The sequence below is a fragment of the Zingiber officinale genome, chromosome 8A, assembly GCF_018446385.1.
Source record: "Zingiber officinale cultivar Zhangliang chromosome 8A, Zo_v1.1, whole genome shotgun sequence".
Taxonomy (NCBI): Eukaryota; Viridiplantae; Streptophyta; class Magnoliopsida; order Zingiberales; family Zingiberaceae; genus Zingiber; species Zingiber officinale.
Window position 1 is genome coordinate 125828484 of NC_056000.1, and position 144179 is coordinate 125972662.

At 38.5% G+C, this 144179-nt stretch overlaps 3 protein-coding genes across 8 annotated transcripts; 1 reads left to right on the top strand and 2 right to left on the bottom strand.

Annotated features, from left to right (window-relative positions):
• Positions 1-22539: 22539 nt before the first annotated feature.
• Positions 22540-76972, bottom strand: LOC122010151 (vacuolar protein-sorting-associated protein 33 homolog). The gene is made up of 22 exons (XM_042566579.1): positions 76820-76972; positions 76705-76744; positions 76508-76588; positions 76215-76409; positions 73929-74039; positions 73785-73850; positions 67810-67917; positions 67685-67729; positions 66366-66422; positions 54093-54187; positions 52884-52935; positions 52719-52775; positions 49966-50028; positions 49789-49895; positions 49012-49134; positions 40356-40437; positions 40134-40204; positions 38006-38086; positions 31026-31083; positions 30867-30928; positions 23640-23733; positions 22540-22940 (listed from the first exon to the last, which is right to left on the bottom strand). The coding sequence occupies exons 1-22, from the start codon at positions 76870-76872 to the stop codon at positions 22851-22853; spliced, it is 1791 nt and encodes a 596-aa protein (XP_042422513.1). The 5' UTR covers positions 76873-76972; the 3' UTR covers positions 22540-22850.
• A 1832-nt stretch (positions 76973-78804) lies between these two features.
• Positions 78805-82471, top strand: LOC122010153. 6 transcript variants are annotated; one of them, XM_042566583.1, is made up of 5 exons: positions 78819-78934; positions 79118-79543; positions 81761-81919; positions 81992-82100; positions 82207-82471. In XM_042566583.1, the coding sequence occupies exons 2-5, from the start codon at positions 79208-79210 to the stop codon at positions 82380-82382; spliced, it is 780 nt and encodes a 259-aa protein (XP_042422517.1). In that variant the 5' UTR covers positions 78819-78934; positions 79118-79207; the 3' UTR covers positions 82383-82471. The 6 variants fall into 6 exon arrangements, with proteins under 6 accessions (XP_042422515.1, XP_042422517.1, XP_042422518.1 ...); XM_042566584.1 differs by having other exon boundaries at positions 78825-78890; positions 79113-79543; XM_042566586.1 differs by having other exon boundaries at positions 78827-78890.
• Positions 82472-107436: 24965 nt separating this feature from the next.
• LOC122011223 (probable transcription factor MYB58) lies at positions 107437-108678 on the bottom strand. The gene is made up of 3 exons (XM_042567623.1): positions 108392-108678; positions 107975-108296; positions 107437-107892 (listed from the first exon to the last, which is right to left on the bottom strand). The coding sequence occupies exons 1-3, from the start codon at positions 108676-108678 to the stop codon at positions 107437-107439; spliced, it is 1065 nt and encodes a 354-aa protein (XP_042423557.1).
• Between the last annotated feature and the right edge of the window lie 35501 nt (positions 108679-144179).

The following is a 144179-nucleotide window of genomic DNA, read 5'->3' on the forward strand; positions in this document are numbered from 1 at the left end:
TTCCGCCCAAAAAACTTAATACTAAATTTTGGTCTAACTAGCCCATGTTTGACTGGGGTAGCTTCGGTCAGATCCACTAAATCTAGTGCACCAGGTAGAATTCCATATTCAGCCTAGACATGCCTTCGACAAAGCTTCCTTGACGTACTATTATCCAATCCATTCTGATGTTATGGTATAGGGTTTGGTAAACCTTTTTAACTAACCGTTCTAAATTAATAGAAGATGCATGATATGGTATATAACAGATAAGTATACGTGATCATGGCAACTCAAACAATTCAACCAAGTCATGCATGATACAAATTGTTTATTAATATTCTTGTTTTATTATTGTTGTTTTATTATTATTGTTATTGTTGTTTTATTTAAATTGTTATTATTTAATATTACTATCGTTATTTATTATTATTATTATTATTATTATTATTATTATTATTTAGTGTTGTTGTTTTATTATTCTTATTATTATTTATTAATTATTATTGCTATTATTTATTAGTATTATTTTATTGTTGTTGTTGTTATTATTATTATTATCAATATTGATTAATTTCATAATTAAAAGGTACATGATTATAATTAAGTTTACGAAAGTTTTTTTTTAGATTTGGTTTTGATTTATAATTTAAATCTAGATTCTGTGAGTTGATAAAATTATTAATAATATTTTCTAATTTATTGATTTTATTTTTCAAAACATTATTTTGTTTTTCTAATTTTCTAAATTTTGATTTATAGTTTAATTTCTTATTTTTACTTTCTAAATTTTTAGTTAAATTCTGTTTACTGTTAGTTAATCTTAGATTATTATTATTTTGATTCAAATTATCTTGAATACATTGATTAAATAAATCTAAATCTTGATTAAGGTTTGGGTTAATTTGGTCAATTTTAGTTATATTTGAATTAATTAAGTTTTTATTATTTTTGTTAAGTAATGTAGGATTTTCATGCTTTTTCAAATTTAAACTATAATTTAGAGAAGGATCTAAAGCATATAATTTTTCATGTAACAAAAATTTATTTACCATATTTGCTCCCCCTGAATCCTTGGGTCTTCTCTCCGTACATTGAGATTTGTAGTGTCCTATCTTATTGCACTTGAAACATTTGATGTGGTCCTTCCTTTTCCGAACTCTAGGCATCGGTTCCTCCTTTGCCTCCGATTGTGCGAATCGGTTCATAGGGTATTTATTTTTGTAGTGTCCCTTTTCACTGCAACTAAAACATGTTATATGAACTTTAAATTTAGAATTGACAATTTTACCTTCTGAACCCTTATTAGGATTCTCCCCCTTGACCATTGTCATTTCATGTTTAGGCTCGAGCATTTGATCGTACTCAGGTTCAAGTTTGGACATTTGTTCTGACTCAAGTTCGGATCCATCAGCCTCCTCCTCAGCCACTAGTGCAATGAAAACTGATTTGATCTTGTTCTTCTCGATCTGGCTCTGAGGATAGCTCTCCGGATTCAGACTCGGATTCAAACTCACTTTCATCTTGATCTTCTAGCCTCAACGAAGTCTCGTGAAGCTTGATCAATTTGGTCCACATCTCGAATGTGTTCATGTAACCTTCTAATTGACACAAGACTTCATTAGGCAAAATATTTATTAACATATTCATTACCTTTGTGTTAGATTCTGAGTTTCAAGAAGGTTGTCTTAGTGCAATCCAGTTGTCGAAATTGTTGCTTCCAACGAAGCATTCCATCATTTGCCTCCAGGAGTTGAAGTAAGTTTTGTCGTATGGCGGAGGTTCATAGGTACTTCGCCCTTCTTGATATGTCATTGACATTCTTTCACGAAAGAAAATTACAAATCAATTTCCAAGACTTTCGTCTTGGGATTAGTAGTGCTTGAATAATAATAAGAAAAGAATATTCTAAAAGAGAATAAATAAAGAAAAGAAAAAGTTTTAAAAAATGCTTTGAAAAATAGTTAAGTTATTTCAGAGCTAACGAGGCTCTGATACCAATTGATAGATCGAGTAGTGATAGAGGGGGGGTGAATATCGCGTCTTTTAAAACTATTCTTTTCGTATTTTAAAACTCAAAGTTAAGCAGCGGAAATTAGAAAGAGACACAATTCGTTTACTTCGTTCAGAGCCTAGCTCGACTCCTACTCGAAGGTCCGCGGTCCTTGACCGCACCGATGGGCAAAGTACTATAATCTTTCTTTCCGAGATCCTCGGAAAGTAGTGAATCATACAATGGAGCAAGATAGTAACACCCTACTATCTTGCTTAAATAAAATTACAATGCAAGCCTAAATTAAATTGTACTGATAAGTAAATTGTGAACGGAGCTTAGGTCGGCACTCCGGATGATGTTGTTTGCTAAGCTGACGAAGATGAGTAGCGTGAGCAGCTTGCAGAGGAGCACAATGATTGATCAGAAAGTTCTTATTTGCCTCTGACTTCGAGCCTCAATTTATAGGTATGATAGATGTTCGGTCGACCGATCCCACTGTTCGGTCGACCGAACCCGCTCCCTTTCTTCCTGGCTGAAGTCCAAAGCTGGCTCAATCTTTTCCATTTACTGGTCTTTAATGGTTTGGTCGACCGATCCCCTTGTTCGGTCGACCGAACAGGCTCCTTCCTTGTTCGTCGAGATTTGTTGTGTTCTACATTTACTGCGTCATTAATATTGATCGTTCGGTCAACCGATCCATGGGTTCGGTCGACCAATCAGCTTAACTTCCTTTTGCTTCTTATTGTTGCTGACAGAATTGATCTGTGCTGAGTCAACTTGGTTCGGTCGACCGATCCCTCTGTTCGGTCAACCGATTCGACTATACCTGCAACACAGAGTTAAGCAAAGTATCCTTGCAACACAAAGGTTAGAACAGTAATATATAATGCATGAGTAATATAAAGATAGTAGGACTGTCTTAATCTCAACTTGGAAACCTTTCTGGTTTCTTAAGTTGGATCAGCGACCTTAGGTTGTTCCCTTTGGGAACCCCACCTCACTGTCGCTCCTCCAGTTGTTTACCTCAACTTACCTGCCAAACATGCTCCTCCAGACATGTTTGGACTTTTGCCTGCTCAGGGTTTGATCGCCTGATCTACTAAGACTTTTCCTGCAATATTATATTAGCCAACAGCAATAGTAATACAGAATACAATGATAAACTTAAACCTAGATTTACTGAGATCCGCTGGTCCGGTCGACCGTGCGCGGTCAACCGAAAACCATCCGATCAACTTTGCTTGGAGTTCACTCCTCCAAGACTTCTCGTTACCTAAGGTTACCACCCCTAGGATTTTCTCCACTTGGCTTCACTCACCAAGACTCAGTATTCGGCTACCCAGGGATCAAGTCCTCCAGACCTATCCACCTAGCTTCCACGATATACCGAGATTTCTCTCCTTGCCTAGCCTCCAACAAGGACTTCCCTTGCCTAGCCTACAACTAGGACTTCCCTAGATCAAGCTCCATACATAAACATACTTAAACATATTTGTCTGACATTAAAACCTTGGAGGTCGATTGCACCAACAATCCTAAGGACAATGAAACAAATCCGAATGTAAACCCTGATTGAAAATAGTAATTCAACCCTTCAATAATGAAACCAGATTAACTACAATTAACATAACGTCACATAAATTTCTAGGTACTCAACAAGTAAAGACAAAAACAAATTCTGCTGGTAGTTATAACATAATGAAAGGGTTAACATTCAAAATTGTTCTGCATCATGAAAACATGTTGTCAATCAAATCAAAAACTAGAGAAGCTTAGGGAACAAGTTAGGGGGTATGGTGTCAACTAGTTGCCGACGATCGAAGAAGTTAGTCGGAGCCCTTTGTTTTTTAGTTGCTTTATACCCCCCCCCCCCCCCTCAGCCCCATGAGTGAAAGCTCTGGCAATCGAGGTAGCAATGGGAGCATTGAATTCAGGAGATTCTAACAGTATTCTTTTTCTCTTCTCAAATCTGTCATCTTCACCCGCCTGATAATCTGCTAAAGCATCTTGAGAGGCTTTTAATTCAGACTCTGTGGAGGAAATGTTTGCTTGAACTGTGGTTAAAGAGGAACGTAAAAGGTCTAGCTCAAAATCTTTAGATTGCAAATCAGAGTCTTTAGCAGCCAATTCTAGAACATGAGCATCCTTTAGTGTTTGTAACTAAGATGATAATTGGGCATTTTTAGCGATATATTTATCCAGTTTGGATGTTAGTTCAGCACGAAGGTTGGCCTCTGATTTAAGTTGAGACTCAAAATTCTTTGCAGAGGCTTTCCATTGATTTAGATTCTTAGATTCAGCTTCCAGAAGTTTGCAAGTCTCTTGTAGCTGGTTAGATAACTCTGCTAATTCTCTAGAGGCGTGAGAAGAGGATGCTCCAGGGGTTTATTGTTTGAGTGTGTCATTTTCTCAAGCCAAATCGTATAATTGGTGAGCCACACTCATATTTATTACCCACTGCTATATAAAGAAAAGTTATTGTTAGAATGCATCAATGAAAAAACAAAGGGACGAAGGGCATGTTACCTTAGTTTCCTCGAAAGAAAACCTATCAAACAAATTAGCAGAAGTGAGCTTTTCAAGTTTTTTACATTCCTTTGGCCAAATCGTAGTCAAAGACCCCCCCCCCCCCCCCCCCCAAATAATATTGGGAGGGTAGAAGAAAATGTGGAAGAGGATAATAAAGAACTATGAAGCGAAGGAGGAGAGAAGAGAAGAATAGGAGGACCCTGAGTTCCTTGGTTAGGTAAAGAAATTGGTTATGGAAAGGTCATCATAAACTCAGGATCCAAACTAGCACCTTGAGTGGAGGATCTTCTGGTGGTTGAATAGATGGGGATGCAAGCATAGGGTATAAGGAAGAGAGGGTAGGTTCTAAAGAAGAAGATTGAATATCTCCTACAGGTATGTCCTCAGGAGCATAAATAGCCCGTTTCTTGGGGAGAGGTGCTAAGGTTAACCTCCGCCCAAGACATTTTCTTCTAGGAGTAGTTTCAGGGGCCTTCTCTTGTAGGTCCAAAGGGACGTCCTCCATCAGGGGAAGTAAACTTGTGGAGGTCTCCTTAGAAGTGGTGTGAGAACTAGAAGCGAGCGTAGATAACTCAGGTAAAGGAGAATTAGAAGCTTAAGCTGATGCAATCTTAAGCTCCGCCTTGAGTTCCTGTTCCTTAGCTAATAATGCCTCCACTTCTAGGCGTATTTCCTTGTCAACCAAATCTCTGAATACGGCATCCACTACACAAATAGAAGAATATTTTACTTAGAAAAGTAGTAATATTTAAAATATCAAAACTTACCAAAGGAACATTGTAGGCTCTTTTAAACAGGGCTTAGGCCAAAAAGGTATAGAAGATCACCGCGTATCCATTTGTGAATGTAAAAGTGATAACCCAGTAATTTGTTGGAATATTCAAAGAAAATTGGTTGTTGATAATGCTCTCTTATGTCAGGAAGAGGGGGAAAAGAAGATTGTCACTTAGTAGACCATGTGATAGGCCTAAGAAACTTGATAAAGAAAAAATGTGATTTTCAACCCTTGATGGATGAAGGTATTTTTTTTCAAAGAACACCATCTTCGGGCGAGATTGAAAAAGAAATACTCCTAGCTCCGATTTTTTAGGATAAGAGAACATAAAAAAATTTTGAGGAGTAGGAGGAATACTGAAAAGGCAAAATATCATGTACAGCCCGCATAGATATCTAAAAGCATTTGGGGCAAATTATTGTAAGGGAATACCAAAATATTGACTTATATCTTTCAAGAATAAAGGAATAGGAAAGTGTAAACCTGCAACTAGCGAATCTTTGAAAAAAGTAATGCAGTTATCAGGAGGGAGATAGGGATGAGCGTCAGGTTGCGGGACCTTAATGTGATATTCTTTAGGGATTTCATATTGAGAGCGGATGGAAGTTCGATCGACAGTAGTAAAGGAAGAATGTATTTGAGCATACCAAGGGGTTAAAGATTCTTCATCCATGATGAAAAACAAAAATGCTTAAGGAATAAACGACTTACTGGATCCTTAAGGAAAGAAAGTAATAGAAGAAAACCAGGGAAGATGAAGAAGCACAGAATGTTGAAGAAGGTCAAAAAAGAGAAGCGTCAGAAAATGAGTTAAGGAAAACGAAGAGTAAAGAAATAAAAAAGAGTTGATTTGTGAAAAGCGTATAAGGATCTCTGTCAAAATGAAACGGCTCGCGATGGGAAAAGCATTGATTTGTGAAGGGACATTAATAAAAAAGCATATTAAAGGTTGCTTTAATAAATAGGAAAAAAGGTTACGTGGCACGCACCTATAAAGAGGTATTTATGATGGACAGAACAGACCAAATCATATGCTGAGATACCTTATCTTCGAACATTCTCTTTCCGTCGAAGGTTCAATTACTGATGAAACAATTTTGAAAAACTGCACAATTTGCAAGAAATAATTAAAAGAAAAGGTAAAAGAAAGTATAGAATAATGAGTTATACAAGTAGAGTAAACAAATAAAACTATAACTTATGTCTAGTCAGTCGAACATATCTCTTTAGACTAGACTTGAAGGGGAGGCTAGTGATATGGGATATGATATGCTAGCATGTCAAATGAAGAAGGAGTCAGGATCGAGAAAGATAGGAGAGGTATATAGCCAATGTGTCTTCGTGCGCTCGGTCAGGCAAAGCCTGATCGAGCATAAAAGTATTTAGCTTTATACAGCATTTAGCATATTCCCGGTTGAGTTAAGACCGAGCGAGTACCAATGTGCTTGTATATGCTCAGTCGGACAAAGGTTGACCGAGCATAAAGGTACTTAGTCTTATACAGCTTTTAATATATTACCGGCCGAGTGAAGGCCAAGCGAGCACCAATGTGCTTGTATAAGCTCGGCCGAACAAAGTCTTGTTGGTGCAATTTCCAGTAGGTCAAGGTTGACCTAGTTAACCAAGCGTAAACCTTGGTCATGGTTTCGATGTTTGACAATACAGAAAGACATGTAGACATGCACAATGCAGGTGCAGTTGTCCATGCGGAGAGATACTGATCAAGGTCTGATCAGGTTGAATGAAGAAGAGTCAAGTAGGTCAAGGTTGACCGGATACTTGACTGGGAAGTCCTAACTGGGATGTTAGGCAGAGTGAAAATCCTAGTGAGTGAAGCTAGGTGAAAGGAAAAGTCCTGGTGAGTGAAGCCAGGCAGTTCGGAAAGTCCTGGTGAGTGAAGCCAGGCAGTCGGGAAAATCCTGGTGAGTGAAGCCAGGTGAAAATCCTAGTGAGTGAAGCTAGGTGAAAGTGAAAGTCCTGGTGAGTGAAGCCAGGCAGTTGGTGAAAGTCCTGGTGAGTGAAGCCAGGCAGTGGGAAAGTCCTGGTGAGTGAAGTCAGGCAGTTGGAAAGTCCTGGTGAGTGAAGCCAGACAGTCGGGAAAATCCTGGTGAGTGAAGCCAGGTGAAAATCCTAGTGAGTGAAGCTAGGTGAAAGTGAAAGTCCTGGTGAGTGAAGCCAGGCAGTGGGAAAGTCCTGGTGAGTGAAGCCAGGCAGTTGGAAAGTCCTGGTGAGTGAAGCCGGACAGATTAGAAATCCTGGTGAGTGAAGCCAGGTGAAAACCCTAGTGAGTGAAGCTAGGTGAAAGTCCTGGTGAGTGAAGCCGGGCAAGGGAAAATCCAGATGGATCAAGGGTGATCAGACATCTGGTGTTGTGAAGGTCAAGTAGGTCAAGGGAGTGACCGGATACTTGGCACGAAGAGAAAAGTCCAAGTGGGTAAAAGGGATTGACCGGACATTTGACGGGGAGTCTTAGCAGGTCAAGGGAGTGACCGGATGCTAAGCATGATGTACCAACAGGTCAAGGTTGACCGGATGTTGGTTTGGAAGGCTTGGGACTTGGTTTGGGCAAAAACCAAGTTCTGGATCGATCTGGGGACCGATCCAGTGATACGGCTGATCGGTCTGGTGACCGATCAGTAACCAAACAGAATGCTTATGTGGATTATCTGATCGGTCTGAAGACCGATCAGGAAGCAAACAAAAGAGAAGAAGGAGAAAGGCTGATCGGTCCTAGGGACCGATCAGACTCCTCCTGGACCGATCAGAGGAAGCTCTGATCGGTCCCCAGGACCGATCAGAGGTTCCTGGACCGATCAGGCTTCAGCCTGATCGGTCCAGAACTATCCGTTGTGAGCCAACGGTCTTCTGTCTTCTGGCTTCTTCTTCGCAGGTGGATGCAGGTATAAGAGGGCTGAGGGCTTCTACAGTGCGGCAACCCTCTCACTCTTCCTCTAGTCCGAAGCTTCTGCTTCTTCACTGCTGTGCTCTTGAGCTTTGCTGAGCTCCGAAGCTTCGGGTGAGCTTCTTCGACTGAGTTGCTTGTTGGCATTCGTCCGTGAAGTTGGTGCTTCATCTGGGACTTCAGTCGACGAGAAGGCAAGCGAGTATTTGTACATTCATTGTGTATTTTGTTCTTGCTCTTCTTTGTATTTCCATATTGCTGTTGCAAGTTATTGTGGCGAGGTTTCTCCACCCACAAGGAGTACTTATTAGCCGGTTCTCCGGGGACTCATCCACCGACGGATTGATAGGGCTCGTCCACCTTACGGACACGCCGAGGAGTAGGAGTATATCTCCGAACCTCGTTACATCCATCGAGTTTGAGGTTTGTCTTCTTTCTTTTCATTTCTACGGTTTCATTTCCGCTGCGCTAACCCTAATCGTAGGAAGAAACGCGAAGAATTTGGGGCGGCTATTCACACCCCCCTCTCTAGCCGCGACCATCGATCCTAACAAGTCTGACCGAGCGTAAAGGTACTTGACATTATATGTAGTTTTTAATATATTACAGGTCGAGTGAAGGTCAAGCGAATACAAATGTGCTTGTATACGCTCGGCCGGACAAAGCCCGAGTGAGCATGAAGACGTTTAAGCCTTATACAGATTTTAATACATTACCAGCTGAATGAAGGCCGAGCGAGCACCAATGTACTTGTATACGCTCGACCAGACAAAGCCCGACTGAGCATAAAGGCACTTGACCTTATACATATTTTTTAATATATTACCGGCCGAGTAAAGGCCGAGCGAACACCCGTATGCGTAGATGCGCTCAACCGGGCAAAGCCCAACCGAGCTTGAAGGAGCTTAGCCTTATACAGCTTTTCATATATTACTAGCCGAGTGAAGGCCGAGCGAGTACCAATGTGCTTATATACGCTCGGCCATACAAAGCTCGACCGAGCGTAAGGGCACTTGACCTTATATACATCTTTTAATATATTACCTGTCGAGTGATGGTCGAGCGAGCACCAATGTGCTTGTATATGCTCGGCCGGACAAAGCCCGACCGAGCGTAAAGGTACTTGACCATATATACAGCTTTTAATATATTATCGGCCGAGTGAAGGCGGAGTGAGCACCAATGTGCTTGTATACGCTCGGCTAGACAAAATCTGACTGAGCATAAAGGTACTTAGCCTTATACAACTTTTAGCACATTCCCAGTCGAGTTAAGGCCGAGTGAGCACCAATGTGCTTGTATACGGTCGGCCAGACAAAGCCCAACCACGCGAGCGTAAAGGTACTTGACCTTATATGTAGTCTTTAATATATTACTGACCGAGTGAAGGCCGAACGAGCACCAATATTCTTGTATACGCTCAGTCGGATAAAGCCCGATCGAGTGTAAAGGTACTTAACCATATATATAGTTTTTAGTATATTATTGGCCAAGTGAGGGTCCGAGTGAATACCTGTATGCTTATATTTGTTCAAATGGGTACATCCTGATCTAACATAAAGGCATTAAGCCTTATACAGTTTATGATATAGTCTCAGCGGAAACAGATTCACAAGAAGGTATTCTCAATATATATATGCGACCGGCTTGAACGACCAACCGAGATATGCTTAACAGAAGATATTCTCATTATATATGCAACCGGCTTGAATGACCGGTCGAGATATGCTTAACAGAGTGTATTCTCACTATATATGCGATCGGCTTGAACGACTGGCCGAGATATGCTTAACAGAGGGTATTCTCACTATATATTCGACTGGCTTGAATGACCAGCCGAGATATGCTTAACAGAAGGTATTCTCATTATATATGCGACCGGCTTGAACGACCGGTCGAGATATGCTTAACAGAAGGTATTCTCACTATATATGTGATCTACTTGAATGACCAGCCGAGACATGCTATACAGAAATACATAAGTATGACATCCTGGTAAATTTGGCGGAAAATATCTTCTAGAAGCTTCTTCAACTATAATGATATGTTCCTATGTATACTTCATTAGGAATATGAGTCACCAACGACAAAAGAGAGGTACATCTAGGGTACAAAAAAGATTTCTTAAAGTATTATTGCATGAAACATCGAAGATGACTTCATCTCCTAACAAACCCTAACAAACCGGGAACTACCTCATGACTACGGAGGTCTTATGAGGTAGTATAAAAAGGGGGATCCTCTCCGTTGACAAGGTAAGCAAGTTCTAGCATCTAAACTCTATTTCGAAGTACTTCAGTTACTGTTCTTCTTCTTCTTCTTCTTCTTTTTCTTCCACTTTCAAGAGAGGAACTGACTTAAGCGTTGGAGGGTCTAGCCAGGGATACCCACCCCGGTCTTAGGTAACTAACGCTTTATTGGCTCGTCTGTGCGCAGGATCTTGGAGGGGCTTTTCTGGATCTTCAAGAGGTCATCTTCATTAGGTATCATCGTTCGCTGGAGCCAGTGTACCACTTCGCAGATTTCAGAAAGGATCACCTATGATGTCTAATCCATAGATCTATCGATGCATGGTTGGAGCCTTACAATATGTCATTATCACGTACCCTGATATTATCTTTGCAGTAAATCGTGCTTGTCAATTCATGTATTCTCCCACTAAACAAAATTGGGAAGGTACGAAAAGAATACTTTGTTATCTCAAAAAAATTGGTAGATCTGTTACCTTAGCGCACCCCCCTCCAGTGTCGGCCTCACGGATATAGAGGGAGGTAAATGTAGGTACACAGGTCATAGGCGCATGGTGGGACAAATCCCATGTCATCAATTCTTGAGAATCAACCCCTAGCGAGATATTATACTCCCACTGTCTGCGCTACATCCTGGACCTGCTTCGAGGTCTTCTTTTATATCGAATCAACTACGTCCGTCAACAAATTAAATCTAGATTAGGTTGTAGTAATTATTAGAATAAATCTATTAACTAATTTCCTTTATTACTTTGTCAATCCATCAAGTATGTAATGCCTCTTTATATATATTGTATATTTCATGGACAAATTAATTTAGAAGTTTATTTTATCATCTCTTCCATACTTAATTTAACAGACACCATCGAACTGGCGGAGATGGTCATCCGTAGACGATTCCTAATTATCAAGAGAAAGATAGTTTGAATTAATCTCAAAATTCTACTCTGATACGTGTAAAGTTAATTGATTAACCTAGATTAGAATGTGTGATGCATATTGTGTTAGTAAAAATAATATGTTGTCGAAGATTTTCGGGAACTTAGTTGAATTTAAATTACATGAAATAAATTTAACTTATCTGTTGTGATGACTTGAGTGGATTATCTTAGGCTGCCAGCAAGGGCTGGTTTCTGCCAAGGCCGAACGTAGTCTTCACAGTGTCCGTCCGAGCAAAAGTTGCAAGGCCAACCGAGCGAAGACACCTAACGTGGCTTAGTGCCGACAGAGCGAGGCTTCAGGCCGACCGAGCGAGACTTAAGGTTGACCGAGTGAAGCTTAAGGCTGACCAAGCAAGGCTTCAGACTGACCGAGCAAGGCCACCGAGCGAGGCTTAAGGCAAACTGAGCGAAGCTTAAGGCCGACCGAGCGCCGAGCGAGAAGAAGCTTAAGGCCAACCAAGTGACAACCAAGCTTTAGGCCGACCGAGTGAATTGAAGGCTTCTGCCAAACGAGTGAATCAAAGGCTTCTGTCGACCGAGTTGTAGGCTTCTGCTGACCGAATTGCAGACTTTTGCCGAGAGAGTTATTTCCGACCAGTAGAGCGAAGCCTAGAAAGTGGTTGGATGAACCTGCTTCCGAGCGAACTGAGGCTTGCGATAAATGCAGTTTCCATGAAACAGATTCGCCCCACCTCCAGTTATGCCAAGGCTTTCTTGGGTCGTCTATTTCCCAGGATACAATGGTGAACCGTGATTCCCACCAAGCACTGGTGGTCATGGTGAACTGAGAGGCACCCGACTGCTATCACGGACACTTCATCGAGCAAGAAATGCATGATAGAGGAGGGAACGCAGGTGGAGAGCTTTTGTTGCTTTTCTATGTGCGTAACCTTTTGCCTGTGGTAACGCCAACGTTTCGCTCGACTGCAATCATTATTTGCTAGCTAACGTTTTACTGATTAGCAAAATATTTATTATTCCACTTGGGCAAATTATTCCCTGCCCTAGATTTGCAGGGATGTATAGAGAATATCATGGATAAGTTCTTAATGACTAGAGAATATCATGGATAAAATGTAGGGATTGAATTATAATGGTAAGTATAAATAAAAAAAATAAGTTCTTAATGACTATTCAATGATTAAGGTCAACTTTATATATATTTTAATATAAAGAAAGATGTTAAATAGTTAATAAATCAAAACTAGAATTCAAAACAATTCATTTCGACTTAAAACTAATTATATATTCATGATAAGTCAACTTATCCAAATTACACTTCTTCACCCAAATCAATAGATCTTCATCCTTCTAATAATAAGAAAAAATACAAGCGAGGAGTGCATTCTGAGTATTAGATTATATAATTTATTAAAATTATTTATTTATTCCCTCGAGGGTAATTTAGTTTTTTATCTTTTCAGTTTAAGGTTTAGATCTAGTCTTTTATCTTTTTAATTTAGGATTTAAATTTTTTCTTATAATTAACTATATAAAGGCCTTGTACTCTTTATTTCTTAATCAATTTTAGATTTAATAATATGGTTAGTTTTTCCTTCTCTTAATTTCTACATGGTATCAGAGTCAGGTTCTCCTTCTCTGACCTAATTTTTTTTCTACCGCCCTCTGTTATTGCTTCCTGTTACTGTTGCCGTCTCCTACTGTTGCTATTGATTTCGGCATCGTTATCTATTTTCTGTCCTACTTCTATTGATTTTGGTGCCGACACCTTGTTCTACCGATTTCGGCACCGACGTCCTATGCCGCCAATTTCGATACCGACATTCTTTTCTGTCAATTTGGGTGTCGATGCTCTATGTTGCCAATTTCGGCACTAACATCCTTTTCTACTAATTTCGACACTGACGTCAATTTTTACGAATCATAAAAATATGTATCCTTACAGTTTGATTATTCTAAAAATTATTCATTCTGTCATCATAACTGATCGTGCAGATGCTTCATGAAAATCTGATTCATATATGTTTGAGCAGTTTCAACAGTTCCTTGCTTCACAGCCCTCTGCCATGTCATCTTCCTCTCATATATGTTTGTCATCGTCTGGTATTTTAGATATATCTTCGTCTTTATGGATTTTGGACTCTAGTATCTCCCATCATATGTCCTCCAATTTGTCATCTTTTATTTCTTTTTCTCCTAGTTTATCTATATCTATTGTGACTGCTGATGGTACTCCTATATCATTAGCAGGTGTTGATTCAATTGTTACATCTTCTTTATCTCTAACTAATGTTTATTATATTCCAAATCTTACTCTAAATCTTGTTTCTATTAATCAATTATGTGAGTCTGGATACCTAGTCTCTTTTTTTTCATCCAAGTGTTATGTTCAGGACTCGCGATCTCAGAGGCTGATTGGGACCGGGCATAAGCAAGGAGGACTCTATGTTTTAGATCAACTCAAAGTACCAGAAGTTATAGCTTCAAGTGTGGATTTATCATCTTTTCATTTGAGTCATTCATCTTTTGATTTTATTTGTGGCACTCCCGTTTAGGTCATGTTTCAGCGTCTCGTTTGCAGTTTTTAGCTTCTACAGGAGTATTAGGACCTTTAAAAAGTTTTGATATTTCTGATTGTTGTGGTTATAAACTGGTCAAATTTTCTGCCTTACCATTTTCTAAAAGTCTTTTTTTTTCTTCTGCTCCATTTGATCTTATTCATTCTGATGTGTGGGGACCCTCTCCTATTCCTACAAAAGGAGGTTCAAGGTATTATGTTTCCTTTATTGATGATTGCACTCGTTACTCTTGGGTCTATCTTATGAAACACAGGTCTGATTATCTTATAATTTTCAATAACTTTAGAGCTCTTGTGAAAATTCAACATTCTGGTGTCATAAAGTATTTTCATTGTGATTTGGTGGAGTGAATACACTTCGAATCAATTTTCACATTTACTTGCTTCTGATGGTACTATTCATCAAACCTCGTGTGCAGATACTTCTAAACAAAATGGCGTGGCTGAACAGAAACATAGACATCTTATTGAAACATCTCATTCATTTTTATTGTCTACCAGTGTTCCTAGTGTTGGAACCCCAAGGTTATTTTGGTGTGATCAACAAGTTAAGTTAGGTCCTGTTTGTTTCTAACCTTGTGTCTAAGTGTGCAGGAGCTTAGGAACATAGGTAGTCGAGTGGAAAATGTAGCTAGCGAGAAGGACGGCAGTCCGAGGGACGAGGTGCTGCGAAAGAGTACCCCGGTGGACGAGAAGGAAGCGCGCGGTGGTTCCGAGGGACGAAAGCTAGAGCGGAAGATTGCTCGGGGAGAAAGAGACGCAGCTAGCGAGAAGGTCGGCACGCGGTGCGACCGAGGGACGAAGACTGCGGATGAGTACGCTGGTGGACGAGAAGGAAACATGCAACGATTCCGAGGGACGAGAAGCCGGAGTGGAAGGCTGCTCGAGAAGACCGGAAGTTGGGTTCAGGTGAGCCCTTTTCCGGATGGCAGAGATCACCCAAGCGAGCGGATCCGGAGGAAAAGAACCGAACCGAGGCGGGACTGAACCAGAGAAGAAGTCCCAGACAAAAAAGTCAACAACTGTTGACTTTGGGCTCCGGGGCGCCCGGAGTCCTTCGGGGCGCCCTGAGCAGTAAAATTGACCAGATCGAGTTTTGACTCGATCTGAACGTTGGGGGATAAGTTTTATCCCCTCAGGGTGCCCGGAACCCTTCCAGGCGCCCCGACCAAGGCTATAAATATAGTCTTGGTCCAGAAGCTTTGAATCAACTCAGTAATTAGCATTCCAAACACTTGTGCGCTCACTGTTCTAGTTTAGCTTCTATTTTTGTGCTTTCACCGGTGTAAGAGGCTTCTCCGCCCGAAGGAGTTTTTAGTGAGCTTAATTTTCCTTGGATTAACAACCACATCGGTTGTAACTAAGTAAACCTTTTGTGCCTCGCTTTTTCTTTATGCTTTTAATTTATCAGCTTACTTTATATATGCAAGTGTTAGCTTAAGAGTTCGAGGAGGGTTTGTTGTTTTGATTTTGCAGGATATCCAACCCCCTCCTAGCCGGCCGCAACGGTCCTACAAGTGGTATCAGAGCCGAGTACGCCTCAGAAGGACTAACCGCCGTTTGAAGCAACAAAACAATGGCTGGAGCTAGCGACTACCCACCAGCATTCGAGGGGGAGCTTGCTTCTTGGAAGCAACAAATGACAGTATTTCTTAACTCTGATATTGATATTTCTCTAATAATGAAAACAAGTTATGAAGCACCAAAGACAACGAATGGAGAAGAACTCGATCTACGCCTATGGAACAAGAAGCAATGTGACGAGTCAATGGCAAACGGTCGGGCAGAGTTTCACATTTTAACCGCAATACCAAACGAAGACTTTGATAGAGTTGGCGAATACAACAGCGCAAAAGAACTTTGGGAAAAGTTCTTAAAACTCTACGAAGAACCGATTGAAGTCGTCCCCTCAATAGACATCGAGCCGTCATCAGAAGAATCCGAGATGGAAGAAATTACCGAGACAGCCCCAACAACCGAAGTACATCCCGAGATCGATGAAGGGGGAGAATCTTCGGAAGAAATTAATTCAACAGGGGGAGAACCAACGGCCAACGAGGTAAGTAAGGTATGGTCTCTACCCTCTGAACAACCGGTTAATTCAATAGAAAAATTGCCTGAAGATTTTTGTGATTTAAAAATTAAATTACCGAAAAAGTTTTTTGAATTAGAAAATCAATTGTCAAATTTGTCTTGCAAATTAGAAATATTATCAAAAGAAATTTGCAAATTAAAAAATATTTTGACAAAAGAATTATACAAATTAGAAGAATTTTTCGAATTACAAATTACTCTCTCGAAAGAATTTTGTGATTTAGAAATTGAGTCATCGAAAAGGTGTTTCGGATTAAGAAATCTATTGTTAATAGATTCCTGTAAATTAGAATTTTTGTTGTTAAAAAATTCTTACAAATTACAAAATATTCTTTCGAACGAATTTTGCACATTGCCGAAAGAATTTTTTATATTGTCGAAAAATTTTATAAAGTTAGAATCTATGCTATTTGAATACTTTTGTGAAGTTGAAATTCAAAAAATAATAGAAATTAACATGATACAAATTATTGCATGTTTAATATCTGTGGCTTTAAATTTGAAAAAGTGTAATTTGAGAAGTTATGAAAAATTGAAATTATCATTATAAAATAAATAAATAAATAAATACATAGAAAATTTTTTTAATGCTATCAATTTTCTTAAATTTTCTTGCATAAATTTTTGGACTTAGAAAGATTTATTTTTGGTGAAAACTTAGAAATTTTTCAAAAGTCATTCTTTGACTTAGAAATTTTTTTCCTAAGTCAGATTTTTTTTAAAACTTTACTTAGAAATTTTTTTTAAGTTAGAAATATTTCTCAAAATAATTCTTGCAAAAACTTAAAATTATTTTTATGAATTTCTTTTAAATAGTTTTTCAAATTTACTAAATCTTTAACCCTTAGATTGTTTTTCTTGGAACCCCATTTTTTTGTGATCAAAGGGGGAGAAGGGAAAGTATAAGTCTAGGGGGAGGTAGATAGATTTAATTTTTTTTATCTTTTCTATCTGTTTGCACTTAAATTACAAATTAAGTTAATTTACTTAATATTTAAATATCTATTTTAACCCTAACTTAACTTGGGTTGATCACATCAAAAAGGGAGAGATTGTTGGAACCCCAAGGTTGTTTTGGTGTGATCAACAAGTTAAGTTAGGTCATGTTTGTTTCTAACCTTGTGTCTAAGTGTGCAGGAGCTTAGGAACACAGGTAGTCGAGCGGAAGACGAAGCTAGCGAGAAGGACGGCAGTCCGAGGGACGAGGTGCTGCGGAAGAGTACCCCGGTGGACGAGAAGGAAGCGTGCGGTGGTTCCGAGGGACGAAAGCTAAAGCGGAAGATTGCTCGGGGAGCAAGAAACGCAGCTAGCGAGAAGGTCGGCACGCGGTGCGACCGAGGGACGAAGACTGCGGATGAGTACGCTGGTGGACGAGAAGGAAACACGCAGCGATTCCGAGGGACGAGAAGCCGGAGCGGAAGACTGCTCGAGAAGACCGGAAGTTGGGTTCGGGTGAGCCCTTTTCCGTATGGCAGAGATCACCCAAGCGAGCGGATCCGGAGGAGAAGAACCGGACCGAGGCGGGACTGAACCAGAGAAGAAGTCCCAGACGAAAAAGTCAACAACTGTTGACTTTGGGCTCCGGGGCGCCCGGAGCAGTCCAGGGCGCCCGGAACCCTTCGGGGCGCCCTGAGCAGTAAAATTGACCAGATCGAGTTTTGACTCGATCTAAACGTTGGGGGATAAGTTTTATCCCCCAAGGGTGCCCGATACCCTTCCAGGCGCCCCGACCAAGGCTATAAATATAGTCTTGGTCCAGAAGCTTTGAATCAACTCAGTAATTAGCATTCCAAACACTTGTGCGCTCACTGTTCTAGTTTAGCTTCTGTTTTTGTGCTTTCACCGGTGTAAGAAGCTTCTCCGCCCGAAGGAGTTTTTAGTGAGCTTAATCTTCCTTGGATTAACAACCACATCGGTTGTAACCAAGTAAACCTTTTGTGCCTCTCTTTTTCTTTATGCTTTTAATTTATCAGCTTACTTTATATATGCAAGTGTTAGCTTAAGAGTTCGATGAGGGTTTGTTGTTTTGATTTTGCAGGATATCCAACCCCCTCCTAGCCGGCCGCAACGGTCTTACACCTAGTGCTTTTTGGGGGGAAGCAATCCTTACTGCTGCTCATGTCATTAATAGAATTCCAACCTCATTGCGTGTGACAAACCTCTTGACATCCATCTGAGATATTCTCCATCGACAAACAGAAGCAACAACGATCAGAGTACGAACAGTCGTCATTTTTGCAATAAGAGCAAATGTTTCCTCATAATCCATGTCATACTCCTGAGAATAACCTTTAGCAACAAGATGAGCTTTGTATCGTTCGATAGATCCATCAGATTTAGTTTTGATCTTATATACCCAATGATAACCAATGGTATATTTTCCTGGTGGCAATGGGACCAAATCTCATGTATGATTCTGATGCAAAGCAGTTAGTTCCTCATCCATAGCACTCTGCCAAAGTAGGTTACAAACAGCTTCTCTATAGGATACGGGCTTAGAAAGACAATGAATAGATGCAACAAATGAAGCAAAAGAATGAGAATAACAAGAGTGAGCAAAATCTGGTAGTTTAGTAAACTTACGAACACGAGTGGATTGACGACGGTGGAGAGAAGGATCATCTGCAATCTTAGGAGATGATTGGGCGGTGGCAGAAGGAGGAGTATGTGGAGCGGATATCTCGGGGACCAAAGTACCAGATTTAGTTGAGCTACTAGTAAGAGTTGTGGGTGAAGCTTTCTGAGTGTCAGTATTGAAAGGATCAATACAAAGTAGATCTGACTTTGTCATATTATGCGAACTAACAAGAATATAAAAGGATAAAATATGTTCAAGAAACACAACATGATGAGAGACATATAATTTTTGACTAACAGGATCAAAGCAACGATATCCTTTTTGAATAATACCACCATAACCCAAAAAGACACAAAGAGAAGACCGAGAGGCTAACTTATTACACTCTGCATATGGACGAAGGACAAAGCAAGTACAACCAAAAACACGCAAAGAGAAATAGACAAGAGCAGCAAGTACAACTCATGTCATTACGAGTACAGATTGTATTCTTATATCATTATATGTTGATGACATGATTATTACTGGTGATGATTCAGATGGAATTGCTTCCTTGAAGTCTAAGTTGGCTTATTGTTTTACTATGAAAGACTTGGGTATACTACGCTACTTTTTGGGCATTGAGGTTGCTTATTCCCCGAAAGGTTATCTTTTATCTCAGTCAAAGTATATATCTGATCTGTTTGAGCGTGCTCGTCTTACTGATAATAGGATTGTTGATACTCCTATTGAGACTAATGCTCAATATCCTCCATCTAATGGCTCACCTTTGCCGGATCCTAATTTGTACAGAACTATTGTTGGAAGCTTAGTTTATCTCACCGTGACTCGTCCAGATATTGCGTATGTTGTTCATGTGGTTAGTCAATTTGTCGTTGCACCAACTATAGTTCATTAGGCTGTTGTTCTTTGTATTCTCAGGTATCTTCGGGGAACTCAATTTTAAAGCTTTTTATTTCCTTCTACTTCATCTCTTGAGCTGCGTGCATACTCTGATGCGGATTGGGCTGGTGATCCTACGGATCACAAATCTACCACTAGCTTCTGCATTTTTCATGGTGATTCCCTCATTTCTTGGAAGAGTAAAAAGCAAGATGTTATTTCTAGATCTTCCATAGAAGATGAGTATCGTGTCATGGCCTCAACTACTTATGAAATAGTTTGGTTGCATTGGTTGCTTGCGGATATGGGTATCTCTCTTTATCAACCTACTCTATTATATTGTGATAATCATAGTGCTGTTCAAATTATGCGCAATTCAATTTTTCATGAACGGACGAAACATATTGAAATTGATTGTCACATTACTCATCACCATCTTCAGATTGGCACCATTATATTTCCTTTTGTTCCTTCAAAATTACATATTGCTGATATGTTTACCAAGGCTCATTCCGCTTCGCGCTTCCGATTTTTATCTGACAAACTCTCAATGCTTCTGGCTGTAGCATCGTGAGTTTGAGGGGGGATGTTAGATTATATAATTTATATTATATAATCTATTAGAATTATTTGTTTATAGCCGTGAGGGTAATTTAATCTTTTACCTTTTCAGTTTAGGGTTAGATTTAGTCTTTTACCTTTTCAGTTTAAAATTTAGATTTTTTTTCTTATAATTAACTATATAAAGGTCTTGTACTCTTTATTTCTTAATCAATTTTGGATTCAATAATATGATTAATTTTCCCTTCTCTTAATTTCCACATTGAGAATTTTGAAAATAATGAGAATGATTTTACTAAAAAAGGGGGAAAGCAAATTGGCAAGTATTATGTGACAATTTTGCCATAGCATTCCACCAATAAAACGGAGCTTAAATTGAAAGAATACTAAACGAAGTTTTCAACTGTGATGTGACTTAAAACTGCAACAAAACTACGAGATATAGGAAAAAAAACAGAGGCAAAATCCAGCAAACTCGTTTCCACCATCACAATTAATGATCTAATCATCTTCGTTTTCACATAGCTGCCTCGGTTGCAAACTGTAATGCGAACAAGACAATAACATTCTATTTATTCTAGTTTGGATTTTTGGCATACTTGCTGAATCACATAAAAGTGAATCACAAAACTAACTGTTTAATATACACATGTCGAATCTATTATTATTGACACTCGCAATGATAAAGTATTTATTAATCGCATGTGTTCATTATTTTTATTTTAAGTTTTACTGGAAACTTTTTGATAAGGTAGAGATGCATCTATGAAATGTGAGATATTTTGCCCTTTCCAGTTTTTTTGCGTTACATTTCTCGTCAAATAAGTTCTTTAGCATTTGTTCGGCTTGTGTCAAGTTTGATCCCAAGAAAGTTTATCGTCCAATTCTGTGATGCATGTAAACGAAAAAAGAATGCCAAAACAATTAAATTCGAATATCCTTTTTGTTTCGTGCATTAACAGATTTAATTTATTTTGTTTGTTTGTTAGCATTGGCCCAATGATCAACGTCAACTGTAGAAGTTCTAAATCACGCATACTTTTGAAATGCCACAATCAAATCCTGGATACAACTTTTTTAATCTTGTCATCCCAATACCTCAGTCTCCACCTTGCATACATTTCTTTATCAAATGTTCCGTCCACCAAATAAATCAAAAAGTATACGTTGCATACATTTCTTTATCAAATGTTCCGTCCACCAAATAAATCAAAAAGTATACGTGATTGTCTCTCTGGAGCGGCTAGTTTCAATACGCTATAGATAGAATTTGAACTGTCAATATCTGAATAACCAATAAAGTGTTTAACCGTTATACCAAAATCTTAGGGGCTCCATCTTACATACATTGGTACACATTTATGGAGCAATGACTTTCTTGTTAAATTAATTGGTATGCTAAATAACGGAATGCTAGGAAGTAATATGGATGATAATTTCCTCTTAATCCGATGAAGAATTTGATATCTGATTTGAATAGAGGACGATATGAAAAGATTTTTAAAATCCAATTAAATAATCAAATATGAAGATTTTCGAATTTGAATATAGAGATAGATTTAATAGAATTCTACTTATACCCAATCCGAATATATATATATATATATATATATATATATATATATATATTAAAGAAAAAAATAAATATATCTTTTTTCCTTCTCCTGTCCCCTAGATTCGTTTATTGAATAATGATAGTTGAATAGAATAAAAAAAATTATTAGCATAAAAGATATTTGATTCACTAATGAGAATGAATATCCTTTAATAAATATGAGAATGAGGATGAAAATTGAATACTTGATATAAATGAGATAGGGACCGGGAACATGAAATCCAATTCAAACCTAATCCATTGCACATCCCTCAAAAACAGTGAAATATACATTAAATTATACTTTAGAATATATTTATAGTAAACATGCACACATATTGCAAGTGTAATATAATATATAAATACATGTAAATTAATGCCCCATGCTATAGAAATGCAACGCAAGGATGATACTCGAGAACTCCAGCAGCAAGTTACTATAACGAACCCTCCCTTATAAAAAAATTAATTTAATTTTTCATATCAAATAGTAAAATAATAAAAATAGATACCGATCTTAACCAAAAGAATGAGAAAGATATATTTTCTAAGGCCACCCGTCCAAGATATTTAAAAAATCTTCTCCAATCACAGCATTATCAATCCTAATATATGAAATTAAAGAGAATTATAACCATGCATATGTTTTTATAAAAAAGATATTAACATAATTTTATTTTAAACTTTACCAAAATTAATTAGTAAATAGTCCAAATTTTTAATAAAATTATAGATATATATATATATATATATATATATATATATATATATATATATATATATATATATATATATATATATATATATAATTTTATTAAGCATTTGGACTATTTTACCCTCAAAGATTTCTTTAAAAAATATTAAGTAGCAGATTATTACTGAAAATAATTGCACTGATCCATGATGACAAATATAATTCATAATCAGGCAAAGAGAAATCAGTCATAACCTTATCTAATTTTTAGCATGTATATGATACAAGTTCAAAAAACCAGCAATATTTTATTGCATACAATCCAAAATCCTACACCAGCAATATTACAATCAAACACTTTTGGAGGAAAAAAAAACTCTAGTCTAGCACTGTACAAATTGATCAATAAATCAGGTTATTCAAACAGCACTCCAGCAGCATCCTAGCTTAAATTAAATTGCAAACTTACAGCCAAAAAATACAAGTGCACTCTTGATCGAATGCCCGAATGAGCTATAATCTTAAATTTCCAGAACCCTAATCTTTGTAGCCCATGAGAGTTTCAAGTAAAGTCGTCCCGTTGATTATTTTTGTAGTCCCAATAAGGAAGTCATACCCCATTCCTTCCTGCAGTGTGAGCAAGAAAAAAATCATTATAGAAGAACCAAGGCAGAACTGATAGTATTTGGATCTACATATATAAAGAAGATATTCATAGGATAATTCAAGACAATGCGAGATCAAGGAGACATATGACTCCATCCTCAGTTAGTAATGCAAAACTAAATAAATAATTCAAGACAATTCATTAAGGTTCTTGTCATGTCAATAAACAAGACTCACAAACATTTAATAACTCACAAATATTTGATAACACTGCAATATTGGAGTAACCCGTGGACAGTAAGGTAGAAATGGTACGTTCTTTCTGCAACTAAGCACAAACAGCATAGTATATTCTAACTTTCCAGCATGGTGTTATAAGCCATGTAAAAGGCCCTACTTTAATCAAAATATGACCTAAATAACATGAAAACTCCAGAGGTTAAGCTTTTGATAAGTGAACAACTGATACTTTTGATACTTTCAATTAAAGTTACAAGTTGCCACCAATTTCAGAGACCTCTTTAAGATCCAAGGTAACGGTTTTTCCCTACTTTAAACATAATATGACCTAAATAACATGAAAACTATAGAGGTTAAGCTTTTGATAAGCGAACCACTGATAACATGACTAGTAAAGCTTTGCGTCTCATATATGAATTAGATCATGTATAAGTTATCTTTTGAAATTAAATAAAATGCAACACAAAGTCAAAAATGTACCTGTGAACTAAGAAAACGAAGAGCAGCAATCTCGGCAAAAGATATTCCACCAATGAAGATTACCAAAGCTAACGACCGACGTCCATCAGTGACCCTGGTACTTTCACAGTTTAGTTTCTAAAATTATATTATAAGCAAGTGTAACAAACAAAAAGGTTAATAAGTCCAAGAGAAGATGAATGTTAGGTCATTCTAAGACAGAAAGCAGTCAACATTAAAACAACGGCAACAAGAAGCTTTATTTCCTAGCTAAATTTCATACAGCTACACTAGTTCCTACATTCCATAACCTCTAATGGCAGTCCTCTATGATTTTCTAAAAACAATCTACACAGCTAATAATAAAACAAGAGATGGGAGTTATTAGTTCCGTGATTGGAGTGTTTGCAGTGGATAAAATAGTTAATACTCACAACTTTTGTTGTTGTTCTACAAGATATATCATACCACAAGGACCACCCTATTTAGTGCTAGTTTGCTCTCATATTTGTTATGATTTTAATTCTTCTTTTTCAGTGGCTCTATTTATTCATTGATCACTTTCTTAGTTCCAAATGTTACCTTTTGACGACCACCAATATTACCTTAAACTTAACAGTATTAAGATCATCTTTGTTATGAAGACATCCATAATTTTAAGTCTGACCAATTGACTTGACTGAACTATAGAAACAAGAACTATAAGGTTGTTTCCTTACTTTATTTCGCTAAACAATGAGCAAGGCACATAAAACATGATCAAATACTTTTAAATGGATCCGAAACAATATGCATATAAAATATGTCGTAAAATTTACAAAAAACACATGGCATATAGAAAAAACACCTACTTCAGTCGAATACTTCTAAATTATGTTTGCTATGGCAAATAGAATGACTTTGACAATAAAAAAAAAAAGTAATTGTTGATATAAATCTAGAATATAATACGCCCAAAGTAATGAAAGAGAGATAGCATATGATTAAATCCAAAGTTTCCTTCCATGGTTTCATTCTAGTGAAGAAGAGAAGACAGTCCAACATAGTGATAAAACATATAAAACAAAAATAAGAATAAGAACAAAAAAAAAGTGTATAATAAAAGATAAAGAAACAAGTCAGTGTAAATCAATGATAAATAAGTGAGAATCACAGACAATAAGTGATAAATTAGTGAAAATCATAAGTTCAAAAAAAATTGAGAATAACTCAGAAATAGAGTGAAAATTGCATAGGAAACTAGGAAAACACGCCTACAGAGAAAAGAAGGTGAAATAATCCCATCATATGCTTCTGTGGTTGAACCCTCTTAACTTTCTCTACAAATTCACAATCATCTTCATTAGCTAAGTATTTTTAATAATCCTAAGATTGTTCCAAATCTGTCTCATATTAGGATCTTGAGTGTGAGTCCTAGCAATAGGGATAGCATATTGGTCTATGTTTCCAAAAAGTTTTCTGAGTTTGTCTCATATTAAGCCTTTCTAGTATCAGAAGATCATTCAAGTCTTTTAATGTTCAGAAGATTGTTCAAATTTATCTAACTATTTAAGTTCGTTGAGTGTGAGTCCTAGCAATAAGAAAAACATATTGATCTATGTTTCCCAAAAGCATGCTTCAACACCATTCTCTTTAGTCCATTGTATAAACAACATAAGGAATGTATGTTAATACAATAATAGTTTCCAGAAACCCAAACGCTGTCAAAGGGGGGCTTATCCCCACGTGTAAGCCTTACCTAGTTAATATAGATGTTATCTGTCACAGAAGAACGGAGTTAAGCAATGACACAAGGTACATGGGCGTTAAAAGTTGCTCACCGGAGACCAATAAAAGGAAAGTCCTCTCATCATTGAAAACACAGATTTTCAAAAGATTCATAGCCTCTGCAGAACCCCATGAGAGCTTTTTCACAATCTTACCACAAAGGAGTCTCACATCCCTATTCTCAATTTTAACCAAGTTAAGCCAAGTGACACAATACTACTTATACAAGACTGCATCCAGCCTAAGTGAAATAGAATCCATTATTTCACCACTTCTATCTCGACAAAAACTCCGCCCATAATGAACCAGTCATGGTCGGTCCCAAGTCCTAATAAAGGAGAGTTACGTTAGGTTGCCGGACAACGTTAAAACTATGACAAATGTTCAATGAATTGATCCATTAAACTATTGTACTAATGCTATGTTGTTCCTTAGAAGGAACGCGTTGCAAGGTCCGACTGTAACATCTTGACAAGGACTACTACATCTCCAGAACTCGGGTGTAGTGCTAAATATGCAAGAGTTCACATTGCAGGGTCCGACTATAACGTATCGGCAAGGACCGCTACATCTCCATGAAAACTTGGGTGTAGTGTTAAATAGGCAAGAGTTCTTATCCCATAGATTAGATAAGAACAAATATAATAGGAAAACTAATAGTCTAAGATTTGGAACATGAAATGTAGGAACTATCACTGGTAAAACAATGGAGATAGTAGATACGATGATTAAGAGAAGAATTAGTATTTTGTATGTACAAAAGACAAAATGGGTAGACGAGAAGGCAAAGATGATAGAGAACTCGGGTTTTAAATTATGGTATACAGGAAAGAGTAAAGCAAGAAATTGAGTGGGTATTATTGTAGATAGTTCGTTGTAGGCATAGTTAGAAAAGGGAATAGAATTAGTGACGAAAGAACTATGAACATAATTAGCGTATATGCACAACAAGTAAGATTAGATAAAGCTACCAAATAAGGTTTTGGGACGACTTAGATGAAGTATTATAAAACATTCCACCAAATAAAATAATTTTAATAGAAGGTGATCTAAATGAGCATATGTGAAAAATGAGGGATATAAGATAGTCCATGGAGGTTATGGGTTTGGAATGAAAAATGAAGAAGGGAAGACCATATTAGATTTTGCGATGACATATGACTTTATATTAGCTATTATATTTTTTAAAAAAAATAGAGGAACACCTAGGCACGTTCAAAAGTGAGAATAATAAATCACAAATTAACTTTCTTATGGCTAGGAAGAAGGATAAAAAAATTTATAAAGATTGCAAAGTCATTCTTGGATAAAGTTTAACTACCTAATATAGGTTAGTAGTGTTGGATATATGCCTCGAGCATAATATCAATAGAAAAAAAATATATACAACTCCTACAATTGTGGTGGAAGTTAAAGGATGGGAAGCAAAATATATTTAAGGAAAAGATAGGAGTGCAAGTATTAGATGAAATATTTGGTGATTCTAATACGACATGGGATAAGATGATATCAAAGTTGAAAATAATAGCTAAGAGTGTAATCGATAAGTCGAAGGGACATGCACCACTAAATAAGGAATCTTGGTGGTTGAATTGAAAAGTGCAAGACAAAGTGAAGGAAAAACGAACAATTTATAAGGAATTATATATTTGTAAAAACGAGGAAAACTTAAAAAAATATATAATAGCAAAGAGGCTAAAAAAGTAGTGAATGAAGCAAAGAATGAAACTTTTGAACGATTATATCAAAAGTTGGATACAAAAGAAGGGGAAAGAGACATTTATAGAATAGCTAAAGTGAGAGAAAGGAAGACGAGAGATCTTATCTAAATAAAATATATTAAAGATGAATATAATAGGGTACTAGTAAACGATGGAGAAATAAAAGAGCGATGGAAGAGGCATTTTCATCAACTTTTTAATGAAAGTTTAGATGACCAACTTAACTTAGATAATTTAAGTTGGTTAAATGGGTATAGAAATTTAAATTTTTATCATAAAATTCAAACTTTAGAAGTAGAACAAGCTTTAAATAGCATGCACAATGGAAAAGCCGTTGGACCAGATGATATTCCGATAGAGGTATAGAAGTGCCTAGGAAAATAGGGTATTGAATGACTTACAAAATTATTTAACATGATATTGAAAATGAAAAAAAAATGTCTGATCAATAGAGGGTAAGTACTCTAATTCTCTTTTATAAAAATAAGGGAGACGTAAAAAATTGTGCAAACTATAGAGGTATTAAACTAATAAGTCATACCATGAAACTTTGGTAAAAAGTAATAGGAAAAAAATTAAGGAGACCACGGTGACCGAAAATTAATTTGAGTTCCTGCCTAGAAGGTCGACAATAGAAGTTATACATCTTCTTAAACAACTAATTGAAAAATATCGGGAGCAAAATAAGATCTATGCATGATATTCATTGACTTAGAAAAAGTTTATAATAGAGTTACAAGAGAAATTATATGGAGAATTCTAGAAAAGAGAGGTGTTAACGTAACATATATTGAACTAATTAAGGATATGTACAAGGATGTAATGACCAGAGTAAAGACTCCAGGCGGAGTAACTGAAGCATTTCCAATAAAGATAGGATTGCATCAAGGATTAGCTCTAGATCCCTATCTTTTTATATTATATATGGACGAACTCACTACACACATTCAAGACTTAGTACTGTAGTGCATATTATTTGCAGATGATATTGTTTTGGTAGATGAAACACGTGAAGGAGTAAATGCTAAACTAGAATCTCGGCGGGAAACGCTAAAAAGGAAAAGTTTTAGGCTTAGTAAAATAAAGACAATATATAGAATTTAGGTTTAGCAATATTAAACATAATGAGACAATTGTTAAGATAGGAGATGATGAGTTGTCCGGAACTGAGAGCTTTAAATATTTAAGATCATTTTTGCAAAACGATGGAGGGATTGAGAAAGATGTCTTACATAGAATACAAACAAAATGATTGAAATGGAGGAGAACGTCGGGTGTTTTATGTGACCGTAAAGTACCTTTAAAACTTAAATAAAAGTTTTATAAAACCATAGTTAGACCTGCTATGTTATATGGAGTTGAATGTTGGGTTATGACTTGAGCACATGAGCAGAAGATGAGTGTTGCAGAGATGAGGATGTTAAGGTGGATGTGTGGGCATACGATGATGACCAAAATAAGAAATGAGTGCATTAGAGAGAAAGTTGAAGTTACATCTATTAAGAAAAAACTCCGAAAGACACGTTTAAGATGGTATGAGCATGTACTTAGACAACCAATAAATGCTCTAGTTAGGCGATGTGAAACTATGACAAGCACACAAATGAGAAAGAGAAAGACCAAAAAAGACTTGGTTAGTAATAATAAAATAAGATAAAATTTATTTAAGTATAGCTGATAATATAGTAGAAAATAGAGCTCAATGGCGTAAAAGGATTCATATAGCCGACCCCACCTAGTGGGATAAGGCTTGTTGTTGTTGTTATTCTATCTCAACAAAGTTGCTCCTAACTCGGGCAAATTAAACCATAACCATAACAAATTTTGACTGAATTACAACTAACCTAGGTGAAGTAAACTGTACTCTGGAATATCTTCAAACAAAACTATATTCAATTGGAGCTAGCTCAATTGGCTCGTAAACAATCTCAACCAAACTCAACCTTCTTGAACTCATTTGGCTACAATCCTAAAATGAGGTCAAAGCTAAATCAACACAATTGGAAAACTTCTATAATTTCGTTTTATAAAAATTGAGTATTAGATTTTGCACCTTCTATAGGAAATTGAGTCTAGCGTGCAATCAATAAAGGAGTTTCAATAGTATCTAACTCACAAGCCGCAACCGTTGAGGCAATAGGGGATTCAATAGTGATTAGTAAGGAGATCTAGGAAATAATGAATGCCACAAATGAAGTTTATGATCTCACACAAAAGGCTAGAGATCAAGGACCTCTTTGGGGTTAATGGGCTCATGAAGAGTAGTGCTCTAGTGAACGAGTTTATGTTAAATGAGAAATAGCAAGAGAACGGTGGATGGAAATACATATAGAATAGAAAATGAAAATTCGACTCTAATACCAACACACACTCAAGGTGAAGAAAAACTCACAAAGCACTTAAAAGAAAAAAAAATATTAATAATAAATAGTTAATAATTTTGTTGGTGTTGATAGGAACAAGCGAGCATATTGTTCCGCCCACGGACTGGCATATGGAATTTACTAAGACAAAAAAAACTACTACATCATGACAACTTACCTCCTCTTCCTAATTCCCACGAGATGAAAGTGTTAGGATGACGTGAGACAATGAGGCTCCTCTAATGCTTTTGTAGGCATGCGACAATGGCTTACTTCCTCTTCTTCCTAGTTCCCGCAAATGAAAGTGCCACAATGACGCAAAGCACAATGAAGGCATTGGATATATGATGACGACTAGCTTCTTCCCCCTAATTTCAATGAGGCAAAAGTGTTACTGCAATGCGAGGCACAACGAGGCTTCTAATCATTCCACAACACTAATAAGAGGTATACAACCCTCCTCTATTGCCTATTTCTCCTCCACCTAGGGCTCGTTCTCGATATTGCCACTAGCACAAGCACTCATGTTACTCGGCACATATGGTTTATGTTGGGAACCGAGCTTTAGACTCGAACTCCGAATGCGTTTTCAATCCTTGGTTGAAGGATGATTAATGCATATTGAAATAACACAACTTTTATAAAATTAACCCTAACCAAATTGGGAAATGAATATCCTAATTTGAAAAATGCAATTACCTAATTAAACTTCTAAATTAATAAATAGACTAAACTTCTCAACACCTTAAATAGAAGAATTACTAAAATCAATTACAATTTGAGAGTCACATTGATTCCTCCTTTCACATCGATTCCTCCTTTTTAACTTCACGAGCAGTGTCAAACAAGGTGGTACTCTTATATCAACTTTACAAGGAAGATGAATAATATTATTATTCAATTTTTACAATTAAAATATAATCCAAAAAAAGTATTCAAAGGCAATTTTTCTAGTTAATTAAGTATATTTTGTTTAAGTGGTTAAACTTTAACCAAAAGGCATTTCTTCAGTCAAAATTCAAAATGCATGGTTTTTAAGTTGAAAGCATGCAATCCCATCATCATATTGGTAGTAGAATGTTTACACTTTTGCCAGAGACATGGTTCAGTTTACATCTCTGAATATTAACTGTAATTTAGCACCTTATGGTTTATTTTTATCTTAAATTTTAAAATATCAAGAAAAAAAATTGCAACCTTAACGTAAAAGAGGCATTCCCTTTTCACTTTGATATAGCCATGATTCGATAATAAAAGTAACACTTTAGCAAGTTTATAACAAAAATGAAAGGAGAATAAAGCTTACTTCAAAAGTGAAAGTAAAAAAACTTGACAATAGAAAAAAAAAATAACTGCAAGTAATTACATCAACTTAGATGTGTGTGTGTTACTGGTACCTATCAAAATTAGATTGGAAAGCTGGATTTGCATCTAGCAAAGAGTTGCTATTAGGAACACCCTGTTGCAGACAAACATATGATCACGATCAACTGTACAGGATATATGTACCATTACATGCCTATAACCTATATAAACTGGAAAATATAAGGACAGACCCTCTTTAGATCCACATGAGGTCCTGGTAACAGCTTCAGTATTTCTTCCATAGACCGCCTGAAAGGTCAATTGATCAAGAACAAAGAACCAAGTACAATCAAACAAAGACATTTTCATAAGCACAAATTAAAGAATATTTAAAATTCTTTGATGCAAAACTAGTCAATCAGAAGATTCAGTAAATACATTCTCAGAAATATCTCTTTTTTCAGGAAATAAATTGAAAATAGAAGATTCCAAAATTCTAAGTGCGTGTTAAAGGTATTGGGTTTTAAGTATTAGATGAGATTAGTTCAGTCCCACATTAGTTTGATTCAAACTTTATTATCAATCTGTATACACCAATGTAATGGTTACTATATGATGAATGACATACAATATTTTATTTTCTCAAATTCTGTATTCTATCAGAACCACTGTATTAGGTTTTAGAATTTTCTAAAGTGAAATATTCCCAAGGTGTGCATCCACTTGTTCTCTTCAATCTCTAATGTGCCACCTAAAAGTCAAAGAAGACATTCATAGAGAAAATATCCCATTTTTGTTTTGCTATATCTAGCAAAGGTTGGATTTTGTTATCCATATATCTAGTGTATACTTGCAATGGTACCCCATCACAGTAAATCCTGAAGAATAATAGAGTGAAGGAGACTGCACTGCTAAAAACAAATAGGAGACCAAGTTCAACATCGTGAGTCTTCAACACATAGGAATCACGGGCAAATAGAGGGAGAAGAAACTAATTAAAGAAGAGAAGAGCATGAAAGAGAGATTAGCAAAGGAAAGGGGGAAGACATATTTTGCTCTCAGAATTGAATTGAAGAAACTATTAGATCTACAGATGAATCTGCAGATAGAGGTCCCCAATCAATTCTAGATGGGAGGAAATATGGAAATAGAAGAGAAGACACAAGACTTCTGCTACATCTGAAGAGGAAGGATTGTTACTGCTCTGTTTAGAGAAGAAAGAAGAGGAAAATCTTGACTTAGCATGCTATCCAGATCAAAAGAAGGGGTGGAGTTTGTTGGAGAAGAAGAGAAAGAACCAAGGTTTAGAATACCGTTTCGTGCCAGGCGACACGGACGGTTTTTACCGTTTTGTCGCCTAGCCGAAACCGGCACTCGACACGTAGAAATTTTGACGCGTGATACGCGCAGACGTGGCGCTGTGCTTTCGGTGCGTGATACGCTCATTGATGTGCGCCAGCACGCGCGACACTCGTGATCGAAAAAATCGCGCGACAGAAGGAATCGAATCGATTCCTTCTGTCGATGGCAAAAATCCTATAAAAACATACCAGCGAGCGATCGATTAGCAGCAGCGAGCAGTGGCGAGGCGAGGCGAGCAGAGGCGAGGCGAGGCGAGCAGCAGCGAGGTGAGTAGCGGCGAGGTGAGTAGCGGCGAGACGAGCAGCGACAGAGGTACGATTTCCCCATCTCATATGCATCGCAGGCGGCTCCGAAGGAGTCGCCGAACGCCTCCGGCGCCGTCGGACCCCTGCGATCCGCCGCTGTCGAGCGGCGTGATCGTTCGTTGCTGCTGGCACCCGTGCCCGCGTGTGCCCTAGGGGTGAAGGAAATTAAATATAATTTAAATTTATAACAATTCTTAAAGTTGGTATGGTATTCCAAATAGGCTTATGGTATTTCAAACAGGCTTTTCTAAATCCTAATTAAATTTTCTCAATAAAAATTAAAATATATAAAAATATATATTTAAAAATTAAAATTTTAATTAATATTCTGAAAAATTAATTTTCAATGTTTTAAATTGTATTTATAAATTTTAAAAAAATTATAAAAAATCTGTTTAAAATTTAAAAATATATATATAAGAAATCTGATATATATTATAATATTTTTTATTATTTAAAATTTAATTAATTTTTTTTAAAAAAATAATAATAATTCAGATTTATATTCTAATATTCTAAAAAAATAAAAATTCTAAAAAAATCTAAAAAAAACTAATAAATTAAATTTATATTTTGATATTTTTATTATTTTATATTTTTACAAATAATAATTAATTAATTAATTAATTTGTATAATTATTATATATAAAGTAACATCTTTATGCTAATTTATATATTTATTATAGATAATATTTTTTATCTTAGAATTAATTTAAAATTTGGATGAATATTAATTTTTGTAATTTTGTAATATGTTTAGAAATATTACAAATCTTTTATTTTAAAAATTTGGATAAAGGTATGCTATCATGTTTATGATTCCTAATAAAACACTTATAATCTTGTGCAATTCTGATCATTCTAAATTGAGAAAGGCGAATTAATATTTTTAGGAGATTGTTTTAAATTTTAGAAAGTTGCTCTTTATAATTTATATATTTAATTTATAAATTTACAATGATAAGTATATTCTTAACGTTATAAAATGATGATCATTACCTAGAAATGTGTATTATTCTTAATTTTTTTATAATGCATAGGCAATGGCACCCAAACAACAATCTCATGATCCAGCTTGGAGACACGCACGTCGATTAGAAAATCGATTCCATTGGCAATGTTTGTATTGCGATATGATTGGACGCGGCGGTAGAGTCACACGCCTAAAACAACATCTTGCTAGTGGATATCCGGATGTTTCTAATTGTCCAAAAGTTTCTCAAGAAGTTCGTCGTGCAATGAAAGACGAACTTGATGGCAAAAAAACATTAAAGTATAAACAACAACAACAACGTGAACTTGTTGATAGCCGAAGCTCTAAAGAACCAATCTATGATGAATTTGAAGGTCATGGTGAAGTTCCAAATGATGAAGACTTTTTAGCAGCTCTCAGCGCCTCTCGAACTCAATATGACTATGAGCAAAATATACGATATAGAAGTGGCTCTGGTACCAGTGGAAGTGGCTCAACTACTGCAATAGAAAGGTGATATTTCATAAATCTATTGATGCAACTACAGACTATCATAATGCACTCTATATATATCGTTTGATGGATAGTGTAGTTCAAGAGATAGGTGCAGAACATATAGTGCAGGTGATTACAGATAATGGTGCCAACTTTAAGAGGGCTGGAGAGTTATTAGAGCAACAGTATCAAACATTATTTTGAACACCATGTGCAACACACTGTATCGATTTGATGATGGCAGATATCGGTAAGCTTGATATAGTGAAGAAGGTAGTAAAAAAAGGTTAATATTTAACAAAATTCCTCTATAACCATCATTGGGTTCATGGATTAATGAGAAAATTTATTGATGGGGAGATTCTGCAACCAGGAGCGACTAGGTTTGCTACTCACTTTCTCCTGTTAAAGTCGTTGAATCAGAAAAAAGTTAGATTAAAGGCTATGATCTCTTCTGAAGATTGGGAGGCCTCTCGATATTCTAACACGACCGAAGGTAAGGAGGTGCAAAAAATTATTATATCTGTCAGATTTTAGGACTATATCGCAGAGATTCTTATAGTAGTAGAACCATTGTACGTTGTTCTACTTAAAGTTGATATGGACAAGAAGCCACAAATGGGCAACGTTTACCGCCTAATTCATGAAGCAAAAGAGGAAATTAAGAGGCGTCTACAATCACCAACCAAGTATCAACATTACATTGATATAATCACTACAAGATGGGACAATCAAATTGGAAAATATATTCATTTGGCCGATACGTATTTTTTAATGATAAAGAATCTTTAATATTATTATTAATAATTATATATGTTTAATTATCGTAGGTTATTATCTCAATCCGGCATATCAATACCGTTATAATCTTGGCACAAATGATGATTTATTAGTGGCTCTCAGACATGTAATATCAAGACTGCATACAAATGGAGAATCAATTGCTGAGACTATTAATGAAAGTCGATTATTTCGAGAGGCATATGGTTCTTTTAGCGATCCTATTGCAGTGTCATGCAGATATAAAATGGATGCAGGTAAGTATAGTAAAAATTATTACTAATTATTGTCAACAAATATAAATAATATTTTAATTTTGTTCTTATTTATCTTACAGCTGAATGGTGGTTACAATATGGAGGATCAGCTCCAAATTTGGAAAAAATTGCAGTACGAATTCTCTCACAAACAACGTCTTCAAGTGGTTGTGAAAGAAATTGGTCAACTTTCTCCCTCATTCATTCAAAAGTACGAAATCGTCTTTCTTATCGTCGCTTGGAGAAGATGGTCTACGTTCATTATAATATGCGTCTTCAACTAAGAGCACTAACAGAAGAGAATGAAGAACAAGAGTCTGGTGATGACATGTAGAGCCATTTGATATTGGATTTGTCCAAACTGAAAATGATCCAATGATGGATTGGCGGAGCGCTGTTGAGGCCGAGAATCCATTACTTGATGAAGCAGGAGACCCACCACGACCATCTCAATTTCTTACTCAAGAAATTGAAAAAATACAAGCTAGAGGAGATATCTGTGAGGAAGAAGATAATGATGAAGCATTTGATCAAGAATTTCGATTTTCTGGATCTCGGTCTAGACATTCTCAAACATCTCAACCCCAAATCCAATCAAAGTCCATAGATAAAGGCAAAAGGAAAGGCAAAATTCCTGCAATTTTTACTAAAAAGAAAGAAAAAGGTAAACCTCCTGCTTATACAGGAAAGGGTCAATTGAGCATTAGAGAAAATCCACTCGATGCAATTGATGAGCAAGAACATGATGACAGTGATGAAACTTCATCACCTTCTAACACTGTGGCCCGACAAGAAGTTCGAAATGAGGATAGTGATGTTGATAGCAGTGCAAGTACTCATGGAAGTGACGACAGTAGTGATGCATCTAGTGGTAAAAATTATGTTCCCCCTACTCTAGCACCGGAGCTATGGACATGTGAGATAGATTATACAAATGCAACTCAAGATTATGATCATGGAGCTAGAAGTAACACTCTTCAATATCAGCGTCGATATAAGGGTGGCAAACAAAAGAAAACTCATAATTATCAAGATATGCGGGAGAGTTTAGCTAAGATTGATTTTGGTTGAAGTTCATCATACTCGCAACCTTCTTATTATAACTCTGATGCATCATATGGTGATCCATCATACCAGAGCTCAAGGACGTATGCTTATCCTTATCCTTATCCTGTGCCTGTTCCTATACCCGTTCCGATTTCAGTGGTGCCAGTTCAAATCCAACATCCAGTGATGAATCGAGACACGCTGATGGACATGTGGAGAAATCAATATCAATATTGCATATCATGGGATGATTATTTAATTTGGGCGTTGGAGAATTATGGAGTTGACCTAAGTAGAATGTTACAAGAACCAATGCTTCCATCTGATTCACGCCACTCCTTTTGGTATTAGTAAGGTAACATATTATAATGTATCAATTTAATTCAAGTTATTGATAGATCAATTTTTTTAAATAAAATTATATTTAATTATTTTTTCTAACAATATTAAGTTGTTCAATAATTGAGAATTTATATAAAATCAACATATAACTTATTTTTAAATTATACATAATAAACATATTTATCTAATAATTACTATATATAAATAAAAAAATACCGAAACAGTATTGGCACGGTACGATACGATACCAAAACTGTATCGTTCCGGTCTGGACCGAAACCGTATCGTTCCGGTCTGGACCGAAACCGTATCGTTCCGGTCTGGGATCGAAACCTCGGCACGGTTCGAGATTTTAAAGTTTGGAAAGAACTCTATCAAACGAAGGAGAAGCACATAGGCCCGTGCTCAAGGTGTATAGGAAATTTGCTAGTGTTTGAAAGGTGATCATCCAGCTACATATCTGGTTGTAGTGATGGGATGGCATGCACCACAACAAAGGAGATTGAGAGTTAGCAATAAGGTGGGGTCGCTCAGTGAAAGGAAGTAGTGGCAAGTCTCACTAGTGAGAATTGCTCGTGCTCAAAGAACAACATTCCTCCACTCGATAAAGTGAGCTCAAGGGACAAGTAGCCAAAAATATGAATCATGACAGCAAATACAACAAACCTTAGGAAAAGGGTCAATGTCGCCTCATCTCCCTCCTGGTGTCCATGATCCTTATTTGCATGCCTTGTGCAACCACATGGGGATCTCTTCTAGTAAAGGCATGGGTGGAGATGTAGTAGTCCGGGTACACATGGCGGTGGAAGATGATGACACATGAGTGGCATGCGGCAGTCCAAAGCAAAGAAGTAAAGACGAAGCCAAATGCCGCCATGTCCATGGGGGGGGTCCTAACAGTGTGCGACCACACCGAGGAGGTGGTTCATTTCATGATGAACTGGAAGATCCCAATCCAATCAATAAGAGAAAGAAGACAAAGATGAGCAAAGGCCACCACCATCATATTAAGCCAACAACCTCCCCCTAGGGGAAGGTTCCTTAAATCTTAACCATCCTAACCCTAGAAAGGGACTCTACTATCATGTAAAAATTGGATAGAAATATTGTATTGCTTATTATATTTGAGATATTTATTACATTGATATACATAGACATGATAAAACTCAAAATGTAGAACTACTATGAACTAAACTGATTAGACTAATAGTCTTATTAATCTAATACCTTCTAAGGCATTTGCTTAACAACAACTTGCCTCTATGCATGCGGTGATGTATTAATGTTTACAATAAAACCAAACAGAAGAATATGTATTGTGTATATGAATTTAAAAGGCATCCATCTTTTCAAAAGAAAATACATAAAAAATGAATGAAGATGTTTTCAAGAATGACAAAGGATTGAATTTTCAAGTCTTACAGTATTATCGTTCTTATGAAATAAAAAGTAATATATATTGGTTACACAATGATCAAGAGTTAAATGAGAGGATATATCCTAACTAGACCCTCCTTGATGTTAAGAAAATACTAAATAACCTCTGTAGGGTACCTTATGCCAAGTATTTAATGTGAGCAAAAAAATAATAATAAAACATGATTAATAAGAGTTTTGAACTAATGCTGATGGAATAAGACTGGAAATGAACATTACCAGTAGAGCCTTACCATCCAGAACGAATTGCATGTTGTACAAGACGAATGCTAAGTGGTGCATATCCAGAAAATATGTAGGAAATATCTTTAGGGCTGAAATTCAATCAAGAAGTTTGAACAATCAAAAACAAATGGTTTGCAACTATCAAAAGGACTAATAAGATCAAACACTAGAACCACATAATTATTATAATACAATATTGGCTTAAATCATACCCAAAAAAAAGAGCACAACATGTAAGTAAACCAGAATCTTTCCTTTTTAAGTAGAGGCTAATCATCTAAGTCTAATGATTTCCCTTGATGTTACAATCAGCTAGATTTATGTGAGCGCTCACTAATATGAAATTAACTCAAAGTAGTATAAGCTAATTAGAGAAAAGTAACATGTGATGCAAGCAATGGCTTAACATTGAAAAAAGATAGACGTAAAATATGCAAAGTTTTAGATGTGATATACATATGATGTATAACATGTTCTAAACAGGAAATATAAAAGAAAAACTATCCAAATACAACAACAACAACCAAATTTTATTCCACCTAATGGTTCGTTGTTTTATCATCATTTATATTTAAATAAATTTTATCTTGTTTTATTATTGTTAACCAAATTTTTTTTATCTTCCTCTTCCTCCTTTGATATGTATATTTATCATAGTTTCACATCGTCTAACTGAAACATTTATTAGTTGTCTAAATATGTTTGTACCATCTTAGACGTGCCTCCCAAAGTTTGCTCTCAATAGATGCAATCTCAACTTTCTCTTTAATATTTTCATTTATTATCTGTCCATCCTTATATGTCCATACATTCACCTTAAGATCCTTATCTCTGCAACTCTCATCTTTTACTCATATGCTCAAGTCATAACCCAACATTCAACTCCATAAAAGGATGGAGAGATTGAGAAAGATGTCTTACATAGAATACAAACAGGATAGTTGAAATAGAGAAGAGCATAAAGTGTTCTTTGTGATCGTAAAGTACCTCTAAAAAAATTTTACAAAACAGGACATTAAAATGAAAAACAAAAACAAATGACAATAAAACACAACATAGAGGACGGAGAAGCAACACAATTGGACTTGTGCCCTAACAGGCATCCATTTAAGAGAACCAACATATATGGCATGATGTTGTAAATGTGATTCTAATGTCAAAAACAAATGATACTTCTCATATTCTAGTTTAATATCATAAGAAATTAAAACAGGGAATAGATTGTATTGAAGGGTTATTCTAATAACTTCATTTGAGCAACAAGAGAATTTTAACATAATTTATACTGCATCAATTATTTTCTCTATTGCATCCCGAGAAGTTTGCATATTCCAACAAATCAAAACTCAAAGGCAACTTTTACTATCATAGATCCATCGGTTCATGAAAAAAGTGTGAAAAAGTACATTTACACTATATGAACTCCAAACAAATTATAGTGGTTGCAAAGGAAAGAAAAGAAAATATGATATTGCTTTACAGAGTTCAAGGGAGGGTAAGATTCATGTAACTAAGTTAAATAATTAGAATAAACACTGCTTGATAATGATCACGACACAACATATGTTTGTTTAATTTTCTAGACATACTTGCAAAGCATTTGAAATAATGAAAAATAAATAAATGCCACAAATTAAGCTTACAGGGATAGAAAAGTAGAAAGTGTTCGAGGGTAGATGAACACGGTTTTAGAATTCAATATCTTACTAAAGCCAAGGAGTGACGAGTATTTCAAAAATCATGTAATGACAACGTTGGACAACCATAAATTAGACAAGAAAAATAAAAACAACTAAATAGGTTGCTAAGTTTAACCTCGAAATCGGCACCACCTCTAGCAAAATCAAGAAAAGCAACAATTCATGGTGCCACATGCCAACCAATTATACTTGATAAAATGTACTAAACACCTAAAATACATTCACTTTAAATGTCACATACATTATTTGAAATGTTTCAACCAGAAAAAGTAAGTTCATAATTCAACTATGTCCATGCAAAAGTTACAAAGATACTAGAAACTTAGGCCAAACAGTATAGTCACCTTGATAATAAATAGCATCATAGAAAACTTGCATTAGTTTGATCAAGGAAAAGAAATCACAAAAATATTAAAAATATATGCAATGTATATACTTGGCCGTGTCAGTTTCCTCAACAATAAGTTGGAAAGCTCGTGCAATAGCCAGCCAGTTGCTTTTGGATTCCTGCAAAGAAGGTCAAACGAGAAAACAGAGCTTAGATATAGGAGAAATATAAGAAAACACCAAAATAAAAGAAGTTTCATATAGTCAAGAATAGAGATGAGTAAATCAAATATAACCAACTTTTCCAATTATTACTTGTCAGAGTACCTACCTGTTTCTTAAAGAGGCCTGCTTTTTCCAGATTATATAATGTAGGCATGTGCTCAAATCCATAGCTATGCAGAATCTCTCTCCTAAGCAAGAAAGAGGAAACATCTTATTCTTCAATTATCGGAATTAGCTTTCACTATATAGAAGAAATTATATAGACGCAATGATATGGAATATGACCATAGCTTGTTTGAATCATGTGATTCACGATTTATATAATACAATATGATTCACATATAAAATGATAAAGTTCTTATGAATCAAAAGTGAAAAGAGCCATCCGGTTCGATTCATTTGATTAAATATGAAGCTTATTTTGTATAATTCTAAAATAAGAAAGACAATTTATTAAAGGTAAATGATAATGAATTACATTAATTAAACAACAACAACAACAACAACAACAATCAAGCCTTATCCCACTAGGTGGGGTCGGCTATATGGATCCTTTTACCCCATTGAACTCTATCTCCTACTATACCATCTATACTTAAATAAATTTTATCTTGTTTTATTGTTACTAATTAAGTTTTTTTTTGTCTTCCTCTTCCTTTGATATGTGTATTTGTCATAGTTTCATATCACCTAACTGGAACATTTATTGATTGCCTAAGTACATACCCGTACCATCTTAAATGTATCTCTCAGAGTTTTCCTTAATAAATACAACTCCAACTTTCTCTCTAATGCTCTCATTTCTTATTCTATCCATCCTCATATGTCCACACATCCACCTTAACATCCTCATCTCTACAACTCTCATCTTCTGTTCATGTGCTCGAGTCATAGCCCAACATTCAGCTCCATATAACATAGCAGGTCTAAATGTGATTTTGTAAAATTTTCTTTTAAATTTTAGAGGTACTTTATGGTCACATAAAACACTCGATGCTCTCCTCCATTTCAATCATCTTGATTGTATTCTATGTAAGACATCTCTCTCAATCCCTCCATCATTTTGCAAAAATAATCCTAATATTTAAAACTCTCGATTTTGGGCAACTCGTCATCTCCTATCTTAACAATTATCTCAGGACGTTTAGTATTACTAAGCTTAAATTTCATATATCCCGTCTTTATTCTACTAAACCTAAAACTTTTCCCTTTTAGTGTTTTCTGTCAAGATTCTAATTTAACATTTACTCCTTCACAAGTTATATCGTCTGCAAACAACATGTACCACGGTACTGTATTTTGAATGTGTGTAGTGAGTTTATCCATAATTAGTGTAAAAAAGAGAGAGACTTAGAGGTTTAGAGTTGATCCTTGATGTAACCCTATCTTTATTGGAAATGCTTCAGTTACTCCGCTTGAAGTCTTTACTCTGATTGTTACATCTTCGTACGTTTCCTTAATTAGTTCAATATATGTTACGCTAACACCTCTCTTTTCTAGAATTCTCCATATAATGACTCTATCATAAGCTTTTTTTTAAGTTAATACCATGTATATATCTTGTTTTTGCTCCTGATATTTTGCAATTAGCTGTTTAGGAAGATGTATAGCTTCTATTGTCGACATTCCAGCATGAACCCAAATTGATTTTCAATCACCATGGTCTCCTTTCTTAATCTTTTTTCTATTATTTTTTTTCCAAAATTTCATGGTATGACTCATTAGTTTAATTCCCCTATAGTTTGCATAATTTTGTACATCTCCCTTATTCTTATATAAGAGAACTAGAGTACTTATCCTCCATTGATCAGACATTTTTTTCGTTTTCAATATCATGTTAAATAATTTTGTAAGTCATTCAATACCTTGTTTCCCTAGGCACTTCCATACCTCTGTCGGAATATCATCTAGTCCAACGACTTTTCCATTGTACATCTCATTTAAAGAGTGTTCTACTTCTAAAGTTTGAATTCTACGATAAAAATTTAAATTTCTATACTCATTTAACTTACTTACATTACCTAAGTTAAGTTGGTCACCTAAACTTTCATTAAAAAGTTGATGAAAATACCTCTTCCACTGCTCTTTTATTTCTCCATCGTTTACTAGTACCTTATTATATTTATATTTAATACATTTTATTTAGATAAGATCTCTTGTCTTCCTTTCTCTCACTTTAGCTATTCTATAAATGTCTCTTTCCCCTTCTTTTGTATCCAAATTTTGATATAATCGTTCAAAAATTTCATTCTTTGCTTCATTCACTACTTTCTTAGCCTCTTTCTTAGCTATTGTATATTTTTTTTAAGTTTTTCTCGTTTTTACAAATATATAATTCTTTATAAACTGTTCATTTTTCCTTCACTTTCTCTTGTACTTTTCAATTCTGTTAGTACCCCAAAGTAGTTTTGATGTGGTCAACCGAGTTAAGTTAGGTCCTGTGTGTATTTGATGTCTTGTGTTTAAGTGTGTAGGAACTTAGGAGCACAGGAAGTCAAGCGAAAGACACAGCTAGCAAAAAGGACGGCACGGGAGAGAGTCGGCAGGCTCGATGCGTCCAAGGGGCGAGGTACTGCGGAAGAATACGCTGGCGGACAAGAAGGGAGCACACAATGTTTTCGAGGGACGATAAGTCGGAGCGAAAGCTTGCTCGAGGAGAAAAACGAAAGATGGGTCCGGGTGAGCCCAATTCCTGAGGGAAGAAATCACCCAAGCAATCGGCGCAGTGGAAGAGCCAACAGGGAGCCGCGGAACTACTAGAAGCGCCCTCAATGTGGTTGGAGGTGCCTCTGCGCCTTTTTATGGGAAGGCACCTTCAACAGGGTTGAAGGCGCCTTCAACCACCTATGGAAGACACCTTCAACCACCCATGGAAGGCACCTTCAACCCTTTGAAGGTGCCTTAGACTGGGCAAAATGTAACCATTAGCGAAGATAAAACCTTATTTTCGCTTGTCTTATTGGAGGCGTCTTCCAACCTCGGATAAGATTTTCCAGGGACTATTAAAAGACCCCTAGACCTAGAAAATATTCAACAACTCAAGTATTCATTTCCTAGTAATTTTCTGAGTGTTCAACGAGTGTAAGAGCCTTCTCCACTTTCATCGAAGGAGATTTTTAGTGCTTACTTTTGCCTTGGATTAACAACCACCTAGGTTGTAACCAAGCAACTTCCTTTGCCTCTTTATTTTATTAGTTGTTAAATTGCTTTAGTTTAATTGTGCTACTAATCTTGTTTGAAAGATCGAGAAAGGTCCATTTTTAATTTACAAGCAATTCACCCCCCTCTTGCCGGCCGCACGGGTCCTAACAAGTGATATCAGAGCCAGACTCGCTTCAAAAGGACTAACCGCCATCCGAAGCAAAAGACATGGCCGAATCCAGCATCTACCCGCTAAAATTTGAGGGAGACTTCGCTACATGGAAAAAGCGCATGGAGGTATTCTTCAAAATTGATTTTGAAATTTTACTAATTATAAAATATAGTTTTGAAGCACCTAAGGATCAACACGGAGCCGAGAAAGAAGCGTACATATGAACGAAGAAGAAACAAACCGACTTTGTGGCTAATGGAAAAGCAGAGATCCATCTGGTTAGTGTTCTTCCACCCCAGAAGGTCAACCAGATTGGAAGCTACGACTCCGCCAAATATCTCTGGGAAAAATTTTTGGAGCTTCACGAAGGTGCTTCGGAAGCCAAACTAGCAAAGCAGGACATCCTCTGATGTCAGTTGACGAACCTCCGGATGAACAAGGGAGAAAAGGTAGCCCAACTCCATGCAAGGATCAAAGACCTGATCACTCAACTCAACAACCTCGGAGAAAAGGTAACAAATCGTGACTCTTTAAGGTACACACTTAACGCCTTTCCGAGAACTCAAGAGTGGTCAGCCTTAGTAGAGGCTTACTACATCTATAAGGACCTTGAGATAAGTACTCTTGAAACCTTATTTTCAACTTTCGAACTTCATGAATCTCGTTGTGTAGATAATCAAGAATTAGAAAAATCTAACAACATTGCTCTAAAAGCCAAGGAGGAATCAGACGCCGACACTCCCCTGGACGATGATGAAACACTTATATGGTAAGAAAATTTAAGAAATTTTTTAGAACTAATAACTTTAATCAAGTGCAAGCAAAGAAAAGAAAAGCAAGGAAGATAAGATGTTATAACTACAATGAAGAAGGAAAACAAGAAGAGACTAAGTACAATAAAGCACAAAACTCTGAAGGTGACTTGGGACTAGTTGTCATCAGAATCTGATTTGGAGTACGTTGGACTTGCACTGATGGCAAGTCACTTAGAGGAGGAGAGCATAGATGAAGGGGGAGGCTCCTCAGGAGAAAGCTGTAACGAGGAGGAAGAAACAGACTTTAGGGCCAATTTGATAAGTGAGGTATGTTTACTACCCCTGACCAGTTATATTCAGGCATTAAATCTATGACTAGATAATTATGTAAGCTAAAATCAAAAAATAATAGCTTGAAAAAAGAAAATTTTGAATTAAAAACAATCTTAACAAAAACTTGCCCTTTAAAAATGTATGATAAGTTAAAGAAAAAAATAAAAAATTAAAGGATCAAATTAAAAAATCTAGAAATTCTGCATGTCTTAATCAAACTATCTAGAAAAATTACAGAAGCCTATCTTAAATATCATAAGGGACAAATTAGAAAAATATCACAAAAATATGTTCCAAAGAAATTTCTTATTAACCCTGTAGGTAAAAATTTATTTTGGGTCCCAAAATCTCTTGTAGTCTAAATAAATATTTATGCATATTTGGAATATTAATTTCATTTGCAAAATATTTGAGGATTTATTTTAATGAAAATGAATTTTAAAAATTTAAACTAGCAAAACCTATATTTTTGTGCAAAATAATTTGTTTGTGCTAAAACATTTGTAAATTTTTCATGAAAATTTTTTCCTTAACCCTTAGAAAAGTTTCAAATTCTTTATCCAACTTTGTCTTTCCCAACTTTATTTTTGATGTGATCAAAGGGAGAGAATGAGAGTTGAGAGCTTAAGTCTAGGGGAAGGTTATATTAACTATGATTTTAACTATGACTTTATTAACTCTATGTTTTTTCCTTAACTTTAACTCGGGTTGATACACATCAAAAAGGAAAAGATTATTAGTACCTGAGGTAGTTTTCATGTGGGTCCTATGTGTATTTTATGTCTTGTGTCTAAGTGTGCAGGAACTTAGGAGCATAAGAAGTCGAGCGAAAGGCGCAGCAAGCGAGAAAGACGGCGCGGGAGAGAGTCGACGGGCTTGGTGCGTCCGAGAGACGAGGTGCTGTGGAAGAGTACGCTGGCAAAAAAGGAGCGCGCGGTGTTTCCGAGGGACTAGAAGTCGAAGCGGAAGTTTGCTGGAGGAGAAGGCCGGAAGATGGGTCCGGGTGATCCCAATTCCGGATGGACGAAATCACCCAGACGATCAACGCAGTGAAAAAGGGAGCTGCGAAGCTGCTGGAGGCGCCCTCAATGTAGTTGGAGGCACCTCCACGCCTTTATGTGAGAAGGCGCCTTCAACTCTTTAAAGACGTCTTAGACTGGGCAAAATGTAACTGTTAGCAAAGATAAAACCTTATCTTCGCTTCCCTTAGAGGCGCCTTCCACCTTGTTGGAGGCGCCTTCCAGTCTCGGATAAGATTTTCCAAGGGCTATAAAAAGACCCTTGGACCTAAGAAATATTCAACGACTCAAGTATTCATTTCCTAATAACTTTCTGAGCATTCAACGAGTGCAAGAGGCTTGTTTGAAAGATCGAGAAAGGTCCATTTTTAATTTACAGGCAATTCACCCCCCTCTTGCCGGCCCAACGGGTCCTAACAAATTCCACCACCAAGATTCATTATTTAGTGGTGCATGTCCCTTTGACTCGCCGAGTATACTCTTAGCTACTATTTTCAACTTTGATACTATCTTATCTCATGTCGTATTAGAGTCACCATATATTTCACCTAATACTTGTACTCCTACCTTCTCCTTAAATATATTTTGTTTCTCATCCTTTAACTTCCACCACTTAATTCTAGGAGTTATATATATTTTCTTTCTATTGATATTATGTTCGAGGCGTTTATCCAACACTACTAACTTATGTTAGGTAGTTAAACTTTATCCAAGAATGACTTTGCAATCTTTATAAATCTTTCTATCCTTCTTCCTAACCATAAGAAAGTTAATTTGTGATTTATTATTATCACTTTTGAACGTGACTAAGTGTTCCTCTTTTTTTTAAAAAAAAATGTATTAGCTAATATAAGGTCATATGCTATCGCAAAATCTAGTATAATTTTCCCTTCTTCATTTTTCATTCCAAACCCATAACCCCCATGTACCATCTCATGTTCCTCATTTTTCATTCCGACATGGCATTTAGATCACCTTCTATTAAAATTATTTCATTTGACGAATATTTTGTAATACTTCATCTAAGTCATCACAAAATCTTGATTTGGTAGCTTTATCTAATCCTACTTATAGTGCATATACACTAATTATATCTATAGTTTCTTTCGCCACTATTATCTTAAGGGGTATAATTCTATCTCCTTTTCTAACTACTCCTACAACTTCATCTTTTAACGAACTATCTACAACAATACCCATCCATTTCTTGTTTTATTCTTTCCTGTGTACCATAACTTAAAATCCGAGTTCTCTATCATTTTTGCCTTCTCACCTACCCATTTTATCTCTTGTACACCCAAAATATTAATTCTTCTCCTAATTATCGTATCTACTACCTCCATTGATTTACCAGTGAGAATTCCTATGTTTCATATTCTAAATTTTAGACTATTAATTTTCCTATTATATTTGTTCTTATCAAACATATGATGTGAGAACTCTTGCCTATTTAACACTACACCCAAGTTCTCAGGAAGATGTAGCAATCCTTGTTGATACGTTATAGTTGAACCTTACAATGCGAACTCTTGCATATTTAGCACTACACCCGAGTTTTGGAGATATAGCGGTTCTTGCCGAAACGTTATAGTCGAACCTTACAACGCGTTCCTTCCGGAGAATAACCTACCATTAATACAATAGTTTAATGGATCCATTTATTGAACATTTGTTATAGTTTTAACGTTGGCTGACAACCTAACATAACCGTGCTCCTTTATCCGGGCTTGGGACCGACCATGACTGATTCGTCATGAGCAAAGTTTAATTAAACCAAAAATATTAGAAATTAAATTGAATTTATTAAAAAAGAAGAAAAGATAGTAAATTTTATATTATTTGATAAAAATATAATGGTCGACCAAAGTGAAATCTCAGAGTTAATGATACGAGGAAAATATATTTTTAGAGGAGACATAGTTAAAGATAACCAATGTGAATTCAACACCTAACAATCATGGAAAAGAATATAATTCTTGTTACATTAATACATGTAATGACACTAAGGACATTTGATAGTGACTTAGAAACATAATGATAATAATGGGAAATTTTAACACTGACTTAGAATTCATGTCATGTTCAAATTGTTTTCCATTTGGCAACAATGACTTTTCTATATCAAAAACATTTGACGAAAAAAATTCAGCTTATTTCATTTTAATTATTAATGGATTGAAATGAATAACTTGTACATTTCCATAAATGAAGGATATAAACTTATATACTTTTGTTATGAATCAACATTAAGTTATTGTATCTATTCTATTATGTTATTAAATATAATTTATGATATTTAACATACTTTTAGATGTCAAAGCTATCATAAACTAGAATCAATTTTTAAAATAATGATTTAACTATTATTCGATACAATTCATTATTCAAATAGTTCATCAAAACGAATCACAATCTACCATGATTTCTTCACAAAAATGGGAATATTAATACAGTAGTGAAAATAGTGTTGTACAAACAAATTCAACAAGAATTAGTGAAGATAATAGTATTGTAGAGTGAAAATTTTATAAACCACAAAAAAAATTCATACCACTCAAGAATATGATGTACTTATTAAAAATAGAAACAGAAATACTTAATACTTCACTAAAGTCTAGAAAAACAACAATTTAATAAAACATAGGAAAAATACTAAGTGTAGAACAAAGAAAGGATATCGGAAATTTAGTCTCAAAGTGTAGAGCCATTCAAGAAACAAATATGCTTTTCCCACCTAAAAAATAAATAAATAAAATGAAAATAATCTCATTTAATTGGAGTAGTTTAACAGGTGAAGCAGAAACATAAACCAATGTCAGCTACAAAAAGTTTGTCCTAGGTGTACGTCTGTTTCTTCTTGTAATGTTGGTAAAGGTAATTAAAGCATGTGCCAATGGCCTCAAAAAATGAAGATAGATGATGATATAGTATGATACTCTGACTGAAGCTACATTCTAGTAATTATAATCAATTTAAGCATCTTTTTCTATTCTTTGATCATCAATTCATCACTGTCATCAGATAATATTTAAATAGGAATGATTTTTCAGGTAAAAAATAAAAGAAAAACCCCCAGCTTTGTTGCCTCCATCAAGAAGACAGGATCACTAGTAGAAAATAGAAATAAGAAGCATCAGAAATAAATTAGTTGATCATAGCAAAATAAAAACAAAAAGGAAAAGTTATCCTATGGCCAAAATATCAAGAAAAACATGTGAATAGATAGTCAGAATAGCATTTCACTATTTTCTTGAAGCTCATGCCTGAAAAACTAGATCTATCAATAAATAAGATCAGTGCATAAAACAAACAAATATAAATTGGTTGATTGATTGCTATTACCTCAAGTAATCAAAGTTCTTCTTTGGAAGGCCAGAATTAGTAATCGAAAATAACACCAGCAACCGCAGTACGTTGGCAAGTGATTCCTGCTTATGAATCATCTCCTCAATGTACTCAAAGCATCTGCTCATTCAAAAATACATATGTAGAAGCAGGTAAAAAATGAAAAAGGACAAGAGAGACTGAGAATCATTAAAGTTCCATATCAATTTCTAAAACGTCTAACTAGGCTCCTACTTACAATTACGAAAAGAAATCCCTAAGAGAAAGGATGTCAATTACATTTTATTAATTTTTCTTCTTTCTATTTATTTCATTTATTCTTTTTGAAAGTCTCCAAAGCTCTGTGATATCAATTTATGTTTCTTAGTTGAGTTCCTTCTAGATTTGGCAGAGTCAAGTTGGTGTTTCTTTGAGATTATAAAATGGTTTCTCGTCACAATTGTATTACCTAAGTAAATCTGATGAAGATTCAGTTACTAATATCCATAAATAAATCTAGAAATTAGAAGATAGAAACATTCCATTGACTCACACTAGCTTTGGCTGTAAAAGTTCCATAAGAAAATTCAGCAAATTTTTTAAATCATATACAACAAACTTCTAAAGTAACTATCACTGTGTAGTGTATAATTTGTAAAAATAGGTTACATGATTGTCCTCAGAACTGACTATTGTAGATAAAGCATCTCAATAGAAAAAGAACAAAGAAAACTGTCATAATGACAATTCCTAGTTCGGCTAATAAATAATTCAAAGAAAAATGCATTAGCTTACATGTCATAATTCTGGAGCTCAAGAAGTGTCTGTTCTATGTCTAGTCGAGCATGGAAAGATGGTTTAGAAGTAAAAGATTGCAGATGTTGAGCGAGGTTTACGTGTCTCTGAAGAAAAAGATAAACTGTAAGTTCATGTAAATGGCATTGAACAAAATTTAAATAAAAGACCACTTACAGCAATTTCAGGCAATGAGTTTAATTTCTTAACAAAATCCTTCAGCTCCGATACTGATTGCGACTGCCATATAAATGGGTGATGATAAGGTAAATAATATTCATAAAAGTATGGTCATTCAAACTAAATACCAGCGATGAATATGGTTCCAGCTATGTCAAACTTTAATACAGGATAACAGGAAGTGCATTCTTCATCAGTTAGAAAAGAAAATGATAAGTAATATGCCGCTAACTAATTCCAAATTCACTAGCAAAGTAGATTAAAAGATACAGTCATTCAAAACACAAACTATATGGTGCAGAATACAGTTCCTAGTATATCAAAATATATGACAGGATAGATGCAGCAGCATTCTTCATCAATTAGAAAACAAATATACTGCTAACTATGTCCCAAACTCACTAGAATACCAAAAGTAGATAAAAATGTTCTTCTAAAACAAAATAACCCAAATAAGTTGTTTAACTCCAAAAACATCAACAATAACACTAACAAAAAAATGGTGAGAGAATCATATATATATATATATATATATTATGAGAAAGGAAGACTGGATATGTTCTTGCAAATGAGGATTTGGTTTAAGTTGGAACTTTGAACTGATTCACCAGTGCTTCACATAATTTCATATTAATCAACTATGGAATGAATTAGTTGCTGAATGCAAAACATAACTCTCAGCAGAAGCATTCAATTGTTTATGTGATCTTAATTTAATGAGCATCCATGCTCAATTCAAAAAAGTAGATGTTAAATATACAATTTTGATTAATCAAAGGGCTTAGATAGTTCAATAGTATAATATGTTGTAATCAATAAACCCATGAAATTTTATCATATCCATGATTGAAGTTTATCATACTCAGTCTTCCTATTGCTACAGTTTTGTTCCACTTATGCTAGTCGAACTCTTAGTTGCCAAGCAAGTCGCAGTGATAGATATGCAGATTAACTGATTCAAATACCAAACGTTCCACTAGTATTTAATTTGGGTGATGAAATATTATGGTGCTAATTTGACTCTGAATGGTGAAATAACCTATCCTCATACCCAATACAAGACCCTCATTCAAGTATTAGTAGAGACTCCTACTAATAAGAGAGTAGTAAAGAACAAGATAAAAAGTCTAGATGTTTGTCATACCTTTAGAATTGGTTCTGTGAATTTTCACTTCAACTGACTATATTATTGTTTTCTAAAAGTAAATAAACTAAATAGGAAAGGATTAAAAGGGTGGACCACATCAAGAAAGTTCGGTCGGTGCCAAATATCAGCACTGAGGTGATACCATTTTGAACTCATACCAAAATTCGTACTAACAAAAAAATTTAACCATGATCCATCTTAAGGCATTAGTAACAATCACTGAATAAGTATCTAATAGCACAACCATGTCCTTTAACATGTGTGTTTTTCCAATAAATTTGAAATTAATTTAGAAGCAATATCAGATTTTTAACAAGACATTGTGTCAATGTTAAATTGTGCCATATAATTCATTTATTAACTATTAAGTTCAGTCACTAGCTTAAAATCTAGTTAGTTCACTCATTTAAGACCATAAACCCCTTCATTATCCCACAACTCTTCATGCTCATACATCACAATGTCCCCAAATTATAGTTCGACTCCACTATGAAGATTCAAAGTCTAACTCGTGTAAACACACATAACCAGTAACATAAAAGGCCTAATGGTAACTTTGTAATAAAAAAGGAAACCATTTGCAAATGCCATACCATGCTTAGAATAAGTTCATCTCTATATCATAGGTTAATCTAAATAAGAGAACTAACACCACCTAAATGTGTAAATTGAGTATTAGTTCGCTAATCCAAGTCTATAAATTTGCTTCATTGCTTAATTTAGTATTGTGATAATCTTGGTCACCTAAGGCCCAATGCTCTTGCCAAGACCTAACGTCTAGCCCTCACGCTAGAATAAACAATCACTCCTTGATGTAAAGAGAGGTAAAATGGTGGTTCCCATGGTCATACCATGCCATGCAAGACGGTCGACATGTATCATTATGATAAATCACCAAAATTCAATACCACTCAACACGAATGTTCAAAATCTTGAGACATACAGTAGTTTCGATGTTTGATTGAAAAGAGGTTGTTCGATACTGACGCTTCAATGCATGTGTCGGTGACAGATTGGAGGTTGAAGGAGGAAAAAATGTACTAAGTGGCATCGAATTTCAATAATTTACCAAAATGATATGTTTCGATTGTTTCGCAAGGCATGGTACAAGATTTAAAACAATGTCTTCGTCCTATGCTTCATCTCCTTCCTTCTTCAACTCCAATCTATTATCGGCACAATGCATCGAAACATCGACATGATACTAAAATAGTACCGTTCCAATCAAAGACCAAAACTTTGACACGGTTCAAGATTTTGAACCTTTGTAATTCCTTCAAGGCACATGAATCCTTTTCCAAGTACCTAAATATTTAGGATCAAGATGGCTCCAATACCACAATGACAAAACATGTATCTCATCAAATGCGATAACTAACTCATACATTTGTTAGGCTCAACCATTAAGCAAAAATATTTAAAGCTAAATTAATAATATATTTCTTGAGCCTATTAATTCCTTTAATAGCTCCAAACGCATCATGTGGGACTAAATAAGGACATTGTACCTTTATTTGTGCAAATAGTGTGCCTTTTAACATGAGAAACTAAGAAATGAAGAAACTAGCATTTTAATGGAAAAGAGCTTTATGATGGTACTTACTTGAGATTTAACTTCTGCATAATCTTGTTGAATTGAAGTTGCCTTCTGGCGCAAAACCTGCACTTGTTATCATGATTTAGAGAATAACTAACAGTTTATGATTAATGATAAAAGTGCAAAGCAAGTTCAATGCCGAAATCAAAGCAAGAAGGTGAAACAAGAAACCTGAACCACAACTTCAAAGTTCATATCTCGAATTTCCTTGAACAATTTGTCACTGGGGAAACAAAGGAAAAAAACGAATAGACAACTATACTCCATTAGAAACTTAAAAGTGGAACTTCAATTTAATTTTCTAGTAGGATGAATGGAGAAAAATGCAGCACCTAAAATTCCATATGCATAGATTAATCTACAATACACAAAATTCCTTTCCGGCCAGCTAAGTGTTTCTAATAAAAATGGGCATACCCTTGTAGTGGTAAACAACAAAAGAATTGCTCACTTTTATTAGCAATAAAAATCCATCATAAATATCTACCAATCTGTTTTTGTAAAATGTTTATGTTGTGTATTAAGTTTTACAGAAACTCAACAAGGGATCTTAAAAGCACAAGTTCAATGTTTGATCAAATGCATCCAAACCACTGTCCTTTTTGCTTTCTTCAAATGTTTATTTAGATTATTAAATGGCATTTTCTTCTTCTTTTTACAATCATTCAATGATGTCTTTTAAGAAGCAACAATTAAAATTTGCTGATCATTTTTCGAGGTACAGAAAGCAAGAACAAATTTCTAAATAGTTTGTCCCAGAAACAGGAAGTAATCTCTAATTCAATTATCTATGATGCCTCACGGAGTAGAAAACTCCAAACAAGGTAAGAGAGAACAATGACATGTCCTGCATTCCCGGGGAGGCCCAAAGACAACTTTTATGAACCTAGTGTGTGACAGTGTGTATGATTATTAGGCAGCCCGGTGCACGAAGCTCCCGCCATGCGGGGTCCCAGGGAAGGATCCATTGTACGCAGTCTTACCCTGCTTTTTGCAAGAGGCTGTTTCCAGGATTCGAACCCGTGACCTTTTGGTCACATGACAACAACTTTACCGTTGCGCAAAGGCTCCCGTTCAGTGTGTATGATTATTAGAAAAACAATAATTCACTGTGTAATGTTAGGATATTTGAGGAAGACCTTTTCTAGCTAAGAATTTACCCTTCTATTTCCCCATATGCTCATGGGGTCCTTAGTTCATAGCCAAGACTTAATCCACTTAATGCTAGGCAAACACACCATGGTTCAATATTGAGAAATTAATTATAAAAAAATAAACATAAATTGTATTTATTTATTTAAATCCCATAAAAAATTATCATGAAAATTTTATAAATATTATAGGCATACTTAATCTCACATGAATAGACTAAATATATACCTAGAATTCAGAGGAACCTTGACCTTTTTTCCATCTTGCTGGCTGCCCATAACAGTGGTATCAACCTCCACTGAACCATTATTGATTTGCAAAATCTACATATTAGCAATTTTCACTATGGTAGCACTGAGGTGCAATAGAATTACAGAAAAGTCAAATGATTGAGTAAAGTTTTAATAAAATAGTACCAGACAAATTGTTCATTACATTCTTTTAATAAACCAAAGAAATGTTTCATCCAAATTATCCCCTAAACACAGCAGACGAACAGAACCAATCATTTGCCAGATTTTATTCATGACTTAGTTCGAAAATAATAGGAATTTATCATCCAAGTATGTAAGGGAATAGAACTATTCAATTACTCATTTTTTAGGTGATGTAGCAGCAACAATCTTTCAGGACATCATCAAGTTAATAGGCATATTAATAAGTATGCACATCAAGATAGTGGCCAAATTTTGAATGTACACAGTTGCCCACATAAATGGTGGTGAATAGGTTAGCAATTTCAATTCACAAGAAACTAAATGAACCCAAAATGAGTTTTACATACAAATTTACTGATGCCAAAGGTAATAATTTTCTTTTTCAGTTCTTTTTAAAAAAGTAAAATGATCTAGCAAACATATTGGTTCATAGTTAAACTTTAAACTCATAAAAAATTGTTATTGTTTTACTTTTATGACTAGTAACTTTACTGTCAAAGCTCCCCTTCATTATAGATACTATTAAGCTATATTTAAGATGTTAACGGTTGAGTTCAAATTTTAATATTATCTCGTCAAATTTTTAGTAATTGTTGAATCTTTTGCCACTATAATATATAAATTTAAAATCTATATTTTTATTAACAAGGCCTGACTACAATGTCTCAACAAGAACCATTATATCTCCGTGAGAACTTATAGTGTAATGTTAAATAAATAAGAATTCTCCCACCCTAGGTTGGATAAGAACAGACATTATAGAGGAATATAAATTATCTTAAATTTAGAATATAAAATGTAAGAACGCTCACTGGTAAAGAAATAAAAGTAATAGATACAATAATTAAGATGATCAAGAGAAGCATTGTTTTCGATTTGCAAGAGACAAAATGGATAAAGGAGAAAGTAAAGAAAATAGAGAACTCAGATTTTAAATTATGGTATCAGAAAAGAAAAGAGTAAATAAAAAATTAAGTATTATTATAGATAATTCATTAAGGGATGAAGTAGCGGAAACAATTAAGAATGGAGATAGAACTATAACTCTCAATATAAAAGTAGTAAAAGAAATTATTAATGTAATTGACATATATACATCCCATGTAGGATTAGAAGAAGACACTAAACATAGTTTTGGGAAGATTTATATGAGATAGTACCAAAAAAAAAAAATTGACAAACGAGATTATTTTAATAGGAGATCTAAATAGGCATGGCAAATTAAGAAATGAGGAATATAATACAATACATAAAGACTGTGTTTTTAGAATAAAAACGAAGAAAATTTACATTATATTTATGATAGCATATGGACTTATAATAACTGATACTGTTTTCAAGAAGATAGAATACGTGATTATGTTCAAAAATAAGAATAATAAATCACAAATTGATTTTCTTATGGTAAAAAAAAAGAATAAAAGGAATAAAAAAATTTATCAAGATTACAAGCTCATCCCGGGAGAAAATTTAATACCCAATATAGGATATTAGGAAAATGGTTTTAGATACGCCCTTCAAATGTAGCATCTGTAGGAGGAAAATGTGCATGGCTCCTATAAGCAAATGGTGGAAGTTAAAGGATGGAATGCAAATTACCAATAAGGAAAGGGTAAAATCATAAGTATTATAAAAATACATGATGACTTGAATACAAGATGATATCAAATTTGAAAACGATGGTCAAGAGCTTTCTCTGTAAATCAAGAGGGCAAGCATCACAAAGAAAAGAATCTTGATGATGGAATGAGGAAGTATAGAAGAAAGTGATAGAAAACAGCTATAAGTTACTATAAGTGACTGTATACTTATAAGAACAAAGAAAACTTAAAAAACTATATAGTAGCCGAAAAAAAAGAAGTCAAGAATTAAGTGAGTGAAGCTAAGAATGAAGCTTCCGAATACTTGTATTGATAGCTTAATACAAAAGAAGAGGAAGGGACATCTATAGAATAACTAAAGCGAAAGAGAGTAAAACAAGAGATCTTATCTAAATAAGATGCATTAAAAATGAATCTAATAAGTGAAGGATAAAGCAAAAAAGGAGTGACGAAAGAGGTATTGTCACCAATTTTTTATTGAAAGTTTAGGTGACTATCTTAGCTTTGGAAATTTTAATAAAGGTTAAGTGACCAACTTTTCTTAGGAAATTTAAATAGGTCAAGAGTATAGAAATTCAAATTTTTATTTGAGAATTTCAATTTTAAAAGTAGAATAGGCATTAGATGTGATGCAACATAGAAAAGAGATTACACCAAATAATATTCCAATAGCAACATCACAGTGTCTAGGGAAGCAGAATATTGAATGACTTACAAAATTATTCAATCTAATATTGAAAATGAAGAAAATGTCTGATTAGTAGAGGATAAATACCTAATTCTCCTATATAAAAACTAAAGAAACATATAACATTATGCAAATTATAAGGGCGTTAAGTTAATAAGTCATGCAATGAAACTTTGAAAAATAGTGATAGAAAAAAAAAAAAAAGTCCAATATAATCAAAATCGATTTAGATTCTTACGGCAAGATACAATTGATTGAAAATCTTAAGACAATAAGCAAAACTTACATATGATATTGATTGGCATTGAAAAAGTTTATGACAAATTCCCAAGAAAAATTATGTAGAGAATTTTTAAAAAGAAAGGTGTTAACGTAACATATATTGAAATAATTAAGAATATGTATGAGGATGTAATAATAAGAGAAAAAACTCCAAGAAATATGCTAAGAAAGTAATGAATGAAGCCAAGAATGAAACTTTTAAACGCTTATATAAAAAATTGGATATACAAAAGAAGGGGGAAAAATATTTACAAAACAGTTAAAGTGAGAGAGAGAAAGATAAGAGATCTTATCAAATTAAAGATTAATACAATAGGGTATTATTAAATGAAGAGGAAACAACACAGCGACAGAAGAGGTTTTTTCATCAATTTTTAATTAAAGTTTAGGTGATCAACTTAACCTAGGTAATTTAAGTAGATCAAATGAGTATAGAAATTTAAATTTTGATTGCAAAATTTAAACTTCGGAAGTAGAATAAACTTTAAATACACAATGGAAAAATAATTAGACATTCAGATAAAGGTATGAAAGTGCCTAGGTAACAAGGTATTAAATCAATCTGATATTAAAAACAAAAAAATATAGGGTAAGTATTTTAGTTCCCTATATAAGAATAAAGGACACGTACAAAATTATGTAAACTATAGGGGTATTAAATTAATGAATCATATCATGTGGCAAAAAGGCGATTCGCTCGCCCCCAGCGCCCCCCGCCAACCTGTCCCTAGGTCAACACGGAGGAGGTAAATCACGGGTGGCTACTAGCCATTAGTGCAAATGGTCAATAGAAAAAAAACTAAGGAGATCAAGGTAATTGAAAATTAATTTGGATTTATATCTCAAAGGTCAATAATAAAAATAAAAATTATGCATCTTCTATTGCAAAGAAGCAAGACTTACGCATAGTATTCGTCTACCTAGAAAAAGTTTATGATAAAGTCTTTGGAAAAATTATATAGAGAATTCTAGAAAAGAAAGGTGTTAGCATAGCGTATATTGTTTAAAAAGAGTAAAGACTTCAAGCGGATTAACTGATACGTTTCCTATAAAGATAAGGTTATATCAAGGATCAGCTCTAAGTCTCTACCTTTTTACACTGCTCATGGATGAACTCTTTGGATACATCCAAGATATGGTACCGTGGTACATAATGTTTGTAAATGATATTATTTTGATAGATGAGACACATGAAGAAGTAAATGTTAAACTCGAATTTTGACAAGAAATACTAGAAGTGAAAGGTTCTAGGCTAGTAGAATAAAGACAAAATATATAAAATTTAAATATAGCAATATTAGACATAATGAGAAAATTGTCAAAATAAAAAATGGCGAATCGTTTGTTTTAAGTATTTAGAATCATTTTTGCAAAAGAATAAAAGGATGGAGAGAGATTTCTTACCTAAAGGTTGAAATTAGACTCGACCATGAGTCGGGTCTAAACCCCAGACTCGTAACCGAGTAAATGGGCCGATTACCCGTTGACCCGTTACACAGGCCTGAACCAAAATTGGCCCGACTCAAGCTGGGCTGGTTTAGATTCAAGCTTAAAAATAACCATTGAACAAGTGATTCAACGATATTTTTTTTAATTTATTTTTAATGTTAAAAAGACTGTGAATGCAAGGAGAACTCTTCGTCAGTGACTTCGGCTAGCTCTGGCGGCTTTGCTGAGATGCAAGGATAGCAAGGAAAGGAAAAGGTGGTTGTGGTTGGCTTGAAAAACAAAAAAGAAATGAAAGGATGAACTGTAGCTCTTGAGAAGAGAAGAAGGGAAGTTGTCGGAGAAAAGAAAGAGAAGAAGGGATGGGGAAGAAGAAAGAAGAAGATAGGAAGAGGTTTTGCTGTGGTTGGAGGAGAAAAGAAGAGAAGAAGAGATAGGGAGAAGAAAAGGAAGAAGGAAGAAATACGGAGGCCTCAAGGCGCGTGGAAAGAAAAGGAAATCAGGCGTGGGAGAGAAAAGACGAGAAAAGAAAACTTCATTCAAAAACGTTATATTTTATTTTAAATAGATGGATTTTAAAACTTTATTCTTATCTTAATTTGACTAATTCAAATTCAAAATGATCCCAATTTAAATTCATGTGATCCTTACCTCCGAAACTATCTAGTGGATTTAATTTAAACTCAATCCAACTTTAATTCAACACATTCGTTTTGTATTCAACGATTTAATTCATTTATTTTTATCTATTCAAAATTTTAGTAAAAATTTAAATTAATTTTTTAAATATTTTTTAAAAAAATAAAATACAAATAATAATTTTGAATCGTCGTGAACCCTAAACCGTAACCGTCTTGGACGGTTAAGGTTAAGGGTCGACGTTTCTTGAACCGTCAAATCAAGTTCTGAACCGTGATCCAGTCTAGTTCAAATAGAGGAGAGCGTTAGGTGTTCTTTGTGATCGTAAAATACCGCTAAGACTTAAAGGAAAATTTTATAAAACCATGGTTAAACTTACTATGTTATATAGAGCTGATTATTAGGCTATACTCAAGTACATTAGCAAAAGATAAGAGTTATAAATATAAGAATGTTAAGATGGATGTACGGACACATAAGGATGGATAGGATAAAAAATGAAAATATTAGAGAGAAAGTTGAAGTTACACCTATTGAGGAAAAACATTAGGAGGTACATTTAAAATAATATGGACATGTACTTAGACAGCCAATAAATACTCCAATTAGGTAATGTACAACTTTGACAAATGTGCACATCAAACGAGGAAGTAAAAAAAAAACTGGATTAGTAATAATAAAATAAGATAGAATTTATTTAAATATATATAATGATATTGTAGGGGTTAGAGCCCAATGGCATTGAAGAATCCATATAGTCAACCCTACTTAGTGGGATAAGGCTTGGTTGTTATTATAGTAGACATGGTAAGACAATTGTTAAGATGGTAGATGACAAGTTACCTGAGAGCTTTAAGTAGGAGGAGGGTTGCGTTAGGTTGCCAGCCCAAGCCCGGATAAAAGGAGGGGTGGTTAGGTTGCCAGCCAGCGTTAAAATTATGACAAATATTCAATGAATGGATTCATTAAACTATTATGCTAATGTTATGTTGTTCCCCGGAAGGAACGCGCTGCAGGGTCTGATTGTAACGTCTCGGCAAGGACCGCTACATCTCCATGAGAACTTCGGTGTAGTGTTAAATAGGCAAGAGTTCTCACACCATAGTTGGATAAGAACAAATATGATAGGAAAACTAATAATCTAAAATTTAGAACATGGAACATAGGAACTCTCACTAGTAAATCAATGGAGATAGTAGATATGATGATTATGAGAAAAATTAGTATTTTGTGTGTACAAGATACAAAATGGGTAGGTGAGAAGGCAAAGATTATAGAGAACTCAAGTTTTAAGTTATGGTATACTGGAAAGAGTAAAGCAAGAAATGGAGTGGATATTATTGTAGATAGTTTGTTAAAGGATGAAGTTACAGGAGTAATTAGAAAAGAGAATAGAATTATAGCCCTTAAGATAATAGTGACGAAAGAAACTATGAATATAATTAGCATATATGCACCACAAGTAGGACCAGATGAAGCTACCAAATCAAGGTTTTGGGATGGCTTAGATGAAATATTACAAAATATTCCACCAAATGAAATGATTTTAATAGGAGGTGATATAAATGGGCATGTCAAAGTGAAAAATGAGGAATATGAGAAGGTACATGGGAGTTATGAGTTTGGAACGAGAAATGAGGAAGGAAAAACTATATTAGATTTTACGATAGCATATGACCTTATATTAGCTAATACATTTTTTAAGAAAAGAGAAGAACACTTAGTCACATTCAAAAGTGAGAATAATAAATCGCAAATTGACTTTCTTATGGTTAGGAAGAAGGATAGAAAGATTTGTAAAGATTGCAAAATTATCCCTGGAGCAAGCTTAACTACCCAACATAGATTAGTAGTATTGGATATACGCCTCAAACATAGTATCAATAGAAAGAAAATATATACGATTCCTAGAATTAAGTAGTGGAAGTTAAAGGATGGGAAACAAAATATATTTAAGGAGAAGGTAGAAGTACAAGCATTAGGTGAAATATACGATAACTCTAATACAACATGGGATACGATGGTATCAACGTTGAAAATAGTAGCTAAGAGTGTACTCGGTGAGTCAAAGGGGCATGCACCACTAAGTAAGGAATCTTGGTGGTGGAATGAGAAAGTACAAGAGAAAGTGAAGGAAAAACGAATAGCTTATAAGGAATTATATATTTGTAAGAACGAGGAAAATTTAAAAAAATATACAATAGTCAAGAAAGAAGCTAAGAAAGTAGTGAGTGAAGCAAAAAATGAAACATTTGAACGATTATATCAAAAATTGGATAAAAAAAAGGGGAAAGAGATATTTATAGAATAGCTAAAGTGAGAGAAAAGAAAATAAGAGATCTTAGCCAAATATAATGTATTAAAGATGAATGTAATAAGGTATTAGTAAACGATGAAGAAATAAAAGAGCGGTGGAAGAGGTATTTTCATCAACTTTTTAATGAAAGTTTAGGTGACCAACTTAACTTAAGTAATTTAAGTAGGTCAAATGAACATAGAAATTTTAATTTTTATCGAACTTCAGAAGTAAAACAAATTTTAAATGAGATGCGAAAAACTGTTGGACCAGATGATATTCCGATAGAGGTATAGAAGTGCCTAGGGAAACAAGATATTGAATGACTTACAAAATTATTTAACATGATATTGAAAACGAAAAAAATATTTGATCAATGGAGGATAAGTACTCTAATTCCCTTATATAAGAACAAGGGAGTTGTATAAAATTGAGTAAACTATAGAGGTATTAAACTAATGAGTCACACTATGAAATTTTGGAAAAAAGTAATAGAAAAAACATTAAGGAAGGAGACCATGTGACCGAAAATCAATTTGGGTTCATGCCTGGAAGGTCGACAATAGAAGCTATACATTTTCTTAGATAATTAATTGAAAAATATCATGAGCAAAAACAAGATCTACACATGATATTCATTGACTTAGAAAAAACTTATGATAGAGTCCCAAGAGAAATTATATAGAGAATTCTAGAAAAGAGAGATGTTAGCGTAACATATATTAAACTAATTAAGGATATGTACGAGAATGTAACGACCAAAGTAAAGACTTCAGGCGGAGTAACTGAAGCATTTCCAATAAAGATAGGGTTACATCAAGGATCAACTCTAAGTCCCCATCTTTTTACACTAATTATGGACGAACTCACTACACACATTCGAGACACAGTACCGTGATACATATTGTTTGCAGATAATATTATTTTGGTAGATGAAATACGTGAAAAAAAGTAAATGTTAAACTAGAATTTTGGCGGGAAACACAAGAAGGGAAAATGTTTTAAGCTTAGTAGATAGTAGATTAAAGACAAAATATATCGAATTTAAGTTTAGCAATATTAGAAGTAATAAGACAAATGTTAAGATAGGAGAGGACAAGTTACCCGAAATCGAGAGATTTAAATATTTAGGATCATTTTTGCAAACGATGGAGAGATTGAGAGAGATGTCTTACCTAGAATACAAGCGGGATGGTTGAAATGGAGGGGAGCGTCGAGTGTTTTATGTGACCGTAAAGTATCTCTTAAACTTAAAGATAAGTTCTATAAAACCGCAGTAAGATCTGCTATGTTATATGGAGTTGAATGTTGGGTTATGACTCGAGCGCATGAGTAGAAGATGAGAGTTGCAGAGATGAGGATGTTAAGGTGGATGTGTGGATATACGAGGATGGACAAAATAAGAAATGAGAGCATCAGATAAAAAGTCAGAGTTGCATCGAGGAAAAATTTCGAAAGACATATTTAAGATGGTACGAACAAGTACATAGACGACCAATAAATGCTCGAGTTAGACGATGTGAAACTATGATAAACATGCATATTAAACGAGGAAGAGGAAGACCAAAAATGACTTGGTTAGCAACAATAACAAAAGATAAAATTTATTTAAATATAAATGATGATATAGTAGGAGATAGAGCTCAATGACATAAAAATATTCATACAGCCGACCCCACCTAATGGGAAAAGGATTTGTTGTTGTTGTAATTAGGGGTGTCAATTCGGGTGGGTCGGGTCGGATTGGGTTGGGTTGAGTTTTTTTTTTTTTTTAACCCAACCCGAACCCGAGTTCAACCCAAAACACCTCAACCCGAACCCGACCAACCCGATCAACCCGAACCCGACCCATATAACCCAAAAATCCGATTCAAAATGACTTTTTTAGGTTATTTTCCCTATAATTCTTCACTTTTATCTCAATACTCCATCATTATCATACAAACATGATATTAATATACATAAAAACATCTAAATTTTTAAAATAAAATTTGATTTAACCCCAAAAAAAAAACCCACAAAACCCTATATTTAAGTCAACCCGGGTCAACCCGGGCCAACTCGAACCCAACCCGAAACTTTTTTACTCTCCAACCCGAACCCGATTTTTTTCGGGTCGACTCGGGTTGGGTCGTCGGGTCGGGTTCATTTTTGACACCCCTAGTTGTAATAAAGGGTTTATAGAGATGTTTTACACATGATACACACAGGATGGCTGAAATGGATAAGGGTGTCAAGTGTTCTTTATGATAAAGGAAGTTTTAAAAACAACAATTAGACCTAATATATTATATAAAGTTGAATGTTAGGCTATGAATCAAGCATACAAGTAGGAGATGAGAATTGTAGAGACGAGAATATTAAGATGAATGTGTAGATATATGAGAATAAACAAAATAAAAAATGAGAATGTTAAGAGATAAAGTTGGACTTGCGCATATTGAGGGAAAATTCTAAGAGATGCGTTTAAGATGGTATGAACATGTACTTAGGTCACCAATAAATATCCTAATTATATGATGTGGGACCATACAAATACACACATTAATCAAGCAAGAGGAGACCAAAGAAGACTTGATTAACAACAATAAAATAAAATAAAAAATTATTTAAATATAGATGATAATATAGTAGAAGATTAGCCTAACGGAGTAAGAGGATCCATATAGCCGACCCACTTAGATAAAGGGTTGGTTGTTGTTGTATTATTAGTGCACATAATTAAATAGTCATAATTATAACTTTATTGTGAAGGCATCAAGTCCAAGAACTTGCATTTATAATGAAGATTGATTTTATTGTAAAGGCATCAAGTCTGAGACCTTGTATTTATAATGGTCATGAAGATTAATCTTCGATTTCAACATCTTTAAATATATTTTGATAATTTTAAGCATTGATTATGTTATCTTTATTTAGAAATTTCAAATTATTCATGGATTAATGTAATTTTTGTGTTTTGAGAATATATAAAAGTTTTGTCTAAATTTTCTATTGTATAAAAAATTCTGCAAAAAGGTGAAATCCGTCACCCTAGCAGCCCCTCACGACTACCCCACACCATTGGAAGAGAGTAAATCAGGAAACCGAAGCTAGTTATCACATGGGAGGGTAACTCCACGATGTTTGCCGGGATTCGACCCTTCCTCAATTTTACAAATCTGCTATGTGATAAAGAGGATGGTGACTTTCATTTATTGATATATATATGATAATTGTTGGATGAATAAGTGTTTATAAGTTTTTCAACACTGAACAATTTAGATGAAAACAAAATATATTTCTCTTTTTTAAAAATGATATCACTTATTCGAATTAAAATTTATACCAATAATCAAGATATATCTAGTAAGGTTACTAATATCAAAATAAGTGTTATGTATTTTAAATAATATTTTAATAAAATAAATTTAAAATAGTATAAATAAATAATAAACAATTTATTTTTTAACTTAATTAAATAAAATTTTATTTAAATAAATCATTGTGTTGAACCTTAGTTGTTTGTTGCCATTCGAATTAAAGCAAAGAGAACACAAAGAGGAAGATAAGCTCAACACAATCTCGTTAAACTTTAATTTTTGTTCCACATGTAATACTATTTCTCTCAATCTCTATTAGCATCGCAAAAATTAGAACACAAAAAATCTTTTAAAAACTAATTTTTATCTTATTTAAAAAATTTTACATTTTAAATTATTTTAAAATATATATATAAAGAATTAATTAAGTTAAATTAAATTAATATTTTAAAAATTAAAGTTGAGTAAAAGTCGAATTACGATTATGTGGAGTCCACCAAGTAGTATAACGATTAGAATAGATTTATTGGATTTAATTTAAATTCATTTTGGTTGAATCAAATATATATATATATATATATATATATATATATATATATATATATATATATATACATATATATATAGAATAATTTGGGTAATATATTTTATATGGTTAGGAATTATATTATATCTAACTCTCTTTTTTGTCTCTCTCCCAACAATCTGTCTCCACTGCATTCACTCTGTCAGATATTTTTTTTCCCTTATGTTGTGCTTACCCTCATGGATGGATAAAGGAAGGAAAGGAATCAATGGTAGGAAAAAAAATTTCTTAGTGGAAATGAAAAAGATGGAAACGAGGGGGGAAAAGATGAAATAAATGAAAAGAAATAATAAAAAAGAGTAGGGCAAGCTTGGGGAGGAGCGGCCGGTTACACTGACAGCGTCACTGGTTGTGGTGAGGCTTCCACAAGAGGCATCATGACCAAGTGAGGCTACTACAAGAGGTCTCGTGGTCAAACCACGATCTCGCGAAAACCTCGCAACTAGGTAAGGCAACCCAACCTTATGAAGAGTTTGCAGATGGGTTGTGTGGGATCGCAGAGCTTTAGCGAGAGGAAGGTTTTCCTCCTAGTGTTGGTGCTGAAGAGATTCGGTGATGGACAAAATGATAAATTCTACCCATGCCACAGGCATGGCTCAGCGCCTTGATCCCTACTTCAAGGTAAGTCCAGGGTGTTATTGATATCTTTGAACTTGTTAAAACTTGATTGGCTAATCACTTATCCTAAAAACTCGAACAATTAAGGCACTAATCAATAAATTTCTATTCTTAATCTTCCCCTTTAGCCGACCCCACCTAGTGGGATAAGGTTTGGTTGTTTTTGGTTATTGTAATCTTCCCCTTTCATTGTGAGTGAACATACCCAAATAGCACAGGAATAGACAACATTAAATTATTGATAAGTAAAATTTAAACTTAGGGCATTATGCTATGACTCTGTTAAAATTGATTGGAAAAAGAGATAGCCCAAAGGTGTAAGCAGTTAGGAGCCAATCATTAAATTTTTTATAATAAAACATGTCAAGCACACTCCATACCATCATGCCTTATTCCCCATGGATGACACTGCCCAGATTTACTCTTTGCAATTCCTCTAGTTGATATGCCAAAAAATTTGAGGAATCATACTTAAATGAAAAGGCTAGAGTCCATTATACTGATTTGAAGGCAAGCAAGAAATATATACAAACTAATAATCAATTGACATATAGAGTAATCCATTTGTACCCCCCAACTCCTTGGAGCATCGCCTCAAATACTGACCTCATCCAGAAGTCCTTCATATGTTAGCTGAAAGCACATAGGTGTCACCAAATCAACCTGCAATAAATGTGAAAATAGAGAAATTACAAAAAAAATCTTTGTAGTAGCAAAGCTTTATACAAGCAATTCATAATCAGAAAATGCATGTTAAACTTTTGGGTTTTAAACAGTAGTAATGCTCACAAAAGAAGAAAAAAAGTAAAGATGAAATGGAATAATATAAAAGTAAATAAGCCAAGTAGTATGCGTGTTCAGTAACAAAAGTTAGTAAAGGGTGTTTCATATTAACTATATGCAAGGTTCAAAAACTCAAGCTTTCCATTTATGGTGCCAGTGGCAAATTGTTGGTGGTAGGAGGAAGGAGAAAAATAAGAAAAAGATAAATAATATCATTATCTTTTCGACATGCCAAGATAAAGGGGTATTGAGCGTTGGCCTAACATGATACTTTTCAACATGATTGACACCTAAACCCTGAACACATTAAATGTACCTAGTAACTAGTATCGAATTTCAATAACTTATCATGACAATATACTTCAACCATACCACCCAGCATAGTGCAAGATTTCAAACCATGACTATATATAACAAGGCTTCCATACACCTAAATGCAAGTTTGGTACATAAGTAAATGAATGCACCATAGAGCAAAAGAACAAATATTAGCATACAATATCTGATTAAAATTCCTTGTACATTAACTACATGGAGCAAGTCAAGTCCTTACAACAACAACCAAGTCTTATCCCACTAGGTGGGGTCGGCTATATGAATCATTTTACGCCATTGAACTCTATCTCCTATCATATCATCATCTATACTTAAATAAATTTTATCTTTTATTGTTGCCAACCAAGTTTCTTTTTTGTCTATCCCTTCCTCGTTTGATATGTGTGTTTGTCATAGTTTCACATCACCAACTGGGCATTTATTAGTCGTCTAAGTACATGTTCGTACCATCTTAAACATGTCTCTAGGAGTAGGTCAAGTCCTTAAAAAAATAATTTATTACATCTTCTTTGTTTGATTATTTTTAATTAAACTACAACTATATAGCAGCTGAAAATTATTACCAAGCAAGGAAACTGCGAATATTGAGTACAACTCCAAATAATTTTATCATCCAAACAAGTTTTTCCCAATCAGCCAAATTTCTAAACGATGCCATGATATAAAAAAAAATTATCAACATTTTATTGCCTGCTTCAGTAACCAAACAAACTGCACCAGGCATGCTATCAACATTCAGATTTGTGAACAATGTCTATAATAGAGTCAATAGAGAATCAGAAAATGTACTATGAGAAAGGAAGTACCTCTCTATCAAGTAAAATGAGTGTATTTATCTCAGGAATTCCCAGCTGGAGCCCCAGAAGAAAGTGATTAAAGTTATAGAACAATTAAAGAGTTTACTTTGGAAAAGAGATGTTAAATACATTACATCTGTTGAGCTGACTGGCTCTTCAACTTGTAAGCTATTCAAAATTTCAGCAACCTTTGTTGATGCCTTTCCTTTGGCCCTCACATTCGGAATAAATCCAAAGGAAAACTGAAAGATTTGCACAAATTTGATACAATAAGATGGAGAAAAACGAATTTAATATCAGCTGGTATAAATACATAACAAAGAATGAGACAAAGACACAATTCAGGCGCCACAGTACGAACTAATTAGAGAATGTCATAATCACAAAAACAAAAACTAATGCTACAGATAATGCATCTTTTTAATGTGTAACAACTCAAAAACCAATATAGTGTAGAAAAATCAAAAGAAATTGCTAGTTTCTTCAAATACAGCCATTATGTATAGAGCTATAGATATAAAACACAAAAATGATACAAAAATACAGCCATGATCTAAAACACAGTGGAACAGAATACTCTTGCAAAAATGATTGAAAAAAGAAAACCAAAAACAGGAATATCAATTTTTTAATTATCTAGATAAATACTAGATCAATTAAGTACAAACCAACTATAAACTAAGGTTAGAAGAAAGAAACACCTCTCACCCCTTGACCTCCTTTTTATAATTACAATGAGAATTAATAAATAAAGAAAGAAAAACTATTATACTTAAATAAATTATTCTATCAAATCACTCTAATTGATTATATCCTATTTACACCCAGTATTGGCTCTATACAGGGAAAGATAAAATATTTAATTATTTCCTATATTTCCCCTCAAACTTGGCTGTAAATATTGATGAGACCAAGCTTAACTTTATGAGCTTGTTCAAATAATCTTTTATAAGAAGATCAGCTAGTTGATGAGATGTAGAAATATACTCATCAATATTGATAATGTCTTCATCCACCTTTTCTCTAATAAAATGCTACATGTTTAGTCCAGTCATGACAAACAGGGTTGTGAGCTATACTGATCGCTAACTTATTATCACAATGGAGTAGCATAGTATCTTCAAACTGAATTTTTAGGTCTTTCATCATTCTTTTGATCCAGATGAGTTCACAAATTCCTTGAGTTAGAGCATTACTACTTCTTGCAATCACAGATTGTTTTTTGCTATGCTAAGTCATTAAATTCCCCCATACTATGCATAAGTGTATGCATATACTCTTTTATCCTCAGTCTTTGCAAAGAATAAGCCCTTCCCAGGAGTTTGTTTCAGATATCTCAAAATTTTTGTATACTGCATTCAGATACCTTGACATGATGAGTGCATATAATGGTTTACTAGGCTAACCACAAAAGCTATACTGATGGCCGGCTTATTATTACAATAGAGTAGCATATTATCTTCAAACTGAGTTTTTAGGTCTTTCATCACTCTTTTGATCTAGATAAAAAAAAAAGACAGCTCGGTGCACGAAGCTCCCACCATGCGGGGTCCGGGGAAAGATCCATTGTACGTAGCCTTACCTTGCTTTTTGCAAGAGGTTGTTTCCAGGATTCAAACCCGTGACCTTTAGGTCACAAAACAACAACTTTACCGTTGCGCCAAGGCTCCCCTACAAAAATTCTATGAGTCATAGCTCCGTATTCTGTTTCACTACTTCTTGCAACCACAGTTGTTTTTTGCTATGCCACATCATTAAATTCCCCCATACTATCATGTAATGCCTAGAAGTTGACTTTCTATCATCAATTGATCATGCCCAATCTGCATAAGTGTATGCACATACTCTTCTATCCTCCGTCTTTGCAAAGAATAAGCCCTTCAGAGGAGTTTGTTTTAGGTATCTCAAAATTTTGTATATTGCATTCAAATGACTTTGACATGATGTGTGCATATATTGACTTACTAGGCTAATTGCAAAAGCAATATCTGAGTGTGTATATGACAGATAGATGAGTTTTCCAATAAGATGTTGATAATTGCCTTTGTCAAGCAATTGTCCTTCAAACAATTTCCCCTTATTCCCCAGTTCAATTGGCGTGTTACTTAGCTTGATCTAAATCTAAAGTGTATTTCTTTTGAGTGACTGAAATACCCTTTTTGTTTCAAGCAATCTCCCTTCAGTGTTCCAATATCTTTGAATTCAAATTATCGAGCCATCATTTTCTTAATTTCTTCCAATTCTTTATTATCATTCCCAATCATGAGAATAGTGATCTTTCCTTCATCTGAGTGTTCCACAAATAGTGCATGATCTGTTTGTCCTTGAAAATATCCAAAGTTTTTTATCACTTTGGAGAATCGATCAAAACAGGTACAAGGTGACTATTTTAACCCATAGGGAGATTTATTGTCTTGCATACCATCTTACCACCCAAATTTTCTTCAAATCCTAGATGTTAATCCATATAAACCTCCTCTTTAAGCTCTCCATTAAAAAAGTCATTTTTTTATATCAAGTTGATGTAGTGGTCAATCTCGATTAGCAGTCGATGATAGAAGAATTCTAATAGTATTAAGTTTGGCAACAACAACAAAATTCTCAATGTAATCAATCCATAGGTTGGAGTAAAGTCTTTGCCCACCAGATGAGCCTTGTGCCTTTTAATTGAACCATTAGCTTGTACTTAATCGTGAAAACCCATTTGCAATCAACGACACCTTTCCCTTTGGAAATTCCACCAAATTCCAGTATTATTTTGTTTGAGAGTATGCATTTCTTCAAGAACAATAATATTCCATTCGGGAATAGTTAATGCCTCCATGATAGATCTGGGAATCAATTCACTAGACAACTTTGAAATGAAAGCACTAAATGTGGAGGATCCACTGTATGCAGCCTTTCCTGCTTTTTGCAAGAGGTTGTTTCTAGGATTCGAACTCGTGACCTTTTGGTCACAAAGCAACAACTTTATCGTTGTGTCAAGGCTCTCCTTCAGTGAAAACACTAAATGTGGAGGATAAATTAGAATAGGAGATGAAGTTTGAAATGGGATATTTAGTACAGGATTGGACACCTTTTTGACCGCAATTGGTATATCAAGATCAAGAAACTAGAGAGACGATTGATGAGATACGTAGCTATAAGGATTGCATCCCCATAAATATTTTGAAACATGCATGATGAACATTAAGGCACGGGTTACTTCCAATAAATGACGATTTTTACATTCAAAAACTACATGTTGTTGTGGAGTATCGTCACATGATCTTCGATGAATAATTCTATTTTCCAATAAATAGTCACGTAAAATGACATTGAAATATTCTTTGTCATTATCGATTCTAAGAATTTGGATATTTGTTTGAAATTGGGTCCAAATCATTTTGTGGAAGGCTCATTAAGAAGATAAACCCAAGTAACCCGTGGATGATCATCAATAATTGAAATAAACCATCTTTTCCCGTGAGGTGTGAATTTGTGAGGGGCCCCAAATATCACTATGAATTAATGAAAATGCGTTAGATGGTTTATATTGTTTGGGACAGAAATAGATGCGGGTATGCTTACCTAGTTGACACACTTCACAATGGAAAGACAAAGGATCTTAAATAGTAAATAAAGATGGAAACAAACGCTTCAAATAACTAAAATTAAAATGGCCAAGACGATAGTGCCAAGACACTATTTCCTTATCACTAGAATCAGAATTAAAAGCAACATGAGACACTAAGGACGAATTTAGAAAAACAATGATTAGGACTTTGCTGACATAAATAAGATTACATTTTAGAGCAAGTACATGAAAAAACACATTTAAGAATAAAATGCTGACATAACCAAATATTGCCTATGCCAACAACTATAGTTAATGATCCATCAGCAATCCTAATAGTGGTTTGACGAGAACAGGGACAATAGGAGCAAAAAAAAGACTCGAGTCACATGTCATATGGTCAGAGGCCCGGAGTCAATGATTCAAGGGGTTGTTGAATGATTAACAAAAGGATGAATTAAGTTTACCAAATTGAGTCATGGAGCAGGAGCCAAGATTAGAGTTGGAAGAAGCATTGAAGGTTTTGGTTGAGGAGTTTACAATATTGTTCAATCTGTTCTTTGGTGAAGGGAGTAGAAACACCGGAGATTGCATGTCTTTCTTGGCTCGATTGAGTATGATATCCATCATTCTTTTTTGTGATTGCCAATTTGTTGGCTTACCATATATTTCCCAACATTTATCCTTGGTGTGGCCTGGTCGATTGTAGTGTTCACACCAAGGACGTTTATTTTGACGTTGACTTGGTACGGGATTTTGGTGGAAATCAATGCTGAAACCTCTGTAATGGATTGTGGTGTAATAATCTCATCAATATCATTACATTATGATGAACTTCTTCCCATCACAATACGACCATGTCCCTCATCCAAATTTTGATTAAGACTAGCCAAAAAATCCAACGCACTCTCCTTTCCAATATTGCAGCGAATTTTAATACTACAATCAACGCACATTGAAATCTTCTTCAAAAAATATATCAAGTTCAAAAATCTTAAATGTCATAGAAGTATTGTGCCTAAGAATATGAACCTTATTTCAATTCTTTCAGCTTCGATCATAGTTCAAAAATATGGGAAGTATTGCCTAGATCGGAATACATCTTCTGAGTTGTGTGTCACACCTCCTTGGTCGTCTTGAATCAGAGATAACGATGTCCAATATTGGGTACCATGGAGTTAATCAGCAAGACAAGCACGATTGAATTCTCGACCAACGATGCATCACTTCATGTGGGCCGAAAAGAATCGCCCTTAAGATAACCCAACTTCACTCTACCATGGATAACTATCTTCACTGAACGGGTTCATTGCAAATAATTATGGTCATTCAGCTTATGGGTCATAATTTGCAAGGATAAGGCAGATAACGAAGGCCAATGTTGGGTTCCATGGAATTAATTAGCCAGACAAGCACGATTGAATTCTCAGCTAGCGTATGATGCATCGCTTGACGTGGGCCAAGAAGAATCGGCCTTAAGATAACCCAACTTCCCTCTACCGCGGATAACTATCTTCATGGACTAGGCTCATTGCAAATAATTATGGTCGTTTAGCTTATGGACCGTAATTTGCAAGGATGAGACATCACTTCCGAAAAGAGAAGGGACGGCGACAAAAGTTTTTCCAATTGTGGACTGAGTGGAAGAATAGGTGGTCATCCTTGTTGTCTCTCATGCCATATAAACTAAGGTTAGAAGAAAGAAAAATCTCTCACCCCTTCATTAATGAATCAAGATCTCCTTTTCATAATTACAATGAGAATTAATAAATAAAGAAGGAATAAATAAATAAAGAAGGAATAAATAAATAAAGAAAGAAAGAAAAACTATTCTACCTAAATAAATTATTCTATCAAAACACTCTAATTGATTATCCTATTCACACCCATGATTGGCTTGGCTCTATACAAGGAAAGATAAAAATTTGATTATTTCCTACACCAACAATGTCTTATGAGACCAATTTGCAGCAGAGTCTAAGGTTGTGCACATTTATCTCAACCATCTTTATTGAGGATATGCAACACAAAGAGGACAAGATGTGTTTAGATGTTTATACCCTTGACAAATTGTGAGTATAGTACCACGAATAATTTAAATTTCCTTTTTGCATGACCATCACATATCAATTACCAAAAGTATAACACAGACTTTCAAGAAGTAGAGTGTCATTGATGAAGTAACAAGAAATTTCCAGAAATTCAATCTAATCAGGCATGAGATACTCCATTTTACACTGATTTATAGGAGAAACAAGGATAAAGGAATTTGAATTGATAAATAACTAAATATAGAAGCAAAGAAATGATTGGCAAAATCAAATTTATGTAAATAAAACTTTAAAATATAATAAATGAAAATTCCCAAATGAACAAAGGGAGCACATTCTTCCTCATGAATTTACCTTGTAAAATCCCATCAAATATCCATCACAAAGTATATATAGATTAAATTTGGTTAAATTTAACATCATTGCAACTACTTTTTCATATAATTAAGCTGCAATGATTTTGTACTAATCATCAGCACCTCACAAATCACAAGAAGCATACCTCCAATTTATGAATAGCTTTAGCAATATGCCAAAGTGAACTTGTGTCACCATCAACACAGCATTCCTACAATATCCATCAAATATATGAAATGATCTTAAAGTGTTTAGCATGATTCATTCTACTGTGCATTTGGCTATATACCTTGTATGAAAGGTCAAGCTCAAAAGATATAACATCCTCATCTAGTGGCAACATGTACAAAGGGTATTCTCCAATGGTCAATAGATCGTGAATCTTTTGGTCTTCAAAGATCTGCAAAGGCATAAAGTAGAACATTTAACGGAAAGTATTCTCAATGAAAAAACATGTGCAATTATATTCTTTATCATAGTATTAAAATATAAAAGGCAACTACCAGTAAAATAGAAGCGTGAAAGATGGTGCTGGAAAAGAGAAATATGAGATTAAACAATATATAGAAAAAATGATAAAGCAGTTAGGCAAGAGGATTTCTACAAAAAAAAAATGGTAAAAATAAGTGAGTAAAAAATTTAAAAAATAAATGTGACTAATGTTATTTGACAAAGGTTAACATGTTAAACAAATTTGAAAACAAATGCAAATGATCACAAATAGTAATTACAAGAAAGTCATGCTCCCCAAAATTTAGTTACATTGTTTATTATAAAAACAATTAAAAAAACAAATGTGACTTATGTTATTTGACAAAGGTTAACATGTTAAATGAATGTAAAAAAAATGCAAATGACCAAAAAAGAATAATTACAAGAAAATCTTGCTCCCAAAAATTTAGTTACATTGTTTATTTACAAGCAATTAAAAAACAAATGTGACTTATGTTATTTGACAAAGGTTAACATGTTAAATGAATGTAAAAAAAATGCAAATGACCAAAAAAGAATAATTACAAGAAAATCTTGCTCCCAAAAATTTAGTTACATTGTTTATTATACACAAAATTAAAAAAATAAATGTGACTAATGTTGTTTGACAAAAGTTAACATGTTAAATGAATTTGAAAATTAATGCAAATGATCACAAATAGTAATTACAAGAGAGTCATGCTCCCCAAAATTTAGTTACATTGTTCATTATACAGGCAATTAAAAATAAATGTGACTAATGTTATTTGATAAAAGTTAACATGTAAATTGAATTTTTTAAAAAAAAAGATGAAAATGGTCAAAGATAGTAATTAATAGAAAGTCATGCTCCTCAAAATTTAGTTACATTGTTTATTATACAAGAAGTTAAAATAAATATGATTAAAGTTATTTGACAAAGGTTAACATGTTAAATGAATTTCAAAAAAAATATGCAAATGATAGAAAAAAATAGTAATTACAAGAAAGTCAAGCTCCTTAAATTTTAATTACATTGTTTATTATACAATTGGCGGTTGCACCATGGCTAGGAAATCCACCAGTTGATCAAACAATAGAACTATCATTGAAAACTGATTAGTTTTGACTAGATGCATCCTCGAGAAATTAACGAATGAAAGGGAAACAAATTAGGAACATTTTTGGATGTTGAGACAAGGAGCATAACGGGCATAACAATTGAAAAAGAAAACCACAACCTGCATCTAGATTGCAGCTAGATCTGATGGAGACCATTCTGCAAGCCTAATCCGGCAAATTGCCTGTTAGGTTTATGTGGATGGAATCTATCACAATTCTTGCACTGAGCTACCCTAATTATGCTACCAGTTATTTTGACAAAAAATAAAAAAGGTTGATGGATGTTGTCCATCAAAAAATAGGTAAAGAATAACACTCTATGACATGTTCTATTATCAGGAGGCACCATGACGCTTATTTTGGAATTTCATGGCTAAAGAGAGGAAGCATCAATATAGCTCATGCATGTTTCTCAGCTCTCAACAACAAGCATTATAGTGAAAAATGGAGGCTGGAATTTCCATCCAGCACCTTTAAGAGGGAAAAAATATGAAAATATCTTTACATAGATTTCAAAGGCGGACTAAGATCCATATAAATGATCCCAAATGGTTAGGACAAATATTCTTGTTGTGGTACTAGACTGCTACCAAATGAAAGGAAATGCACAAATATAGTATGTATCTTTTCAATAGACAAGATTGTTTATTAGGCACAAGGAAAATGAAAAAAAAAAAAAAAAAAAAAAGAGGAGAAACTATGATATTTAGAACAATGATAAGAACTCATCTCTTTAAGTTTAGTTGACTTATAAAAAGATTTTATGTTGATATGAAACTTTCATAGCAAAAATGTTCAGAAATTATCAGCAGGCTCCCTGCACGTATGCTTTGACCTTTGAACAGATGCATATATGTAGATGTGTATATACAATCTCATGCGTACTGCAATCATGAAAATAGGGGAAGTTACAAAATTTACCAAACAGTTCTATAATATCTGCCCATACTAGGTCCACGACAGTGAGAAACTTACAGTTTGTCAAAAATGTAAGAAAACTCACCTTTTCACTGACAACTGTGCGACGCGGAACAAAATAAAGAAAGTATTCTCTCTGAACTCCTTTGGATAGATCATTGTGAATGTTTGACGAAATCAGCTTCATCAAGTTGGTCTGGGATCGCACAAGATACAATATCTTGGTACATTCAGTTTGAACAGGCTCGGGAGAGAGATGCCGCAGCTCAACACCATTTTCCTGCTCGTACAAGAGAATGCTCCCACTACGTCAACAACACTACACTAAAAAGAAAAGGCGAGTTGCAGTGAAACAAAGTAGCATGAACACAAAGATACCTTGAGGAGCGACGTCTGGATCAAGAGAGAAAGCGATCCGCTGAGTTTTTGGTCGATGACGAGGCATTTATTACCTCGAATCTGAGAAAAATCGAGTGCTAAACGTCAAAACACGAGGATTGAAATATATATATATATATATATATATATATATATATATATTTGGGAATTGGTACAATTGAAATATGGAATCGCACGTTCTTAAGGATGTTAAGCAGCTCCTTCTGAGATTGTTCCCTGCCATAAACATCAGGTCGATCGATCAACAATCAACAAGAACATGAGAAATCCACAAAAACCATAAGCATCTACCTAAGGGAAGTGAGATTGAGTGGGGCGGTGTCGAGGTTGGGAATCTGCGCCATGCGAGATCAAACCGGAGGGCCTCCTCTCGGCTTCTGTCACCGTTGGACCTGTCTGTTCGCTGGCGAAAGGGAAGATGAGGGCCATGAGGCAGCGACGCTGGACGGCACAAAATGGGCCTAAAACGGCAAGGACATCGAAGCGTGGCCTGCCAGCCCATTGTCCAATATCAGATAGGAGGCCCGTGCCACCGCGGATGCCTCCGGAACTGGCGAGGCCCTACATGTTCGGCTCCGCGGCGGCGACACGCCTGTGGACAAGCGCTCCCAGTTCATCGAAATCATCGATGGATTGCCTACTGCGGAGGTGGACATTGCAGAGTATTACTTTACACCGTAATCGATGAATAATTATGAAAGAAAAAAATTTTAAAGTTAAAATTGTCCGGGGTCACCAAGAAAATTATTTAAATTATATTTTTTTTAGCCTGGAAAATTATTAAAATTGTCCGGGCTGTGATAATATACTCGAACGAACTTTGATTTTTTTTTAGTTTAATCAGAATAAAAAAAACTTATGATTTCTCATAATTTAAGATTTAGAGCAACTTAGCAAACCATAACTATTATAATTATGTGATAATTAGTTGAACTTTTAATAGTTTTATGGTAATTATAATTTCCTACCTACTACCATTTAAATGTTGAATTTTAAATTTTAAAAAAAACATAACTTTCTAATTAAATAATAAAACATATAATATATCAAATCGGAACGCATTTAACAATCTACCATTATTAATTAGAGGATGAAACCTATAATAATTAAATTTTGAATTTAAAAAATATTACTTAAATTTTGTTCGTAGTCTCTAAATAAGTTTAGTCTTAAAAAATTATAATATAACAGATAGAATCCTATAGTTAATAATGTGTTTTCATCCATATTTAATTAAAAAAAAATAGGATTAGTCTTATTAATTATCTATAGGATGATTGGTACGACCTCATAAAAGTTTTATATCAGTTATCAGGGTAAATCAGAAAGTCCACGCGACGGCTAATCTAGAAGCCTAGTATCCTTTGGTTACGCCTCTTATTTGGAAAAAAAATTTCTACAAATACGTTATAACTGAGGTTCGAACTGTAAAAACCTGAGTGACTATTTGAATATTTTACCACGGTACTATAACCCCCGGGCTATATTTAATCGAAAGATGAAACATCGGTAAAGTAGAGAAAAATCTCTAATCATAATCATAAATTTGCATGCAATCCCCAATCACAAAAAAACTTTATTTTCACTCCTTGTATGCAAAGTATTACTTGTTTCAACTCCCTCATGCAAATATTGTTACCTAAATTGCCCCTCAAATTTTTTAGTATAAAAGTCTAAAAACAAGTATATTTCTAATTAAATTCAATACTTTACATTAAAATTCAATACTTTATACTAGAATTGAGTATATTTTCTATCAAAATTAACCCTCATATTTTTCCGATACAAATAATCTAAAAATGAGTATAATTCCTATTAAATTAAGCACATTAAACGAATTGAGTATATTTTCTATTAAATCAAGCATGATTTTTTTTTATGCTTAATATAATTCCTTATAAATTCAACATCATTTACTATTTAAAGAAAATTTAGTATATTTTTCATCCAATTGAGTATAATTTAAAGAAAATTTAGTATATTTTTCATCCAATTGAGATGAAAAAAGAATCATACTTAATTTGATAGAAAATATACTAGATTCTAATTTAATGTATTGAATTTAAGAGGAATTAAATTGATTTTTAGACTTTTATATTTAAAAGTATCATGTCCAATTAGATAAATATATTTGACTGAGATTGAAAATAAAAATTTTTATGGATAGAGATTATAGGTAAAGATTTACTTGTCAGTAAGCACTGCAGGTAAAAAACATATGAAAGGACAGTTGTGTTATTGTACAGAGTTTGTCGTTTACGTATTAAATGAACCGGAAGTTGGGAATTGCGGGGAGGGAGGGGTGGTGGAACAGCCCGCGGTGGCGTCGCTGGTGGCGGATTGTACGGAGGGTGGTGTTCAGGTTCTCCATTAACGCGCCCCACAAGATATTTGTAAACCTTTCTGGTATATTCATGTTAAATTGAATTGATTTTTGTTTTAGAAATCCTTTTTCTTTTTCTTTTTGTTCTTTGATTGATTTTTAGTGGTTTTTGCTCTGATCCAATTTCTTGGAATTTCATATAAATTGAATTAGTTGAACAAATTTCAGTTTTTAGAATTTTAAAATGAGATAGAAATTTAGTCCAGTGAATGGAGCGGGCAGCTTGTGTGGTGCCCTAAACCATTGACCGCGGTTTCGTGGGTTCGAGACATCGCGGAGTCCATCCAGGTCGAGAGATGTCCGGCGGCGGAGAGGCGGCGGGGGTGCAAAATGTGGTGGTGATGCGGCACGGCGACCGGATCGACCACCTGGAGCCGCTCTGGGTAGCGCAGGCGCAGCGTCCTTGGGATCCGCCGCTAGCCGACGAGGGCCGAATCCGGGCGTGGACCGCAGGGAAGCGGCTTCGTGATTCCGGATTTCCGATCCATCGCGTCGTCGTCTCCCCCTTCCTTCGCTGCTTGCAGACAGCCGCCGAGGTCGTCCGCGCCCTCTGCTGCGTGGTCGACGACCACCAGCTCCTGCTCTCCATGGAGACGAGCCGCGATGCCATCCTCGATCCCTCTCGTGTCAAGGTACTTCCTTTTTTCCTTGCTCGTTTCAGATTATTCTGTCCAATATTGCTGCAAGTCACCAATCCTTTGCCCCTCAAATCGCTATCTGATAGTGAATTGATTCCTAACATCATCAGCCATCCACTGAATGGGGATCTAGAAAGAAAGGATTCAGGGGAAGAAACAAACCATTGTTAACATCCCAATCATCCTGAAATGCCAATTCCCTTGAGCCCCTTCCCCAAAATCTCTCTTCAGCACTAGTGTTTTCTCATTGATCTCCAATTCTTTCTTCAGCAAGATTTCTTGGAAACTCTAGCTCAACGACATTATTAGTCTCTAAGATTTCAAGAATTATTGAGTGCGACTGCTACAATTTCTTCTATGTATAAGTAGATGTTATAGGGGCTCTGTAATCTTTCCATTTTCACCATTTCTTGGTTCTATAAGTGGGAATTGATTCTTTTACGGAAAGCTCGACAAAAAGGAATATGCAAATTTGCACCTTTTTATAAATAAATGTGTATATTATTAGCCTCCTAAAAGGAACATTGTATCATAGAAATGTCTTAAGTCCTATACACATGAATCTATCTGTATTCTCCTATAGATACCCTTTCCTTTCATTCTTTCCCGCACAAAAATACACTGATTCTTAGTCATTCATGTCTAGTGACTTATGCAAGTCATGGCTAGGTGTCGGGCTTTAGTTTAAAGTCGGGGTATCACAGAATTCTCTCTTGAATATTCGGAACATCCTTCTGAATGTATGTCATCATACGGTGCGTCCTAGTGATAATAAAAGTCTTGTCCAAAACATGTGGTAGTCAATCTCCAGTAGGTAATCTCCATGCCGGGACGGTTCCACAAATTAGAAGAGAGGTGGCTAGGCTTTAGGTGTCGAAATGAACACATCAAGTTGATACCAAGTTGTAAGTTATAAATACCTGTGTCTGCGCCTCCGGGCAATGGTACACAGGCAGAGAGCCTTTTTAGTTTTTAAACATTTAAAGATTGAGTCCCAGCTTTGACGAATTAACAGATTAATTTCCTTTAATAGACGGTTGACCTAAGAATATAGAGTTGATGACGTTACGAGCACTTCTCGATTTGCCAATGGGAAACTTCCGTCGGACCGGGTCAGGATTAGTCGGCATAAACTAGATATTTAGTGTCAACTCACAAAAAAAAAAAAAATATCGGTGTTTGCATGTAGTGTGGTCGAATCCTCTGATCCTAATATCTCATCCCTAGTCTCCTTCTTGTAGTTGGATTTGTTGCTTGGATGAGTATAGTTATTGACCAACGTATTAGAGTTGACTCACTATTCCAAAGGCTAGTAGCCGTCCATGATTTACCTCCTCCATATTGGCCCTGGTACGGGTTGATGGGGGTGCTGGGGGTGAGCGTATTCGTCTTTTTGCCACCATGTTTATTGTACCATTGGTTCCCTCTGGATAGACTATGTTGCAAAAGGTTGGAACCGCCAACCCAGCGGCCCCCTCACCCCGGCCCCACAAGTATGAGAGGGAGTAAATCACGGTGAATACGGGCCCGGCTATGACATGGTGGTCTCAGGTGTTTAGCACGGACAGATATTGATGTTATCGCATTTGCTGCCGCAGACCCTCGACCTCTCGACCTATGTTGCAAGAATCCATGTCATAACCGGCTGATCCCGCCCGTGGGGGCTCCCTCTGGATAGACTAGTGCCTAGTGCATGGGGTGTTGCCACAATGAGGTCTGGGGGTCAAATCCTGGCTAGTAGCCAGGTTCCTGCCCTCCCCTATGCACTAGTCATTGTCCGGGATAGTAGCCCGGTGATTTACCTCCTCCATGTTGGCCTAGGGACGGGTTGACGGAGGCGCTGAGAGCGAGCAAATCGTCTTTTGCCACAATGTTTATTGTACCATTGGTCCCCCCGGGACGGTCTAGTGGCTAGCACATGAGGTGTTGCCACTATGAGGTCTGGAATTCGAATCTCGGCATAGTCGAGGTAAATGTCTCTCTTATATGTTAGTCACTATTCCAAAAACTAGTAGTCGTCCTTGATTTACCTTCTTTTGATCTTGAGATGGATTGACGGAGGCGCTAGGGGCGAGCGAATGATCTTTTGCCACCATGTTTATTATACCATTAACCATTGACTTTCCAAAAGGCCATTGACATTTATAGATGAGCTGTTTTGATCTGCTTGCCTGGTTCTCTGGCTGATTATTTGGTTTGGCCATTCTGCAGATTTCAATTGAGTATGGATTATGTGAGATGCTAAACACGACAGCACTAGGCCATAACATAGCTCCCGAAGATGAGAAATGGTTTCCCCATATCTCTGAGCTTGAAGCCTCATTACCAGCAGGAACAATCGATCATTCTGCAGAGAGTATCTATAAAGAGGTCTCTCTCTCCCGATTCAGTTTGATCATCGTTTACCACAATGTGTTTCTTCATCTGTTTTGTTTCCTTCAGCTGCCTCAATGGGAAGAATCAGTTGCCGGAGCCAGGAACAGATACGCAACCGTAATCCAGTCTCTGGCCGACAGATACCCCAACGAAAACTTGTTGTTAGTTTCACACGGTCGGTCAGCACATCTTTTTCGAATAATACTCTGATGATCTTTTCACCCTCAGGGGCCTCGTGAGATCTGATCTGTTGTCTGTCTTGCTCTTTCGCATGTCTGCAGGTGAGGCTGTTGGTACTGCGGTCGCCTCGTACGTGGAGAATACGATGGTTTATGAAGCTGAATACTGCGCTCGTTGCCATCTGCGAAGAAACACTTTGTCGAGCTTTGAGGTGCTCAACGAGAGTGGCCACATGGGTGTATTTTATAGCATTGCTCCCGATTTCTCATCTTGTTAGCTTAAATCGTTTTATTTGTTTGTATAACATTCCTTATTCTTCAATTGTTGGACAATTGATATTATAAAATCAGCCTCAGTTTTTTAGTATTTGCTGTATATCAACTATTATATTAAGGCTCCGTATGATTTGTGGATAAGATTAATGGTGTTAGAGATTATTGATGTGATAGAGAGTCTTTGGTAGGTGGGATATGAGAGAGCAGATCTCCTGGTCTGTAAATTGTGGATCAGAAGATGGTCCATTACATGAGGACCCTTGATTTGGATGGACCTCATTTTTAAATAGATGGGGTCCATCAATGGATCATCTCCTGATCCGTAATTTACGGACCAGAGAATTCCTACTGGGAATATGATTAATAGTATAGGGATTAATGGTGTGATAAATAATCATTGACTATCCCAAGGGATTATTTATCACACCATTAATCCTTAACCCACCTATACCATTAATCGTATCCCATAAATTAAACGGAGCCTAATAGTTTATGGTTTGGTTGAAATGAAATTGAGTGAAGATTAAGTTTATTTTAAGTAGAAGAGTAGAAATTCGGTAAAATTAAATTAATTTAATTGAATCGATTAATTTAGTTTTTATTTTTTAAAATAATTAGTTTGATTTTTAATTAATTCGATTTGATTTTAATTTTAAATTTTATAATTTAATTAAATTGAATAAGTTGGATAAGAATATTAATTTAATTATTTTTATTTTAAAAAATAATTAATTAAATAAATTTTATTTTTAATTAAAATTGAATAAGATATTAAAATTTTGATTAATTCAGTTGAAAATCAAATTAACTGATATTTCCGTTTAATTGATTTAATTTTTATAGAGAAGTTTAATTAGTTAAAAAACAGAATATACAATTCGACGTGTATAAATAAAAAAAAAAACTAAAGTATAACAATTAAAATGATGCACTTAATTATTTGAAAACGTGCTCTTTACTTTTAAAAAGTCAAAAAAGGTGCCTTAATTTTCTCATATTAGAAATGTTTTTAATCTAGTAATGTTGCAGTATTATAACATGATTTAATTTAGTTAACAAATCTATATATAAAACACTTTTATATAAAAAAAATATTTATGAGCTTGATCAACATTACTTAAAAAAGTTAATCAAAAATATTTTATAATTATTATTACAATTACTTATTAGTTGGCATGTTACTCTGCACACACTGTATGCGACTGAGTGTGCATGTCACACCCCGAATGAGTTTTTATCGGATAAACGGACAACAACTTTCTTTTTATGAAAATATATGAAACCTGAATATATAATCATAAGACTGTACAAGTATAATAACTATAACCCACACGACTAGAAACATATATAATCACACAAAATAATAGACAGTCCACACGGCTAAAACAGAAACATAACGGAAGACATAAAGACAACCCACAAAAAATGATAGTCTACGAGCCCGCTCAACTTACAAAATTACCGCCAACCATAAAAGGAGTCATACAGCTAAATATGTCTTAGTCAAATTATTACAACATCAAGTCTATAAAATCCAAAGAAAATGCTAATAAAGAATAAAATAGAGTAAAAAGTGTCCTCAGATATGACGTGGGGCATACAAACAAGATACTTCAAATGACTTTGCAGCATCTACATGTTACATGAGAAACATAAAATGACAAATGAGAGTAGTGAGTTCGGGTGACTCAACGGGTAATAGACTAGCACCTCAAACACAATATTCCGAACATCTTCTGCTTTTGTGTGCTCAGAAAATGCCTCCATGTCACCCGAAAGATGATCTAACGACAACTACACTAAAGATTTCTTCCTCTTAGTTGTAGGTATTTTCTTTAATTGTTCAAGTTACTTATACACAATTGTAATTGCTTTTGTAATTTATTTGGATTGATAATGATTGACTAATGAAAGCGATCGACGATCGCGGACGTTAGAGTAGGAGTCGTCACAGGCTCCGAACAAAGTAAATCAAAGTGTTAATAATTACTTGTTTTGATTTTTTCCTTTATTCCGCTGCGCTTTACTTTGATTGTTTTTAAACGAATGTGAAAGCCACGAGCGCTATTCACCCCTTCTTTAGCGTGTCTCGATCCTACATAATGCAGTCGAGACAAGTAGGATATATAGTAGCTATCTAGCTACATAACAAGGAGGGGTCACTACCTACACGACTCCAGCTACCATTACTCAGAATGGCCGAGTGAGTACAACAGAATAAGCTAAACTCAACTCCATCTAACACTCCCTCTGAGTGGTCGAATGGTCAGCGAAAATGACTGACGACTCTCACACCATAAGGGAGACAATGATCGCCAACATGCATATAGTGCAATGATGAGCATAATGTGAAGTCATGTTAAATTTGTTTATGGTTAAGGCTTTGTCAAAAAAACCTAAGAGGGTGAATAGACCCACCATGAAGGCTTATATAGTCTAAATCAAATGGCTCGCGGTAAGAACAATATCAAATCTGTTTATGACTGGGGCTTTACCAAAAAGCCCAGGAGGGTGCATACTGCATAGGTCCACCATAAAGACCTATCTAGCCCGTAGCAAATAGCTTGAGGTAAAGGTGTGTCAAATCCATTGATAGTTGGTCACTTGCTCAAAGTGACTTCATGGGGCCTTGGCCCATGACACAGGAGGAAATGGATCGAGATGGATTGGAGTCACTAAAGACTCGCGGACACATGGGAAACATGAGAGACATGGTGGAGGTGTGGGGGCACCAGCTTACAGTGGACACAGGACATAGCGTGGACATTGATGATATAGACATATGAGCAGCTGAACAGAGATAGCAAGCAGTGATGGATGATACCTCAGCTTTAGTATCTGGTACTGAGGACGAGCTTGCAGCCAACATATGCAGAGGAGACAGGGATAGATGGTACACGAGTGAATACAAGTACACGACCATAGTTCCCCTTCTAGATCTGATACTTCATCAGATATGATATAAGGGGTTCCATGATCACTTTTGTATGTTTGTGCATTTTGATAATATATTTACTTTTTCATCACTAAGAAATGATGAGCATGATGTAAATAATCATGATACAGATACAGTCATGATCAATGCAACAACATAATCAACGTAAGTACCTCCAGTACATGATTCATTTATCATATAAATCTATAGATATAAATAGATCCAACATGTGTCTACTAAACAACATGCAAATAAGTAACAACACTTATAGTACACACCAAGCACATGTGCATACTACAACATAGGTATAATCAACATGATACCTCCAATAATACACACCAAACATGTGTGCACACACAATAACATAGGTATAATCAACATGATACCTCCAATAATACACACTAGACATGTGAACACACACAACATAGGCATAATCGACATGATACTTCCCATAATACACACCAGATATATATGCACACGCAACATAGGTATAATCAACATGATAACACCTATAGTGCACACTGGACACGCGTACACACTATATGCATATGAATGATCAATATGATAACTCCTATAGTACAAATCATACATGTGTATACTCTACAAAGTATAGATAACCAAAGCTAAGACTGTATAAGTGATCCGGCGGTGAGAATGGGGGACCCACTTCCTGAAGGATCCCAGCCTGAGGACAGATGGAGGGCTGACTAAGCGGGTAAGGGCCGCGTCGAGCAGTTGAGCAAGTCCGAGCGGAGCCAGATATAACCCAGCCATAGGCTTGGGTTTCCGACGCCAAGGCGGGTGTCTGCCCGGCTGGAACCGAAGGGCCGAGCGGGTGTCTGCCCGGCTGGAACCGAAGGGCCGAGCGGGTGGTCCGTTCGGCCAGGATAAGGGCGAGGATACAAAGGTCAGCCGAATGGCCTATTCGTTCGGCTCGGGATACGGGATGTCAGCAAAGACCTGCCTAATGATTATGCCGTACACAAGATTTCACGACAGAGGATCTAGCCGTTACATCATGGAGAGGTTGATACAGTAGCGGTATGGCCTTATGGATGCCCTTCTGACAGACCCATACCTGGGCATGGTCGAAAGCAGGTGATTGCTTTGATTGGCGCGCCCAGGCTCCTTCGAGGGTCTATATAAGGTCTCCATTTCTTCACCGGAGGTAGACGGGTCTTCTGTTTCTAAGCCACCTCTTTGTTATTCCTCGCCTGACTTGAGCGTCGGAGGGCCGTCGCCGGGACACCCCTCCTGGCTCGGTTTTGTTGCAGGTTCGCCGGAGCACTCGAGGATCCAGCAGGGAGCGCCACATCCCTAGCGTTCGTTGACCCCTGGTTCGGACAGGATCAATTTGGCGCCGTCTGTGGGAACGCACCTGCATCTGAGCAGAGGCAATGGACGAGGATGGAAGAATACATATCGTGACACTCTCACAAGAAGAGTTGGACGCTCTGGTCGAGATAAGGGACGCCAAACTTGTGGAGCAAAAACAGAAATCAGCAGCCGAACGACCGGAGCAACAAGCAACGTCTGCGTCAGGTGGCCGAGCGGAAGCACCTCCAGCCACTGTCGCATTCCATCGAGTCTTATTTCGTACCCCTGAAGTCGTACCAGCTCGAAGGGATAGAGGATCTTCTTCAGACGAGATGCCTAGGCGAGATGACAGAAAGGGGAAAGCTCCCCGAGCGGACTCATCTCCCGAGCGGATCAATCGCCAATTTTCGGAGGCTATTCTGCGAGACCCTCTGCCCAAGCACTACGTGCCTCCGACGATCGGCGAGTACAATGGAACAACTGACCCGGATGATCATCTGGGTAAGTTTGATAACACAACCACGCTCCATCAATACACCGATGGAGTAAAGTGCCGAGTCTTTCTTACCACTCTCTCGGGATCGGCTCAACGGTGGTTTCGGAGGCTGTCGGACGGATCCATCACAAGCTTCAAGGACTTCCGAATGGCCTTCCTCCACCACTTCACCAGTAGTCGGCGTTATCAAAAAACAAGCGTAAGTCTGTTCGCCATCAAGCAAGAGGCCCGGGAATCGCTTCGAGCTTACATCCAGCGATTCAACCAAGTGGCGATGGACATTCCAACGGTCACTTCGGAAACCATGATGAATGCCTTCACACAAGGGCTAGTGGATGGAGATTTCTTCGAATCGCTCATCCGAAAGCCGCCCCGGGATTATGATCACATGCTACATCGGGCCAACGAGTACATTAAGGTGGAAGAAGCGCAAGCTGCCCGGAAAAAGGAAGCTCCAACCGAGCGGGCACCTATTCAGGCCGAACGGAAACAGCACGCCGCTCATCAACCACTGAGGGGACCAAGGGCCGAAGCAATCCGCTCCCCTCGTGTAAGGTCCCAAGTACAAGAAGTAGCTGCCGCTCGAAGCAAGCGAAAGAATAAATGGACCCCTATGTTCTGCTCCTTCCACCGGACGGATACGCACAACACAAGGGATGTCGAAGTCTTCCCTTCGTGGCTAATCCCGTTCCCAGGAAGGCCGAGCGACGGTCTCCTTCCATCGACAGGAGGCAAAGGACCCATGAAGCTGACCGGACTCGCACCGAGAGGCGACATCAACAGACGCCCGATCGGCATCGATCTCCAAGGCAGGAGAATCGCCGAGCGTCAAGAGAACGATCCCGGCCGTCCGCTTGGGAAGAGGAAAATAGAAGCAATACTTCCCGAGGCGAGATCAACGTTATTGCTGGTGGGCCGACCGGAGGAGACTCCAACCGAGCCAGAAAGGCGGGCGTCCGGCAGCTACAGATCCACGCAGTCGGTTGTAGCCAAGAGCGGGCAAGTGGACCGGAAATCACTTTCGAGCCCGGAGACTTAGAAGGAGTAGAAGTGCCCCACGACGACGCTTTGCTCATTAAAGCGGTAATAGCAAATTACACTATTCACCGTATATTTGTTGACACAGGGAGCTCGGTCAACATTATATTCAAGAAGGCGTTCGATCAGCTGCAAATTGATCGAGCCGAGCTGCTGCCCATGACAACGCCGCTCTACGGGTTCACGGGTAACGAAGTACAGTCGGTCGGACAGATCCGGTTGGCTACCTCACTGGGAAAAGAGCCGCTCAGGAGGACCAGGACAATAAATTTTGTGGTGGTCGACTCTCCCTCGTCCTACAACGTTATTTTGGGACGACCGGCGCTCGGTGAATTCCGAGCGGTCGTCTCAACCTTCCACCAGAAGATGAAGTTCCCCGTCGAAGACAAGGTGGGAGAAGTACGAGGAGATCAGTTAGCGGCTCAGCGATGCTATATAGAAATGATCCGAGCAGAAGCCTGTTCCGCTCGGAAGGCGCCCCGGATCGAGGTACACGCCATAACCGAGAAACCTCCTGCTTTAATTTATGATGAAAAGGAGGAGGTTCATATCCATCCGACCCGATCGGAGGCCACGACTTTTATCGCTTCTGATCTGGAGGAGGAGCAGAAGGAGGAGCTGATCCAATGCCTCCAACGAAATCATGATGTCTTCGTCTGGTCGACACATGAGTTGCCCGGAATTTCGCCGAGCATAGCGCAGCATGAATTGCATGTCCGACCGGACGCTCGGCCAGTGAAGCAGAGAAAAAGAGATTTCAGTGTCGAGCAGAATGCCATCATCCGGGCGGAAGTAGAGAAACTTCTGGAAGCCGGCCACATACGCGAGGTGCAGTTCCCGAGCTGGCTGCAAGTGGAGAGTCTGCATCGACTTTCGGGACTTAAACAAAGCATGCCCCAAAGATTTTTATCCCCTGCCCCGGATAGATCAGCTGGTGGACTCTACGGCCAGCTGCGAGTTAATATGTATGCTCGACGCCTACCAAGGCTATCATCAAGTACCGCTCGCCCGTGAAGATCAAGAAAAAGTTAGCTTCGTGACTGCCGACGGCACATATTGCTACAATGTGATGCCGTTCGGATTGAAGAATGCCGGGGCCACCTATCAACGCTTGATGAACAAAGTGTTCAGGGAGCAGATCGGGCGGAATCTGGAAGTCTATGTGGACGACATTCTTATCAAATCAGTCCGAGCGGCCGATCTCTTCAAGGACATGGAAGAAACCTTCCGAACGCTACGCAAATATGGAGTCAGGCTAAATCCCCAGAAGTGTCTGTTCGGAGCAAAAGGAGGGCGTTTCTTGGGGTACATAGTGACCGAACGGGGAATTGAAGCAAATCCCAGCAAAGTGAAAGCTCTACAAGACATGTCGCCTCCCAGAAATACAAGGGAAGTGCAGCGGTTGACCGGTTGGATAACTGCTTTGTCCAGATTCATCTCCAAAATCGCCGACCGGAGCCTACCATTCTTCAAGATCCTGCGCAAGGCTACTAAGTTCCAGTGGGATGAAGAATGTGACCGAACGTTCGGAGAATTGAAAACATATCTCAATTCTCTGCCTGTACTTGCCAAGCCGATCGGAGGTGAGTCACTTTATATTTATCTGTCATCAACTGAGCATACTGTAGGCTCAGCACTTGTGAGGGCGAGCGGCGAAGAGCAGCCAGTGTATTTTCTGAGCCACATTTTAAAAGATGCTGAATCTCGTTACACCGGGCTTGAGAAGTTGGCCTTTGCTTTGGTTCTAGCCGCTCGGCGCCTTCGACCATATTTCTTGGCTCACACCATCATTGTCCGGACGAACAGCCCACTAGGAAGAGTGCTGTTGAATCCAGAAGCGTCCGGATGGCTCATCAAATGGACGACAGAACTAAGTGAATTTGACATCCAATACCAGCCCCGCTCGGCGATCAAAGCGCAATCCTTGGCTGATTTTGTGACCGAAGTGCAAAAGCCAGAGCCGGAATCTCTGTGGAGAATATATGTGGATGGGTCTTCCACTCGGCTCGGAAGTGGGATTGGAATATTACTGCTCTCGCCTCAGGAAGAAAAGATGCACTTATCCGTCCGGTTGGATTACAAAGCTACCAACAATGAAGCAGAGTATGAGGCCCTCATAGCCGGATTGCAGGCAGCACGGCATGTGGGAGCCGGTCGGATGACACTTTATTCAGATTCACAGCTGTTGAAATCAACAGCGCTCGGCTTAAACTCTACGCTGAAGCCTTTGAAAACTCAAAGCTAATTTACGCGAGGTTCTTATTCGAAGATTCCCCGAACGAGGCAGCCGATGAGTTGGCCAAACTAGCAAGTTCTATAACGCCGGTCATTATCCCGAAGCCAATTGAACAAGTATCTTTGGTGGCACATGTTGACCGGATGGAAGGCCTCATGTTTCCGGACGACTGGAGGGCACCCATCATGGAGTTTTTGCGCTCGGGCACCACTCCTGCCGATCGGGATGAAGCCCAGCTGCTCAGGAAGAGGGCCGGTCGGTTCACACTCATCGGCGATCAGCTCTACAAGAAGGCTTTCTCTCGCCCGCTGTTGAAGTGTGTGAGCTCGGAAGACTCGGCTTACATCCTCCAAGAGGTACATCAAGGATCGTGCGGAGGACATCCGGGCGGACGATCACTAGCCAAGAAGATTTTGCTAGCTGGATACTTTTGGCCGACCTTACAAATGGGCGCCGCTCGGACAGTATCTACGTGCCTTTCATGCCAGAAGTATCACAACTTCTCGCACCGACCGGCAGAGGAGATGAAGACATCAGTCGTTTCATGTCCTTTCGATCAATGGGGAATGGATATTGTGGGTCCATTCCCGATGGCGACCGGGCAGAGGAAATTTTTGCTGGTGGCGGTCGATTATTTTTCCAAGTGGGTGGAGACCGAGCCACTAGCCAGGATCACCGAGCAGATGGTCAAAAAATTCATCTGGCAACACATCATCTGTAGGTTCGGTATCCCTCGCCGATTGGTTTCCGACAATGGGCGGCAATTCACAGGGAAGGTGCTAGAAGATTGGTGCAAAAGCTATGGCATTAAGCAACACTTCACGTCCGTGGCTTACCCCCAAAGCAACGGTCAAGCCGAAGTAGCCAACCGGGAAATTCTCCGTATTCTGTGTGCTCGGCTCAACCACGTGGGAGGAAGTTGGCCGGATGAAGTGCCGGGCGTTTTATGGGCCATCCGGACGACTCCTAAGGAAGCAACCATCTGGTGTACGGCGGCGAAGCAGTCATTCCGGTTGAAGTCGGCGTCGAGTCCGTCCGGGTCCAATTGTACGATGAAGGCAACGCCGATCGGAGGAACATGGAGCTGGATTTGATTGACGAGGAGCGAGCCAAGGCATCCGTTCGGCTGATGGCATACCGTCAACGAATGAAGCACAACTACAACCGCCGCGTCATTCCCTGATCATTCCAGGTCGGCGACCTTGTCTGGAAGAAAGTCAAACCGGTCGGCGACGTCGGCAAGCTTGAAGCTCCGTGGACAGGGCCCTTCAAAATTATCGAAAACCTCCGCTCGGGTGCGTATTATTTGGAGGATGAGGACGGTCGGCAGTTAGATAGGCCGTGGAGCGCGAACCACCTCCAGCCTTACCGGGCGGGATGAAAGGTGTACCACTGTAAATCATCCTGTGTACTTTTTTCGACTGAATACTGGAAATGCAGAAATGAAGAATCAAGAGAACAAATATAAGGCATTGTCAAGAAACGAAGGCCCCGCGTCGTTCGGCCGGAGGTAAATGGGTCGAGCCAAGCGCTCGAGGATCGAAGACCCAGTACCTTCCGGACGGAGGTAAATTATCCGAGCCAAAATGCTCGATGAAGCAGCGCCCGAATAGTGAAGGCCTCTCAGCCGATTGGATTCGCAAGCAAATGACCCGTGCCGTTCGGCCGGGCACAAAGACTGTTCAAGCGCGAGATAAGTTATGAAGGCCAAGGTCGCTCAACCTGGTAAGGAGTTAGCCTTAAAGGCCGTCTAGCCCAGACGTTAAACCGTAGAGCCGCGCCGACCGGCTATAAATAACCGCGCCGACGAGCTCCGTCGTTAAAGATCGAGAGACGAGCCGGCGTCTATAAACGTCCGAGCGGAAGACCGTCTAGGCCAGACGTTAAACCGTAGAGCCGCGCCGACCGACTATAAATAACCGCACTGACGAGCTCCGTCGTTAAAGATCGAGAGACGAGCCGGCGTCTATAAACGTCCGAGCAGAAGACCGACGAGCCCCGTCGTTAAAAATCGAGAGCCGCGCCGACGAGCTCCGTCGTTAAAGATCAAGAGACGAGCCGGCGTCTATAAACGTCCGAGCAGAAGACCGACGAGCCCCGTCGTTAAAAATCGAGAGCCGCGCCGACCGGCTATAAATAACCGCGCCGACGAGCTCCGTCGTTAAAGATCGAGAGACGAGCCGGCGTCTATAAACTCTCCGAGCGGAAGACCGACGAGCCCCGTCGTTAAAAAGCGAGAGCCGCGCTGACCGGCTATAAATAACCGACAAGCTCCATCGTTAAAGATCGAGACGAGCCGCCTATAAACGTCCGAGCGTAAGACCGACGAGCCCCGTCGTTAAAATCGAGCCGCGCCGACCGCTATAAATATCCACCGAGCTCCGTCGTTAAAGATCGAGAGACGAGCCGGCGTCTATAAACTCTCCGAGCGGAAGACCGTCTAGCCCAGACGTTAAACCGTAGAGCCGCGCCGACCGGCTATAAATAACCGCGCCGACGAGCCCCGTCGTTAAAAATCGAGAGCAGCGCCGACCGGCTATAAATATCTGCGCCGAAGACCGTCTAGCCCAGACGTTAAACCGTAGAGCCGCGCCGACCGGCTATAAATATCCGCGCCGTCGAGATCCGACATTAAAGATCGAGAGCGTCCGACCGCTTATGCGACGAAACTAAGGACGCCGAATAACGAGCGTTCGCAAGTACTAAATTGATTAAGTCCGATCGGCCATCAGTTTGCCAATACTTCGTATTCACTGAATGCAAACAGCATAGCTAAGCGCTAAACGATTTCGAGGAAAACAAGTCAACTGATTAACCCGATCGGTCGTCTAGTGTGGACACGTGGAGCTTAACTGATTCTACGAATAAGCACCAAACAGACAAAAAACGGCAATGAAGGGCAAGCAAAAATAGAGACAAAAGAAGACAATTACGCCGATCGGCACATGCAAAAATTTTACATCAGCAGATGAAATACAGAAAGTACTGGGAAGAACTCGCTTCACTCCGGGTCCTCAAAATTAAAAAAGGCGTCCGGGATATTGCCAATCATAGGCAGGAAGGGGAATGCTCCGCGGGAAGGTGCCCCCTCTTCAAATACGCCATGGTGACCTTGATCGCCTCGAGAAAGTTGAGGAGACTTTGCCAACCGCTCCGAGCGGAGGTATTCTTGGCTGCGCTAGGCGACTCGGCCCCTTCCTTGTACTTTCTCAAAGCCGCCGGGAGGCAATTAGCGAGTCCTGGAGAACTTTCTGGTCCACCTCCGCTTTAGTGCGCTCAGCCCATCCCGTTCGGCAGCTAGTTGGGCTTCCAGATTCTTAGATTGCTGATCTAGGGCTCGGACTTCAACTTTCATCTTGTCCAGATCAGCAATCGCCCGCTTCTTCCGGCTACTGGCGCGCTTCACGTCTGCGTCGCGTTTCTTCACCAGGCCTTCAAGTCGAGCCACCTCTGTAGCCAGGTCGGCGGCCTTCTTCTGTTCGGCCTCACAGGCTTGTTTCTCCCACTCGGCCGATGGACCCCCCGAGACTTGGAGTTTTTCCATGAGATCCTCTAGCTCGGCCAGCCGATGGCTAGTGGCAATTTGCTCGGCCCAATGCTGTAAGGGAAACAATAAAATCAGAAACCAAACAGTAGCAGGGCACAAGAAGAAAAATGAACCTACCTGAGTGGCCTGCTGCATGTGGTTATCACCAAGCTGCTTGGGCATCATGAGGGCCACCCTAATCTGAGCGTCCTCAAAAAGCTTGGCGAGCGGACCCCTCAAGGTTATCTCATGAACGGGGCTTGAAGGCCGATCGGCAGATAAAAAATATTCCTCCGATGGGAATCGAAGGGTAGTCTTGACGGTCGAGTGGCCGGCCGGCACTTCCTCAGCCTCAGTCGCCTGGCTCGAAGACTCCCCAATAGTTGAAGTTTCGCCCAACCGTCGTAAGCGACGACGAGTCAGTGGAGGAGAGCCAGAGGGCTGTGCGGTGGGCGAGGCCATTGAGGTCCCGATCTGCGAAGGCGTGCGATCTGGCGAAGCGACCTCGATCGGCGCCTGTGGTTCGCCTTCTCGGGTCGGCGGAAGGCTGGGGTCTCTTCGACGTTTCCGTCGAACTTCCCGTGGTGAATCCCCGGCCTGGGGGACTCCCAGCTCGGCTGGGGCAGAGGAAACAGGATCCGCCTCAACCTCTGTTGAAGCGGATGGAGTAACTTCTGTTTCAGGGGCGGACTGCGTCCCCCCCTCTCCTGTAGCTGCCGGGCGGCTGGGGATTAGACCCCGCTCGACGAGTTCTTTTTCAGATGATCAGTAGCCTTGGAGCGCCACATGACTTCAGCTGCAGTAGAAAAAATTAAAATCAGTTAGACAAAAAAAGGCGAAGTGAGTAAAGAGTCCTTACTCATGCGGTAGGGAAGATTGGCCCGAACGGGAGATAATCCAAAAATGTACAACACCCCCTTGAGAAGCAACTGGTCGATTTTGTACCGCTGACCGGACAACCAGTTTGCCGCATGAAGGTAGGCTGGATTGCTTCTGAATTTGCCGAGCTCCGGCTGGGTCGGCACAGCGGTCTGCCATTTGGTTCGGAATGCTGGCCGCTCGGGAAGTCGTATATAGAAGAAAAACTCCTTCCAGTGCTTGTTGGAGGTCGGCATATTATCAAAAAATTTGAAGCCTATTCTACTTTGGAAAATAAAGGTGCCCAACTCGGATTGTTTGGGGTAGAAGAAGAAGTGGAATATTTTGGGGTCAAGTGGAATACTATGCAGCCTAAAGAGGACGACCACCCCACTCAGCAGCCTAAAGGAATTCGGCACAAGTTGGCCGAGCGGGATGCGGAAATAATTACAAACTTCCAAAATAAATGGATGGGTAGGAAATCTAAGGCCGCCCTGGAATTGGTCTAGAAAAAAGCAAATGGTACCGATCGGCGGGTTATGGGGCCGATCGGTCGGGTCGGCTATAACTATTTCATGGTCGTCCGGGATCCCGTACGTCCGAACAAGACGCCGAGCGCCCTCCTCGTCAAATTTACTTTCCATACTCATATACCATGGACCGTGAACATGGGTAATGGGTTCGGAAGAGCTCGCCATCTTGAAAAGACAAAAGGATAGCAGCGAAAGAGAGGTGAAACGATTAGGAAAGACCTGGTAAGCGAGGAAAGAAGGCTCACTAAGAAGGAGATGGGCGGAGAAGATCGCCAGTGAGATGGTAGCCGCCGAAAAACGGGAACTGGATCGCCGGAGGCTGCAGCAGCAGAGGAGTCAGGAGGACAAAGCACGAGCAAAGATGCGGCAGAGGAGGAGGACTAAGGCTTTATACGGCCAAAGTCGATTGGCCTCCACCGTCCGATCCAGGTCACGGGAAACAAGGACGTCATCGGGCCGTCCATTTCAAAACAATCGGCGTCCCATCGTACGGATCATCACCGCCACGCGAGAAGAGCCACGTGGCGCTCTGTCACCAGGCGCAATTAATGCGCCCATACCGCGCATGCTTCGACTTAATGAAAAGGATTTGCGTGATTTTTGAGAAGATTTAGACAAGCAAACATCTACGTGGAGCACCAAGACATTCAAAACGAAGAGCCGAGCGGCTGAATTTGGCATAAGGGCCGAACGGCTCAAGGGATATTATAAGCGACGGTAAGGTGACGACTGCCCGCTCGGACACATAGTCCAGTCAGTCGGACTCACTGCCTCCTTCGACTAGACTTGAAAGGGAGGCAAGTGATCCGGCGGTGAGAAATGGGGGACCCACTTCCTGAAGGATCCCAGCCTGAGGACAGATGGAGGACTGACTAAGCGGGTAAGGGCCGCGTCGAGCAGTTGAGCAAGTCCGAGCGGAGCCAGATATAACCCAGCCATAGGCTTGGGTTTCCGACGCCAAGGCGGGAGGACTGAAGGGCCGAGCGGGTGTCTGCCCGGCTGGAACCGAAGGGCCGAGCGGGTGGTCCGTTCGGCCAGGATAAGGGCGAGGATACAAAGGTCAGCCGAATGGCCTATTCGTTCGGCTCGGGATACGGGATGTCAGCAAAGACCTGCCTAATGATTATGCCGTACACAAGACTTCACGACAGAGGATCTAGCCGTTACATCATGGAGAGGTTGATACAGTAGCGGTATGGCCTTATGGATGCCCTTCTGACAGACCCATACCTGGGCATGGTCGAAAGCAGGTGATTGCTTTGATTGGCGCGCCCAGGCTCCTTCGAGAAGTCTATATAAGGTCTCCATTTCTTCACCGGAGGTAGACAGGTCTTCTGTTTCTAAGCCACCTCTTTGTTATTCCTCGCCTGACTTGAGCGTCGGAGGGCCGTTGCCGGGACACCCCTCCCGGCTCGGTTTTGTTGCAGGTTCGCCGGAGCACTCGAGGATCCAGCAAGGAGCGCCACATCCCCAGCGTTCGTTGACCCCTGGTTCGGACAGGATCAATAAGCAATAACTAGATCATCTCCAAGGTCAATTAGGCAAGTATCAAGCATAGATAAATACGAGTAGATTTAAGGTAAAATGACCTAATCCATTAATTAAAAAATTATACACTATGTTCAGTAAACTATAGAGACCAAGAAAGAAGTACTTGTCTTTATCTATAGTTCGTATCAGAATAATCTCATGTCATGATGTCGGTCTCAAAATCAGAGTCCTGCATCAATATGTGTTATATAGCTAATTTCATATGCATCAATTAACTAACCTAAATACTAAAACCAAATAGATACACTTATTCCCTTTAATTAGGTTAGGGTTTTTAATCATAACCATAACCCTAATCCATTCATTAATTGATCCATTTGTTGTCTCACTCCATTAAGTCGTTCACCTATATAGGTAATCCACCTAATTAATCTCAACATCAATTTAATGATTCAATTAATCACAATATCATTTTAACTAACAAATCTAATGCAGAAAATGAAATTTGATACTAAATACATCTTCCCATCATCAACTAATTTATCAGTCCAATGAATTTGTAAATCCATTTAATCACACAATTCATTAACCTAATGCTTCACTCAATTTAAAATTTACCAAATCCAATCCTTCTAATTCCAAGAGGTGAGGTCCAGCTTGAAATCCTAATGTCTCTTTGTACTTGAAATTCTGGATCCGTCACTGATTTACATTACGCCTGAGACAAAATCCTCCATTAATGAAAGTTTGTAGGTTAGATTATCTAGTCACTATCTAATTAATATTTGAAAAAAAAAATGTTGTTTTGATATTTTAAAAAATAAGAGTCCTTTTCAAATAATTCTAATAAATAAGGATGTTTATTAACCTTTCTTCGAAATTCAGCATTAATGAAAGTTCATAAATTAAACTGCCATTTAGTAGTTAGTATCTAATTAATGTTTGAAATAAGGGCGTTATTTTGATATTTTAAAAAATAAGAGTGTTTTTAAAATAATTTTAATAAATATGGATATTTTGTCTAAAAAAATAAATAGATAAATATTTAAGGAATAAAATTTAATCATTCGGCGAAACCAAATCTTTTTCTAATCATATTTGTGGCGGGTGAAGACCAATTTCATAATTGGTTGACACATGTATTAATGAAAAATAAAGAACAAAGGTGTCCTATTTGATTTTCTCATGTTAAAATGATATGATTTAATTTAGTTAATAAATCTATATATAAAACACTTTTATATCAATTTTTTATTAATTTATCGATATCACTCTAAAAATATAATCAAAATTGATCCTCTTCGAGAGTCGAGGCGATGGACGCTGGGGCATGATGCTCCTATTGTTTGTTGACGAACTCCGAGTCCAAGTAACCTACAACACAACAGCGTCAGTGCCGAGCCAGGGAGGGGTTCCCCGGCAATGACCCTCCGACGCTCAACTCAGTCTCCGGCAGTGTATAAGCGAGGAAGCAAAGAAGCAGAGTAATAGTAGCTATAGTAAAGTGTGTCTACCTCCGTCGAAGCTTTGAGCCCTTTATATAGGGTTTCGGGGAAGCGCGTGCATGCTTCTCGAGGCATGCACGCTTCTCCAAGCTTTTCCTGAAAAGATATGTCAGGAAAGTGTCCCTGACACCATACCTCAATGACCCGGGCATATCTCTGACATGATAGTGGAAGCTTCCGTCGTACAATCATTTGCCTGTCCATGCCGCCAACCCTGTTGTCTATCGGTGGCGTGATTTCCCACGACGATATCGGCTGATTCTCCTTTTGTCTGTTAGTGGTCTGAGAGGGATGGTCGCTCGACCAACCCTTGGCCGTTCGGGTGGTCTAGCCCTTCGACCGAGCGGAGTGGCCGCTCGACCAACCTTCCACTGTCAGAGTCTCGTTGCGTTGTGATCCTTTTTCTCCGGCTCCGATGTTCGATGTAAGTCCGAGCGAGCTAGCCGCTCGGTGTATGTCTTACTTTGAGCGTCAGAAGCTTGGTGCCTAGCTGAGCTATGGTGATATCTGATTGGTACTTCTTTGTCCCGGTTGGGCGAGTGAGTTGTCCGACCGGACAACGACACATGGATGTTGACCACTTAGACTTGGACTTCCACCGTGGTAGTGACCTTCTGCAGAGCGGGGTCCGACCTTACCACCGGATCACGTGTCTCCCCCTCAAGTCTAGTCGAAGGAGGCTGCAAGTCCGACTGACTGGACAATTTAAGTCTAGAGATCGGTTGGCTGATCGACCCTGAGACTGATCAGACTCCTCTAGGTCTACCGAAGAGTGGGTTGGCAGCGGGACTGACCCTACGGCCCGCTCGGCACTTCGCGGTTTCTTCGCTGGCGTCCTTGGGCAAGTGCGGTCAACGTTGACGTCGTCCGAATCTCTTCGAAATTCGTGTAAATCATCTCCATTAAGGCTAAGCATGCACCCACTCTGAGTAATGGCGCCCTTTAAATGCAAACCAGTGGGGGAATGCCACGTGTCTCCACCGCAGCCGCCGCACATCTGAAGTGACAGGCGTTGATGTGACGTCTGACGATTTGAATTCTACGATTAGATTTGCACTCCGATTTTTGTGACCTAGATAGGACGGCTCTGGTCGGCCGAGCCTAATCTTTATAAAGCCGTAGTGTCGACTTCTTCTTCAACCTTGGCATCTTCTATGATAGTGCTCTGGTGACTCCCTGTGCGTGACCTGCTCCGACGATTCTCAGTCTCCTCTTGCGGCAGCTTTTTCCTTGTGTAAGCCTTCCCGAGCTTTCCTTTCGTCGATCTATCGTGGTTCTTTTCTTTTCTTTTAATCCCACGCTGCTTTCCAATGTTTGTTTGGTGTTTTTCCACCCTCTTCTCTTTGCCGACCTTGTATCCTCGTTTTCCGGCGATGGCCAACTCTACACGATCGTCAAATCCCGCCCCTGGCCTCTGGTACACTACCGTGGAGACCAGGTTCAACGCGGGTGACGCCGAGAGCCTTAAAAATGTTTTCAAACTCCCTCTGACCACGAAATCATTCTGGCCTCTCCGTCTAATCAGCCAAATGACCCATCGACTGACGCTATCTGTCTGTTCAAAGACCAACTTGTGGTCGGGCTCCGCTTTCCCATCCATCCCTTCATCCTTGAAGTTTGTAATTACTTCCGCGCCCCCTTCCGCAACTCATCCACAATTCTTTTCGCTTGTTGTGCGGTGGTGTCGTGTTGTTCTAGCTACACGACATCCCCCTAACCCCTCAAGTCTTTCATTATTTCTATTATCCCAAGTAGTCCGAGTGAGGGACCTACCTTTTTCAATCTCAGGTTGGCCTAGTATTTTTTGACAAAATGCCAACTTCCAATAAACATTGGAAGGAATATTTTTTTCTTTCTGCGGCTTCCCAAACGGCCGAGCTTTCGGACGCGCTAACAGGTCAGACTGCCCCCTCAGCCAGATCTAAAGAAGTACAAGAGACGATCGGATTATCTCCATGCAGCGAATATGCTGGCCGATCAGAAATACGACATCCATAAGCTACTGCTGAAGAGTGTTATGTATATCTTTGGGTTGAGTCCGATCCGCGCGAGGCTCTCGAGCGGCTTAGGTATGAGATTTCTTATCCTTTTCCTCAGAATCTAACTGATTTCTTCTTTTCTTTTGCAGCTTAAATCATGATGTGAGCATGTGCGACCAGTCTGACCAAGCTCAAGGACGCTGAAATCGAGGCAACTACAGCAAAGGAAATGGCGAGCCTCAGCTGACGCCGATTGGCTCCCACAAAGGCACTCTGGCGGAGAGCGGGGGGACGCCTACTGTGGGCGAAGGCGACACCGGTCGGACGACCAGTATAGAGGTGGCGAGTGATCCACTCCCCTCTGGAGCGCAACCCGCCGCCCAGACCGGAGGCTCGGGGTCTTCAGGTGATGACGAGCCACTCATCAAGCGCAAGAGACATCGTATGGCCACACCTTCCTGATCCCCCACCTCGGTCGTGAGACCCTCCGAGTGAGGGGGTACATCGTCTCCTGCGATCGTCCCTGAAATAGTGGAGGCCATTTCATCCGATCGGACACCCTCCTTGGTCGATCTGTCGTTGGATCCTATCACCGCGAGATCGATCGCGTCTCTGCCTCCGTCCCGAACCTAACGGAGGCCACTGTGGTCCAGGATCGATCTTGCATCGACTGCTGCTCCTTCCAGTCCGGTGGTCTCCTCCTCATCGAACCCGAAAGGCCGACGATCGGTGACCGCGACCCTCAACCTTCCAAGGGAGGACTATCTTGAGCAGTGCGCCCACCCGACCATCCCCGAGCATAAGATTCTGATCTGCGGGCCACTTGTCGGAATTTGGGAGGAAGCGAGGGCCCTAGAGGCTACTATGTCCCCGGGACAACTCGGCAACAACCACCTGCAGATGTCTACCGGGGTATGTATTTCGCTACCAATCCACTAATTACCTCTGATTAACGCTAAAATTTTTCTATTCCTTTGTAGTACTAGGTGGAAAGCGTGGTCATGTGCCAACGACTCGCCTTTGTGGAGGAAGAGCTGAAGAAGTTCAAGCTTTAAGGCGGCGCATCCTCTTCCCAAGGGCCATCACTCGCCGAGCTGCAAGCCGATTTGGAGAAGGCCAACAAACTCTTGGAGGCCGAGCGAAAGAAGTCCGCCGACCAGGCTATCATGTTGGGTCAGCTCGAGGGACAGGTGAAGACTTATGACAAGAAGATCGAGCTGGCCACAACCAGAAAAAACTGTGCCATTGCCGACCTGGAATTGAAAAACTAGGAGGCTCGGTCCTTCGCCCAGAAACTCAAGGAGGCGGAAGACTTACTGGCCACTGAGCGAGACGGTCGCTTGGCTGGGGAAGTTGCTCTTCGGGGGCAAGTGCAAACCCTCGAAGACACTCTGGAAGCTTCTCGCGCTGCTCTAAAGACTTACCAGAAGGCTGAGCAGAGCCAATTTGAATGATGAAGAAGGAGTACCTCCACTCGAACAAATTTACTGAAAAAGTCATCCATCGGATCGTCCGGGCCTTTGAGCTGGCGATCGACGAGACACTTGGTCAGCTGAAGGCGAGCGGTCACCTCCCCAAAGCCCTGACGGATGGCGTCATCAACCGTAGCCAACTAAACGATTCGATGCCCGACGACATTTTCGAGTATCTTGAGTGAGGTAGTCCTGTAAGAGTTTTTCTTTTTCAAGTCTGAATGTATGTCCGCCGCTTGGCGGTGCCCCTTTTTGATTAATGGATATTCGCCTGTTCGGGGAACTTTCTTTTTATAATTCTCCTTATATGTTTGCCCTCGCTCCTTCCGGTCGGCAATAAGTACTAGTCTCCCTTTGCCTTCAACGAAGCATTTGACAACATGGCCTCGAGCGGGCAGAATATTCGAGGGTTCGGGTTGTCGTTTAACCCTAGATGAATTCAGTTGTTCTCTTGAGTTTAAGGTCGCCACTCGACTATTGTTGGACGCATGGGTTTAACGTCGCCGCTTGACGATTTGAAGAAGTCCAGAGTTTAAGGTCGCCGCTTGACCATTTGTGGAGACTAGGGTTTAACGTCACCACTCGACGATTTGGTGAAGACGTGAGTTTAAGGTCGCCGCTTGATCATTGGTAGAAGCTAGGGTTTAACGTCGTCGCTCTACGATTTGGCAAAAATGTGAATTTAAGGTCGTCGCTCGACCGTTGGTGGAGACTAGGGTTTAACGTCGCTGCTCGACGATTTGGCGAAGACGTGGGTTTAAGGTCGCCGATCGACAGATGGTGGAGACTAGAGTTTAACATCACCGCTATACTAATTCAATTGATCAGATCTACTTAGCTTAGCTACAGAATGGAAATCGGTAAAGGATCAGAAACTCCAAGAAACCTCCCTTTAAGCTCTGTTGAATGTGAATAATGCCGATCAGGAACCTCCCTCGATCAGGTATGCGGCGGTGAAGCAAAATCAAAATCACAGCTGAAGAAACCTCCCTTCTGCCACTCTCTGATCTCGAAGGATGAACGCCGACAGCTCGAGATCACCGTCGGAGAAGAAGCTCATCTCCCGGATCTGGAATGTGGAACGGAGCCTCAGTATCATGGAGAAGAAGATGGTGAATAGTGTAGAAATCGCGAACACGCCGAGCCCAGCGAAGACTGTAGCTTCTCACAGCTTTTAAACCTCTCCCAATCTGATCCAACGACTGAGAATGCTCGGAGCTAAATCAACGGTGAAAGATCGCCTGAAATATGATCCAACAGTACTGATCTTCATCTACGATCCATATCTACTCCTTATTAGATTAGATGGTCCGGATCTTCAATGGATGGTGTAGATCTACTCCAATCTTGAATGAACGACTACGATTGTTCTAGAGCTTGATCGTCTCGTTAAAATTCTGATCCGAGCACAAATTTGGCTCTAATTCATCTCAGTCCAAGAACCTTTGATGCCAACAAAATAACAATCAAATATTAGCATCAAATAAAGCCGTAATGCAATAATTTGTAATTAAGCCCAAAATCGATACAATTAGGGCTGTAAATGAACCAAGCGTTCGTGAACAAGCTTGGTGTTCGGCTTGGTAAGAGCTTGTTTATGTTCGTTCAATATACATTAGATTAACTAAACAAACAAGCTTGAACAACTCGTTAAGCTAAACAAACAAGCTTGAACACATATGTGTTAAGCTCGTTAACGTTCGTGAACAATGTTCGTGAACAATGTTCACGAACAATATTTATTAATAAAATTCTTTTCAATATGCTAAATAAACAATAAAATAAAATAAAATAAATAAATAAATTTAAATTATCAATCTTAATAACCAATCAAATAATTAAAAGTTTTAAACAATCAAACAAGCTTGAATTGAGAGCTTGATAACATCTAAACGAACCAAGCTCAAGCCAAGCTTGAATTGAGAGTTTGATAACATCTAAACGAACCAAGCTCAAGCCAAGCTTCAAACATGCTCAAGCTCATAAAAAATAAACCAAGCCAAGCTTGAACACTCATTTCAAAAGTTTGGTTCATTTTAAGCTCGGCTCGGCTCGGTTATCTTATCAAACAAGCTTGAACACCCCAAATTTCGGCTCGGCTCGGCTCGGCTTGTTTTACAGCCCTAGATACAATGCATAAAAATGTGATGTAAATATGGAAGAAGGGTCAATCGGGGAGACGGACAAAGAAGTAGTCCTCTTTCCAGTGCTTATTTGAGGTGGGCATTTTGTCAAAATAAACAACGCCTACTCAGGTTTAAAAAAGAAAGGTGTCCGGCTTAGAAAACTTGAGGTAGTAGAAGTAGTGGAAAAGGCAGGGCAAAAGGAGAATGTCATACACATGGAATAGTATCATTACCCCGCACAATAACTTAAATGAATTAGGTACCAACTGGTGCAAGGGAATGTGAAAATATTGATAAACTTCAAAGAAGAAGGGATGTATAGGAAAGCACAGATCATTGCAAAATTGATCTTTGAAGAAAGGGAGAAAGTCGTTTGAAGGCGTCTGAGGGCGAGCATAGGCAGAAGGAATGCCAATTTGATAATCGTCGGGAAAATGATAAGTTAGTTTCATTTTGGTCGATCTCATCACCATTAAATTTGAACTCGATGGATCGAGCTATACCACAATCCAGGGACAGCAAGGGATGGGGAAGGAGAGCATGCCATGGAACGAAGGTCGGAAATCAAAGATCGAAAGGGGGAAAGGAGAAGGAGCTTACTGGTAAAGGATCGCCAGCGACGAGCAAAAACAGAAAATGAAGAGATGAAGGCTGCACAGTGAACAGAAAAGAGAATGAAGGGTTTAAAAACCTTAGGGATGGTTGTCCTGGGTCGTCCAATTCAGGGCTTTGGAAAATGAGACTTAATCTTGGTCGTTGAGTTTGAAAAGGCAGTCGTCGCATCAAAGTCTAATAGTTGCCTATCACATCACACATGTGGCGCCAAGAAAAAGTGACATGTGACATTCAATTACAGGTGACATTAATGAGGAAGGAGAAAGCATGATTAAAGGGCATGACCAAGCGTGCTTTGCATTAATGATTAGGAATTTGAACAATTTCCGAGAAGTTACGGTGATGTTAGCGGCAATTAAAAGACACTAGGTGGGGGTGAGCGCTCGGAGCAGAGATCAGAAGGAAGTTAGAAAATGGCTAAGTGTTGTCCAAGATAGATCCTAGCGGCACCAACCTCGGAGTATGAATAGCCAATTGGAAGAGTGACCAAAAAGAAGTTCAAAGATGGCTAAAGCGCATGTCATAGCCAAGCAACAGCTCTAAACCCTAGCACCTCCAGTCAGAGAAAAGGTAGTTAGTCAACGAACAGTAGGAGGCAAGACAAGAGCACATCATAGCCGAGTGGCGGCTCTAAGCCTTGAAACACCCAATCGAGACGAAGAGTTGTAGAACATACTAATCGTCCAGTCAGTCGTATCTGCAGCCTCCTTCGACTAGACTTGAGGGGAAAGCTCGTGATGTGGTAATAAAAAAGAGCTTATAGAAGATGGATCAAAGCAGGAAAGAACGGCTGACGTGGAGGTCAGAGTAAAAATAGTCAAAGTGCAAGTCACCCAGACGGGCGTATGGGGTCGAACGGACCACATGGTCGAACGGACATGGCTATTTGGATGGCCAGCCGAAGGGAGCCTGTGATGGTGGTAAGGGACAAAGCATAAATCCCCAGGATCCTCATCCAAGCCGGACGCTATAGATGGTCGGATGAAAGGTAGCCCTTCGACAACTAAAAAGTCGAATAAAGGGAGGTAGCTGTGTTCAGTATAACCGAGCGGGGACGTCCTTGCCAAGCGGCCTCCGGTCGGCCTACAGTAGGATCCAACTACATATCTCGTTGTATCCTTTTGGAGGTTGGTGCCTCTAACAACAAAGCATGTCCAACAAACAAATCGTACTTTAGAAACTTTCCGCTTATCACATCAGAGATTTGCATGATCGCTCAAGGAAAGGTGCCAGAGACACTTTTTTACTTGTCTTTTCCTAGGATGCTTTGGAAAACATGCATGCGCTTTGGGATGTATGCCTAGACACTACAGTGACACTATAAAAGGGAATTCCCATATACAGGCGGAGGTATGCACAACTTTATTATTCGACACGTTTTTTTGCTACAACACTTCTACTATTCTCCATTGTGCCGGGAACTGACTTGAGCGTCGAAGGACCAATGCTGGGAACCCCTTCTTGGATTGACACTAACGCATTTTGTGTTGCAGTACTGCATGAAGTCTTCGCCTCGTCAACCTTCGAGTCACCTCCCTAGCATATTATCTTCTTCGCTTTCGGACATAATCATTAGATATAAAAAATTAAATTGATTTTTTATGAGGGAGAGTTCGTTATAATAGCTTGCTGCTGGGATTTTCAAGCATCGCCCTTGTGTTATACTATTGCATGAATCTGACACACTCTTACCATACATTGTATCATTACATGAGCTTGATATACTTTTACCAAGTCCAATTTATAAGTCTAGATACTAATTTATACATATTTATGTATTATATTATACCTGTAATAGGTGTACGGAACAACTAGTATATAGATGATAGCCTACATATGACATATGCACAAGAAAAAAAAAACTAATAATAAAAAATAAAAGAAAAAAGAAAAAGAAAAACAATGCCTAAGAGGTGTGGATGCAAGCCCGCATGTTATAGTTCGGATCCTCTGTACTCATTTCTCTTTGTCCCCGTGTCCTATTGCTGATCGGATGGATCAGATTAAATCTCAAGGTATCATGACACCTTTAAAATATATGCAGTATCTTCGTGATGTACAAAACATCCTTGAGATTTAATCTGATCCATCCGATCGATAATAAGACACGGAAACAGAGAGAAATGAGGACAGAAGATCTGAACTACACGTGTTACGGGTGCCCCGACCAGATAGTCGCTCATGCGCGTCACGTACGGTTACTCGTATAGGGTAACGACCTCTGCACATAAGAATATTACCCTACTTTATGATGTTCCCAAAGACTTTGTGAGAACTAAGTATAAAAATTAAACGAGCTAACTTGACTTTAATTTTATATTATTTAAACTTGTTTGATAAAACAGCAGACCAAGCTAAGTCAGTTTGTCCTACAATTGACATTTTATTTCAGTATGATCCTGGGCCTTGTCATTCTGTTTCATTCTCCTTGCTTCAAACTAACCAAATTAATACTGGGAGTGCAAATTTGACATATATGAAAACGCGTATTGTGGCAGTGATTTTCATGTGTGGCAATCAAATTTATCACATCTTAATTTTGAAGCCTTAGCTTATTAAAAAGATATCAAAATGTCTATTAAAACTTGTAGCAAAAAAAAAACTTATTAAAACTTTGTTAATCTCACTGAAATATAACAATTGCTCCAGAATTGATGTATATTCAAAAGCAAACTAAACTCATTCGCATTAAAACTTGCCCATCTCCATGAATATATACTTTGTCTTTGAACAACCTAAAGAACTTCCAGAAAAATTAATCAATAACTGCAAAAAATCTAAAACAAAGATCTTTTTAAAGTTCTTTTCAGTGAAATAGTTTCCTTAAAAGGAAACATAGAAGATTTTAGTAGCAGTTACTACACAGAACACTGATCATTAATTAAACACTGATTTAAATCTCGCAAGGAGATTTGTATTAATTAAAACGCTAGCACGACTTGGTCGTCGGTGGTGGCGGCGGCGGCGGCGGCGGCCGGTCGATGAAGTCGAACATGTCGGGAGGCAAGTCGTCGAAGAAGAAGTTGTCCGGTGGCAACGCCGTCTCCTGCTCCGACCTCTTCACTCCGAAGAAGGGTAGCTCCTCGGGGAGGAGCTGATCGCAGAAATGTGGGTCCTGGCACTGGTAGAGAGCGAGGTCGGGCGGTAGGCCGAGCAGCGGCTGAGGGAGGAGGTGGTGGTCGAGGTCCGGCTGCGAGGAGGCGGCGAGGAACAGGCTGCAGGGCTCGGGCCCGGCGGCGAGGAGTGGCGGCGGCGCGTCGAATTCGAGCATAGAAGGACAGCAGCTCAACGGGTCCGGCATTGGAGGCAGGTCGATGACCATGCAACGGTACCCGGAGTCGTCCTCGACGCCGTCGAACAGGTGGAGATGATCGGAGCACGGATCCTAATTGTCAACCGAAAGAATTAGAATTCCAAAAACTCTACTCTGGATTTCTGAATCTTTAATGTAAAATTAATCGATTAACCTGCATTAGAATTTGTGAAGCAGATGCATATTGATCCTGAGGAGGAGGAGGAGGGGGTTGAAGAAGGCTCTGTTTCCCCTGAGACGACGTCGTCGCCGCCGTCGTCGTCAAGGTGGCGGTCGACTTAGCGGTGGAGGCGGATTTGGGAGGCAGAGGAGTGCGCAGAATCCTGGCGAGTCGCTTCTGCCTGGTACTCCAGAAGTTCTTGACGTCGTTGTCGGTGCGGCCGGGCAAGTAGGTGGCGATCCTCGCCCACTTGTTCCCCAACTGCGCCTGCAGTTCGATCACCACCCGCTCCTCCTCCGCCGAGAACTTGCACCCTCTGCAAATCATTAATCCAAAAAGGGTAAAATAGAAACATCGATCGAGACGGACGATACGTAGAATCTCGAAGCACGCACGCACGCACGCACGTACGTCTTGAGGTCGGGCTTGAGTTTGTTGACCCAGCGGAGGCGGCAGGACTTGCCGGTGCGGGGGAGCAAGCCTTTGGATCGAATGGAGCTCCAGTCGCGGGGGCCGTTCTTCCGCACGTAGTCCACCAGGATCTCGTCCTCCTCCGCTGTCCACGGCCCCTTCCTCAACGCGCTGCCGCCGCCGCAGCCTGCCCTGCTGCTCTGGCCGCTGTCGCTGCCGTTGCTGCTGCTGCTGCTACCGCCGCCGCCGCCGCCGCCGCCGCTTAACCGCATCAATCGACTCTGCATGGTACGCTGTTATGGTTTCTTGTTGCAGAAGATCAAATAGTGGTGTTGAATTAGATGGAGAGAGGGAGGAGGGAGGAGGAAGGAGGGGGATTCAAATTAGCGTCGTCCCCATGATCATGTAACTTCAAAAAATAACCGTCCCACTTCCCTATTTTTCCGCCCACGTCCCATTAATTTTGATATAAATTAATTATTTATATATATGTGTGTATATATAGTAGATAATATAAAAATAATAATAAAAGTGATGCAGATTTTATATTATTCAATAAAAATAAAAAACTATTCGAGCCAAGCAAACCAATTAAGTCGAGTGGCGACATTGTCTGTCCGGTCGGGCACAACCACTCGGTCAACCCTAGTGGGCCCAAACGACTGCTCTAAGAAAGTTCGTCATTAAGGTTGATAGTCAAGCAGCAACTCCTCGGACTGCTACTCCCGAGCGGGAGACATGTCCGGTTGGATAAAAGGCAGCCCTCCGACAGTAGTACAACCGAACGGAAAACTAGATAATGATTCTATGCATTACCTCCGGACGGGGACTACTCGGCCAAGGAGCGATCAATCGGCCCATGTGTACCTACTAACTATCTCATCATATACTTTTTGAAGTTTGTGCCCTTGATAGTGAAACATGTCTAGTAGGCAAATTGTACTTTAGAAGTTTTCAAACTGTCACATCATAGAGTTCTATGGCTGCTTAAGAAATGGTGTCGAAAATATTTTTTAACCTGTCTTTTCCTAAGACATATAGGAAAATGTGTTTATGTTTTGAGATGCGTGCACGAGCACTTCAGTGATATTATAGAAGAGAGTTCCTATCTACAGATAGAGGTATGCGTAACTTCATTTTCTATACGCTCTTGCTATAGTTTTCTATTTTTCTATTTATTGGAAACTGACTTGAACGTCAAAAGGTCATCATCGACAAAATTTTTCTGACTTGGTACTAACGACTTTGCATTGCAAGTTTATGTGAAATCTTCGTTTCATCAATTTTCTAGCTATATCTTTAATTTATCATCAACAGGAGAAGGAGAAGGAGAAGGAGAAGGAGACGGAGAAGGATAATCATCAATTCAAAGGTGACAAAAGAGAGAAATATTTTACCGAGTTGATATTCGAATACTCTTATCATAAATGGCGGATCGAATCTCCGAGGGATCTAACATGCTGGGTGAACATTCCATTAAACTATTTTTATTATTAAAATCAAATAAATAGAATCAATAAAAAATATATTAAAATAAAACTCAATATAATACAGGTTTATGTTTTAAATTAGTACTTTTATAAAATTTTATTTTAATAAAAAAAAACTTTTTAAAAATTCAAAATCGAAGTAGAATCTATTTAATCAAAATAATTGATATTTTTTTAAAATTAAAATTATACTTTTGAATTAATCCAACTATATTTCCTAAATTATTTTGGTTTTGAAGTTTTGCTACGGTTCTAAAAAAAAACTGATAAATCCAGTTAACTTTATTAACTAGTCCGGGATGAATTGTAGATATTTGGATAATAATTTGAATATTTTACCATTGCATCATAGTCCCGGGGTAAAAACAATGATAAATCTAATTAGTCTCATTGAGTATTCCTGAGGTGATCGGTTCGTTCCTACAGAATTGATAACTAGAATAAATTGAGAAGTACTCATGACTGACGGTCAAGAAGCCTATCATCTTTTAATTATACAAATATTTAAATAATAACCCAAATATCCTATCGCTATACCATAGTTTCGAGATGTTATATGTAAAATAGAACAAAGGTGGATAACTACGTCAATTCACAGTAGGGTTGAGCTCGGCTCGACTCGATTTAAGTTAGCTCGGCTCGAGCTTGAGCTCGATCAATCTTATAAATTTAAGCTCGAGCTTGGCTTGATCATAATCCTTGGCTCGAGCTCGACTCGAAAAGCTCGAATTAAATTCAAACTTTCAAGCTCGAGCCAGAGTCATAACCTAAGCCAATTTTACTGTAATTATTATATTGAAAATCAAACAATAACAACTTTAAATAAATAATGACCAAATTCATCCCTAAAACTAAACATCAAAACATCAATTATTCATCTTGAGATTTAAAAAAAAAAAAAAAAACCCTACTTGAACATCACAAATTCACAACACACATATCTCATATTCTTAGTCTCAAATAATTAAAAAACATAATTATCTCATAAAACACTATTCTTGTTGTCAAAATATCAAACTTCATCTCAGATTCCTAACAAAATTAACCAAATCGAAAAATATAATATTCCAAATTCAAACCACCCAAATGGTTCAAAACACTAAATTTCTGCAACAATCAATATCTTCGTCTCCATCTCAAATTCTCAATCATACCACCTATACTGCAATTTGCATTCAATAATATGAAGTGATATTAAATTTAACTGTAATAGCACAATTTGCATTCAATAATATGAAGTGATATTAAGCTTAGCTGTAATAGCATAATAATCACACTAGAAACACATATTAAATAAAGAACTGAAATCTTACTTTAAGAGGCAGATACTGGAAGAAAAATTTCTTGATAAGTTTTAACTTTTTGAAAAAGTAAAAATCAGATAAATAAGCGATTAATACATTAGTATGTAACTTAGAAAGTTAATAATGAAATTTAACTTATTTTAGTCTTCTTTTTCAGTCCATGTATATGCCAAAGCCAATCACCCCCACACAGTAGAGTCTGCACTGTATCTGAGGAGAGAGATGAATGATAAGAATCAATAACTCTTGTCCATGCACTAAATGTTGCTTCTGAAGCCACTGAACTCATTACAATAGCTAAAATATCAGCTACTATCTTTGACAATATTGGATACTGCATTCTATTCATCCTCCACCATTCTAAACACGAAAATTTTTTAGGAATCTCATTCTTCTTTAGATGACCCTTTTCAAGATAATCTACTAATTCAAATCTCTTAGTCTCTGAAATTTCAACTTTTGCACAATAATCATCAAAATCATCCCAATTATACATAGAACTTTGTTGACTTCTTCTAGCACTTGAAGAACCAAAACTCTCAGACTCAGATAAATGAGGTGCTCCTTTATTAGTTTCTTCAACAACATACTCCTCATAAAGAGAATTAATTATCTCCTTAACTTTTGAGATATGCTTAGAGGCATCCAATTCAGAATAAAGCTTAGGAACGCAAAATTCAACTGCAAGCATTTTTTTGGTTGGATCTAACACAGCAGCTATAGCCATCAATAAATTACAGTCATCTCAATACTTGTCAAATTTTGCTTTCGTTTTGCTAGCTTGTTGCTTAAGAAGCAAATCTTTTGTGCATAAATATCCAATGCTAACTTTATTTTTTGAACTTCTTGAAGAAATAAATTTGAAGTAGGATACTCACTACCTAAAATAATGTGTGTGGCTGTCCAAAAAGCCTCCAACAGTGAGCAAATCTTTTGAGCTTTATTCCATTCTCCTTCTTGAGGGCAGCAACCATAAAAGGGATCACGTTCTTTGAACATCTTAAAAGCTTCTTTGAACTTGAGTGCACAACTTAACATCTCAAACATCGAGTTCCACCTGGTTTTGCAATCACAAATCAATTTTTTATCTTTCAACTGTAATTGTTGCACACACTCTGCAAATTGCACACGTCTTGCCTCTGAACGATTTACATATTCTACACTTTCCCTTATATTACCAATAATATCTTCAATCTCCCTCAATCCATCTTGAGCGCACAAGTTCAAGATATATGAACAACAACGAACATGAAATAAATTTCCTTCACATACCAATGTTCTTGACCTTTGAATGGTATCTTTCATATATCAAATAGCCAAATCATTACTTGAAGCATTATCAACTGTAATAGTGAAAACCTTGTTTTCAATGCCCCACTCTTTCATACACTTGAAAATGGCATCGGAAATTTGAAGACCTCCCCTTGGTTGTGGAATGTTAATGAAACTTAAAACTCTCTTTTGTAAATTCCAACAAGAATCAATCCAATGGCCAGTGACAACCACGTATTCAATCTTTTGAGTCTTTGACTTCCAACAATCTGTTGTCAAACTTATTTTATCAACACACTCAAGACTTTTCTTCCACTTCTTTTTCTCAATCTCATAAATTTTCATACAATCTGCTCAGCATGTCGTCCTGCTAATTTTTTGTCATTCCGGCACTTCACGCCTCATCATTAAATTGAACCCCTCTTCATCAAGAATGGTGAATGGGTGTTCATGCATTATGATCTAATGAGCAGCTGCCTCCCTCATTTGTTCCATGCCAAATTTTCCAAAATGCAAAGTAAGAATGAATGGTGAAGCTGAATCAGTGGGCAAAAAACTCATTGGTTTGTTGTTCAGCTGCTCGCAAATTATTTTTTCTCTTCACACAATTTAATCTATGTCTCAAAAGACTTGATGTGGACCATAATTTACCCAATGTAAAAAGAGATTGACAATGTTTACATTTTGCTTTCTTTGATCCATTCACTATGTCAAAATCATTCCAAACTTCTGAAACTTTTCTTTGTTTGGAACCCCTCTTCCTCTTTTTCTTCAGCATTTTCTTGTGTTTCTTGACCAGCTGTGTCAATTTTCTTGTCGATCTCAAGATTAACCTCATTACTTTCAGCTATGACACTATTTATGGTAAGTGGAATAGATGACTCTTCTATAGACATAACTGATCAAGAGATAAAAAATTACCAAATAAATTATAAAAAAACTCAAACAATAATAAGAAGAGAAAAGATAATCTACAAACAAAGACATGATTCACGTCAATATGTTTTTGTAATTTATAATGTATAAAGTTTGTTAGAATTAAAAAAAATAAAAATAACAACCAATTAAGCTTTAAGGAGAACAAATTGCATTTCTGGAATATCGTTATCATATGGAAATAATTGAAGTTAAGAAAGTAATACAATAACATCTTTTCAGTTTCTTTTATTCTCTAGATTTATAATCATTAGAGTGTAAAAATAGCTTGAAAAAATAAATAATTTTCTAACCATTTTGTATCATCACCATGGGTGAAATTCAGTATGTTAATGTGTTAATAAATACTAGTAACAGTTCTTAGCTTCCAATAGGAGAATTAAACTGTGCTTAATTTGAAAACCTTGCATCTATTCTTCAACCCTATTGTTTAAATTTGTGTGTGTGTGTGTGTTTGGGGGGGGGGGGGGGGGGGGCGGGTTGTGGATCTTTTGAATGATCAAGTTTTTGCATTTATGGCATCAAGAAACAGGAAGAAACAAGAAACGCATAGAACATAGTATTTTCTAAAAACTCACAAAAAAATAAACACACGCAAGAGGTTTGTTCCCAACTGAGGGTGCGGCTGAGACTCCGAGTAGGCACGGCGGTGACTGCTAAGTAGGCACGACGATGACTATTGAGTAGGAACGACGATGACTGCTGAGTAGGCGGCGATGTCTTGAGAAGGTGGCGACGAAGGGTGAGGGTTGAGATGCTTGAACGTTAAGAGTTGAAATTAGGATTGAGTCGCTAAAATCTGATATTTAGGAACTTAGGAATTGGATTTAGATTTTAAAAATAAACTTTTAAAATTTACAGTTTTACCTAGTACTTATCATTAATTACATAATGATACTAAACTTATTAATAGTTACATGAATAAATAAAAATCATATATTATACATATAGCTTGGCTTGAAAAAGCTCGACAAGCCATTGAGCCAGTACTATAGCAGCTCGAACTCGGATTGAATATTAAACGAGTCGGCTCGAGTTCAGTCAAAATCAAGCTCGAGTCAAGCTTTGATCGAGTGGTTCACAAGCGACTTGACTCGTTTGTAACCCTAATTCACAATCTGCTCTCACCCCATTATTAATTTATTTTCATAGGAAAAGATCAAAATGACATTCCTTTTTGCGACAAAAATAATAGAAGTGCCTCAATTTTTTTGAAATACTAAAAGTAGCATCCTACTTAATTTTTTTGTTTTTTAATCAAAAGTGTCTTGCATCCCATGTAAAATAACATAGATGTCCCCCTTCACGGTGGCAAAAGGTGAATACGCTCACCTCCAGCGCCCCTGTTAACTCGTCCTAGGACAAACACGAAGGAGGTAAATCACGGGCGGTTACTAGCCTTTGGAATAGTGACTAGCACATAAGGCCAGGTATTTACCTTGACTTTACCGAGATTCGAACCCCAGACCTCATGATGACAACACCTCATGCGCTAGCCACTAGACCCATCCGAGAAGGCATTGATGTCCCCCTTCACGCTGCATATGCATTTCCACCTATTTTTTCATTTAAATTTGGTCATGTTATAACTATAAAATCATTGTTATTACAATTGAATAGTAAACTATGTTACAATAATGGCGTGTTTAGGGGAGTTTTTGCTCATTCAAAAGTTATTCTTATAGAAATTATTTTGATGTCAGTGAGAAGCTAAAGTATAGAGCGTTGGAAAATAAAAGCCAAAAGCTTAGGAATGTAAATGGGCTAAATCAGCCGAACAATATTAAACTCGAGTTTAGCTTGTTTAAGTTATATTCGGACTCGAGCTTGAATTGAACTTTATCACAAGGCTCAAGCTTGGCTCATTTTGAAATTACCAAGCTCCCGGATAGTTCAAGCTCGACTCATTGTTAGCATCATAGTTAATGAGCGAGCCTAACTTGTTAAAAGAGCTCGGGCTCGTTTTAGAACTTTTTTTTTTTTTACTCATTTTAAGACTTGTTTTAGAACTGATTTTATAAGCTTGTTAAGTGAGCTCGAAAACTCATATGAATAAATATTCAACAAACCTAACAATTAAAATAATATAAATTCAACACATCATTGAATATCTCAAACTACTATATTAAACTTCCATATACCAACGTACATTTGACTTAGTGGTGTAAATTTTTATGGAAAAAAGATCTTGTGGTAAATTATGGCTAAGTGGCGTGAATTAATATTTATTTCAATAAGATATTGTGTACAAATCTTGTCATTTATCCTAGTTTAAGCTTGTTCACAAGCCATGTAGACGAGCATATTCACGAATATGTAGACAAACCAAGCTTTAACCAAATAAACAAGCAAAATTCGAGCTTGAGCTTGCAATCTATATAAACGAACATGTTTACGTGTCAGCCTAACTAAGGTGAGTTTATGAACCTATAAATGAACATGTTCGCGAGCCCTTTAATCAAATCGAACTCGAGCTCGAATTCACGAGTCTATAAACGAACATGTTTTCAAGCCCTTTAAACAAGTCGAGCTCGAGCCCTTTAGACAGGGTTGAGCTCGAGCTCGAGCTCGATCTCGCGAGTCTATAAACGAACATGTTCGCGAGCTTACAAGCCGAATATCCTTAAGCTTGAGCTCGACTTGATAAAACTGTGAGCCCGAGCTTAACTCGATAAGATAAACGAATGAAATCGAATAAGCATTTTACCGAATTGAGCTCTGAATAACTTGTAAACCATTTGGTTCATTTACATTCCTACAAAAGCTAATACAAGGTCAAGTTTGAGTATTTGATAAATAATTACTTTCAAACTTAATTTTTAGTTAAATAGCAACAATATCCTTAAATTATATAAATTAATATCTTTTAATTATCTAAATATAATTTTGGTACACTACTTAACTTATATAATAATAATTATATATATATATATATAATTCTGGAAATGTAAATTATATAAAAATATAAAATATTATTTTAAAAATAAATACTTAACAAAAATGATTGAAATTTCATAAATGATTTGGGAAGGGGCGTGAATGAGGAGAGAAATTAGGACAAAAGTGCGGTGACAATTATGTAAAATGATAAATTTATTAAGGACATAAAATGTCAACTTTAAATTTTAGATCATAAACAAAAAAAAAATGAAGAAAAGCATCAAATTCTTGCTTTTAGCTTTCAAGTAAAAGTTACACAAGCTGAAACAAAATTTGACATTGAAAAACACTCAAAAGTGCTTCTATGTGGCTAAAATAATTAAGAAGCACTTAGTAGAAACTCTACCAAATACTCTCTAACTACAAAACCACAACTACTACAATTGAACAACAAAATTGTATTATAATAGCTACAATTTTAAAGCTGTATAACTTAGAGTGGTGAATTTAATATATTATAATTATTCAATTAATTGTTGAATCACTTGAAATATATGAGATTTTCTTTTAGTATTTTCCTTGTTTTAGTAATGTTACCGAGACATTTGCTGCAAAATATATCACTAAAAAAATTGTTTCTAATAATGAAACATTTTGTTGCTATATGTCCATAGCTATGGAGTAACAACAAAATAATGGTCGTTATAAAAAATTGCATCGTAAACGGTTTTTCCTAAGGGAATATGACATTCGTCGAGATTTGTGACAGGAGTTCATTTCTATCAGAGAAATAACAACGGAATCAAAAACCCGTAGTTAATATAGTGACAGGAACTTCATTTTCGTCGTTAATACCAACAATGGAGCATATAGTTTCGTCGTTAACCAACGATGGAATCATTGTTTATGATGGGAAAACTATTTTGTCATTGTGCATCGATGGAAAACATGTTTCTGTTGTTGTACATCGATGGAAAACACAATTCCATTGTTGATTATTGGAATTAATTACTATGCAATATTATTAATTTTACAATGGAATAATGATTCCGTTATTAAATACCAACAGAATGTTATTTTCCATCGGTAGTTATCGTAACAAATCACTGTTCCGTATCAATATGTAAAGACTAAATTATGGTTTATGTTGGTATTTAACGACTAAAACCATAATTCTGTCACTAAATTTATTTTTTTTTCAAATTTAGAAATTACAATGTTTACATTTTCCATATCAAAATAAAACATAACAAATGATGTGATAAACATACAATCCATTTATAATCCATACACAAATTAATCCAATAGACAATCATAATCCATACAAACATGCACAATCAATCGATACACAAACAAACTAATTACATAAACAATATCCATAATCCACAATATACTATCCATTTACAATCTACACACAAATTAATCTAATAGACAATCATAATCCATACAAACAATCACAACATACAACACATGGACAATCGATACACAAACAAACTAATTACATAAACAATATCCATAATCCACAATATACTATCCAAACGTCGACAATAAAGTATCCAAAATCTAATAAATATATATAAAAAATTTAAATAGTATGATAGAAATTCACAGTATCCAAATCCACAATAAAGTATTCATACTATGGTACAAACCCACTACAAAGATATCCAAATTACAATCCTATGAACCAATACTATCAAATCCTATATAAAGTAAAATTTGATAGATTATTATCAGAATCATGCAATAAAAATGCAATATATGTATAAATAATTTTATATGTAAAAGAAAGGTACATTGATCATATTTTGGATATTTGATGTATTGGAATTGTAAGGTTGTAAATATAGTCCCACATTAAAAAATACATGGAAAAGATCATAGATTTATAAGAAAAAAATATCTTCATTGGCATGAGGCCTTATGGGTAGAGTCCGAGAGAAAAACTATGAGGACTTAGGCCCAAAGTGGGTAATATAAATATATCAATATAACAAAATTTTCTTAAGAAAATCTAATACAATTAGAAATAGGGATGACAGTTTCACCTGAATTCGATGGAGGATCCGACATCTGACCCGAATAGAGGAGGATATAGAGGGACTATCAATACCCGAATACCTGATTAAATACTATATATACATATATTAAAGAAAATTTTCTTTTTTCTAAAATCAACTTACTATTTTTTTTGATATTAGGAGGAGACTATATAGATGTTTAATCTATTTTTTTTAATTATATATATATATATATATATATATTTAATAGGTTGTTAATTTTAATATATTTTTATTGAATGATAATAATTGGATAGAAAGAAGAAAAATTATAACTATAAAAGATATCCGATCATTTAATGGGTATGGGTATACCTATCGGAGATCCTATACCCGATGGGTATGGGGAAGGAGGATATAGAATCCGATCCGAACCCGACCCATTGTCATCCCTAATTAGAAATAACCAGATTATAATATCAAAATCGAATAAATATATTTTACATAATTAGGTATTAAAAAGAAAAAAACTAAGTTGAACAGATCCCAAAATGAGCTAATCATGGTCTCCGATGACTCAAGACGATATTGTGATTAAGTCCATTGAGCAATGACTACTCACATCTCGGCCAAGATAGCATCATCTCTCTTGAGTGGCCATCGTTTGCCCCACTATATGTTAGTGCAATCAACTCTAAGGTTTTGATGTTTGTTTGATAATATGTTTAATGGAGTCTAGTCAGGTGAGAAGTGAGAAGTCTACCAAGAGAAATCCGAATTGCGGTTAGGCAAGGGAAGTTCTAGTTGCGGTTAGGCAAGGGAAATCTTGGCATACCATGAAAATCAGGTAGGATTCAATAAGTCTAGAGGACCTGATATCGAATCCCCAACAGGTCGATCCGATGCTAAGTCCTGGTGAGTGAAGCGAGGTAGTGAAAACCTAAGGGGGAGGTAACCCTAGGTTCTAGTGAGTGAAATTAGGTGGTGAAACCCCTAGAGAGAGATAACCCTAGGTCCTGAAGTGAAGTTAGGTGGTGAAAACCTTAGGGGGAGTAACCCTAGGTCTTGGTGAGTGAAGTCAGGTGGAGAAAACTCTAGGTAGAGGTAACCTTATGTAACGAGAAATCTTGGAGGAGTAAAACTGCAAGCAAGGTTATTCGAAAGGTTTCTGGTCTACCGCGCGCGATCGACCGGATCAACGGATCTTGGTAAACCTAAGTTTAGTTTTACCATAGTATTTTATATTACTATTATTGTTATTGACTAATTTAGTATTGCAAAAAAAATCTTAATAGATCAAGTGATCAAACATCGAGCAGAGAAAGTCCAAATAGATTTTGAGGACTAAATGTTTGGCAGGTAGGTTGAGATAATCAATTGGAGTGGAGCGACGGGGAGGTCGTGTCCCGGGAAGGGACAAACCCTAGGTCACTGATCCAACTGAAGAAATTGAGAGGTTTCCTAGTTGAAATCAAGACAAATCCTACTATCTTTTCTTACTCATGTAGCATTATACTATTGTACTAACTTTGTGTTGTAGAAATATATTTTTATACTGTGAAATTAACTCTATTTTATAGAAATCAAAGGGATCGATAAACCAAACAGGAAGGATTGGTTGACCGAACCAAGCTAACATGACACAGAGTTCAAATTGAGCAGAGCACATTTAGTATTCAAGATGGATCGGCTGACCGAACCCAGGGATTAGTCGATTGAACCAAGTTTGGTAAGCACAGTGGCAGATCTGAATCTCAGAGAAGAAGAAACTTTCAAGGATCGATCGACCGATCAAGGTGATCAGTCGACTGAACATTAAATGACATTAATAACATGAAGATCGGATCTCAACAAATAAGGAAATCCATGTGATCAATCAAACGATAGGGAGATCGGTCGACTAAACTGATCAGTCGACCGAACGTCTTTTCGATCGACCAAACATGGCTTATAAAAGGACCTCGAGATTAGCATCTACTAACAACTCTACTGTGCAATCTTCTGATGATCTCTGTTCATGCTACTACTGCTCTACATTTCAACTTCGTGTGCAAGCTACAATGCCGAAGAGCTCCGACGATCTTCATTTTATATCGTCATTGTTGGTATTTTACTTTTAGTTTGCATAATCTTTTGTAAATATCATTGTACGAATTACCTCTTTTCGAAGATTTTGGAAAGAGGAATCTTAGTGGATTACCTAATAGTGCGATGAAGGATTACAGGTCTTGGAGTAGAATTCATTATAGACTCCGAACTAAATAACCAACTGTGTATATCTTATTCCGCTGCTTACTTTGATCTTTGTTTACTTTACAAAATAGAAAAGAATTTTTATGAGCAATATTCACCCTCCCTCCTCTATCACATTTTCGATCCTTCAATTGGGTATCAGAGCCAGGTTGCTCTGAATTAACTTAATCATTTTTTGAGCATTTTTAAAATATTTTCTTTTCTTTTTGATAAAAAGATTTTACTCTTGTTTTTGTTGTATTCCTTTCATAGTTTTATACTGCACTACTAATCCCAAGACAAAGTCTTGAAAATTTATTTTCTATTTATATCTTTCAAGAATGTCAATGTCTTATTAAGAAGGGTGAAACATCTACGAGCCTCCATCGTATGAATAAGTTTACTTCAAATGTTGGAGGCGAGTAATGGAATTTTTCGTAGGAATGACAGTTTTGACAACTGGATTACAATGAAACAACCTTTTCGAAACTCAGAAGTAAATACAAAGATAATGAGTATGTTAATTAGTGTTTTACCTAATGAAATTTTGTGTCAATTAGAAAATTACAAGAATGCATCTGAGTTGTGGACCCAATTGATCGACCTTCACTAGACTCCGTTGAGGCTAGAAGATCAAGGCAAAAGTAAGTTCGAATCCGAGTTAGAATCCAAAGGGTTATTCTCAGAGTCAGACTCAAAAGAGTAAAACCAAATCAACTTCATGGCACTAATAGCTGAGAAGGAGGTAGATGGATCCAAACCCTAGTCAGAATAAACGTTCAAGCCTGAATCTGAGACGGCAATGGTTAAGGGGGGAATTCTAACAAGGGTTCAAAAGGTAATGTTGTAAATACAAAATTTAAGGATCACGTAATATATTTTAAATGCAGTGAAAGATGACACTATAAAAGCAAAAGTGTCCTATTTAGTGGATCCATACAACCGGAGGCAAAGGAGGAATCAATGCCTAGAGTCTGAAAATCAAAGGACCACATTGAATGCTTCAAGTGTAAAAAGATGGGCCACTACAAAAATTAATGTTTATAAAGAAGACTCAAGGATCCAGGAGGAGCAATTAAGATAAATAAATTTAAATTATATGAAAATTTACATACTTTAGATCTTTCTTGTTTAGATTGTACTATGAATTTTAAAATGCATGAAAAATCCTACATTAACACTGCTTAACAAAAATAACTTAATTAATAAAAAGTTAACTAATTTAAATTTAACAAATATTGATCAAAACAACCCAAATCTTAATCAAAACTTAGATTTAGTTAATAAAAATACATTTATTCAAGATAATTTAAAATTAAATCCAAATGATAATTTTTAAAAATTAATTAATAATAAACAAAATTTAACTAAAAATTTTGAAAATAAAAATAAGAAATTAAATTATAAAAATTTAAAAATGAATCATTTAACCAACATAAGAATTTGAAAAAAAAATAGGAGGGTGGTCCGAAAATGGATTTGGAGCCTTAAAAAGCTTGGGAATAGAGTTCGGAGTCATATAATGTTTGGGAATTCGGTTCGAAGTCTTAAGGCACTCGGGAATTCAGTTCGAAGTCTTATAATGCTCGAGAATTGTATTCAGAGTCTTATAATGTTCAAGAACTGAGTTTGAAAAAACACTTGAGAATCGGGTTTGGAGTCTTATAGTACCTAGGAGTCAAGTTTGGAGCCATACAACTATCGCTAATTGATTTTGAGGCCTTACAATCTTATAGTGCTCAGGAGTTAGAGCCAGAGGGGAGATCGGAAATTAGGTCCAGAAACCGATGACGCTCGTCTTTAGAAACCTGCATTCAAGAAATCATCTCAAAGTCTAATGGCTCGCAACACCATAATTTGGGAAGGGGAGCGGAGTTATAGGAGAATGTAGTTGCAATAATAATAACTAGTAATGACATGTGTTAATGTTTATTATCAATGGAGTGTTATTGGGAGAAGGGGTTGCGAAGTTGTTGAGGACAGAAAAATAATCAGGAACAACGAATGTTACAATTGAAGTATTTAAGCATCATAAAGAACATCATTACATGAAAAACTATAAAAGAAGGGACATAATTAGAAGTCAAGGTATGCTCACTTTTCATTCATTCATCCTTTTCATGTATATTACAGTTTTACTTTTTTTTTTTTTGCTTTCGTTATATTACTTAAGCATCGGAGAGGCTTTGTTAGGACTAGACTGACACCCTCTGACTTCGTATTAACTTGGTAGGAATTCTTCTACGTGATCCAGAAGAAGATGAGGAGTGCTTGGCCCTCAACATCCAAGAAGTACTTGGCTAAAACCTTTCAAAAATTGTCGTATCAACGACGCCAATGATGCAACAGAAATCTATCACATCATATTTGAGATTGTTGATGATGCTTTCTGTCGGTACTGGGAGCATGATATTTAACCCAAGGTTTTGATGTATGACTAATGTTAAAGTTGGGTTTGTTGAGATCTAAGGAGTTTGTGTCAAATGTGCAGGAGCAGGTTACTTGATAGATGATGAACTTCTTGTTGCGAACCAAGCATTGTGTAAGGTCCTAGTGAAGTTAGACAAATGAAGTCCTAGTGGGGCTAGGTAATTGAAGTACTAATTGGAAATTAGATGAAAGTTAAGTTTTTGTTGGAAATCAAGCAAGAAAGTTTTAGTTGGGAACTAGGTGGATTAAGTCCAAGTGAAGTCAGCTGGGAGCTGAACTCTTGGCATAAGTGCAAGTGGAGTTAGCTGGGAGCTGAAGCTAAACAACTCACACTAGATGGGTTAGCCTTAGAAGCTAAACATTTAGCTAAGATAAGTGCGAGTAACTTAACATTCTATATCATACTCATTATATATAAAAACTGTAGGGAAGCAAAGTTTAACAGTTCCAGGCGACCAGAAAGAGTTCGCATGACTGGCTGAAGAAAACTCTTGACTGATGGAGTCGTGATGTTCTAGGCAACTGTAGACGAGTCAAGTGATCGCAGCTTACGGGCAACTTAAGATGCTTCCAGGTGACCGGTAGAAGACGAGATGCAACAATCCGGGTGAGACGTTCAAGATCAGATTTGACCATGCTTCAAGTGATCGAAGGGCTTCAAGTCAACCTGATACCGCAAATGATGTTATTTATCAGATAATAGTCGCAAGCATGTCAACAGCTTCCAGCGACAGGGGAGATTTCAATTGACTGAATCTTGCCACATCAACAATCGAAGGAGGGCTATATAAGGAGCCTTGAGGTAGAACTTTTAATATAATATCCTTCTATCTTGCTACTGTAAGTACCTCATACTAGTTTTGATGGAATCAACCGAGTTAAGTAAGACTTTGCTTATTTGATGCCTTATGTCTGAATGTGCAGAGACTTAGGAATGCAAGAAGTCGAACGAAAGATGCGACGGACGAGAAGGATGACACAGGAATCAAGTCAATGGGCTCAATGCATCCAAGTGACGAGAAGCTGTAGAAGAGTACAGTTGTGAAGCAAGAAGTGTAAGGGATCGGTGGCCGGCTAGAAGGGGGGTTGGATAGCTAGGTCACCCCAAGTTCAATTTCTTCTCTACACGGTTAGTTTGCGCAAGCGGAAATGAAACTAAAACAAGAAAACAATGAGTAAGAACACAAACGCTAACACGATTCTTATACGTGGTTCGGAGATTGCTTGCTCCTACTTCACGTCGTGCCCTTGAGGTGGACGAGCCCTTGATCCTTCGGTGGATCAGTCCCCAGCAATCTCCGGCTAGCTCTTACTCCTTCTCGGTGGAGTAAACCTCTCACAAAGGATCTCTTCCTCTTTACAATGATGAACTTAGGTTTAGGAGGAAGAGAGTAGGCTTGGAAGCTTTTGGGCAATGACAAGGAGTTATTCAATAAGCATTAGTAACCTCCTTCAAGCCCCAAAGCTTCCCTTAAATAAGAGGAGAGAGTTGATCATCATATCAACTCATCTCGGCACCAGTCGACTGGCAAAATCATCAGTCGACTGATGTTACCGTTAGAGGTAGCCAACGGCTACTTTTCAGCACCAACGGTCATTTACCAGTCGACTGCTAAAACTAGCAGTCGACTGCTAAAACTTGCAGTCGACTGATCCACACCGATCGAACGAACAGAACCATTCTATCCCAGTCGACTGCGCAGTCGACTGCACCAATCAACTGCTAAAACATGCAGTCGACTGCTACAGTACTGCTACAGTAAACCCTAAAATTTATGCTTTTACTCCGAGTACAATCTCTCGTGTACTCATATACCCTCACCCTTACGACTCTTTTGATGCTTCCTTTGCAGCTTTAACAGAACCTTTAAGCATACTTTCATTAGCTCTCGTCCCTCAGATGCATTCAAGCTTACGGCTCGTCCCCAATGTCATCCTTCGCGTATGCCTCGAAATTGCTTCCCTCGGCCCTTGTCCTCGCTGCCTTGTCCACGGTCCCTCGGATGCTTCATCCTTCACCGGACCCGAAGCCATCGACCTGAGTCCCATGTATATACTGCGAACCTGCACAACTCAAATACACATATCAGATACAAGGGTGAACCTAACTTAAACTCTTTGACACACACATCAAAACTATGATCGTACCGATCAAAACCTAGGTTGATTGCACCAACAATCTCCCCTTTTTGATGTGTGGCAATATGTTTAAGTTAGGCATAAATATCAACATGAAAATTAGAAGCAATATGTAAACATGAAGCATAATACCCAAGCTCCCCCTTAACATATGCTCTCAACCATAATTTTCAAGTTTTGCACATAGTTAGGTTTTTAACTTAAACCTTTGCATTTCTCCCCCTTTGACACCATCAAAAATTGTACCAAACATGTAGACATACTATGGTATCAATGTGGACTTAAAAATACCCAAAACCAGCTCTTGAAAGTGCTGGAAAACAGCTACCAGTCGACTGCTATCTGTCGCAGTCGACTAGCACAAACCAACTCGAATTTCAGCATTTTACAGTCAACTTGAGAAATGCATAGAAAATTCTAGAAAATTCGAAAAATCATGAAATTTTGAACACATATTTCTTATAATGTTATTTAACAAGGAAAAATATGTTTCCATGAAAATTCATCATATTTTTGAAGTTTTAATAAAAACTCAAACACCTTGAAAAATACTCAAGTTTGTATCAACTTAAACCCTAGTTTTGAATTCATATGTTTCAAAATAACTATCCATTGTAAATAAAACATAAAATTGTTTTTCAAAACATTTGAAATGTCCAACTATGATCTATGGGCAAGATGTCCATTAATTAAACATTTGTTTTCCCCATAGTTGGCCTATGATCACTAAAAATTGATACATCACATAACTCATCAAAATGCCATAAGCATAAGTGAATTATTTGTATCATCCTAATATCTCACATTTATGGTTAGAAAATAATGCAAATCATTGTGAGATAGAGGTAACCTCTACTTAGCCCTTTTGATCATGATTTTCTATCAAGGCTAAGTGCTCCCTCTTAAGGTCTCACGTCAACCATTTTTCAAGGATTTGAATTATAATTATCATAGTTGACTTGATCCAAAATCCTCTAACCCTTGAGGATTGATTTTGGTACCCAATAGAGGTTCTTCTTAATTGGGTTTACCAAATATTCCTTGGGGATCCATTTTCTATCTATGGTCTTGGTTTTTGATTACCCCTTAGCAAGTAGACAATGGTAGGTCTTTTCATTATTGGGTTCATTGTATCCTAACCCATTTTTCTTAAAACTTGCCCTTTGGCTCCCAATGATCATGTTTAGGGTTTTAGAGCCAATTTCAAATTTTCTAAGGGCATTGGTAAGATATTCTACCTTTTCCCTTAATTTCTTATTTTCTTCTTCTAAACATGAATCATTTGAATTTGTAGAAGAAACATGCATATTATTATCCTTAATAGTCATGAACTCTAATTTTTCCTTAAGCATGCAAATATCATTTTTCAAGGATTTGTTCTTTCTTTTTGCCTTAAACAAATCATCATTTGTGCTTGAAATAATTTTAATTAAGACACGAGGAGGAAGATTATGTACCTCACTTACCGAGATGTCCGAATCCGATGTTTGACCTCCCCCTTCACTTGAGCTCCCCTCTTCATCTTCACTTGAGCTCTTTCCCTCTTCATTTTCGGATGAGGTGGAGGTTATATCATCAATTCCCATTAGCGCAAAATTGACTACATGGTGCTCTTCTTCCTCCGATGATGATGAAGGATCATCCCATGTTGCTTTTAGGTTTTGAGCCTTCTTCCCTTTTTATTTTGTCTTCTTCTCCTCCTTCTTCTTCCCTTCCTTCCTCTTCAAGAGAGGACAATCATCTCTTATGTGTCCTTCTCCTTGACAATTATAGCAAATGATCTTCCTTGTCCTACTTTTGCTTCTAGTACTTTTCCTAGCACGAGATTTGTTAGAAGAAAAAGATTTAAATGCCTTTCTCATCTTCCTTACCATATATGCCTCTTGATCACTATCCATTGAGGCACTTGATTCTTCGGAGTCGGAAGATGGTGGTGATGAAGATTTCTTCTTCTTTCCCTTTCCCTTGTTTGCCACAAGGGCTACTCCTCTTGATCTATGTGCTTCTTCATCTAATCCTTCAACTCTTGTTTCATGGAGCTCCATTCTTGAAAAGAGTTCATCTAGAGAGGATTTCTCTAGGTCCTTTGATATGTAGTATGAATCTACAATGAGCTCCAAGTTGTGGTTCTTGGGAAAGCATTTAGGGCTTTCATCATCATGTCTCGATTTGAGAGTGTCTCACCTACACTTGTTAGTCCATTAATAATTTCCTTAATTCTAGAATGTAAAATTGATACTTTTTCTCCTTTCTCAAGCTTGATATTGTTGAGTTGAGTTCGAAGGAGGTCTCTTCTTGCCAATTTTGCTTCCGATGTCCCTTCATGAAGCTCCACTAGCTTTTCCCATAACTCCTTGGCGCTTGAGTAGGTTCCAACCCTTGTTATTCCTTGTTGGGGAAGAACATTGTGTAGATGATGGATTGCCTTGGCATTTGCTAGATGCTCTTCTTTTTGCCTTTTGGTCCATCTTGTTATATCGATTGTCTCATTGTGTTAATCCTTGGGCTCTTCAAAACCACTTCTCATGATTAGCATAATGTCAAAATCGGTATTAAAAAATACCTCCATTCTCTTCTTCCACCAAGAGAAGTCGCCTTCGAATTTGGGTGGATGAATGTTTGAGCCGACCATTTTGATGAAATGCTCTTCTCGGCGATTAGTCCGTTGAAGGGCGTCCTTGCTCTGATACCACTTGTAAGGGATCGGTGGCCGGCTAGAAGGGGGGTTGGATAGCTAGGTCACCCCCAAGTTCGATTTCTTCTCTACACGGTTAGTTTGCGCAAGCGGAAATGAAACTAAAACAAGAAAGAAATGAGTAAGAACACAAACGCTAACAGGATTTTTATACGTGGTTCGGAGATTACTTGCTCCTACTCCACGGTGTGTCCTTGAGGTGGACGAGCCCTTGATCCTTCGGTGGATCAGTCCCCGGCAATCTCCGGCTAGCTCTTACTCCTTCTCGGTGGAGTAAACCTCTCACAAAGGATCTCTTCCTCTTTACAATGATGAACTTAGGTTTAGGAGGAAGAGAGTAGGCTTGGAAGCTTTTGGGCAATGACAAGGAGTTATTCAATAAGCATCAGTAACCTCCTTCAAGCCCCAAAGCTTCCCTTAAATAAGAGGAGAGAGTTGATCATCATATCAACTCATCTCGGCACCAGTCGACTGGTGTTACCGTTAGAGGTAGCCAACGGCTACTTTCCAGCACCAACGGTCATTTACCAGTTGACTGCTAAAACTAGCAGTCGACTGCTAAAACTTGCAGTCGACTGATCCACACCGACCGAACGAACAGAACCAATCTGTTCGCGCCCAGTCGACTACACCAGTCGACTGCTAAAACATGCAGTCGACTGCTACAGTACTGCTACAGTAAACCCTAAAATTTATGCTTTTACTCCGAGTACAATCTCTCGTGTATAGGGATGACAATTTTCCCCGCGGCTTTGGGGCCCCGCGGGGAAAACCCGAAATGGGGATGGGGATCCCCGATTTTTCGGGGATGGGGCGGGTTTGGGGCGGGTATGGGAATACTATCCCCATCCCCGAACCCGCCCCGAATATTATTATTATTAATAAATAATAATATGATTTTTAAAAAAAGTATTAATAATAGTATTAATATTAATATTAAAATTTTTGAAAATATTATTAATAATAATATTATTAATATTGATATTAATATTAATATTATCAATTGACCTAAATAAACCACAGACACTAGAATAGCTCATGCCAGGTTAGATTACATGTATTAATATTAATATTAATATTGATGATAATATTGGTATTAATACATGACAGTTAAACTTTCACCTCCATGGATTGCAATTGATGATACAGTGGCTATCATTTTGGTGTTTTTGTGTCTGTGATTTGTTTGGGTTAATATTCTACTGTTTCTGGTGTCTATGGTTTGTTTAGGTCAATTTGGAAATGGGGCGGGGATGGGGAATCCCCGAACCCGTAGGTTCGGGTTCGGGGAATCCTCGAACCCCAAAAAATAAGAATGGGGCGGGGATGGGAATGACAAACCCGCCCCCGCCCCGCCCAGTTGCCATCCCTACTCGTATACTCGTATACCCTCACCCTTACTACTCTTTTGATGCTTCCTTTGCAGCTTTAACAGAACCTTTAAACATACTTTCTTTAGCTCTCGTCCCTCAGATGCATTCAAGCTTGCGGCTCGTCCCCAATGCCATCCTTCGCGTATGCCTCGAAATTGCTTCCCTCGGCCCTTGTCCTCGCTGCCTTGTCCACGGTCCCTCGGATGCTTCATCCTTCACCGGACCCAAAGCCATCGACCTGAGTCCCATGTATATCCTGCGAACCTGCACAACTCAAATACACATATCAGATACAAGGGTGAACCTAACTTAAACTCTTTGACACACACATCAAAACTATGATCGTACCGATCAAAACCTAGGTCGATTGCACCAACAAGAAGGACTCACTCAGCACTTCCGAGGGATGAGAAACCGGAGCGGAAGCCTGCTCGAGGAGAGAAGGTCAGAGATGAGTTCGGGTGAGCTCAACTCTGGATGGATGAAGAATCACCCAAGCGATCAGAGTCGAAGTTGGACAAAGTCAACACTGAGTTGACCTTGTCCAGGTGCTTGGACTTAGTCCAGGCGCCCGAACTCTGGGCGCTTGGAAAGGGTCCAAGCACTCGGACCACCTTGGTGCCAATAGACACCTCATTGTAGAGTTGTTGCTATGGATCATCTTCGATTCCACGTCAGCAACAATCCATGTTCGGACCAGTCCGGGCGCTCGAGAGTGGATAAACGATTTATCACTTAGCCGTTGCAAAACATATTGAGGCGACTAACTGGGGGCGTATGAACCGGATTTGGGCACTCGGAATGCGCCGCCATATCATCAAACGGTCACTTCATCTAGTGAAGCTATAAAAGGAGGCTTGAGGCTCGAGATTCAATACAACACTCAAATTGGAACTTCCAAATTCCATTTACTACCTTTATAGTTTCTTATTCTATACTTAATTATTATACGAGGCTACTCCGCCAGAAGTAGATCTTTAGTGAAGCTTTCAAAGTCTCGGACTAGTAATCTTTCAATTGCAAATCAAGTAAATCGATCATGTATCTTGCTATTCTCTTTATGTGTATTTTGATTAACTTTTGTTCAATTATTCTGTGTTATCTTTACTAAATAATAAAACAAAAGAAAGTATTATATTTCTTAACAAGTAATTCACCTCTCTTTTGCGGCTGTCGAGGGATCAATAGCTACTACTCTGCTAGTACTCAATGTGCCCTCATGCTTTTGGTACTTTTCTACGACGACATGCTGCAACATTGAGCTTTGACATAGATCACTAACACCGTGCTTGTAACTTCAATTTTCGTTGTCATATTCTTGTTTGATATTTTGGTTTATTATTTTGAGATTCTTTTCATGTAAAATTTCTCTAGACATTTTAGAAAGGAGATATTAGAAATAAGAATTGATGTTTTTTATTATTCTACGTATCAATTTCTACTCAAATTTTGTTTGATTGGTTTGGTTGAATTGCTAACTAAGTCTTGCAAGATCTATTTGATTGATTTGCTGACTAAGTCTTGCATGCATTGTCTGATCCATATCTATCTAGTTTTGCATGTTTACTTGCTTTTCCTTATCAAATTTGTGCCAAGTTAGTTTTTGTTTATTTTCATTGTACTACTCTATTTAATTTAAAACTTCTAGTTATTTTTGATTAATTAGCTTGTAAAATTAGTAACGTTATTCATCTCCTCTAGCATCGAGTTTGATCCTACACTTAATTTCTTCTCTTGACGTAATTGACTCTACGAGAATAACACGCATAAGAGGTTCATCGGGAATGTTGAAGTCATCATGGGGTGCTCCAAGAAAGAAGATATGAAATATATAAGATGAAAGGAATTTAGGGTTCGTGTGGACATATCTCCTCTAGAATTTTGAAATTTCTTTGTCCTATATGATGGCGCCCTTTATGATAATAATATTCTCTTTTTTAATGGTCGCTAACTATCATTATTATCTTTCAATGGTCATCAAAAACCTCTACTCCAAATGATCATTATCAATTACTTTTATTACTCCTGAACCAAATCAAACCTATGCTTCTCTTATTATTCAGCTTTGCGCCTACCTCCTGAATATTCTCTGGATTTAGAAATGAACCCTCTAACTGCAGACTCGATTGTTATATAATCATATTAAATTTCGGGTTTAGCTTTTTCTTAAATTGAGCCCAACATCCTCTTTCCGCCCAACTCGGCAAACCCATCATGACGATTACAAATTATTCTGGAGTATTATTTTTTTTTTAACAATTTAAGTGTCCAAATTTCACCCAATAAATAATCTTTCCTTGATTCTATTATCGGACAAATTAAACATAGAACTTATTATTACTGCAATATACTGTACTGTTGATTAATATTAAATTAAATAGAATTTATTTATACACATATTGTAACATTTATAAATGATAGTTATTGCCTTGGGCTATGGCACAGGAAAAGGGTGTCAAGTTGTCATCCAAATATTCATAGTTCGATTTTCGGCTACAATACATTTGTATCAATTTTTCCTCCAAATAAGATGCACAACCACAAGATGCTGGGCTTCTAAGTCGTTACCTAGAGCGCTTCCCGATTTACCCTACCAGTCAAGCTCGTAGCGCGAACTAGTGGCCGGCCAAATTCACAACCAGACTAAGCTAGCGGTCGTAAGCTTACAACAGGCCAAGCTAGCGACCGCGAGTTGGCGACCGACCAAGCTGTTGGCCTCAAGCTAGCAGTCAACCGAGTTGGCGACCAGCCTAGCTAGCCACTGTGAGCTAGCGGTCGGTTGAGCTTGCAGCTAGCTAAGCTGGCGACCGTGAGTCAGCTGCTGACAACTTAGACGACCACGAGCTCACGAGTTGGTAACGAGAGAGCGAGCGGAGAGAGAGGAGCATACCTAGATCGGAGATGTTGCTAGAGAGAGAGGACACCGGAGAGAGAGACACTGGAGTTGATTGTCGATTGTCGATTGTTAAGATCGCCACTGGAGGAGTCGGGAAGAGGCATGGGCTTAAGAAAAATTATGACTTAGCCCTAATTTTTCAACCTGATTTACTGATGGAATAATGAATCCGTCACTATTTCTCGACGAAATTGGAATGTTGATAGAATTATCAATTCCGTCAGGAAATTCTAATTGAATCATGATTCCATCAGTAGACCCAGGAAATTCTAATTGATAATTCTATCAACATTCCAATTTCTGTTAGACCTGAGATGAAAAATTAGGGCTCTTACACGTTCAACCCTTCATCCCTTCTCGAAAGAATCTCAATTCCATCGGAGGATTCAGAGATTTGGGGAATCCCGATGAAATACATGGTTCCATTGGTAACTTACAAATTGATTAAATATTTCCGTACGATAAATAATGCAAGAATCCCATATCCATCTCTAGTTATGAATGGAATTACAATTCCGTCGGGGATTTCTGACATAATCATAATTTTATTAGGGATTTTCCGACGGAATATAATTCTGTTGGTATTCCTGTCAGTATTCATCAATTTTCTTATAGTGAATTGGGAGGCAACTCATGATTTTTTTTATTTTCGTTTATGTTTTTCTCATGCTTCATATTTTATAACTTTTTATTTTGCTTAATTTTAGGATCAGGAGGACCAGGTACCAATGACCTGGTCGTGGCAGTTGCCACAAGCGTGGAAGGAGTTGGGAAAAAAAATTGAAGGCAGGCCATACGCAAAAGCCATGATTGCATCTCTTCTGTTGATACTGGCCAAGTCTAACATAATGGGGCCGTGCCTTCATGAGGTCGGGCCGGTCGTCCCAAATTTAACATTACTTGGTTCATCATTTTTTTTATAAATGATAGCTACTGTATATTTTATCAATTATAATTGTGATGCACATCATTGATAATGCTCTTCTACATCTTAAGATCGTCCCCGGGGTCATGGTGCCGTAGCTACGATATATTTATAAAAAATTTTCCTCTAAGTAGGAGGCGTACACTACAAGAATAATGGTCTTTAAGGGCACACATAAATGCCCTTATAGTTTATTTTTTATGACACTTAAGTTTTAGTAACATAACCGAAAAACGTCCTAAAAAGTGATGTCGTCTTAGATCCTCCTTCATTCTTGACATTTTATAATGTCGTTATACAAAATCAATACTAACTTTAAAAATGTCACAATATAGGGATATAATGACAATATAAAAATGTCAATAAAAATCCTATTTTAATGACATTTATATATGTCCTGTTATTATCATAATAAGGATACATTTAAATGTTACCTAAACTCATTTATTTTGACATTTATAAAGACATTAAAAATTGTCACTACAAGAATAATTATTTAGAATATATAACCTGAATTCAAAATTTATACATCATCACAATACATCCATCATTTAGAATAAAATACAATTAAAAGTGCTAATATGAAATTTTTATTCATCTAACACTAACTTGAGTCAAATTAAAAATTACAATACTAATGATAAGTCATTTACATCCAAAACTAACTACACACTACACTCAAACTATTAAATTTTAGACTAACAAAGTCTTGTGAAATAAAAACACAATTAGTTGGACCATCTTCAACCATCATATTGTAAGCAAAATCCATGTACCTGTCATCTATAAATACAATGCATATATTTGTATTAGAGAAATAAAACAATGAAAATAAAAAAGATAATAAAATAATTCAAAACATTGGATATCATACCAAATGAGAAAAATGCAAAGTATGTCCACCTAATAGTAGTCTTCGTTTACTGTTAACTGCAAATACATTTCATATTTGTTTAAAGTTATAATACCACAATAAATATAATAAATTAATAATATTTCAGTGAAAGGTTAAAAGCATACCAAATGATATGGCCAAGCTATCATTCCTCCAAGTGTATCCTCAAACCTCTGTAAAAAATCATAAGGTCTAATTAAACTCTCTTCTGGTTATAGGACAACTTGTACTTGTACTTCACACCAATTTGGTCCTAGTGTCTGTCTTCCTACTGTAATATTTGGATCCATGCTATGAAGCACTTCTTTTGCCATAATTTTTATTGAATCAAATAAACTTTTGATCAAGACAGAGCATCCAATCTACATGAAAGTGCAAAAGACAATAAAAGTCAAAAGATGTGTGGAATATATAATAATAAAAAAAAAGAAATTAAACAACTCTTACCCGTAAAGATGGACGAGAAGGAATAGAAGTTTGTGGATTACTACTTGATGATGTGTGTTGACTATTATTGCAATTTGAAATAGGATTTTGGTTTGCTTGATCAGAAATCTTTGCTTCTAACATTGCAATATGTTGGTCTTGCTTTTTAACTTGTTCATCCATTTTTTCTAATTTTGTCTTCTGTTCCATCACTAGTCGATTGCATGTGTCATGACTAGGAACTTCTCCCCATAAATAAGATGGACTAACACCATCACCAAGCATACGTACTCGGCCAGGTCTATCTGGTCCGATAATTTGAGCAAATATATCATTTTGACTCACTTGATCATTAGAATCTTCAGGAAGTTGATTTGCTAGTTCATTCATTGCAACTTTTACAAACATATGACATGTTGATATTTATTTAACACATAATGATAATTAAAACAAAGCACTTTAAATTAATAAATTGAAGAGTATAAAGTAGTTTATCAATTTTTCTGCTACAACATTACTTGAGGGACTTCCATTGGCATGAGTAAAGCAAGCCTGAAATAATTCGACTCGTGTTGGAGGGTGCCCCTTTTCTTTTTCCTAAAAATATATTTAGTTATTAGTTTCTACATTCAAATGCATATAGAATTATAACACGAATAAGAAGAATTACCAATTTGTGTTGCACTTGAGCAAAAGATGTCCTTCCAGTAGTCTGATTCATTATCTTTTGTTTTCTAATAGCTTTATTTTTTTCACTCCATTTCTATATTCCATGGTTTGTCTTGGTAAAAACATCCAACTCTTATCCATAATAATTCTAAAAAAAAACACTTGTTAAAATAAGTATAACATACAAATATTAAAAATGCATGGGGTGTACTAAAAAATCCACTAAATACTAATATTGTCATAACTATCTAATATAAGAGATAAATCCATAATCAGTTGTATAATAGAGTTGCATAACTAATTAAATTTGGGGGGAAACATATATCACAAGTAACATGGTATAATTATGCGAAGTTTTAATTAAACAATGATGCTATAGTTATTTTAAAATTGAGCATTGATCCTGTCCGAACCAGGAGTCAACGGACGCTGGGGATGTGGCGCTCCCTGTTGGATCCTCGAGTGCTCCGGCGAACCTGCAACAAAACCGAGCCGGGAGGGGTGTCCCGGCGACGGCCCTCCGACGCTCAAGTCAGGCGAGGAATAACAAAGAGGTGGCTTCAGAGATTCAGACCAGCGTACCTCCGGTGAAGAAATGGAGACCTTATATAGACCTCTCGAAGGAGCCTGGGCGCGCCAATCAAAGCAATCACCTGCTTTCGACCATGCCCAGGTATGGGTCTGTCAGAAGGGCATCCATAAGGCCATACCGCTACTGTATCAACCTCTCCATGATGTGACGGCAAGACCCTCTATCGTGAAACCTTATGTACGACATAATCATCAGACATGCCTTTGCTGACATCCCATATCCCGAGCCGAACGAATAGGCCACTCGGCTAACCTTTGTATCCTCGCCCTTACCCTGGCCGAACGGACCACCCGCTCGGCCCTTCGGTTCCAGTCGGGCAGACACCTGCTCGGCCATTCAGTCCTCCCACCGTGGCGTCGGAAACCCAAGCCTATGGCTGGGTTATCTCTGACTCCGCTCGGACCTGCTCAACTGCTTAACGCGGCCATTACCCGCTTAGTCAGCCCTCCATCCGTCCTCAGGATGGGACCCTTCAGGAAGTGGGTCCCCCATTCTTACCGCCGGATCACTTGCCTCCCCTTCAAGTCTAGTCGAAGGAGGCAGTGAGTCCGACTGACTGGACTATGTGTCCGAGCGGGCGGTCATCACCTTACCGTCGCTTATAATACCCCTTGAGCCGTTCGGCCCTTTTGCCAAATTCAGCCGCTCGGCTCTTCGTTTTGGATGTCTTGGCGCTCAACGTGGATGTTTGCTTGTCTAAATCTTCTCGAAAATCACGCAAATCCTTTTCATTAAGTCGAAGCATGCGCGGTATGGGCGCATTAATTGCGCCTGGTGACAGAGCGCCACGTGGCTCTTCTCGCGTGGCGGTGATGATCCGTACGATGGGACGCCGATTGTTTTGAAATGGAAGGTTAGATGATGACCTCGTCTCTCGTGACCTGCCTCGTTCGCATAACGCCTGCGTCTTCGCCCTTACGCTGCATTCTCTGTTTAATTGCGCGTCCTCCGTCGAAGGTGCCCACGGCTGCATCGTTCCGGCTGTCCTAGTTCTTGCCTCTTGGTGGTTTTCGGCTTTCTGGTGATCCTCTCCGTTCATCTTCCCTCAGTAAGCTTCTCCCTTCCTTTCGTTCGGCCTTTCCCTTTCGCGGGGAACTCCTTTCGTCCCCTTGCTTGCGAACCTTTATCTGTCCTCCGTTTCCAAGTTTCTTTCGGCTTCCTTCTTTCTTTTTCTTGGTACTTTAGTCATGGCGAGCACTTCCGTACCCGCTGTTGATGTTCATGGTCCCTGGTATATGACCATGGAGAGTAAATTTGACGAGGAGGGCGCTCGGCGTCTTGTTCGGACGTACGGGATCCCGGACGACCATGAAATAGTTGTAGCCGACCCGACCGACCGGCCCCATAACCCTCCGATCGGTACCATTTGTTTTTTTCTGGACCAATTCCAGGGCGGCCTTAGATTTCCTACCCATCGTTTTATTTTGGAAGTTTGTAATTATTTTCGCATCCTGCTCGGCCAACTTGTGCCGAATTCCTTTAGGCTGCTGAGCGGGGTGGTCGTCCTCTTTAAGCTGCACAGTATCCCACTCGACCCCAAAATATTCCACTACTTCTTCTACCCCAAACAATCCGAGTTGGGTACTTTTATTTTCCAAAGTAGAATAGGCTTCAAATTTTTTGAGAATATGCCGACCTCCAACAAGCACTGGAAGGAGTTCTTCTTCTATATACGACTTCCCGAGCGGCCAGCATTCAGAACCAAATGGCAGACCGCTGTGCCGACCCAGCCGGAGCTCGGCAAATTCAGAAGCAATCCAGCCTACCTTCATGCGGCAAACTGGTTGTCCGGTCAGCGGTACAAAATCGACCAGTTGCTTCTCAAGGGGGTGTTGTACATTTTTGGATTATCTCCCGTTCGGGCCAATCTTCCCTACCGCATGGGTAAGGACTCTTTACTCACTTCGCCTTTTTTGTCTAACTGATTTTAATTTTTTCTACTGCAGCTGAAGTCATGTGGCGCTCCAAGGCTACTGATCATCTGAAATTGAAAGCCGTGGAAATTGAGGCGGCTATCAAAAAATAACTCGTCGAGCGGGGTCTTATCCCCAGCCGCCCGACAGATGCAGGCGAGGGGGGGACGCAGTCCGCCCCTGAAATAGAAGTTACCCAATCCGCTTCAACGGAGGTTGAGGCGGATCCTGTTTCCTCTGCTCCAGCCGAGCTGGGAGTCCCCCAGGCCGGGGGTTCACTACTGGAAGTTCGGCGGAAACGTCGAAGGGACTCCAGCCTTCCGCCGACCTCAGAGGGCGAACCACAGGCACCGATCGGGATCGCTTCGCCAGATCGCACGCCGTCGCAGATCAGGACCCCCGTGGCCTCGCCCACTGCATAGCCCTCTGGCTCTCCTCCACGGACTCGTCGTCGCTTACGACGGTTGGGCGAGACTTCAACCATAGGGGAGTCCTCGGGCCAGGCGGCTGCGACTGAGGAAGTGCCGGCCGGCCACCCGACCATCAAGACTACCTTTCGATTCCCATCGGAGGAATATTTATTGTCTGCTGATCGGCCATCAAGCCCCGTTCATGAAATAACCTTGACGGGTCTGCTCGCCAAACTTTTCGAGGACGCCCAGATTCGGGTGGCCCTCATGACGCCCAAGCAGCTCGGCGATAACCACATGCAGCAGGCCACTCAGGTAGGTTCATGTTTCTTCCTGCGCCATGCTATTGTTTGGTTTCTGATTTTATTATTTCACTTACAGCATTGGGCAGAGCAAATCGCCACTAGCCATCCGCTGGCCGAGCTGGAGGATCTCATGGAAAAACTCCAAGTCTCGGGGGGTCCATCGGCCGAGCGGGAGAAACAAGCCCACGAGGCCGAACAGAAGAAGGCCGCCGACCTGACTACAGAGGTGGCTCGACTTGAAGGCTTGGTGAAGAAACGCGACGCAGACGTGAAGCGCGCCAGTAGCCGGAAGAGGCGGGCGATCGCTGATCTGGACAAGATGAAAGTTGAAGTCCGAGCCCTAGATCAGCAATCTAAGGACCTGGAAGCCCAATTAACTGCCGAACGGGATGGGCGCTCAGCTGAACGCACTAAAGCGGAGGTGGACCAAAAAGTTCTCCAAGATTCACTAATTGCCTCCCGAGCGGCGCTCAGAAAGTACAAGGAGGGGGAGCCGAGTCGCCTAGCAGCAGCGCGCCAAGAATACCTCCGCTCGGAGCGGTTCGGCGAAAAGTTCGATGGCAACGTCTCCTCAACTTTCGCCGAGGCGGTCAAGGTCACCATGGCGTACTTGAAGAAGGGTGGCCACCTCCCGGAGGAAATGCACATTCCCCCTTCGGATCTGGCGGCCATGATAGACGACATTCCGGACGGTTTCTTTAACTTCGAAGACCCCGAGTGAAGAGTGTTCCTCGTCTCTATCTCGTTTTTACGTTTCTTACGCCCAGCGCAACCTTTTGTATTTGCTGTTCGGCATGCTTTCCCTTTAATGCAATTATGTCTCTGCTTGCGTCTTCCTGATCATTATCCATAATATTCTTCTGTTTGCTGAACATTTATGCTTAGAGTCAGTCATGCTCTAAGTGTTCTCCGTCACGCGGCCGATCAGCTTAACCCATTAAACAAAGTCCGAGCGGGAGGGCCTACTCGCTCTGCACGTATCTAGCCTGTGTAAAGTCAACAAACGCCAAGTATCGAAGGACCAGCGTCCGAGCGGGCCTAAATGTTTTAATATTTGTGGTTTCCGCGGTTTTTTATTCCCTGATATTCATTCGTCCGCCCGGGGTATTTATAGTCGCCGGACTGACTCGATTTTTAACGACGGTGATCGTCGATTTTCCGCTCGATTTTTATAGACGCCGGCTCGTCTCCCGGTTTCCCGGCCGGAGGGTTTATAGACGCCGGACCGTCTCTCGATCTTTAACGTCGGAGCTCGACGACGCGGATATTTATAGCCGGTTGGCGCGGCTCTCGATCTTTAACGACGGAGCTCGTCGGCGCGGATATTTATAGCCGGGCGCTCTCGATCTTAACGACGGAGCTCGTCGGTCTTGACTCGGATTTATAGCCGCTCGTCGGTTTCCGACCGAGGGTTTATAGACGCCGGACCGTCTCTCGATCTTTAACGCCGGAGCTCGGCGCGGATATTTATAGCCGGCGGCTCGATCTTTAACGACGGAGCTCGTCGGCGCGGATATTTATAGTCAGCGGCTCTCGATCTTTAACGACGGAGCTCGTTGGCGGATATTTATAGCCGGTCGGCGCGGCTCGATCTTTAACGACGGAGCTCGGCGCGGATATTTATAGTCGGTCGCGGCTCTCGATCTTTAACGACGGAGCTCGTCGGCCGGATATTTATCGGGGTGGCTCTCGATCTTTAACGACGGAGCTCGTCGGCGCGGATATTTATAGCCGGTCGGCGCGGCTCTCGATCTTTAACGACGGAGCTCGTCGGGCTTCTGCTCGGGGATTTATAGACGCCGGCTCGTCTCCCGGTTTCCCGGCCGGAGGGTTTATAGACGCCGGACCGTCTCGATCTTTAACGTCGGAGCTCGACGGCGCGGATATTTATAGCCGGTCGGCGCGGCTCTCGATCTTTAACGACGGAGCTCGTCGGCGCGGATATTTATAGCCGGTCGGCGCGGCTCTCGATCTTTAACGACGGAGCTCGTCGGTCTTCGGCTCGGGGATTTATAGACGCCAGCTCGTGTCCCGGTTTCCTATCCGGAGGGTTTATAGACGCCGGACCGTCTCTCGATCTTTAACGTCGGATCTCAACGGCGCGGATATTTATAGCCGGTCGGCGCGGCTCTCGATCTTTAACGACTGAGCTCGTCGGCGCGGATATTTATAGCCGGTCGGCTCGGCTCTCGATCTTTAACGACGGAGCTCGTCGACGCGGATATTTATAGCCGGTCGGCGCGGCTCTCGATCTTTAACGACGGAGCTCGTCGGCGCAGATATTTATAGCCGGTCGGCGCGGCTCTCGATCTTTAACGACGGAGCTCGTCGGCGCGGATATTTATAGCCGGTCAGCGCGGCTCTCGATCTTTAACAACGGAGCTCGTCGGTCTTCGGCTCGGGGATTTATAGACGCCGGCTCGTCTCCCGGTTTCCCGGCCGGAGGGTTTATAGACGCCGGACCGTCTCTCGATCTTTAACGTCGGAGCTCGACGGCGCGGATATTTATAGCCGGTCGGCGCGGCTCTCGATCTTTAACGACGGAGCTCGTCGGCGCGGATATTTATAGCCGGTCGGCGCGGCTCTCGATCTTTAACGACGGAGCTCGTCGGTCTTCTGCTCGGGGATTTATAGACGCCGGCTCGTCTCCCGGTTTCCCGGCCGGAGGGTTTATAGACGCCGGACCGTCTCTCGATCTTTAACGTCGGAGCTCGACGGCGCGGATATTTATAGCCGGTCGGCGCGGCTCTCGATCTTTAACGACGGAGCTCGTCGGCGCGGATATTTATAGCCGGTCGGCTCGGCTCTCGATCTTTAACGACGGAGCTCGTCGGCGCGGATATTTATAGCCGGTCGGCGTGGCTCTCGATCTTTAACGACGGAGCTCGTCGGGCTTTTAAGCCTAGTTTGGACAACGTTTACCTGGCCGAACGGCACAGGGTCTTCGGAATCGAGCCTTTGGCTCGTACAATATACCTCCGGCTGAGCAGCTCGGGGCCTTCGTCCTCGAGTGCTTGGCTCCGATAATTTACCTCCGGCCGAGCGGCACGGGGCCTTTGAAGAACTAACCGTTCGGCTATGAACACAGAATGCCTTGGGAATAATTTGTTTCCTACGATAAAAGGAGTACAGCTATTTTGAATTTACACAAAATAGAGCAAAAGTGCACCTCTCACCCAGCTCTATATGGCTGAAGGTGATTTGCATTCCATGGCCGATCCAGCATCCGACCTTCCGCATCCTTGAGGTAATAAGCGCCCGAACGGAGCTTCTCGACCACTTCAAAGGGTCCTGCCCAGGGAGCTTCCAACTTGCCGACATCTCCGACTGGCTTGACTTTCTTCCAAATTAGGTCGCCTACTTGAAAGGCTCTGGGGATCACGCGCCGGTTGTAGTTCTGTTTCATACGTTGCCGGTACGCCATCAGCCGGACGGACGCTTTAGCTCTTTCCTCTTCGATGAAGTCTAGCTCCATGTTCCTCCATTCGGCGTTATTTTCATCATAATTTTGTACCCGAACGGACTCCACCCCAACTTCAATCGGGATGACTGCTTCGCCTCCATATACCAAGTGAAATGGAGTGACGTCCGTTCCCTCCTTTGGTGTCGTGCGGAGAGCCCATAGGACGCCCGGCTGCTCGTCTACCCAGCTGCCTCCTTCATGGTCGAGCCGAGCCCGTAAAATTCTGAGAATCTCTCGGTTGGTTACTTGACCGTTACTTTGAGGGTATGCCACCGATGTGAAGTGCTGCTCGATGCCATAACTTTCGCACCACTTCCCGAGCAGCTTCCCAGTGAATTGACGTCCGTTGTCGGAGACGAGTCGTCTTGGGATGCCAAAGCGGCAGATGATATTTTGACATATGAACTTTTTAACCATCTGCTCGGATATTTTTGCAAGTGGCTCAGCTTCTACCCATTTTGAGAAGTAGTCGACCGCCACCAATAAGAACTTCCGCTGCCCGGTAGCCATGGGGAAGGGTCCCACGATGTCCATCCCCCATTGGTCGAACGGGCAGGCCACAGTTGATGCTTTCATCTCATCTGCCGGTCGGTGGGACATGCTGTGATACTTCTGACAGGATAGACAATTTGCGACGGTCCGGGCAGCATCCTTTTGAAGGGTTGGCCAAAAATACCCGGCTAGCAAAATCTTCCTGGTTAACGATCGTCCGCCTGGATGCCCACCGCACGAACCTTGGTGCACTTCTCGAAGGATGTACTCGGCATCTTCCCAGCTGACGCATTTTAGGAGCGGACGGGAGAAGGCCTTCTTGTAGAGTTGATCTCCCACGAGGGTGAACCGACTAGCCCTTCTCTTCAGCAAATGAGCTTCTTCCCGGTCGGAGGGGGTAGCTCCCGAGCGCAAAAACTCCACAATAGTTGTCCTCCAGTCGCTCGGGTATGTGATGCCCTCCATCCGATCGACATGTGCTACTAAAGATACTTGCTCGATCGGCTTCTGATAGCCGACCGGGGATAACGCGCTTGCCAGCTTGGCCAATTCATCCGCCACTTGATTCTCTGCCCGGGGGATCTTCTGAATAATCACCTCCCTAAAGTTGAGCTTAAGTTTTTCAATGGTCTCCACGTAGAGCTTGAGCCTTGTACTATTTATCTCGAAAATTCCCGAGATTTGCTAAGCAGCCAATTGGGAATCTGAATAGAGGATGACCCGGACGGCTCGAACGTGCCGAGCGGCCTGCAATCCAGCAATAAGGGCTTCATATTCTGCTTCGTTGTTGGTCGCTCGGTAATCTAGCCGGACGGAGAGCTGCATCCGCTCTCCTTGTGGGGACAGCAAAACTATGCCAATTCCGCTCCCGTGTCTAGTGGACGATCCATCCACGAACACTTTCCACACAGCTTCGGGTTCCGGGTCCTGCACCTCCGTCACAAAATCGGCTAAGGCTTGTGCCTTGATAGCCGAGCGGGGCTGATATTGGATATCAAATTCGCTTAGCTCGGTTGTCCATTTGATGAGCCGTCCGGAAACTTCTGGATTTAAAAGCACTCGTCCCAACGGGCTATTGGTCTTGACGATAATCGTGTGCGCCAGAAAATAAGGACGAAGTCTCCGAGCGGCTAGGATCAGAGCAAAGGCCAACTTCTCGAGTTCGGTGTAGAGGGTTTCAACATCTTTCAAGATATGACTAAGGAAATATACAGGTTGCTCCTCACTTCCCGACCGGACTAACGCTGATCCCACTGCCTGCTCGGTTGAGGATAAATAAATGTACAACGGTTCGCCGACAGCTGGCTTGGCCAGCACAGGTAGGGAGTTTAAGTACGTCTTCAATTCTTCAAAAGCCCGATCGCAGTCTTCATTCCATTGGAACTTTGTAGCTTTGCGGAGGATTTTGAAGAACGGAAGGCTCCGGTCGGCAGTCTTGGAGATGAAGCGTGATAGCGCTGTAATCCGACCGGTCAGCCTCTGTACTTCCCTTATGTTTCTGGGCGGTAGCATGTCCTGAAGAGCCTTCACCTTGCTAGGATTAGCTTCAATACCCCGTTCGGTCACAATATAGCCCAAAAAACGTCCTCCTTTGGCGCCGAACAAACACTTATGAGGATTTAGCTTGACCCCATATTTTCTAAGTGTACGGAAGGTTTCTTCCATATCTTTGCATAAAGTGGCCGCTCGGAAGGATTTGATGAGGATGTCATCTACATAGACCTCCAGGTTGTGTCCGATTTGCTCGCGGAAGACCCTATTCATCAATCTTTGATATGTTGCTCCGGCATTCTTCAGTCCGAACGACATCACCGTATAGCAATACGTCCCGTCCGGTGTAACGAAGCTAACTTTTTCCTGATCCTCCGGGGCGAGCGGCACTTGATGATAGCCTTGGTAGGCGTCCAGCATACATATAAGCTCGCATCCGACTGTAGAATCTACGAGCTGGTCGATTCGGGGCAAAGGGTAGAAATCCTTCGGGCAAGCTTTGTTCAGATCTCTGAAGTCGATGCACACCCTCCATTTGTTGCCCGGCTTGGAGACGAGCA

Excerpts from the sequence above, each read along its gene's own strand:
- LOC122010151 (XM_042566579.1), bottom strand. The coding sequence starts at position 76,872 with ATGGCGCAGATTCCCAACCTCGACACCGCCCCACTCAATCTCACTTCC. Across the intron at positions 76,589-76,704 it reads TGCTTAACATCCTTAAGAAC|ATTCGAGGTAATAAATGCCT; the intron begins GTGCGATTCCAT and ends GATTTTTCTCAG. Across the intron at positions 74,040-76,214 it reads GCACAGTTGTCAGTGAAAAG|ATCTTTGAAGACCAAAAGAT; the intron begins GTGAGTTTTCTT and ends ATGCCTTTGCAG.
- LOC122010153 (XM_042566581.1), top strand. The coding sequence starts at position 79,208 with ATGTCCGGCGGCGGAGAGGCGGCGGGGGTGCAAAATGTGGTGGTGATG. Across the intron at positions 79,544-81,760 it reads TCGATCCCTCTCGTGTCAAG|ATTTCAATTGAGTATGGATT; the intron begins GTACTTCCTTTT and ends GCCATTCTGCAG. Across the intron at positions 82,101-82,206 it reads CTTGTTGTTAGTTTCACACG|GTGAGGCTGTTGGTACTGCG; the intron begins GTCGGTCAGCAC and ends GCATGTCTGCAG.
- LOC122011223 (XM_042567623.1), bottom strand. The coding sequence starts at position 108,678 with ATGCAGAGTCGATTGATGCGGTTAAGCGGCGGCGGCGGCGGCGGCGGC. Across the intron at positions 108,297-108,391 it reads CTCAAGCCCGACCTCAAGAC|AGGGTGCAAGTTCTCGGCGG; the intron begins GTACGTGCGTGC and ends AATGATTTGCAG. Across the intron at positions 107,893-107,974 it reads CTTCACAAATTCTAATGCAG|GATCCGTGCTCCGATCATCT; the intron begins GTTAATCGATTA and ends GTTGACAATTAG.